A 142,979-nucleotide genomic window follows, 5' to 3' on the forward strand; every position below is an offset into this window, starting at 1 on the left:
CACAGACTGTTCTAGAGTCTAGCTTTGTCTCATGTGGATTGTAAATCTGAACTTCAGTTAGGCAACCCCAACATTGTACATGCCTTAAACTTGGTTTCCAACCTTTCCATAGCTCCAACGGCATTTTATGAACCACCTTGGTTGGAACCCTATTGAGTACATAGGTTGTCGTTTTGAGAGCTTCACTCCACAAAGACAATGGGAGATTGGAGTTACTAATCATACTCCTCACCATGTCCATTAATGTTCAATTTCTTTTTTCAGTCATACCATTTTAAGATGGTGAGCTCGGCATTGTGTATTGTGCCATAACACCTTGTTCCTCAAGAAACCTTGCAAAAGGACCTGAGTTATGCACGCAATAACATTATTATTTTAGTTGTTTTCTTTAATTTACTTTATTTTATTTCAGTTTTAGGTCACAGGGGTATTTTTTGAATTATTTATTCATAGGGATATTTTTGTAATATTTTATTAAACCCTAACAGGGTGAACCCTATTTAAGGGGTAAGAGTAATAAGAAGGACAAGCATTGAGAATTAGGTTAAATTTAGCGTAAACAGGCTTGAGCACTCCCACTGAAATGAAACGTATCCACTAACAGTGCCCGAGTAGCAAATAAATCATCCACAAAACAACCAAGCCACCCGAAAAAAATTTCAGAGGTACCCAAAAACATTTTCCAATGGGTCCCAGCATCCTCCAAAAAAATTCAGCTCGAACTGCATATCCCCAATCAGAAATTCCAGCACTTGGGCACTGTTTCGCTACTTCACAAAACAGAGATCCTTCATCCGCAATTTTCGAGCAGCGTTGTTGTTCCTCAGCCCCTCTAAGCCACATCAACTCCCTGAAATACTTCTTTTGATCTAAAATTTGAGGGAGTTTCCAACTAGTGAAACCTTATTTGACCCTAAGATCAATCTCATTCAAATCTCTCCAACGCATTCTAGCAGGCAAATTAACATACACACCGGTATTGTGCGCATAAACATAAAAACAAAGTTGCTTAAAAAAAATTGCCAAGACGCTTACCCCCCCCCCCCCAATTGGAATTTGGTTTTGCGCTGGTCTGCCAAGAAGTAGATTGTGAGTGGGATGTGTTGGCCGGAAATCCAATCCCACCGAAGTTGTTTCCGACGGCGCCGACGAAGCCTCCTCTTCCTCCGGTGGCCCATAGGAGGACGTCGAGGTGTCCCTGCTGGAGGATTTTCTGTTGCCTGGTTCGTGAGGCATTCTGGTACCCTTTTTTCCCGTCGCCCTTTCTCCCATGTGCTCCGTGCCATGCCAGTTGCCAGATCGACGGACCCCTGCGAAAAGGTGTTGTCGTTGGGTGCCCACTGAACTTTCTCCGATGGCGAACAACACCTCTTAGGGGCTTCTCCGCTGGGCAATTTGATTTGTGTTCCCTGTAGAAGACTTCTAGTTGCTCGTGATAAGGGGTTTGGGGAATACCCCTCCGATTTCCCCAAATAGTCATCGTCGTTCGGCTTTGGATTTCCTTGCGCAGAAATCTTGATTTTTTGTGACACCAATCCTCCCTATCTGTCCGAATTTGAGGTTGCCCCCAAATCATCCAATGCTGATATTTTGGAATTTCTCCCATTATTGGAATTTCTGAATTCCCAACTGCGGAAGTCGCCGCCGCCGGAGATGCAAAGAGGTCTCTAATTCCTTGCTTCTCATGCCTGTCCGAGCCATTGTCTTGAGTGACTGTGGCAGTGAGTTGTTTTCTATTATAACATGCAATGGAAGCATCTAACTGTGCTCATATTTCTTCTAATTCCTTACCCATAGCAATCCATCTTTCTTGAGATATAGAATAACCCATTGTGTTCCTGGCTCTGATACCAGTTGTTACGGTCCCGGATCTGACACAAGGATTCGTTGGGAAGATCTTGGATCTGCCATGGGTTACAGGTCTACCATACATTACTGTAGGGATAGTAGGAAGACATGGGGAAGATGAAGATCAATGGAGGATGAGAGAATATGTGGGTTTTTTAGGAAAACCCTAACCTCGAGATCAAGAAGGTGATCTCAAGTCTATTTACGCTAGATTTAACCTAATTATCAATGTTTGTCCTTCTCATTACTCTTACTCCTTAAATAGGGTTCACCCTGCTAGGGTTTAATAAAATATTACAAAAATATCCCTATAAATAAATAATTTCAAAAATACCCCTGAAACCTAAAACTGAAATAAAATAAATTAAATTAAAGAAAATAACTAAAATAATAATGTTATTGCATGCATAACAACCTATTAATTATCCCCTTTCAATGTACCTACCATAATATTCACCAACGCTTCCTAACGTTTGCCTAATTATTTTTCTACTTCTGCTTTATAGACCTTAAAAACATCTATTGCTTCACTTCTATCATAAAGCAAATAGAGATACATATATCATACATAGTCAACAATAAAAGTAATGAAATATTTATGACCATTAAAACATGCATCATAAAGACTTGAAATATCAGTGTGTATTATTTCTAAAACATCAAAAGTCGTCATAGCACCTTTCTTATACTTGTTGGTTTGCTTTCCTTTAATGCAATCCATACGTGTACTAAAATCAATAAAATCAAGATCCTCAAGGATTCCATCATTTACTAATCTTTTAATTCTATCAATGACCTAATCTCCTGTGCCACAACATGGAGGATTTCTCATTTATAACACTATGCTTAATGCCAACATTAGTATCATGCACAGTAGTAAGATTGCAATCAAAAGTAGGATTTAAAAGAAAGTTAAACAATCCTTCATCCAAAATTTCATTTCCATGAAGAACATGGTTTTTATAGAAAGAAGGGAATTGCCAACAAAATTGAAATAAGATTTTTGGAAAAAAAATGAAACATAAAATGTCCTTTCTAGATCTAAAACAAAGCCAGAATCTATAGGTCACAACCGCTTCCACATGTGAATCCATCTTGTTGCCTGAATAGATGGAACATTCACTTTGAGTCTGTTTTCATTGGTTCAAGAAGCTCTGTATGATGTTGGCAACATGGATTGTAGTACCAAAATCAACCCACCAAGTGTTATAAGAAGCATGAGTCATATTAGATTTAAAACACACTACGGATATGAGATTACCTTTCTTTTCAAGCCAATGCTTGAAATTGATATAGTCTTCTTTATATGTCCTTTCTTCTTGCAAAAGAAGCATTTGATATTGCCCTTATCTACTTTATTAAGAGGCGATTTTCCCTTCCTTTTCTTAAAAGGTTTCTTGTCCCGAGTTGTCAAATGTGCACTTTCGATCCTCGTCAAATTCAGCATCCCTTCCTCTTGTACACACATGGTCAAAAATTCATTAGTTGACTATTTCTCCTTATGTGTGTTATAAGAGATCTTGAAGGGTGCATATTGAGAAGCAAGCGAGTCAAGGATGAAGTAGACCAAAAATGACTCAGACATCTCAATCGCCTTCGATTTCAGTCTTCCAGCCATATCTCGCATCTGCATGATGTGCTCACACACACCCTTGGTGTCAGTAAATTTCATGGAACACATTTTGGTCATTAGGGTGCTTGCTAATGCCTTATCGAAAGTCTAAAATTGATCCTGAATAGTTTGAAGATATTTCTTTGCTTTGGCACAATCAAGAATGGGTCCATGGATACTCTTCCCAATATGAGACTTAATATATATCAAACTTAAGCAATTGGATTGATCCCAAGATCAAATGATGTTTTCTCAATTTGGGTACTAGATTTCGTGGACTTTGGAGGTTCATACACTCTAAGTGCCAAGTCAAGGTCCATTCACCCCAATAACAGGAGAATTTTCTCCTTCCACTCAATATAATTTTCTCCATTCAGAGGAATAACAGAGGAATCTAAATTTGGGACAGACAAAGTTTGAAGAACTGCAAAATAAACAACAAGCTTACTAAAATATGCAGTAATGCCAAATTTTAAATATTTATCATGTAAATAAATTCAAACAAATAAATCAACGTGTCATTATAATATTTCATGTGGGTTTAGATTATAACACATAAGTGATTTATGTCACATTATGATGGGATCAAAAATTTGTCTATACGGGAATATTCTAAGCATGTGGGCAACTAGAATTGTTTTTTTTTTGAATTTTTGTATCTCATTCTAATTAATCACTTAAATATAACATTTACCTTGTGGGGTTAAATTATTATATTTTCATGATTAATCAAAAAAATGTATGTTATTAACTTTATGTAACTAAGCTTAATGTCACTAGACATGTTCATAATTAAGAATGTTGTGGCAATTACTTAATTATTCAAATGTAAACAAAATATGACACCAAAGGAATTGACTAAACTTTATGCCAATTATTAATACCTTACATTTAGGTCAACAAAATTATGCATAAAAATTTAAGTGTGCATAAAAACCTAAATTAATTTCCCATAATATAGAATTAACAAAATATGCATATAATATAGTCATAGATGCATGTATGAAGTCATTTGCATTAAATGAAAAAATCATAAGAAAACCAAATATAATGGCAAAACCAAATGAATATTCATGCAGTTATTAAATTGTATGAAATATAATAATTTAGACGAGATGACCTAATGGTCACTGCCGCCAAAAGAAAATCACGACCACGTGTTTGAATCCCCATTCGACCCAAAAAAAAAAAATTATTTGAACCGAGTCAGCCCGCCTTTCACTCGAATAACTCGGTTGTGCTAGTTGGAATGGATGAGTCACAACTCAACCCATCTGAACCAACTCAACATTTGGTTGGCATGGGTGAATCACAACTCAACCCATCAGAACCAACTCAGCATTTAAATGCAAAGTTCAACCATATGAATTTTTTTTATTGATTCCATCCGAACCAACTCGGCATTTAAATGCCAAGTTCAACCATATGAATTTTTTTATTGATTCTATGTGCTGGAGGTCGTCTTCAACCTCCATCCATATGCAAAAGGCTACAGCCCAGCGCTTCATGTTTCATGACTGCTACACCGGCCAATGTGCGCAGACACCGATCAACTTCGCAGCATCAATGACCACGCCGGTCGACTTCGCAGCGCCGATGGCCACGCCGGTCGACTACACAGATGTTGATTCATCTTCCTCTGACGCATAGTACATCTTATGCTTGAATCATTGAGTAACGCACATAAAGAGCACAGTCGATGCTCTAGTACGCAAACAACATGGTTGGGATTGTCGGAGAATGCTGAAAACCAGCACTCCCAACCTGGTTTCACTCTATCAAGAGCCTTCCTAATGTTGGGGCACACAGTGCTGGTTGACTTCACTGAGCCAATGCATGCAAATTCCAGTGTGTCTTCCTCCGACACATGACGCATCTAACGCCGAATTCATCCTTCAGTGGTCACCGCCTCAACTCCAACGTCTTTCGGTGTTTCTCAAAAAAAATGATGCATGTGCTCAAATGGGTGCACCATCATTGCATCTGGTTTTTCTACTATCGGCACACTGGGCGCCTCCCTCAGCATCTCACAGCCGACGATTGGCTGGTGCTCGCGAGGTGGACTGGTGCAGCAAACCACCAGCCACACAAGTTGCCCAGAAAAGCGTAATGCATAAAGAATTTGTGCTCACTCAAATTTTTATTTTTTTAATGGAAATGAAGCCAAATAAGAAGTATCATGCTTCGATACCAAATATTAAACTAAATGAATTTCTAATACATCATTAAATTCATAATCTATAAATGGAAACATGAATAGTCGCTTACCTCCAGTCATGGCGATCAAATTCTGGAAGAACGGAGATTGGCTCATCTATTCAGAGGCTCCTCGATGGAAAGTCACAGGCACTCTACTAGACCAAATTCATAAAACTTAGACACCTCTTTTCTCATCAAAAAAGAAGAAATTGTAACTACAACGCATTTACAACTTTTACTTTTCCTACGTCTAAGGGAAACTACTTCCTAAAGAAGGGGTCTCACACTCAACTCAAGCCTTCACTGATGATCTATTTGCCTAAAGTTAGAGCTAGTACAAATATGTGATTTTCTGAATGAAAGGGGGTAATTAGGAGTGGCATCAAGTCGAGCCGAGCTCAAACCTGCCTATGTTCGAGTTGGGCTTGATTTAAATATTTCAAAATCGAGCTCGAGTCGAGCCCAACCTCAAGCCTAAATTTTTAATTGAGCTCGAGGCCAATAATTTTAACCAAATTCGAGCTAGAGAGTTCGAGCTCCAACCTAAATTTAAAACTTTGCATAAAATACATATCAAATAGACAGTATATAAAATTATGCATAAAGTTTACTTAAAATTGGGCATGACCTCTACATAAAATGGGACATGACCTCTAAAAATCTTAAGAAATACAACTTTGAAAAGAACACATACAATGGATAACCCTGGACAAGGGACATAACTACACAATGCTTATTTCAATCTAGAGCATCTAGAATTGGAAACCCATGCTCTTGCAAAGCCTGCATCACATGGATGTCACAGAGAGACGTCACAAGTTGATTCTTGTTAATAACTGTTACAATGTGGGACCCACCATGGATACACGAACAAGTGGGACCCACCATGAGGTCAAGAGATGTCAACAAGGTCCTCATACAAGTTGGCTCGAGCAAGGAGATAAGGAACATAAGCTAGAATTAAATAGAAGATTTTAAGATCAAGTAGGACCCACAAAGATACCACGAGTTGGTATCTCTATCAACATGAGCTGGAAGATCATGTGGGACCCACAAAGATAAGACCACGAGCTGACTTTCTATCTTGGTTCACGTGCTTAAAGAAGACTTAGAAGTTGAGTTAAATTAGTCTCTTAAATAGATAATGTGATCTTATCAGGATAGGCTTATCTTAGAGAGTTCTAGTTGGAATGTAATTAGAAGTCCTAAGATTACTTGTACATGGATTCTTTGACCTCCACAAATATAAATAGAGGTGATTTTAACTCAAAAATAAATCAACCAAGCCTATTAGTTTCTCTTCTTTCATGTGAAGCTCTCTCTCTCTCTCCAAACCTCTTTTATTTTTTCTTCTTCTCTCTCAACCCGAGTCTTTCTTGTTTATCTCGTTTTAGTTATCTCTCCCCTTTCTTGAGGTATTATTCATGGAGTCATAAATTCAATATGGTATCAAAGCTACCAATTTATGATCCCCATATGCTCTTTGAAGATATGATTAAAAGTTGCTCATAGAAGGCTCCTTATGAAGCAAGATTGAAGCTCATGAGATAAGTATTTATTTCTGATATTATTAATTTTATGCTACTAATTTTTGGTATTATGAGGTGGTTTAAAGAGGTCTTTATACATTTTTTTATCTTATGAGATTATGAAAATATATGCATCTCGGATTATCTTTGATTAGAAGAAATTATCAAGGCAGTTTTTTTTGTCGATTTGCTCAATACTTTGACCGAGACCAGTGCATATTGATTTTTTTTATAACTCTGTGTGAAAAAGATTCTTGGATAAAGAAGGATGATGTTGAGCCTTTTATGAGTCATTGTCCACTAAAAATAATTACTTAACTTTTATGATAAGCATCTCCATTAACTGAGTTGGTTAAAGTCTTCCACTTGGTCATATTTTGATTACTTGATTGGAGAACTATTTTAAAAATCGATTTGCCTACTATGGCTGAAGATAATATGAGTCACAAGAGTGACATAATCAGAATCACCACTGTACCCTTATGGGGGTATCAAATTTTATGAACTGGTCCACATCGGTTCCTCAGTTTCTTATCACAAAGGACTTAGTTGGTCATCTCACTAACCGTGGACCACATATTGAAAAAGATGATATATTCTATACCAAATGGTTAAAGTCGAATACATTGGTTATTAGTTGGCTTATCAACAGTATGGAAGAACATGTCTCCAATACTGTCACTCACCTAGAGACGGCTAAATAAACTTGGGAGACATGCGCCAAGTTGTATTCAAGCTCCGACAACTTACAAAGGCTATATGATATTTTACAACGGATGCTTACCACCAAACAAGGAGACAATATACATGAATATTTGGCCCGCTTTCGAGGCTTTCTTCAAGAATGGAAGCTTACCCAGCCAACCTCTACAAATATCTTTGTCCGAGATAAATAGAAAGAGGCCTTGATAGCTGCCATATGTCTTGCTAACATTAAACCGCATCTTGAAGTTGCTAAGACTCACCTTCTTAGCTCTTCCACGGTTCCCACTTTTGATGATGTATGTGCTACACTTCTCTGTATTCCAGACGCTTCTCCCTCTACTATTGAAATACCATCCACTATGTACTCTGGACGTAGAGGAACACCATCTGACCAAGGCCGAGGCCGAGACAGATTTTATATAGGAGGAAGAGGAAGAGGTGGAAGGACTGGTTTTGACCGAATAGATGGGAAGGAATGCACCCATTGTAAGGAATATGGCCACACTAGAGACACATGCTTTCACCTGAAGGAATGCTGTCTATGTGGTAGATTATGCCACTCTTGAGAAAGATGTTATAAGGCTAACCAAGTCTTAGTAAGTGATACAAAAGTGGAGCAGTCTACCACAACAACTGCAAAGAATACATTTACTGATGAAGACTATGAACTGTTCCAGAAAATGAAGACTATGATAGGGTCCTCCCCAAGTACTTCTACACTGACCGCTACCACCACCGCTTCAAGTATGCTTTCTGCCTCCTCTTCATTTTGGATAATTGACTCGGAAGCCTCCGAGCATCTTACAAGTAACAGACATCTACTATACTCGGTTTCTCCATGTCTTTCACATAAATTTGTTACCATTGATGATGGTTTACAAACTAAAGTTCAAGGAAAGGATCCACTTTTGTTACACCATCACTTCTGCTCACTGATATCCTTTTCGTTCCCATTTTCCCTTTGAATCTGTCATCGGTTAGTCAGTTCATCAAACATTTTAATTGCTCTATCACTTTCTCACCCACTTCATGTGTGTTTCGGGATCTTACAATGAAGCGGGTGATTGGTAGAAGCCGTGAACAAGGGGGGATCTACTACCTGGATGTGTTACAAATAAATACTACATCCATATGTGACACAGAAACCAGGTTATGGCACAATCGGTTGGGACATCCGTCCACCCAATCTCTTCATCATATTTTTCCTAAAGCGAGGTCAGACCTTCATTGTGAAGCATGTCAAATGAGTAAAACATCAAAGGTCTACATATTCACCTCATCCAAAAATTAAAAGTGTCTCTCCTTTTTCATTAATTCATACTGATGTATGGGGACCCTTGAGTATCTCCAACATTTCTCAAGTGAAATATTTTATTACATTTATTGATGACTTCATTCGTCCCACTTGGTTATTTTGTTTAAAGAACGTTCTAAAATACCATTGATATTTAAATATTTTCATGCAATGGTACTCACTCAGTTTGGGCAGAAAATTAAAGTCTTTCAGTCGGATAATGCCAAAGAAAACACATCCAAAGATCTTGACTCGTTTTGTCAAGAAAATAGCATTATTCATCAGACATCATGTGCCTACACCTCTCTACAAAATGGTGTAGCTGAATGGAAGAACCGTCATATTCTTGAGGTAGCTCACGAATTACTATATGCCATGAAAGTTTCATACTATTATTGGCCGCATGCAGTCCTTACCGCATGTTTTCTTATAAACCAGTTACCCTCTTCCGTTCTTGGAAAAAAAATCTCCCTACTCTCTATTGGTACCTGATGATGATCCTTTTTCACTGCCCTTAAGAGTCTTCAACTGTCAATGTTTTGTCCATATTTCCTCCCCAAGACACAGGACACTTGATCCAAAATCTATCAAGTGTATCTTCTTAGGATACTCTCTTACACAAAAGGGTTATGTTTGCTATATTCCCACTCTTCAGCGTTTACTTGCGTCTAGGGATGTCACATTCTTTGAAGACTCTCCATATTATTCTGATAATGCTCCTCTAGGTTTATCTTTCGTACAAAGTTCTCCTCGACCGGTTGTGCCCAGTGCTACAGAAACTACTCAGCCCCTAGAAACACTGGCTGACACCACACCTGCTTAATTTTCGGATTCTACCGAGGTAATTCCATCTTCTCCAGTTATTTTTGTTGATTTTCAAGACTCCCTAAATTTAGCTCATGGAGAAAAAGGGAGAGAGACCCATCGGGAGAAAACCATAGGAAGAAGGGTTATGGACTTAATTTCTTAACCCTCCCCCTTAAGCTCTATTTATAGATTAATGAAACTATTGTATTACAATAATACCCCTAAAGTTAGGGTTTAGGGTTTTAACCCTGGAACTTGAACCTAATTGCATCAATGCCATCTCTATGAGATGGCCCTTTATTTACCATCCTGCCATCATTGTATATGGGCCTATGGGCCTTCTCTTTGATCTGTGGGCCTTGAGTCCGTCTTCTATATCTCTTGGATGCATGGGTCTTCCTTGGTCTCATGGGTTTGAGCCCATCTTCTAATACATTTGGATATGTGGGCCTACCATGGTCGTGTGGGCTTGGGCCCTATCTTCCAACACTCCACCTATAACTGGGGGTGAGAGAACAGCATGAACTCCCGGCTTGCTGCAAATGATGTATAAATTTTTTTTTGTATACAATGGCACATGTTCCAATATGCCTTCATCTTCCAACACTCCCTCTCACGCTGGTGCTCTCGTTCATGAGGCCCAGCTGGCATAATATCTGTTAGAGTAAATCACTCCTAGTTGCTAAGGCATTGCTCCATACTCCAGTTTTAACTCATGGTGGGTGTAGGGCACACTCCGTCTTCTGTAGGTAGTGTGTCTATTGGCATTGCTCTGAAGAGTTCACCTCCACCACCGTGTCCCTCCATAGGACAACACCTCTCAAGTGGTAGAGTAATATACGACATTAATGGGGGGCGAGTAACATAGATGTAATAATAAGTTCCTCCGTCATGGTGTCCCAACTTTTGACATTTGATATTTTTGACAACGCATTAAGTTCCTCCATCATGGAATCCCAACCATTGGTATTTGATATTTTTGACGGGGGTATTAAGTTCCTCAGTCATGGAATTCCAACCATTGGCATTTGATATTTTTGACGGGGGTATTAAGTTCCTCCGTCATGGAATTCCAATCATTGACATTTGATATTTTTTATGGGGTATTAAATTCCTCCATCATGGAATCCCAACCGCAAATATTTTTTATATTTTTTATGGAGATAAATAAATAATGGTATGAAACCTCTTCTTCAATAATAATGTCTTCTCCAAAGAGACACAATAACAGCAACTGAAATGGGTTTGGGCCCATATAACACGAACCAAAATAATCCTGTTAAAATTGACCTATGAAATAATCTAATGCACATATCTATACCAAATAATATGCTGACCAAGGAATAATTTATCAATTCTTCAAAACTGATAATCTAGAAGGAAAAAAAAAACTTACCGAGTCGCACCGAGTCAATATATCCGAGTCACTGCAAAAATATGTATAAGCTTTGGTCCAGACATATATAACGAGGCAGAAAATAAGTGACCCGAGTCAGTTGACCCGAAACTAAGTTGACCCAAACCGAGTTGACTCGGCCCGAGTTGGTCTAGGTTGACTCAGTCATGCTGGAGCTGCTTGACAGCAGTGAGATGGGTAAAAAACCAAGCTCGGTTTGTTGGGTGAACTCGGCCCAGTATGGGTGGGCTGGCACTCGATTAATGCATGTTTCCTAACTTAGGAAACTTTAATGTTACTACAGTATCTTCTTCCCTAACCAGGAAAACTTTTTGAATAACAATCAATCCAACAAATTATTCGGCAACAACAGTGGAGAGGAGTTTCCAAACAAAATTTCCGAAGATAGCCAGCAGTAGAAAGAAAATTTTCGACCACAACAATGCGCCCTTCTTCCTCTCGGCAGAAACAAGCCAGAAATGGCAACAAGATGGCGGAGAGATTGCGAGATTACCGAAGTTGATGGGGCAGAGAATTTTTCGGAAAAGGAAGTAGAAAAAAATATATTCTTAGACAGAAATCGGTAGGAATGCTCAGTGACTTCCTCGCCATGAGAAGTCGTTGTCTTCGGTAGCAATCTAGAGAATGGAAACAGAGAGATACTCTTGAAGGCTGGACGGATTTAATAAAAAAGGGAAACAGAGTCTTCTTCTTCCCCCGAAGAGCTCTAGTTTCCAAACAGCGTGGCGACGAACCAACAAGATCAAACTCCTATTGTCGACACCTCGAAAAGGTTCAAAACAACGAGACGGTGTCGTGTTCTCCAACAACGGCAATAAATCAGCAGCAATGGCATGATGACAGCAAGACCAACAGAGGAGATACCTTCATAAGTAATTTCCTGGAGAAGAAGGCTTGATTTTCTGGTTCACTCGAACAGCAAAACCTCAAACTTGCGCTCGATGCAGCTTTTCAAGAACTTGGTACCAGCAAGCGCAACATTATCCAAGAATCAACAACAACAATATAGTTGAATAAGTTCAATGATTCCCATGAACCGGTGGCAAGGGATGGCAACGGTAGAACAAAGAAAAACCTTTACTTGAAAAATCAAAAGCTATAGTTTGGGAAAGAACATAACGAGAAAGAAGAAGAAGAAAGAAGAAAAAATACGAATAAAGAAAGAAAAAAAATGGGATTTTTGGAATCAGAAAAACCATACTACGAGTCCTGAAAATCAAAGCTCTGATACCATGTTGATTTTCAAGACGGCATGAATTTAGCTCATGGAGAAAAAGTGAGAGACACCCATCGGGAGAAAACCATTGGAAGAAAGGTTATGGACTTAATTTCTAACCCTCCTGAAGCTCTATTTATAGATTAATAAAATTAATGTATTACAATAATACCCCAGAACTTAGGGTTTAGGATTTTAACCCAGGAACTTTAACCTAATTACATCAATGCCATCTCTATGAGATGACCCTTTATTTACCATCATGCCATCATTTTATGTAGGTCTATGGGCCTTCTCTTTAATTTGTGGGCCTTGAGCACGTCTTCTATATCTATTGGATGTATGGGTCTTCCTTGATCTTATGGGTGTGAGCCTATCTTCTAATACACTTGGATATGTGAGCCTTCCTTGGTCGTGTGGGTTTGAGCCCTATCTTCCAACAATTTTTGGCCCACAATATGATACTCATTCTATTGCAATTAGGAAAGAGCCCAGATCATGCACCATGCCCTCTACTTGTCATGCCATTACAAACTTTGTATCTCATCATTGTCTATCTCCTGTTTTTTATCATTTTTTGTCTACTATATCCTCCATACCTATTCCACAGTGCTATCAGGAGGCTCTCAAACATCCAAGGTAGAAGGCGGCTATGGATGAAAAAATACAGGCCCTTTATGAAAATGAAACATGAACTCTAGTCCCACTTCCATCAGATAGCACGTCGGTTGCAAATGGGTGTTTACTGTGAAACACAATCCGGATGGGTCCGTAACTCGGTTGAAAGCTCGTCTTATTCTAAAGGTTATACACAATGTTACGGCATTGATTATGAAGAAACTTTCTCTTCAGTGGCCAAATTGAACTCGATATGTATGTTATTATCTCTGGCAGCTAACTCGTCCTGGAAAGTATATCAACTTGATGTCAAAAATATTTTTCTGAATGGGGATATCAAGAAGGATTTTTATATGCAGCAACCACCTGGGTTTGTGGTTGAGAGGGAGTCCGTATCTCGATTACAAAAATCTCTTTATGGTCTCAAATAGTTTCCTCGTGCATGGTTTAAAAATTTTTGCCAAGCACTCATATGGGATGGATTTCATAGATGCTTTGGAGGTCACTCCATATTTATTAAATACACACCGAAGGGCAAGGTGATTCTAGCCGTATATGTTGATGACATTATTATAATCGACAATAATCCTAGGGCATTCAGAAGACAAAAGAACGGATATGTGCTGAATTCAAGACAAAGGATCTCGGACTACTCAAATATTTTTTGGGCATTGAAGTACTACAATCTAGACCTGGAATCATATTATCTCAAAGGAAGTATGTCCTTGTCCTACTGGAGGAGACCGGAATGCTGGGATGCAGATTAACATAATCTCCCATGGACTCGAACACAAAATTATGTGCAGGTATCAGAGAAGAGGTAGATGTTGGCAAATATCAAAGATTGGTGGGAAGACTCATTTACCTCTGTTTAATGAGGCCAAATATTTCATATGCAGTCAGTGTGGTAAGTCAATATATGCACAATCCACAACTCAGTCATTGGCAAGCACTAGATCAAATAGGTGGGTTTTCTCAATAAAAATCATGGACACTTCAACATCGAAGGTTTTTCAAATGCAGACTGGACAGGATCCCCGAATGACAAGAAATCTACTTTAGGATATTGTATGATGGTTGGAGGAAACTTGGTTACATGGAGGAGCAAGAAACATAATATAGTTGCATGATCTAGTGTAGAAGCAGAGTACAGAGCCATGGCATACAAAGTCAGTGAACTCCTATGCATTAGATCTCTTCTTACTGAACTGGGATTTTACAAAGAAGCTCCTATGAACTTATATTGCGATAATCAGGCCGTAATACACATCACATCAAATTCAGTTTTCCATGAGAGAACAAAGCATATAAAAATAGACTTTCACTTCATATGAGAAAAATTTCACTGTAGGCATCTTATCTCTTAAGCATTTATGTTCACAGAGCCAGGTTGTAGACATTCTCGCCAAACCAATCACTCAAAAAACTTTGTCCACCGTTTACAGCAAGTTAGGCATCTTCGATGTTTTCTCACCCCCAGCTTGAGGGGGAGTGTTACAATGTGGGACTCACCATGGCTACACGAGCTGGTGGGACCCACCATGAGGTCGAGAGATGTCAACAGGGGCCCTCATACAAGTTGGCTTGAGCTAGGAGATAAGGAACATGAGTTGTAATTAAATAGAAGATCAAGTGGGACCCACAAAGATACCACAATATGGTATCTCTATCAACATGAGTTGGAAGATCATGTGGGACCTACAAAGATAAGACCACGAGCTGGCTTTCTATCTTAGTTCACGTGCTTAAAGAAGAGTTAGAAGTTGAGTTGAATTAGTCTCTTAAATACATAATATAATCTTATCATGGTAGGCTTATCTTAGAGAGTTCTAATTGGAATGTAATTAGGAGTCCTAAGATTACTTGTACATAGACTCTATCACCTCCTCAACTATAAATAGAGGTGATTGTAACTCGAAAATCAATCAAGCAAGCCTCTTAGTTTCTCTTATCTCGTGTGAAACTCTCTCTCTCCAATCCTCTTTTACTTTTTCTTCTTCTCTCTCAACCCGAAAGTCTTTCTTGTTTTTCTCTTTTTCTTTCTCTCTCCCCTTGCTCGAGGTATTATTCATGGGGTCCTAAATTGAACAATAATATTCAAATAAGACCAAAAAAAGAGTAACAAACTTTCATAAAAGCATATTCTTTGAGTGCAGCGAATCGTGACAAGTACAACCAGTTATAGCTTTGTCGGTGCAATAGATAATCACACTTGGATTTGACAGCTCTAAAAGAGATTCTACCCCTATGAAACTTCATTGCCAAAATTGTACCATCTTCTTTTGCAACCTCAAAAATGTCTTCAAAGAGAAAAAATAGGTCAAGGTTATGCAAGAGATAAAAACATAGGAATTATTTTGAGCAAGATAGAAAAATAGAAATTGAATGAATGGAAAGAAACTTGACAACATCAATAAGACCTTCTGTCAAGCATGGTCACTTGACTCTTTTCCAACACCTATTTCATGATCAACAATTACAAATACGCCCCTATTAACCAAAAATTTTATTGCAAGAAAATCATATCCTAGACAAGTCAACAGAAATCCATCATCTGTAGATATACCAAAAGTATAGTCATGAGATAAAAAATCACACTTCTAAAAATAAAATTAAGTACCCAAACAAATGTAGAGAACCACATTTTGATGAGTCATGATGCACCATCTTGTGTTTGAGAAAATTCTTCAACACCTTGTATGTGCCTCCATGCCTGAATTCAGAAAGAGTTAGTATCAACTTAGATTAAATAAATGTGTGTGAGTGTGTGTGTGTGTGTGTGTATGCATGCACTTGTATTTTAAGAGGGAATCCATATAAACTAAACACATAACTAAAGAGGCAAAAGAGTGTTTTAAGTGGGAATCCATGTTATCTAACACAAAACTAAGTGGCAAAAGAATGAAACATCTTGGCATATAGTAGGCTAGTTAGAATGAGCAAATCACCCTACCGCAATGGTGTAATTTGAGCCACCAATCAGTATGTATTCTGACTAATTTAATAATGATGACAATGATCATGGATAGTTTTTCTTTCATGAAATTAGATATGTGAATTTAAAGATTCACAGCATAAGTCCAAATGTTAGTTATTTACATAACAACTTCCATATCCTCTATCCATCCCTCAATGCAAGTCCTATATGCTTGCAAGGAGAGTAGAACTCCATATCTTTGGTGAAATAAAGGGAAGGTAAAATTTTATAAAATCAACGGAGTTGGTTAGACAGCAAAATTAGTCTTTTTAAAGTCCCAAGCCTGTTTACTACTCTCTTTGTTCTATTATCTTTTCATCTCAATTTTTTTTTGAGAAAACTGGTTGAATTAGAAAGGCTTTCACTGCCCTTTCCCAAAAGAAAAAGAGAGTATAAATTACTCTTTAAACTAGGCATAAGATACCCAACTTTTTGTAGGATAATTGCCACTAGCTCTCTTAACAGATAACAGATCAATCAAGTTCCTGTATGGTCTCAGGGGGGAAATATTTTGAAGGCAATGTCAATGACTAATGAGCACCCGAATAAAAATAAAAAAAAATAAAATAAGAAGAAAGGAACAAGGACTGGTTGAGTTAATGAATTTACTTTAGTCCAGTGATGAGATCAACAAGCTCGGCAAGAATAATTTATGCTGCAATTCAAAGAATGAATGGTGAAGAAACTAATAAAATGCATAAATTCGAAAACATCAATGTAGATAAAGTACGATGGCACCTTACTGGTAAGGAACTCGAAAGGGATTACCCAACATACAAACTATGGAAATGGTAAAATTTCTCAGCACTTACATTTCTCATTCCCATCTCAACAGAGGTTAGAACCCTAAAATCATCCTTCGATAGATATCTGAGAGCATTGCACAACTGCTCACCTCTGTGATTTGTTCCTCGGTTACAAAAAATTGATTGACAACGAAAAACGAATAGATTGAGGAAGAAATCGAATAAAAACAAAAGCTAGGCAGATTGTAGACATCTTCTTTCTATGTTTAGACATGGGGAAGATCCAGTTGAGTGAACTTTGCATCGCCATCAGTGATTTCCTTCCCATTTCCTTCTAATTTTGTCGTTGATTCCTTGAAATCGAAACCCGGAGACAGAGTCAAGAGTGAAATCAAGACCGAAGACAGAAAGCCTCCAAAAATCCTGTTGATTCCCCGAATTGCTCGTTAAGTAACAAGTTGGCTCGTTGTTATGGTCCTGCGTTAAGTACCTATGCCTTTCGCTCCTAACAGGCCGGTCGTTTGGGTAGTATTGGCTAGGTGCATACCATTTGGTATCAGAGCAGGCGCTACGTCCTGACTTCGAGTCCCCGGGTGTGCAGGTGGACCGCGTGCCCCTGGTGAGGCGTTGTAAGGGAGTATGGGCTCCTGACCTGGTCCCCATTGCTATGTTAAGGCCGCCGTGGTCGTCAGCTCAGGAGAGTGGGGTGTACTATTATGGTCTTTGGGGTTAAGTACTTATGCCTTCCGCTCCTAATAGGTCGGTCTTTCGGGTAGTATTGGCTAGTTACATAACACTCGTGAGCCATTGAACTGAACTGCAGTTCACTTGAGCTCGGCTTGTTTACTTAAACGAGCCTGAGGCTGAACTCGAATTCGGTTCAAGTTCTGCATTTATCAAGCCGAACTGAGCAAGGACTGAGCTGAGCTTGAGTTTTTTGTGAACAGGCTCTGTTCGATGCCACCCCTAGGGGTAATATCAGGTCCAAAGGTCATCAATCGCTCTAGATTTTTATTTAAATGGGAAAAGTTCATCTTTTGCACTGGATTCTACCAAAATGGGAAATTTTGATGGCTTGCTCAGAGCTCCTAGCTTTAAATTGTGGTTAGGGATTAGAATTTAGAAGTTTGAGATGTAGTCATCATCGATTTATTGTTCCAACGACTTGTATTCCTTCTTCTAGGCAGCTCACAGTGTTCAAATGGCTATGATTGCCTTCTTCTGTAATCGTCTTACCCAAAACTATTTTTGTTCTGGAAAGTGCATCAATGATTAAGATCTTGGATCGCAAGCCATTTCACCATTTCATTCTCGAGACAATTTCTGAAAACTAGATCCTAAGCGATAAGTAGTTAGAAAACATAGTTTTGTTCCTTTACCTGCAAATCGGAAGAGTGGGGAGATCAGATCCTTTTCCTAATTTCAGTTCAAGAATCACATATTGGTGTCCGCCAATCTAAAATGATACACTGAACTCAAATCCTGACTCTGGAATCCAAATAGCAACCCATTTCTTGAGCTCCGAATGTAGGAGTAGACCTGCAAGGTGGGGTTGTTTTGTAGTATTACTTATATCATGAATTTCTAAAAAAAAAACGTAAATGAAACTCATGAAGAACGTACCTCCTGACATGGCGTCATTTTTTTACGAATAGAGTGCGGCGAACAGAGTGTCTCATCTATCGCATAGGCTCGTCGATGGCAACGTCCAGGCAAGCCTCTGATAGACCAAACCCTTTCTTATTCTCCTCCTTTCCATCAAAGGAGACCACCAAGCAACGGGAAGGTAAGAGGTTGTAACTATTGCCAGTTACAACCGGCGACCACCCTTTAAGGGAACCAAGCGACAGGTCACCTAGGTGACGATTAGAGAACTGTCTAACATTCTCCCACTTGACCCATGCGCATACTTAATATGTATCATTTATTATTGATACATCTTCAAGAATGTTTCCCATAGATATAATATCCTTATACTCAAACAAAGAAGATTAAATTACATGAATCGTGGTGATAAATCCTTTAGAGAAAACATTACCTTCCACTTGTTACAATGTAACTGTCACATTTGAATGAGAACCTTATGTGGCACATTTCTTTATGAATGAACTTTCATAATGCTCATTCAGGATCATCTTATATTGTCATTCTCTAAACTTTATGCATACAACCAAATAAGAAAATACCAAAATGAACTTAATGGAGTTTTTCATTGACAAATTGAGATACAAACATAAAGGGAATCTCAATTACATAAATTACATAATAGAACTGAGTTCCATATGTTCAACATGTCCCTTATAAGCAACGGATGGTAGAACTTTTGCCAACGAATCAGCGATCCTTAATCTGGTGTTGATGAGTTCCATAACCACTTTGTTTGCTTTGACATGTTCTCAAATAGCTAAAAAATTTATGTCAATATGCTTACTATGACTTCTGCTCTAATTGTTCTTGGCCAAAAATACTGCTGCGGAATTGTCGCAATAAATCCTTAATGGCTTAGAAATTGTGTCAACAATTTCTAGTCCTGAAATAAAAATCCTCAACCATATAGCCTGTGACGAAGCTTCAAAATATGCTACAAACTTTGCTTCTGTGGTAGAAGTAGCAATCAAAGATTGTTTTGCACTTCTCCAAGAAATGGCCCCTCCAGCTAATAAGAAGACGTATCCTGACATCGACTTTCTAGAATCAAGGAAGCCAGCAAAATCAGAGTCTTAATATCCAATCACTTCCAAATGATCAGATCAACTGTACGTAAGCTTGTAGTCTTTAGTCCCCTAAAGGTATTGCATGACTTTCTTTGCAACTTTCCAATGGTCCGAACTGGGATTACTTTGATATATGCCCAACATTTCCACTGCTAACCTGAGCATACATTAAACTGGCAACTGCGGAAGTAAATGGAATGTTTTTTATTTGTTCGCTCTCTAAATTATTTCGTGGACCTTGTTCTAAACTCAATTTATCACTTTTCACAATAGGTGGAACATCAAATGAGCAATTATTCATATGATATCTCTCTAGAATTTTGTTAATATAGGTTTCTTGAGACAATCCTAATCTCCCTTGGGATCTGTCTCTATCAATCTTTATACCGATAACATAAGAAGCTTCGCCCATATCTTTCATATCAAATTTCATCGAAAGAAATCGTTTGACCTCATGAAGTAATCCTAAATCACTTGAAGTAAGTAGAATGTCATCTACACATAGGACTAAGAAAATTATTTTGCTCACACTGACCTTATGGTATATACATTGATCCATGATATTCTCTGTAAAACCAAATGAAGAAATAACATCATGAAATTTTAAATACCATTGATGGGAGGCTTGTGTTAGTCCATATATAGATTTCTTAAGTCTACAAACCAAGTGATCATTCCCCTCTGAAATGAAACCTTCAGGTTGTTTCATGTAAACCTCTTCTTCTAGGTCTCCATTGAGGAAACCCGTTTTCACATCTATTTGATGTAACTCCATATCATAATGAGCTACTAATGCCATGATTATCCAAAATGATTCCTTCTTTGAAATAGGAGAGAAGGTATCGTGATAATCAATTCCTTCGTGTTGAATAAATCCTTTGGCTACAAGTCTTGCCTTATATCTTTCAATATTGTCTAAAGAGTTTCTTTTGGTTTTAAAAACCCATTTACAGCCAATGGCCTTCCCCCCTTTAGGCAATTCAATAAGATCTCAGACTTAGTTTTTAGCCATTGAATCCAGCTCTTCCTTCATTTCCATAATGTGGATTTATGTCCACTCATGGCCTGTGAAAACGTAATAGAATCATCTTCAGCACCAATGTCCATGTCAGATTTTTGAAGGTATATTTCATATTCTGAAGAGATTGCAGGTTTCCTAACTCTTGAAGATCTTCTTAATGGTACTTCAACATTTTCAAGTTGAGAATGTTGAGTAACTGGATCTATAGGAGTATCCTCATGATGAGATGGTTCTTCAACTATTGGTTATACTTGAATAATCGAATCTTGATGATTATCATGAACAACAACCAATCTATGCGAAGTTGTAGGAGCAGGTTGAGGACTTGTCTGCTTCTCAAAAACTAAGTTTTGAGGTTGGTTACTCCCATTAATTTCATGATTCTCAAGGAACCTTGCATTCTTAGATTCGACAATTCTTTTCAAATGAGATGAACAATAAAATTTGTATCCCTTAAGACTTTTTCGCATAGCCAATGAAATGTTCACTGGCTGTTCTAAAGTTTAACTTTGTCTCATGTGGATTGTAAATTCGAACTTCAACTAGACAGCCCCAAAGATGTACATGCCTTAAATTATGTTTCCAACCATTCCATAACTCAAATGACGTTTTATGAACCACCTTGGTTGGAACCCTATTGAGTACAAAGACTGCAGTTTTGGGAGCTTCACTCCACAAAGACAATGGGAGATCAGAGTTATCATACTCCTCACCATGTCCATTAATGTTTGATTTCTTTTTTCAGCCATACCATTTTGAGACGGTGAGCCAGGCATTCTGTATTGTGGCACAACACCTTGTTCCTCAAGAAACCTTGCAAAAGAACCATGCTTGTCCTATTTTAGTGTATCTTCCATAATATTCACCACCTCAATCTGACCTCACGATTTTGATTTGTTTGTTCAGGAGAAAAATAGAGGAATCAAAGTTTGGGACAGACGAAGTTTGAAGAACTACAAAATAGTCAACAAGCTTTCTAAACATGTAATGAAGCCAAAAATTTTGAATATTAACCCATGTAAAGAATTCAAACAAATAAATCAACGTGTCATTACAATCTTTCCTATGGGCTTAGATTATAACACATAAGTGATTTACGTCTCTTTATGATGGGACCCATAAATTTGTCTGTAAAGGAATATTCTAGGCATGTGCGCAACTAGAATTTTTTTTTAAATATTTCTTTTCCATCCTGATTAATCGCTTAAATATAACATTTACCATGTGGGGTTAAATTATTATATCTCAATGATTAATCACAATTTTTTATGTCATAACTTTATGTGACTAAACTTAATGTCACTAGACATTTTCATAATTAAGAATGTTGTGGCAATTACTCAATTATTCAAATGTATAGCAAAAATCTGTCGTAAAAATAATTGACTAAAATTAATGTCAATTATTAATTCCTTATAATATGCATAAAATAGAAGTATGCATCAAAACCTAAATAAAATTTTTCACAATTGAAAAATCAACAAAATATGCATAGTATACAACTATATGTGCATGCATAATTATATAATTCATATGAATTGAAATTGCATAAAAAAATAGATAGCAATTTAAATATTTATAAAATGTGTATCCAATGCATATAATGTCAGTGGGCCTATTGGTCACTGGCGCCAGAACTTAATCAAGCGTACGGGTTCAAATCCCCACTGGCACAAAAAAAAATTGATTTTGAGAACCGAGTCGGCTCGGTCTTCTCTCAGACGACTCGCTTCAATGGTTTGGAACAGGCAAGCTGACTCAACCTGTCTGATCCTTCTCAACCAGTCCGAGTCGACTCAACCCATCTGAGTCAACTTGTTATTTAAATGAAACTTAACCATAAGTTTCAAAAAAAAAAAAATTTGCGTGCTGGAGTTCGTCTTCAACCTCTAGCCACACGCAGAGGGGGCGCCCGATGGCTTCCACCGTCGACCCTCCGCCAAACGTCGGCCACTATCGTTGAACGTCAGCCTGCGTCCTTGACATCACTGGCAAACCCCGCACCGGCCAGCGGCCATCTTTCACCATAGAGGCCCGAGAGAGCAGCGAACAAAGGGAGTCGTCCATCGTCGCTCGTAGCCGGCCTCCGTGATAGCTTCAATGCCGAATTACGACGGCGATGCCGGCCAACGCTCAATGCCAACATGAGACGCCGATTGGCTTCAAAGCGCCATCGCTCACAGACAACGAAGAGCGTACGCACAGAGAGTCGCTCTCCACGAAAATGATGTCATATCAGAGAGGGTTGCTTTGATACCAACTATATTATTACTTATATCATGAATTTCTCAAAAAATGTAAATGAAACTCATGAGGAACTTACCTCCTGACATAGCGTCAATTTTCAGCGAACAAAGTGTCTTGTCTATCGTAGAGGCTCGTCGATGGCAATGTCCAGGCATGCCTCTGCTAGACCAGAACTTTTCTTATACTCCTCCTTTCCATCAAAGGAGACCACCAAGCGACGGGAAGGTGAGAGGTTGTAACTGGCAACCACCCTTTAAGGGAAACACCAAGCCATAGGTCACCTAGGTGACAGTTAGAGAACCATCTAACATGTTTCACATCGTCTTTGGGATAACTGGATAATTGTTTCAAACGGTGAACCGTCTTCAAGTTTCACAAACAGCCGTTCCGCTCCTCCCTCCTTTTTTGGTCTATCTCTACGACGAACATCAAGAAGTCGACACTCCAGCCGAATGAAAAAGGGTCACTTCCTCCTTAACAAAGTAGAAGGATGGAAGCGAAAAGCTCCTTTCCCTCTTTTGAAGTACAATAGCTTTTTAATTAGCATTTTTTATTTTTTTTAAATTAAAAAAATTACAAAATCCATTGGTTGTATGTGGAGTCATGGCCACATATGGAAATATTCTATAGAAAGCTTCTTTTTTCTTATATGTTTCTTTCAAGTTTTTAAATTATCTCGTCTCCAAAACTTTTCTTGTAAAAAATCTATCTTACACAATATTATAAAATCCGAATTGATTAACTGAACTGGGTTCACGGGTTGTTATTCCTCAAGGGCAAATTTTCCTCACAAAACCCATGAATGCGGACCTCCAAGTGTAGAGTCTGCAGACTACAAAGAGAGGAGTTTTGGCAACCCTGAGCATTGTTCCAAGGAGTTGAGAACCGAGGACGCCATCAAACCCACTGTCAACCCTTAAGCAGCCATGAACATAACTCGAAACGCTGATGATTCCCTAATGTGGCTACCCCTCTTCGTAACTTGCCCTCCCATCCCACCACTAGATGCTTCTCCAAGAACATTCTCTCCAAACTGAACCACAACATCCAGCTTTTGAAAATGGCTTGATTGGTGGAGAAATGGGAGAATTTGATTGGAGGATTGATGGAGTTGTAGGACTGGTAGGGAGATTTTTTGGCCGATTGCGGTGGCGATGGCGTCTGTAAGTGGAAAGAAGCAAGTAGACACTTACGAAGGAGGAGAAGATACAGGCCTGGAGAGTGTTTGCGAAGTAGGTAGAGACAAGCTCCCACAAAGCTCTGAACGGTGAGGAGAGGTCGGAGATTGCTAGCTTCCTCAAAGTTGTTCACGGAGAGGGGGAGATTTCGCCCCTTCTTCCTTTTGAAGTATCAAACTCTTTTTTCATTATTTTTAAATTTGCAACATTTATAATAACTTTATTCATAATTTTACCAACAACAAGGTTAAATTAAATGGGTTTTTATAATATTGCTCAAAAGTCTGTTAACACTTTTTAATGCCCCGCATCTCTTTACTTACGGCGACAAGAAGTAGATAGTAGTGCTTGAGTTGATTTGCATTATTAGCTTGAAAAAGATCTTCACTATTTTGTTCTTGCCAATTCAGATGCAGGCACCAAGACAATTAAGGATTTATCTTGGTTCTTCCTTGGGTGGTCTAATGAGGATTCATGCCAATCAAGTAGCAACTTTGACATTGTTGATAACTGACATCGTGACGTATGATGTCTTTCACATTTTTGGTTATTTTATTTATTATTTTATATAATACTTGCTATTATGGTTTTATTGTTTGTTTATTTATTTATTTCTCGGTAAGTATATGCAATAAAAATATAAAAATATTAAAAAAATTATCAAATACACAAAAACCTAAAAAGCTGCTATATTACAAAATCCTTACCCAGATACCTATTGGATAGAACTTTTAGTTCTATTTTTTATTTCATTTAATAAATGATAAAAAAAAAATCAGATAAATAGGTAGCTGCTATATAGTTTTCTTTCAATCGAAAGAGAACAAGTCTAATTTAGCTTTCATCCCAGTTGGACCAAAAATAGTGCCTCAGGCCGAACCGCATCAGTGAACATGGGTCGGGATCGCTGTCGTCAAATGTGGACCAACACCATCTCTCTCTTAAAAGACAAAATGCCAAGCAGTGGATTGTCACCTCATAACAGCTGCAAGAGCCGATAGACAAGTCGATTTGAGCTCACGATAAAACAGACTGGAGCCCACCCGTCACGAGCATGCTTCTGGCGCTTCACTTCCATTTTGCTTGTGAAAAAACAAAACGAAAACCAATTATCCATCGATGGCTGAAAGATTAAATCTGGGATCATCTTGCAAACTTCCAAACCATCGGGTATCTATCGGTTTCGGCTTTCTGAATAAAAGTTCATTCTTCACGCTCAATAGCTGTCGGTTTGCGACTCACCTGTCAGATCAATCTAAATGATGGGACAACGGGACCAACTCCCGTTATTTGCCTTACAAAGGGTACTGGATAAATTGCGAATTGTCCCAATTCTCTGCCTGATCGTGGCTTGCGCGATTTGACTGTTGTGGAATCAAGTCAGGGGACAAGACTTCGGCAAGAACTATTGCCTAGTTAGAAAAACTTTCCCCATCATTAGCATCCTTTATTCTCTGTCTGTAGTCACAATCAAAGCCTAATCTCCATGCTATTACTGTTTTCTTCCTACAAATCTTTAAAGCAATCAACCTAGAGAAATGCTCTATCATGATGGTGGAGGACTATCCATGTCTGAGAAAACGAAAAATCAGTTCAAAGTAAGAAAAATGCAATGCTCTTGGGCATTTCTCACAGAATCTGAAGCTTTAATATCATCAAAAAATCAGCATTAGAACAGAAGATAAGGATAGTAGAGCCATCGGTAGTATTTGCTACCCTGGCATTGCTCGTGGAGGTCCCTGTTGTGCAGGCTGAAGCACCTGTTTATAAAACATTAGGGGCCCTCATAGAAATAAGAGTGTGCAAGAAGGGTATAGCTCATTGACTTCTGATCTGTTCACAATGATTGCCACAAAGAAGTCAACCTGTAAATGAAGAGATGTCCATATTCTTTTCCTAATTGAACTTTAATTTTCATACATAGGATTCTCCACCTTTCTCAAACATTCATACTCTTCAGCACTCGATCCTTTTTAAACAAGGTTATGTCCACCCACCAATATGTGGGAAAAAGCCGACCTGCCTTCGCTGATCATTTCCACCATGCATAACCCCTCGATTAAGATGAGCAGAAAACAGGCCATTGCTCATCTTCTACTGACATGCCTCCTCTTTGCTGCTTCATCTAGATGCTCTAGCCATGTCACTACCATGGACCAAGCTATTCAGACAGGCAAGCATTCTCGCGGACTTTCTTCTGCTAACTCTTCTTTTCTTTGTAGCAATAAGAACTTGGAATTGTAATTTGATACTCAAGGGAAGTGCCACTAAACTTACAAAGTTCTATAATGACAGCCACAGTCAATTTTCAGCTTGGGACAACGCAACCAAGGCCTCAACTGGCAAATGAGTACGATAAACCAAGATGGGTAAGTTCATAGACCTCTATCTACTTCTTAGGGATCTACTTGTATCATCTCTCCTCACTTGTTTCAAAGTAGTTCTGGCTTGAATCTCACTTCTTTCATCTCTAACTTATGCAAAAGGAAACTACAAGACAAGTCTCTGAATTTAAGAAGGTCCAGAAGGTTCCATCAGGACCCAGCCCAATCGGGAATCAACACCCACCAGGTCGACCATGACAGATGATCAGATTGTCTCTCTCTTCATTTTCTTCTATCTCTTAATGTGTAATCACTAGAACGTTGCTTCTGTTAGAAGTTAATGTGAAACTACATAATTTTTAGGGGGAAGGGTACTTGGATAACTTTATTTCCTCCTTCCAAGGCTATTGGACAAATAAATTCAGCTCAGGTTGTATACAGTTTTTTTGTCCTTGAAAGAACCCACACATAACCCATGACAAGAGAAATTTAGAGTTTTCTTCTGTTTTTTACATGTTGTTTAGACACACAAACACGACATTCCTGGCACCGTAATAAAATTCCCGTGTGAACATTGAGCCAAAGGCCCAATCCACCAATTTAGAGTATCTTTGTCCTAGTCTCCCAATTCAAAAAATTGGCACATTCCTAAATTGAGAAGAAAGTGTATATAAGCCCACATAACATGCAAACCATGCATCAATTAGCACCAGAGATAATTCAACAAAAATTAAAAGAAGAAGAAACTTTTCATAAAAGCTAAAACAGGCACAGGCCAGATCTACGTACACCCTAAAAAACATTAGTGTCACTATGTCTGCTTTGATGAACAATTGAATTTTTTAAAATATTTGAGATAAGCAGTGAATTAGCACAGGAAAACAGTGAAATAGCAGAAAATTGTTGCAAGGTGGACCCATTCTGTATTTAAGCGGAAACACCAAGAGGCAGTAATCAGATAGCCTAAAGATGAAAAGTATCTCATGAAGTATGTCTAAATATTTGTCCCATATCAGCCAAGCAAATTTCACCTAGAGCTGAATTCATTGTTTTAGTGACCATCATGCAGGAAAACTCTCAGGTCTCGAATTTTTTGACGAAGATCACTTACAAAGCCCCCACGTCATCTATAAGTAGTTTTTCTTTCAAACATAAGGAAATCATGATGACTTACTATTTTCTCATGCAAGTCATTAGTATCTCGTATGACAACCCATTCTCATTGTAGAATTGACTGACCGCAATCATGATGCACTTCAATAAAATTCATGTAAACATAAAATGGTAATGGTTGGGGACAAAACCTGTTCAGTACATGGAGAAAGAAATCCAGTTAGCAGTATGTATGATTCAATGATGCTTTAATGAGATTCTTTTTGGAATTGGACCCTTCATCAGGTGCAAATGTCCTGAGTGATGGACCATGAGTAGATAGGATGTGGATAAGAACCTAGTAGCAATTTCCTCTATTCACCTCACAAAACTCAATCAAATATTACCTGTTACTATTGCAGAGGTGCAGAACAACCTCCCAGGACACCAGTTACCACTATGGATCCCTCAGTGTATTAAACTGACACATAGGAGAACTCACAAAGAACTATATTACGAGTGCAAAATGTCGATAGAATCATCATTTAAACAAGTGAAGAACAATGGGAACCAAAACCAGAAGCATTGTAACAAAAAGAGGTAGTATAAAAATGGCCACTACATGATCTATTGTACATTGCTCTGTTTGGAGATTTACATGACTCACCGATAGCTACAAGTTGATATATGAATCAAATTACGGTGTGTTCATACTGCACGCTTTCGCTTTGATCTCTTGCTCCTCCTCGGTCCAGTATCATCTGGAATTTGTTTGCCTCTACTGGAAGAAGCGATTGCCTCTTGCAAATCTTCTCCCTCCTGTGGTACATAGTAGTTCAGTTGAAATTATCTGGAATAATATTCTGAAAAAGAAAATCTAAAATAAAAGAAACTTTTGAAACAAAAGTTCTTTTCTCCGAAGGGGGCAAATAAGAATTTCTGCAGACACAAGTGATGAGATTATTGTGACGTGACTGCCTCTGAAAAACTAAGCATAAACAATGAGAAGACTTAGAATAGAACAGATATTTTGTCTTTCTTTTGCTTTTGACCTGCCACTTATTTCATTAAGCATAAAAGGACACACCTAGGAAATCATAAAAGACACGACAGACCTTATCACTGGTGTCCCCATCAGAGACATCCTCAGAATCTGTTGCAGAAGCCGTCATAGCTTCTTCTGGCAGGGATTTGTTCATTTTCTTTCTTTTTTCTTCTTCTCTCAATTGCCTAAACCTGTTGTTTAATCCAAACATCAGCAAGAAAATTGAGGACCCATCAAGGTGATGAAGACAAGAACCTTCAACAAATGTGTAACAACCTTTCTCCTTTCTGTTTGGGCTTAGAATCTGCTCGTTTTGCTCTACCTGCACTAATGATTTCAACTGCATCAGCATCAACTGCTGGCTTTGCACCACCCAACTTCCTTAACCAAACTTGTTGGGCTGTACTGAGGATGTTATTGGTGAACCTAGGATAGGAAATAATCACATCAATTATTAAATAAGTGGAAGATGAGTAGCTGACAAAAATGAAAAATTTGATGAGCATATATAACATGTGGAGGCAGTAACAGGTGAAGAAAAATACTAACCAGTAAATGGAGAGTCCAGATGGGACTGACAATGAAAAATAACCAATCATAAGGGGAAGGAATTTGAAGATAAGAAGTGTGTTCTTTTGAGTGGGATCATTAGTCTGTCAACAGAGAACAAAAATCACATATATTCGTTAGAGATTGCAGAGAGTAAAAGAAGAAGCAAAATGGTAAAAAAAAGATCTAGGTGTAAGAGACTCTCCACCTGAGGAGGCTTCATAATCTCCATTGAAACATACTGAGAAATAACAAGAAGCACTGGTAAAACAAGGTAGGCCAGAGTATCAGACCACCCGAGAGGAGGATGACCATCCTGGAAGAGGATGAAAAGTGTAGAAGAACAATTAGCAAGAAACAAAACAGAGAAATATGAGGCATGGTCTGATGTGCTCTAAATAATTTATTTTACCACAAATGGAAATAACCAGGAAATGCCAGATCCACTTTGTCGAGCAGCTATTGTGGTTGGGCCTCCCAAAGAAGGAATCCAAAAGAAGCCTTCTGTCAGCAGCCCCTTCAAGTAAACAAATACAAAGACCAGTTGAAGTAAATTCTTCCAAAATAAATCATATTTCCATGCAAGAAATCATCCAAGAATCAACTTGAAAAGGTTCTGCAGACCTCATTTGCTACATTTGAAAGAGCCTGATATAAGCCAATCCAAACCGGTATCGTAGCCAAGGTAGGGAAACATCCTATTGTGCAAAACAAAATGTTTGAACCACAATGAGTAACAACACAACTTGTAATAGTCATCAATAAAGAAAGAAACAGAAATCAAACATTTAGACTAACAACAGTTGCAGTCATTGAATAAGAAAACTGTTAAGCACCTAACCAATACTACCCAAAAGACCGGCTTGTTAGGAGCGGCAGGCATAGGTACTTAACCCCAGGACCATAACAGTACACCCCACCTTCGCAAGCCGACGTCCACGGCGGCTTAACACTCAACGACGGGGGACGGGTCAAGATCCCATAATCCCTTACGCCCACCACGTCCAGGGCTCGTGACACCCACGCCGGGGAACTCCCCTCGGGGATTTGAACTTGCGACGTGGGAGTCTGCTCTGATACCAAATGTTAAGCACCTAACCAATACTACCCAAAAGACCAGCTTGTTAGGAGCGGAAGACATAGGTACTTAACCCAGGACCATAACATCACACCCCACCTTCGCGAGCCGACGACCACGGCAGCCCACTCTAGCGACAACCCACTCTAGCGACACTAGCCGGACCCGGGTTAAGTTCCTACGGCCTACCAGTAATTTTAATCTGGCCTCTAGGTCGCCCCCTCCGCTTAGGTCGCCCCTCTACTAAGTCGCCCCCTCCGGGATTCAAACTCGCGACATGGGAGCCCGCTCTGATACCAAATGTTAAGCACCTAGCCAATACTATCCAAAAAACCAGCCTGTTAGGAGTGGAAGGCATAGGTACTTAACCCCAGGACTATAACAAAAACCAACATGCCAGAATCGGTCACAGATGAACAATAAATGCTCCTCTCTTTAGAATATCATATATCCACAACAGGTGAATACACATTTTTCTTTATGAGAAGAGTTTTTGGAGGTGAAGCAGCAAAATTTGGAGAATGTGAGTGTGATAAAACTAAGAATATTATAGATCTGTGGCAAAAACCAAGAAAAAAAGAAAGAGCCTATTAGAGAATACTTGCAAGAAATACCTATTGAGTGGGAAAAAGTCTCACATTGAAAAATGGGAAAAAAAGTTAAGTTAAACAATAGGCCTCCTAAGTGGCTAGTCATTTTAGGATAAAACAAACCAGGCTCAACCCAAAAGCCTAACAGTGGTATCAGAGCAAGTCGTGTGTGAGGGCCAAGGCCTAGTTTGTACTCTCTAGGTTTTCTATGTATTGTAGGCTCCATGAAGTAGGAGTTTATGTGTCGTGGGCTCCATGAGATAGGAGTATATGTGCCCTAGACTCCATGAAGTAGGAACCTGTGTGCCCTGTTGAAAGTTTGTTCTCATGTCTCATACCCGTCATGTGCAACGCCTGGACATGAGGGGGAGGGTTGAGTGGGAAAAGTCCCACATTGAAAAAAATGAAGAAAAGTTAATAGCTTACCCTCTAAAGTGGCTAGTCATTTTGGGATGGAACTGGGCTCAACCTAAAAGCCCAACAATACCAATAAGCAAGAAAATAAGAGAGAGACTAGAAATGGCTTAGACACATTCAACATAAACTTAAGTGAGAAGGGTTTTGTTAAAAATTTTAGAAGAAAAGAGATGGGAAAGATTGGGGCTTGTAGACCCTCTACTCTATTTATAATTTGAACAATATAAACAATTACATCCATGCCTCTGCCCTCCTTTAAACCCTAAGAAATGACTTTGTATAGGAAATACTTTCCTAGAAAATAAAGTAAACCAAATTAACTTAATTATACCTTCCAACACTCCCTCTCAAGATGGAGCATATAACTTCAACTTGTTACAAAATTTGTCTCTCAGTATCCCTTTTAAGCATAAAAAGAAAATAAAAATAATTGGTCTTCTTCAGAAACTATGTTCTATGTGGCTTCAAACTTAAAACAATTTGTGGCTTCTGTGATCTTTGGCTTTGAGGTTGTAGTGAGAAAACTATTCTTCTATTTCTCCCTCTTGTTGAAGACATTCAAGTGGTATATCATGTAATTAAGAGAATGAGTGGCATAGTTGTAATTAGTTATAAGTTGCGAGTTTTTTTTTTTTTTTACTTGTTTATGAACTAGGGCATTCAAGCTTACCTATATAAGTAATATAATGAGGGGGAGGAGGATCATTGAACTCTTCTCTGAACCCTGATCTTCACTTCAACTCGTGCCTCACGCAAGCTCTCTTCTCTTCATCCTCTCTTCTCTTCTTTCTTCCTTCTTCTTGGCCCTTCTTCTTCTTCTTCTCAATCTAGTTCCTATGGAACCTTAAGTTGGAATTCTAAGGTTTAAATCAAAGCTAACCAAGTCATGCAAGTATAGAGAAAAAGAGTCTCAAAATTTCAAGCAAGACAAGGTTCGGCCAACTTGAAGAAAGGAAGAGGCTGAAGTCAATTCAGCATGGTCTCTCTTTAATCAGCAAAGTTTCTCTATGTTTTACATTATGAGGGATCAAATTCATGTCTCTAAAAGTTAGAAATTCGTTCATGGTCAAGCCAAGTCAATTCTCAAAAAAAAAAAAAAAAAATCGTTTTTTCTTCAAGTTCAATGGCTGAAACTTGCATGCTCACATGTTGATTATGTAGTTCATTGCTTGCTTCATTTTTATGGTAAAAAATCTTCATTAAAATTTCAAAAATTCCTCAAAGTTCTCCTTGAGTTCAGTCTTATTGAAAAAGTAATTGCTCAATTAATCCATTGAAACCAAAAGTTAGGGCTTGAGGAGTTGTTTTGGAAAGTAGTTCATAGTTCAATTGTGTTTAGGAGCACTTTCATACCAGTTTTTATTTCTTTTTTCCTTGGCTAATTAACAGTGGTTGTTGGCCAATTAGAATTTTGGTTTAAATTCTAAAAGGAGAAGAAAAAAATCAAAAAAATGGAAGCCATACTCGTATGCCTATAGGCTGAGTTTATTCTCTTACTTGATTGCTGAATTCAATGTGTTGTTAGTGTTGTTTTTGAATCTCATTGCATAAGTATTTGTTCATTTGATTCAATCTTGTCCTCTTTCTTCTAAAGCTCATTCAAGAGTGTTGTTTTTCCAAAAAATAAAATTGAGTCATCATGTCTGAAGTTTCAACTCTTCTTCTTCCTCCTCTACATATGCTGATTTCAGTAAAGGAGATCCCTTGCAAATTACTACAATTTCACTAATTTATTACAAGTGGTTGAAGGAAGACACTCTAGTTATCAATTGGCTGATTAATAGCATGGAGGAACATGTAGCGAACAATGTGGTACACGTAGACATAGCCAAAGCAATATGCAACACATGTTTTGAGTTTTATTCTACTCCTGATAATCTTTAGAGGATTTATGATATTTTTCAGAAGATGTGCAACACAAAGAGTAAAGACAACCTTCACAAGTACTTCGCTAGATTCAGAAGGTTACTATACGAATGGAAAATTACACAACCATATGCTCTTGATATTGGCTACACAAGAAAAGCAGGGAGATGACATTGTTTCTGCTATATATCTTGCAAATCTACAATCTTACTTGGATGTTGCCAAGTCATAGGTACTTAGCTCTGCAACAAAACCATCCTTCAATGATGTATGTGCTACCATGCTATGGATTCCGGTTAAGGAATCCAACAATCAGCCAAACCAAGTGGAAAATTCGGCGATGTTCTCCCAAGGGAGAGGGAACAATGGTTATGGTAGAGGAGAAAGAAGAGGTGGAAAGACATCTGGAAAGGAAGAGGCAGAGGTAGAAACGTTCCTACCTCCAGTTCAAATAACACTAATAGTCAACAAAGGAAGAGTACTTTTTGTGGGCTCAACAATCATCTGGTTGAGAATTGTTCAAACCTACATGGGAAACCACCCTACTTACAAAGTTAGTCAAGCATCAAATTCCACTACTAGTGAACCATCTTTAGATCCCTCGAAAAGAAGATTGACCTTATCAGAAGAGGATCATAAATTGTTCCAGAAATTTAAGAGTATGATAGTCACTCCCCAAAGCAACACTGTAGCCACAGTTGCTACTACTTTGTACGTATTCCTTCCTCTCATGTTCTAGCAATTCACCTTGGTTCATTGACTCTGGAGCCTCTGAGCATCTCACAAGTAAAATTGAAAATTTGTCTTTTGTGACACCATGCACTTTAGACCGATTTGTATCTATTGTAGATGGGTCCCAAACAAGGATTCGATGTACTGGTACATCCACCATTTCACATCACTTTCTAATATTTTGTTTGTCCCTCAGTTCCCTTTGAGTCTTATGCCAATGAGTCAATTAACCAAGAAACTAATTTGCTTTGTTACCTTTTTTCTTTCTCACTATGAATTTCACGACATCAAGACATGACAGGTGATTGGTGACGGCCATGAGAGAGGGGGTCTTTACTATATGGATCCTTCCATCCTGAAAGCAGTAACAACAACCACATCAGAAGAGGCTTCTCAATGGCATAAGAGGTTGGGTCATCCCTCCTTAGCAATTAAAAAGTTTAGTTCCTTCCCTTCGTTTTGTTTCACATTTGTCATGTGAGCTTTATGAGCTTGGGAAACACCATAGATTTTTTTTTTCAACCCAGGCAAAACAATATTGTTTCTAGCCTTTTTGCTTTAGTTCATTCAGATGTTTGGGGACTTGTTAAAGTTCCAAATATTTCACAATCCAAGTATTTTTTTATATTGGTGGATGATTACAAAAGAGTTACATGGTTATATTTGATGAAGGATAGGGTAAGTATTTTCTATTTTCACCTCATTTTGTGTCATGGTGAAAAATCAATTCAACACTAGGGTAAAAATCTTTCGATCTGATAACACAAAAAAATATTTTTCCTCTACCTTTCAAAATTTTTACAATAAAAAATGGATCATTTATCAATCCTCATGTGTTTATACACCTCAACAAAATGGTGTCTCAGAAAGAAAACATCGACATCTTATAGAGGTTGGGCGCACTATTATGTTGTCTATGAATGTTCCTCAATTTTATTGGCCCAATGCAGTCCTCGCAACGTGTTTTTTTATTAATTGTATGTCATCGAGTGTGCTACAAGGTGCCACTCCCTTCTCAAAATTGTTTCCTGGTTTGGTTGTTTTCCCTTTGCCACCTAAGGTATTCGGGTGCACCTCTTTTGTTCATCAATTAGGGCCTCACCAAAGTAAATTTCTTCCCTTGGCTATAAAGTGCATTTTCCTATGGTATTCAAAAACCCAAAAGGGCTTTGCGTTACTCTCCATCCTTGAAGAAACATCTAAATCTCAGCCGATGTTTCTTTTTTGGAGAATCAGCCCTATTTCTCAGCTAGCTCTCCTCCTAGTTTTACACCATCTATAGGGATGCCTAAGCCGGTTACTCTTGTGGATTATGATATTCGGACTAAAGACCAACCGTCCGAGGACCCTCTCTCTTTACCATTTGCTCAGTCACCTGGGTGTTAAGTTATGGAGCTTGATCAACGCCCCACACTGAGTCAGTACAATATATTGATTGTTGTTTCATTAAGGGCAATTTGAGGATTTCCCTCTTGTATTGTGGTTGCCCTAATTTTCTCTTTATATTTGGGGCTCCACTATTAGGGTTTTATTCATTCATCCGAGGAGCATGTTGAGTTGTGGCCAGAGAGAGAGGTCAGAGAAAAAACACATGTAAGTGTGTGCGATTTCTCTTGTAAACTATTTCATCTTCATAATGGATTACTGCAGTGGCGGAAGACAGGACGTAGTCACACCTTGAGGCGAACCTGTATAAATCTTGTAGTTTTTTTCGTGTTTGTTTTTCCTCTCCTGCGATTATTATTATTGCTCTTGTTAGTTTGGAATTAGGGCGTCTAATTCCTAACACTGGGGAGTCTTCTGATGATCTTGAGGTATTTTCTCCTCCTTCCTCTCTATAGGATTACGGCTCACCTTATGACACTCAGCCTATTGCTCTTCGCAAAGAACCACGCTCCACTGCTATTAGACATTCGTCCACTTCACACCCTATCTCTCATTATGTTTCCATTCATCGTTTGTCTCTAAGTTGTGTTTCTTTTTTATCTATAATATCTTCTTCCACTATTCCTACCTGTTATGAGGAAGCCCTACATGATCCAAGTTGGAAATATGCCATGGATGAAGAAATACAAACTATGTACAATAATTCCACTTGGAAAGAAAGCAGTTGGGTGCAAATGGGTATTCTCACTCAAGTATAATACAGATGGTTTTGTTGCTCGATAGAAGGCTCGGTTGGTCACTAAAGGTCACTAAAGGTTATACACAGTCTTACGGTATTGATTATGATGAAACATTTTCCCCCGTTGCAAAATTGAACTCTATTCGGGTTCTCATTTCCCTTGCAGCTAAATGAGAGCTCCATTATTTAGATGTCAGGAATGCTTTCTTGAATGGGACTCTATCTAAAGATGTCTACATGAGTGAACCACCAGGTTATGTGATTGAGGGGAAGCAAATATGTCGACCAAATAAGGCAATTTATGGGTTGAAACTGTCTCTTCGAGCTTGGTTTAATAAATTTACCATTGTGGTTACAATACCCGGGTTCAAGAGTGAAAGTGACCACTCAGTGTTCACCAAAAACACCACTAAGGGAAACATTCTTATGGCTGTGTATGTGGATGACATTGTTACTACATGCAGTGATCTTAGTGGCTTTCTGCAGGTTGAGGACCTAAACAAGGAGTTCCAAACCAAAAACCTCGGACTTCTCAAATACTTCTGAGGGATTGAACTTCTTCAATCCAGGCATGGTATAATTCTATCACAGAGGAAGTATGTACTTGATCTGTTGAAGGAAACCGGGATGCTTGGATGTAAGCCAGCTGATACACCCATTGAACCTAATGTTAAGCTGTGTGGTGGAACTGAGAGTGATGTTGATGTTTGTTGGTTTCAGAAGCTAGTTGAAAAACTGATATATCTCATAGTCACAAGACCAGATATATCCTATTCAGTCAGTGTTATCAGTCAATATGTGCATCAACCTCAACAATCGCATTGGGAAGCGTTGGAAAGAATCCTTCGATACTAAAGAAGAGTCCAAGACAAGGATTGCTATACAAATGTCATGGGCACACCGAAATTGACGGTTTTGCTAATGCAAATTGGGTCGGGTCTTCTAATGATAGGAAATCTACGTCTTGCTATTGCACAACAGTTGGAGGCAATCTAGTCACTCGAAGGAGCAAGAAACAAAATTTGGTGGCAAGATCGAGTGTTGAGGCTAAATACCGGGCTATGGCACTAGTAGTGAGTGAGTTGTTATGGCTGAGATCATTCATGACTGAGCTGGGATTTCGGACAACCAAGCCCATGCAACTTCATTCCGATAATCAAACCGCTATCCGTATTGCAACCAATCCAATCTTTAATGAAAGGATCAAGCATATTAAGATAGACTATCACTAGGTTCAGGAAAAACTTCAAGCCGAATTAATAATATCTATGCAGTGTATACCTTCGAGGAATCAATTGATAGACATCTTTACAGAAGCTATTGTTGTGAAGTCACTTACAGATGCATGCACCAAGCTGGGAATATTGATGTTTTTTCACTTGCTTGAAGGGGAGTGTTGAAGACATTCAAGTGGTATATCATGTAATTAAGAGAGTGAGTGGCATATGTTGTAATTAGTTATACGTTGAGAGTTATTTTTTTACTTACTTATGTACTAAGGCATTCAAGCCCACCTATATAACTACTACAGTGAGGAGGAGGAGGGTCACTAAGCTCTTCTCTAGATCCTAATCTTCACTCAAAATGCCTCTCATAGGCTCTCTTCTCTTCATCTTCTCTTTTTTTTTCCTTCTTTTCCCTTCTTCTTCTTCTTCTCAAAACTAGTTCTTATGAATTTAATCCTAGAATTTAACACCTCTCAAACTAGAGGGTATATGCAATGATCCCGTTTGAACATTAACTGAAAAAAAAAATACAACAATCATCTTCCTCCATCTCTCCCTTAATGCAACAATCATCTTCCCTCCATCTCTCCTTTAATGCAACAGTCATCTTCCTTCATCTCCCTTAATAATAAACCATCTCGAGATGCCTCAAGAATAAATGCTAAAGCGAACACAAACTCTCACAACCCCGAACTAGAGGGAAAACCTCAAAAAATGGATAAAAGAAATAAGGGTGACACAAATAAGAAACTTCAAAACTGACACAAAAGATTTTGTTAGAAGATAGGCTCAAGCCCACACGTCTAAGGAAGAAAGCCCACACATCCAAGAGGTGGCATCTTGGTAAATAAAAAAACTTCTCATAAAGATGGCATGAAGATGTAATTACTTATTTATTTATTTCTCTTTCTCTTGTAAGGTTGCAGCCTAAAGGCATTGTAGTCTTTATAACATACACTCAAAAAACAATAATAGAGGCCCTAGGCTAAGAGGTAGAGCATTAAGTTTTCTCCTCTATTCTCAAATTCGTCCAAACTCTCCTCTCCCTTCTCTTGGAAATTGATCTCTAAACTCTCTCCTTTCTCTCTTCTTCTCTTCTTCTTCTCCTTCTACTTCTCCTCTCCCTCTTTGGCTCGAGATCATTATGAAGGAGTCTTAAATTCTATATGGTATCAGAGCTAAGGATTTAGGATTCCCACATTGAAGTGATACTTACCTTTGAAGGTTTCATGTAAGGTGTTCTTGATGGGAAGAGATTCAACCATGGAAAGACAAATGATTATTGGTTATATTTTTCCTTACATCATACTATGTACTGAGCCCTTAATCTCTATATTACATAAAGAAACAAATAGCATTCATATGAGAAGTTGTGAAAGTTAATACTTGGTGTTTAAAGGATATTACGACCTTGATCTTTTTGCACTCAAATATTGCAAGTTTGATCAAGATTGGTTGCCTACAAGGTTATGAAGACCAATTGATTATGAAGTTGATGATTATATGATGGAAAAATGATATGAGACTTGCACAAGACTTAGCATGATCTCTCATTATTCAAGATCAATAGTTTACTTCATTTTTTTAGATTAAATCAAGTTGGTTTATGATTTATGGTACTCGAATTCTTCAAACATATAGAAATTGTTTGAGGGACTTTGCCGAGCAGTTGGTTTTTGGTGATTTATGATTTTTTGGAATTGCTAATTCCTTCTCCAACCCTTTAAGACTTATGACCAATTTCATTGCCTAAAGGATTTTTGAAAATGAGTAAGGGAAATGTGTCTTTTTAAGTGATAAATATGACACATATCATAAGGAAAAGTTGAGTCATGCTTGGGTCAACCACGAGTTCTTGAGTTTTTTAAGACCAAAAAGAGGATTTGAATTAGTATTGAGGGAGTAATTGATCTACTCCACTTAAGATACAATTTTTGGTTTATTTGGAGCCTGATTTAGTGGCTAATGTAGTGGACAAGAACTTATCTTTATTTGAAAGTGGCTGGTATTTGAAAGAAGGTTGTTCAAATTTGATTAAGTGGATTATTTTTATAATTTGAACATTGGATATTTTTGGAAAACATGAGCCTCCCAAGATTGGGGTTTCATTTTGAATACAAGTTCAAATTCTTTGGACTCTTAAAGGTCCTTGAGTTTAAAATTCGGATTGGGAGGAAGGCAACTACCTCACTTGGGTTACATCTTTTTTTGGACAACATATAATTGCTTTAATTGCTTCTTACACTTGAATATTGGATTATATCAGTTCTTCAATATTGGATTATAGCAATTGCGCCATCTTAATTGGAGTTTTAGTTTGATTGGATCTTCATCATATCCTACTCTTGTTTGTGCTTACTAAGCATTGGTTGACTTAAGATGGCTGAAGGAAATACAAGTAGTAAGAGTGACATACTTGAAATTACTACCATTCCCTTAAGGGGATAATCCAATTATCTTAGTTTGTCTCAATCAATTAGAAGGTTTCTTATTACTCGAGACCTTCTTGGTCACTTAAACAAACCTTCTCCACCGATTGATGAAGAAAGTCAATCCTATCTAAAGTGGGTTAATGATGACAATTTGGTAATTAGTTAGCTTATTAATAGAATGGAAGAGCATGTAGCCAACAATATTGTCCACTTAGAATCAGCCAAACAGATTTGGGACACTTGTAGTAAGTTATATTCTAGTACGGCTACTTTACAAAAGTTATTTGATGTATTGCAAAAAATGCTCAATACAAAGCAAGGAGACAATATTCATGAATTTTTTGCTCGGTTTCGGGGTCTACTTCAAGAGTGGAAGACTACTCAACCATATTTCGGTTTAGGAGAGCCAAAGGGGAGCTTTAGCAATAGCAATTTGTTTGACAAATATCAAGTCATACCTTGAAGTTGCTAAGATTCAACTTTTTAGCTCCTCCACACTACCGTCCTTTGATGATATAAGTGTCACATTGCTGCAAATCTCCGATCCATCTCCTAACTCAAATAATGATGCTTTATCTACTATGTATTTCAATAACAGAAGTACATCATCCTCCAACCGAGGCCGTGGCAGAAATTCTAAAGGAGGCCAAACAAGAGGTGGTAGAACCGGTTCTAGTTCCTCTCGCACAGAGCCTCGAGTATGCACTCATTGTGGTTGTCAAAACCACCTTGTGGAAACTTGTCGGAAGCTTCATGGCAAACTACGACTACTCCAACCTCCGTTACCAATGATAGAACGGGAAAAAAAGGCTGACTCACAAACCGGGAAGATGACTCTTACTAATGAAGACTATGAAAAATTTCAGAAAATGAAGTCATTAATGGGGTCTTCCCTTATATCTTCTTCTACGGCTGCTACCACTATCGCTTCAGGTATGCTTTCTTCCATTTCCTCCTCTTCATCTTGGATAATAGACTTTGGGGCCTCCGAACATCTCTCAGGTAACAACATATGCTAATTTTTTTTATCTCCATGTATTCCCGATAAGTTTGTTACTATAGCCAATGATTCCCAAACCAAAGTACTTGGCAAGGGATCATCTTCTATTACACCCTCTATCCCACTTCGAGATTCCTATTTGTTCATCAATTCCCTTTAAACTTACTCTCGGTAGGTCAGCTACAAAACATCTCAATGCTCCATCACCTTCTCACCCTCTTCTTGTGTATTTTAAGATCTAACAATGAAGCGGGTGATTGGTGGAGGCCAAGAAAAGGGGGTTTGTATTACTTGGACATGCCTCCATTAGCTGCACTTTCATCCTCTCCATACGAGGCACAACTTTGGCACAACCGGCTTGGCCATCCTTCTACATCTTCCCTTCGGCATTTATTTTCTTCTTTAAAGTTTTTGTCTACTTTAAATTGCGATGTTTGTTAGTTATGCAAACACCAGAGGAGTACATATTCTCCTCGCCCTACAAATAAAATTATCGCTCTCTCTTCTCAAGTACACTCTGATGTATCTTTGAGTCTCTCAAATATTTCTCAAGTTAAATATTTTGTTAATTTTGCTGAGGTTACTTGGTTATATCTACTTAAAGGACAATCCGAAATATTTACTATCTTTAAGGTCTTTCATGCTATGGTATTAACCCAATTTGGCAAGAAAAATCAAGTACTTTGGTCTGATAATGCTAAAGAGTACTTGTCTAGTGACTTTCAGTCCTTCTATCAAGATAATGTCTTTATCCATCAAACATCATGTGCCTACACACGTCAACAGAATGGTGTTGCTGAAAGAAAGAACCACCATCTCCTTGAGGTTATCCGGGGCCTCCTCTACACCATGAAGGTACCCTACTTTTCTTGGCTTGAGGCCATACTTACTGTTTTCTTATCAATAGGTTACCATCATCTGTACTTGGTCATAAGACTCCATATTTTGTATTATTCCTAGTGAAGACCCATTTTCTCTTTCCGTGAAGGTCTTTGGGTGTACTTGTTTTGTCCATCTCACATCTCCTCATAAAAGTAAATTTGCTCCTCGTTCTATAAAGTGCATTTTCTTGGTTTACTCTCGCACCCAAAAAAGGTTATGTCTGTTACAATCCTACCCTTCGACGGTTACTTGTGTCTAGGGACGTGACATTTTTTAGGACACCTGATTATATTCCTCGAATGATGCTCCTACAGGTCTTTTATTCCCTTCGGCCACTTCTCATCCATTTGTGCCCTTTAATGCCTATGTCACTCCGCCCCCCGAAGCATCGGCCGACACCACACTTGTGGAGTTTTCGGATCCTACCGAGGTAAGTCCTTCCCATATTCCATTTGGTCCATAGTTTGATACTCGACCCATTACTCTAAGAAAAGCACCTCATTTTTGCACAATTTCTCATCCTATCTCCAACTTTATGTCTCACAATCGGTTGTCTTCTACATGTTATCAGTTCCTTGCATCTCTTTCTTCCATCTCTATTCCCAATCCTATCAGAAGGCCCTGAGACATCTAGGATAGAAGGCGGTTATGGATGAGGAAATGCAATCCTTATATGAAAAACAGACATGGAACTTAGCACCGCTTCCGACAAGTAAGAAATCGAAAGGTTGTAAATGGGTTTTTACTCTCAAACATAATCTGGATGGGTTTGTTGCTCACCTTAAGGTACGACTCGTTACTAAAGGGTATACTCAATCTTATGGAGTGGATTATAAGGAGACCTCTCTTGTTGCCAACTTAAATTCAGTACGTATACTGTTATCACTTACCGCTAACTCTTCATGGCCAGTCTATCAACTCGATGTCAAAAATGCTTTCTTAAATGGTGATATGCGGGAGGAAATTTATATGATTCAACCACCTGGTTATGTGGTTGAAGGGGAGTCCATATGCCCCTTAAAGAAGTCCTTATATGGGCTTAAACAATCCCCTCGGACCTGGTTTGATAAATTTAGCCAAACACTACAACGGTTTGGATTTTGTCAATGCTCCATTCGGTATTTATTAAAGATACCTCGAAAGAAAAGACATTAGTGGTTGTGTATGTTGATGATAATGTCTTAACCGGCAATGATGCGAATAGCATACATGAAGTCAAAAACATGATATGTAATGAGTTTAAAACTAAAGATCTTGAACATCTAAATTATTTTCTTGGCATAGAAGTTATTCAATCCAAGTATGGGATAGTATTATCTCAAAGGAAGTATGTCTTGGACCTTCTCGAAGAAACAGGAATGATGGGGTACCGCCCAGTTGACAAACCTATTGATGCGAATTTTAAATTATGTGCAAGTTCTAGAGAAGATATTGATATTGGCAAATATCAAAAACTTGTGGGCAAACTTATCTACCTCGTGGTAACTAGACCAGACATATCATATGTCGTAAGTGTGGTAAGTCGGTACATGCATAAACCACAACTTACCCATTGAAAAGCCTTGGAGGGAATATTACGATACTTAAAAAGAGCCCAAAGAAGAGGATTACTTTATAAGAAAAATGGCCACTTCAACATAGAAGGTTTCTCAGATGTAGATTGGGTTGGATCACCTGATGACAAGAAGTCCAGTTATGGATATTGCACTCTTGTTGGAGGGAACCTGGTTACATGGACAAGCAAGAAGCAAAATGTGGTTACGAGATCTAGTGCAGAAGCAGAATACAGGGTTATAACTCACACAGTCAGTGAACTCCTATGGATTGGGTCCCTTCTTACCGAATTGGAATTTTATAAAGGAGGTTTTATGGGTCTATATTGTGATAACCAAGTAACTATCCATATCACTTCGAACCCAGTCTTCCATGAAAGGAGCAAACACATTGAGGTGGATTGCCACTTTATAAGGGAGAAATTTCAAGTGGGTGTAATCTCCCTCAAACATGTTTCATCACACGAGCAAGTAGCAGATATTCTTACCAAACCGCTTATGTCTAAGATCATATCCTTTATATGTAGCAAACTAGGTATTTATGACGTTTTCTCTCCTCTAGTTTGAGGGGGAGTGTTAAAAGATGGGCTCAAGCCCACACGTTTAAGGAAGAAAACCCACACATCCAAGAGGTGGCATCTTGGTAAATAAGAAAACTTCTCATAAAGATGACATGAAGATGTAATTACTTGTCTATTTATGTCTCTTTCTCTAGTAAGGTTGTAGCCCTAAGGGCATTGTAGTCTTTGTAACATACACTCAAAAAACTATAAATAGAAGCCCTTGGCTAATAGCTACATAGAGCATTAAGTTCTCTCCTCTCTTCTCAAATTTGTCCAAACTCTCCTCTCCTTTCTCTTGGAAATCGATCTCTAAACTCTCTTTCCTTTCTCTCTTCTTCTCTTCTTCTTCTTCTCCTTCTTCTTCTTCTCCTCCCCGTCTTTGGCTCGAGATCATTATGAAGGAGACCTAAATTCTACAAATATCTAATACAAATTAGTAATAACAATTACTAAGCAAGAAAAACGAATAAAAAAAGTATGGCAAAAGAAAACCCACTAAAAGGCAATATAAAACTCACTTAAAAGCAATAAAACACTCATATATAACAAAATAAGAAGATCAACTTAAGGAACTCAAACCAAGGGATTGACACAAGCAATTCTCAAAACATGAGAAAAAATTTCCCAAGGCAAAGTTTGAACCACACAAAGAATTTAAAAGTCCGAACATAAAAAAGAGTTCTCAAACAAAATATAAGGAATTGGTCTAAAAAAATAAGAGGGGGTCTATACAATACGAGATGGAATGGGAGACAGGTAGAATAACATTTTCAACAATACAAAAAACTTATAGGGAATATACTGAAATAAGTGCAATTGAAACACAACTAACTCGAAAGGAATAACAATAAGATATCGCAATGGTAGATGAACCAAAATTAATCATCAAAACCAACTAGAAAAATGCCAGAATTGACCATAATGTTAGCTAGGAAGTAAGACCAAGACTTGATCAGAAAATTAAATAGCTGAGTCAATGAATAAAACGAGACTTCGCTGAGACAATACCTGGGTTAGAAGAAGGTGTGCTCAGATATCAAACTCAAGATCATGAATTGCCCTTTCCAAGCTGCTGCTGGGTATAACTTGCAGCAGCTTTGCACACAATTTCCAAAGCCTTACAAAGCCATTCTGAAATTCTAGATTGATTGTGCTAGATTCCCTCAAATACAGCCTTATGTTAGAAAAAGAATACCTCAACACCAGCTTTGACTTTTCCTTGTACATCTGAAGAAGCTGCTGCCCTAGACTTGGTTGGTATAACTAGCAGCAGGTTTGCACACAATTCCCAAAGCCTTACAATGCCATTCTGAAATTCTAGATTGATTGTGCTAGATTCCCTCAAATACAGCCTTAAGTTAGAAAAAGAATACCGCAACACCAACTTTGACTTTTCCTTGTATATCTGAAGAAGCTGCTGCTCTAGGCTTGGTTTCTTTGTATTATTGATTGAGATGCCGAATTCGGCACGACTTACCCGGCAGGAAATTGTCTTTCGTGAATGTGCAGAACCACCATTAAATCTGAATTTATTTTTTTAATCCAAAATCTTTCCATCGGCCCAGTGTTCCAAATCTGAATTCGAATTTGGTGTCATGGAGATGGAATAACTGCTATAACTGCCCTTGTAGGGCAATTACATTGTTCGTGCCCTTGGGTCTCTGATGGGAAGTTAAGAAGGAATATCACAAGGAGGTGAAGCAACCTGTATATGAAGAAGATAACCACAAGAATTATGATGATGGGCAAGATACTGGGGTTGATCTTGTTGTCGACACTGGAGCTAGAAGAAGCCCGTGGAGGAGATTGACCGAGAACCCTAGCAGAACACCTCAAAGTAGGAGTACTACTCAAATTCCTCTTCCTCTAGTGTGCATTTGAAGAACCTCAAACATTCCAGCTCTATTCACAAGGTCGCGGAGGTTGACGAAACAAAGCTCAAACTTTTCTATTACAACAGAATTTTTGTTGCAGAGAAATTGCAAGACTTCTATCGTGGTGGATGCAAGACACTGGAAGTAGATAGGAGGTCGTAAGGATAGAATTGCAATTCTGTGAGGAGATGGGATTGAGACGCCAAAAAGGACAAAGATTCAATATAATAATAAAAACAGATCATCTATGCATTAGGACCCTAAGAATAATGAGCCAAAACCTCGAAAAAGGTCAAATTCAAGAATGGAATTGTCCAAGAAAGCCAATCCAAGCAATCTGGCTAGCAGGTGTTAAGAAAAAGGAAGATTCACTTAGCTTTCCTTCTGACCAAGTCATAAATAGTTATGAGATCACAAAGTTGTTTGACGCAAAGCACAATGAGGAAGTTCAAGAAAAAGAAATCTAACTTTCAAACCAAAACAGAGAAAAATTGAGAAGTAACACAACTACAGACATTGAAAGATCGAATAATGAAACAACATCTTTGTGGCTTGACAAGGTCAACTCACAAACCCTACTCTAATACCATGTCAGAATTTTCAGGAAAAAAAAAAAGAGATGGGAGAAATTAGGGTTTACAGACCCCTTTCCCCTATCCATAATGTAAATAATATAAAAATTACATCGATATCCCTACTCTTCTTTAAACCCTAGGAAACTACTTTCTACAAGAAAATGTTTTCTTAGAAAAATAAAGTAAACTAAATAAACCTAATTATACCTTCCAATAAGTTCCATCAGTGTTGATTGATGGTCCATTAAGAAGTGGAGGAAGCTGAAAATGACATGGATGGAAGTTGTGTGGGAACACTTGAAAAAAGCCCACCAAACAATGAATGTAGCCATGTTCAAGAAAAGGGATTCATGTAGTTAACCTAATAGAGTAGGGACGCAGCTCTGGTGATGGTTAAGAGCATAATGTAATAAAGAATGTTGTTCTGCAGTCAGAAATTGAACTCCAATCTATCAATAACTTGAGAAAAACAAGTACTTTTGACAGCTTGCAAACTAATGAAGAGAATATAGTGGCTCGGTTTTATACGAAAACTTACTCAAGAAAAGGGTAAAAATTTAGATTTAACCTTCCATTTTTTGAAAGTCAGTATTTGGAAGTTAACACAATGGGAACATCCCCATTCACACCAGCACTTGTTTAAGCAAAGTCATATTAGAGAAAGTCTCTTTAGCAAGTTTTATTTTACAAGATTGAATCTCTGAAGGAGTCTAAACTTCATGAGTCAATTGTTACAAGGTTCTTGCTAAACCAGTTGCCGTAATTTCTCTATGCCTGGATTAGAAAGTCCAAGTTGAGCATTAATTAGTTAGCTTAGTCCTGAGGAAGTCTTATGTTAGTAAGTTTCTTAAATTAGCAGGTCTAGAGCAGAGTTTTAATAGGAAAGTCAGTGTTAGGATGTGCTTATAAATATGAGATTCAAGAGAGTTGTTTTAATTTGGTTTCCAGGCTAAAAGTAATACAATTCAGGCTCAATTTTGGCTCAATTTTGCTTCCTTCATCTCTGTTTTCTTAGTTTTGTTTGCAGAATTTATTCATACTCCAACTATAGTGTCTCAGATGCGTCAATAACTTAGATGATGAGCCAGAAATTTTGACACAAGCAAGGCTAGTGCTCTCATAGTTTCACACATAAAAAAGCACATGCAAGATTTGAGATCCTGGGTTGAGTTTAGTGGTCAACTTTGGTGTCAATGTGACAACATCAGTCATAAACATCAATGTGGAGGATACTCAAAATAAGACCATATATAATCATAAATGTGCCCAAGTACAAAGCTATGTAATGCTTTGGTGATTTCACTCAAGATTTCAACAAATTTACAATAAATAAATAAATAAATAAAAAGGTTACTTCAAATGATAATTTATTGGTAAACCTGCTAGTGGGTTAACCCCAGCTTGCTTGTAGAGTCGAGATGTCTCAAGCTGAATTCTCTCCTAAACTCAAAAGGAAAGGAGCAGAGGATAGGTTATCTTCAAAATAAATCACCCACATCAACTCATAATTTCAGTAGATACAGTTATATGCAAACAAGAATTTTGTAAACTAACAGTAAATAAACACAACAAGATACCAAAAAAAAAAAAAAAAAAAGGTCGTCTTTTTATTTAAAAAAGGGCCATCCCATCATGCTTTCCATTTTGCCTTTCTTTTTTTTTTTTTTAGAATATTTTACATCCATCTGAACAAATTTGACCTTTGCAAATTAAAATGCTATTTTCACACATTAATACTACTAATACTTGCACAGATAAAAAACTTGACTGAGATCATCTCAGAAACCAACAGAGCAAAAGTACAACTGCTAAGCCAGACGATTGAGAACCGGACCTCCTTCCTAAAATTTATGTCCTCCATAAATTCAACAGGTTTGCAACACAATTGCAGGTGTTGGAAAAGGAGAGCTCATGATCACAGCTTGATTTAGTGCATGTAAAGAGGTGCATCAATGTCTTGTAGAGTGAATTACAAGCAGAAGCAATGGCTACCGTAATTCTTGTTACCAATCAATTGTTTTTTATGCGAGATAACACTGAGTATGATTTAATGGCACTCAAAAAGGCAGTGTGAATTCTTTTCAAGTGATCTGGGTTGAAAATTAAGCTTCTGCTTCCAAAGGACATCATAAAGAAATTACTACCTGATTGCCTGCATATCTTTCTTGAATAGCTTTGATCTTAGGTTGGAGGTTTTGCATGGCCAATGTTGACTCAACCTGCCAAAAAATTAAAAGAAGTATTTCCTGAAGAGCACACTTTAAGATGAGAGAGAAATGACATGCAAAACAAAACTAAGATTGTAACACTGAAGTTCCCCCTCAACTTCAAGATGAGAACAGTAGTTCCCATAAACTGAGGAACGTATTGTCTCCATTATGATGAGAAAAGATACAAAAAAAAGAGTCAAAAATCTTTGCCACACCCCAATCATGTCAGTGAGACATGCTACCAGATTAAAATCAGCCACCAATTTCTTCTTTTCGTATCCCAACCAATGAATGAATGAGTGTGTACGGACCTCTGTGTGTGTGTGTGTGTGTGTGTGTGTGTGAGTGGGGTGTGTATGTGTGTGTGTGTGTGGGGGGGGGGGGGGGGGGGGGGGGGGGTGGCGCTGATATGTTGCCCACTCGCTTATAGTCAGAATTTCCAAATCAGGCTGGTCAGATTACACAAATTCAACCAATAACCTACAAGAAGCTCCACGTAGATCCACAGTACAAAAGATCTTGTAATTACTACTTAGGAAGAGTCTTTTTAACCTTGTTAATCTTTTTGGGATGGGTCTCGACCCAATTATAACATGATAATAGAGAGAGTACATGGAAGTGGGCCTTTATTCAATATTATCCACATGTAAGAGTCATAAGAGAGAGCCCACATGTGAGGAGTGTTAAGAACAATCCCATATATGAACTTATACTTGGGAAGAGTCCTTCTAACTTGATTAGTCATTTGAGATGGATCTAGACCTAACTTTAACAAAATGAACCTTGAGATGCTCAGCATTGCACTCTCCTGACCAACATGAGATTGTTATACCGCCAAAAATTTAGATTGTAACAAGGCATACCATTCAACTGCCCCAAGCACCATACAACATAACAAAGATTAAAGATTATACATATCTGAAATCTTTAGATTAAAAAAATAGCTGCTAATCAATATCGATTATAGTCAAACCTATATTTAGTTCTACCAAGAAACTATTCTTAACATAGGCCAGGAAACATATTCAACCCATTCAGGACTAGCAGATCTTGGGTCCAGGATTACTATATCAGAGTCAAGTACCGTACAGGGTACCCAAACTTCTGATAGAATCAGCTTCTGAATATCTGATACATATTACCCAACATGTATAGAAAAAACAATATAGGTCTTCCAGGTACCTTAAAGAACTTACTTTCATTGACAACCCAAACTTAGAATTCTTTGATACTGGATTACATTGGGGACTACAGTTGTTGATCCACCCACCTGTTGCTTTGTCAAAGGTAATGTAGCTATTTTAACAATAACTGTCAGCAAGATGATTGCAAATCCATAGGCATATGGAACATGAACAGCAGAAATCCCGTCCTTCAGCACCTGAGTCATTTACAATGTAAATATATCAGTAGATATCTGTTTTGAAAAGTTCCATAAGTAGATACCGAGTGAAGTACAACCCCCTCCACTTCACACTGAGTAGCATCTATGACTTGTCCAATTCAAAAGCTGAAGAGAGTTCCAACGGTTTTGAATTTATGGTACTTCAGAGAACATACCAATTGTTTGTTCAAAGATGTATTCAAATTTTCATTCTGACTGGAAAAATTAAAGTTAATTTCTTATTTTCCAGCATGCTAAAAGAATTCCATTCAAATTTTCAAAAAATAAAATCAAAAATAAAATTCTCCGAAGAAACTGGTCATGATATTTATCATTCCTCTTGGAGGTATTTCAAGAACTACAGATATAACCACCATAAATACTATTGTTCATATGGTCAAATCGTCCATCTTACAGTACAATGTTAGCTATCACAAAATCGCTCTTCCAATAGTATCAGACAATTAATGGTTGAACCCTGCAGATATGTCTCTTAAAAACTCTCACTTTAATTATCCCATTCTTCGCAGAGGAATTCTATAGCTGAATTCTTCTATGTTTTTATAAGCTTCTCAAAAATTCTCAATGAAGTTACTCCATTATTGGCAGAAGAATTCTAGAGTAGAACTCTTCTCTGTTTTTTTTAATTCTATAGCTGGCGTTGATTAGTATGAAACTGAATTACCTTTAGGACAACTTCCATTGCGTCCGATATAAACCCAAACCATCCTCCATTCTTCTGCACAGCTGCATCAGTCGACGTGGCAGCAGAAGTAGAGTCTGCAGTGGCCACTGCAGCATCTGCGAGAGTGTAAAAGAGGCCTTCCACACGAGAAACAACTTTATCTATATCTACAGAGTCCAACGCGTGCAGAGGAGGGATTTCGTTAAAGCTGAATTTCACTCTCGTGCTGATTTTCCGAGGTCTAAGTAGAAACCTCTCATGGCCGGACCGAGACAGAGAAGGAAGTGGCGGGGAGAGAAATGAAAAAGAAGAAATTAGAGTCTTGGTTGCCATGAGAGAACGTCCAGAATTTCAGACTTCCATGTGAAGAGCGGAGAGGGAATTATCCTCTTTGGACGCAGAGAGGAACAAGAAAGGGTCTGGAACAGAAAAACCACTGTTTTTTATTTATTTATTTTTTCAGTGGGCGAACGAAAATCGCTGATTGACGGCCGTTAAGACGTTTCATAACGTCAACAAGATTTTTACAAAGAGAAAAGAAAAGACAAACTGATTTTACACGGAAATCACGAACGAGTGTCTCAACGCTACGTAAGCAAAATGAGTGGACGTAAACTACCTGCATAAGCAACAAAATCAACTATTTCTAAATTAAGTAGATAAACAATACCGGATTAAATTTTTTTAATTAATTAAATACTCCACTTTCAAAAATTATTTACCAAAATACCTAATCTCAAAGGTCTTCCTATATGGTCAATGCACCAGCATGTAGCCACATCACTCTTCATCCATTGAAACAAAAGAAAAACACCTTTCAATATTCACCTCTCTGCAATGGCCAAAGTTTCTTCAAGCACTAAAAAATTTCCTGATCTAATTGATTGCCTAAAATTGCCTTAATCTACCAAAGAAAGGAATTTCCAAGAAAAACAAAAAAGCTCCTTAAGGAACAAAAAACAATATTTAAAATAAGATTTGGGGACGAGAAAATATATTTTTGTGAGTGTTATAAATTTATCATATCACTATATTATTGCAAATGGGATTTCTATAAGAGTTTTGCCATAGGGTATGCATGAATGATCATTTTTTCACATATTTATCATGACAGTCTAATGCTATATAATCCCAATATGCATTTAATTTAAATAGTTTTTTTTCTGATTTAGGTTGTGAATTTTAGTAAGCATCATGATACACAATCCCACATAAATAGGAATTTTTCTCATTACTGTATTTGTAGAATGAATCCTCAATATATTTTACAGTTTACAAATGCAATGGCACGAACACAAATGAACAGAACAAGTTTACGGGTTGAAAGAGAGAGAAAGACTACACATTTAACAACTCCCACAATCTGAGCGCTTCGGTTGAAAGAGGAATATTTATTTTTCCATAAGTAATGCAAAGGGAGGTTGTCATAAAAAATTTGTGCTCATGGAATGTAGAAGGGTAGCCTTAAAATCATTTCTCTTAGTTAATAAATTTCCTTTCACAAAATGATGGAATTTAGATACTTAAGAGAAAATTTTAATCATCAAATTTTTAAAATTTCCTAATTTTCTTTTCTTTTTCTTTTTCCACATTTATCTAAACAAGATGAACTATACTTCTCTTTTGTTTTCTCTCTCATTTTCCATGGGCATCCACATTGTGTTCCAAACACAACCAAAAGGCATATGTTCATATATACAAAAGGGAAAAGGTTTCACTTTTTCGAGGGGAAAACACTGCTAGTCCATTGGACATTTCCATTCATTGCATTTTTTTTCTTCTTTAGGACTTCATCTATTTTTTATCTATTAATTTTACTAAAAATGTTCATCTATTTTTCAACCAATTTGTCTAGAGAAGAGGGGGAGAGGGTTTTCCCCTCCCTCTCTTTTTAGGGTTTGTTAAGTTTAGTAAAATCATTGTTTTTACTTATAAAGTTGTGATTTAATAATATGAAATTGAGCTACTAATTTTGAATTTTCTTAATTGATTTTTAATTTTTTTATCTTAGTGAATTAACTCAAGATTTTGTTAATAATGATGAAAACATGATAATATGAATGTAAGATGTATGAGAATCATATTTTTTATTTTTTATATCATGTTTAGATGGGAAGATTATCATATTCTCATGAAATCTAAAAATGAAAAAGCCTTCTACATTATTCTATTGATTTTTGTAAAACTCAAATTCCATTATGGTAGTTGGTTGAATAACCTAAAATTGTATGTAATCCTATTTATGACCAATCATTTTGTTAAATATACTGCATACTATATGATTGTAAAGATTGTTTAGATGGTGCAAGATGTTTAGTTGGCCAAAGTCCTATAGTTTGATAAGGCCACTCGGAGATTTGTTTTCCATTTTATTTAATAATGGTTAATTTATATGGTATGGAATTTATGTAGATTTTGTACATAATATAATTTATATGATTCATGTTCTCTATCGATATAATGCGTAATTGAAGGTGAATTTTGGAAATTTTGTTAGCTATGAAGGAGGTCAATTACATTTCGTAGAGATTGTAATTTTGAATAATTTTATTGAGTTGGTTATGATGATGTATGGAGTGACTAAGTGTGATAATACAACTCACACAATTGTTATCTAGGCCAAACTTCTTCTTTATTATGGGTCTTTCACTATTTTTAAAGTACCAAATTATAAAAATTTAATTACTTTATTTGGCTAATTTGAATTCCTCAATTTATAACTGTGGATATTTACTTTGAAAGAAAAGTCTAAGACAAAGAGCTTGTGAAGGGAGTGTAGAAGGCATCGAGACATTGATGGTGAAACATCTCATCTACAAAGATTTGCCAAATAGATTTAGTGATACACAACTGTAAATATTTATAGTTATATCCATGATGTAGATTGTAATAATTTTCTATACAAGAACATGAATTAGGGCTTTTCAACCCCTTATCTATAGCATCACTATATGAGAGTGAATCATCTTCACTGAGTAATTAATTATAGACATGATTGCATTATTTGATGTTTGAATGACATACAATGTTAATTGTATCTCTATAGGTATTTATATTCACTAATTTGTATTAATAGGTTTTAGTGATGATTGTAGTGATAGCTTAAGTGATGATGATATTTAATTAGAGAACAATGATAATTGTGTTAATAGAAGTATGACAACTGCTATTAACCATGAGGGAGATGATATATTGGAAGTTAGGGTTTCTAATGATGGAGCTAAACAAAAGATACATTTAGGTGCCCCAAATATATATGAAGAAGCTTGAAGGGTAATGCTATGGGAGTGAATATTTGTTACATTATAGGGTTGCATGTTTAGAGTACTTAGGGTTTGTAAGAATAAGAAGGAAGAAGAAGAAAAGAAAGAGAGAGATAAAGGAAGGAGAGAGCAGAAGTAAGTGAGAGAAGAGAAGAAATTAGAGTTGAGAGCAAGTTATGTTTGCTCTCCCCCTCGCAACTTAATTTATAAACTTGAGGGCATAAAACCCTAGAACATGAGTGAAGTAAAAAGACTTAAAAGTTTAACATAAGAAGATTCTCATGCCACTCACTTTCTAGATTACATAAAGTACCATTATCTTCTTTAACTCTCCCCCTCAAGTTGGTGAGAAAGCATCATAAATTCTCAGTTTGGAACATATCTTTGAAAGAGTTTTTACAGTGATGACCTTTGTGAAGATATCTATTGATTCTTGGATGAGATGTATTACAAAGACATTACACTGGATTGCAACTTTTCACAACCAAAATGAGACTCGTTCTAATATGTTTTGTTCTGTCATAAAACATTGGGTTGTTCTTTCAAGAAAATATACTTATAGATATTTCTTTTGATATATAATTCTTCATATAAAGTCTCATTCTTGATAACATAAAATACCTCGGAAGTTGAAGCTTTCTGCTGCTGCTCGAACCTTTTTTTTAATCTGACCTTCTCTCATTCAAATATCGATTTCTCTTTGTAGATAACTCAAATTGGAAAAAATCATTTTTCATTGGAAAGTAGACTCAAATATATTTTCGTCAATATATAATTTTAAATATGAAAATCTCAGTATAGAGGTGAAATACACAAAAAAAATTACGAGTGTAGGGACTGAAAAAAAATAACTTCGAACCTAGACTTAGGGTTTAGGGTTTAGGGTTTAGAGAAAAGGATCTCATTATCTCTGTGGGTTAACCAAGTCAACTCACAAAACCTGCTCTGATACCATGTTAAATTTATGGAAAAGAGAAATACTTCATTAACTTATTATAATCAAAGTACATGAACCTCTATTTATAATTGAGGAAGGTAGTAGAGTCCAATTATAATAAAACTACATTTGTCTCAATTACACCCAAACTCTAATACTTAAAGATAAGAACTAGCATAATTAAATAACTCAATATAGATAAAAGATAAACATAACTCAAACTAGAACTCTTCTAGGACGTGACCATAAGATATAAATGCTTTTGTGAGTGCTTATTGATCTTCCAACTTATGTGATAAGGATGTCAGCTCGTGGTAATCATGGTGGATCCTACTTCTTATGTGCTTGGGCCCATCTTGTGGCCCTTCCTTGGTTGTGTGGCCCATCTTATAATACTCTTAGATATGTGGGCCTTCCTTGGTCGTGTGGGCTTGGGCCTATCTTCCAACAAAGGGCTTTCAACAAAAGGGAGGCATTGACTAACTGAGGTTTTCTCTCTAGTACTAAAATTGACTACTATTAGAACAATGTTTGGACTAGTGGCAAATGAAGACTTGCACTTAGAGCAGTTGGATGTAAAGACAATCTTTCTTCATGGTGATTTAAAGGAAGCAATTTACATGATGCAACCACATGGTTTCAAAGCACAAGGAAAGGAGAAAAAGGTGTGCAAAGTTCAAAAGAGTTTGTATGGTCTTAAACAAGTTCCAAGACAGTGGTATAAGAAGTTTGACACTTTTATGAGTAGTAATGGTTTCTTGAGGTGCCAGGTAAATCATTGATCTTATGTGAAGAACCTTGATGACTCCTACATTATTCTACTACTATGTGTTGATGACATGTTGATAGCAGGTGTTTGCAAACAGGAAATAGATAATTTGAAAAGGGAGTTGTCAAAGAAGTTTGCAATAAAAGATTTGGGTGCTGCAAAACAAATCCTTGGGAGGAGGATTACTAGAGATATTGATGTCTTGAAACTGTTACAAGAAGAATATGTGAAGAAGGTGCTGAGCAGATTCAACATGAATTTTATATGTATGAACAGTAATTGTGAGTATTTATGAATAGTAATTATGTTTATATAGTATGTATTTCTAGAATAGTTGAATGGTATTTGAATAGTGTTTTATGAATAATTTTAATATTGTATTATCTTGTGTATGAACTATTCCCTTCGAATCATAGATATGTAGAATTTATGTCAAACAAAGAATTTGTCTGTAACTTTAAATGTTTGGTTACCCTAAACAAAACGGAGTTGTGTTCTACCTTGCAGAAGCAATTAAGGAACCACATTGGCTAGCATGTATGGTTTGTGGATCTCTTAAAACCGTGAGGTTGCTATAAGCAATTTATCCAACTTAGTGGTAAACCGACAAGATTAGGGTCAAAACCTGAATAATATTAAATAGTAGCAGAAAACATGTTGGGCATAATTAGGTAAAACTTGAAGTGTGTAAAAAATGGTATTAGACCCTAGTTTTAGATGTTAGATCTAGGTTAGGTAACATAGGTATAAGTAGTAACATACTCCCAAGGTTATGACCTATTGCTAGATCAATTCTCATATATTTGGTAGAAAATGTTCCAAAACACACAATTTTTAAGTCAAAAAAGACTTAACGATCCTTCGAGTAGCATTTTACTCAAATAAGAACAAACACAAATATGTCTTATTCTAGGTTATCCGCATGGATGACATAGTGAAAAAATCCCGTATTAAATAATAATATTGATCTAGTCGGAGATTTACATCAAAGTTTTTATCATAAAAGTTGTAATGAACAAAATTCGCCAGAATATATTGGTTTCTTATGCCAAGTGTTAGAAATCAAAATAAAAACTATACTAGAAATTCTTCTAGAGGAATTCATAACTCATCTAGAAGAATTAAAGAAATTATTTACCAAACCAATGGTATATGTCCTAAATGATCTACAAGATTACATAGAACAAAAAATAAATAATTCTCAAATCATAGAACCAATTAGGGAATTAAAAGAAAAGGTTTTAAAGAAAAAAAACCAACTAAAGAAGAAATTCAAACTATTATAATCAAAATAGCTTAAACCAAAATACTTTAAAATATCAATAAGTCTCAATTGATGTCCGAAGTTGAAAAAATAACTGACAAAGTTGAACTTAGGGATCTTGTAGCATACTACACTACCCATATGATCAGTATTCACCAATTGGAAAGGCTAATAACAGTCTTATTCAAAAAATTAGAAGATACTTCATCTTCTATACAATTCCTAAAACGACTGAACCAATAGGAATTGAATGTACATCCCTCCAAAATAGCATTCGTGTTCATTATAAAACTAGTGGGGAATATGAAGAAATCCTAATTTAATGCAAGATGGACAAAAATGGATAATCGGTATCCCTCGAATCACTAAAGTCTATAACAAAGATTAGATAGAATTTCAAAAGAAATCTTTTGTCTTTCAAAATGAATTATTAATAGAAGTCCAAGATACTGATTCAGGTTTGTTTTGTTACCAACTTCTATCAGAATTAGACTTAGCAAAGCTAAGAAAATTCAAATATATTCATTATGGATTAGTAAGGATAGGGTTAGCCATTTAATACGAATCCATCAAATTTTACCCTTTATCGCAACAATAGTTGATAATTCGATAAAAAATAATTTTTAAAAGTCTCTTCTCGGAGGAGTTAGAGAAAACTTAGGATTAGGCCCAGTAGTTTTCACAATCTGGCCCAATCTCCAAATAGATCTTGAAGACAAGTATATCAAAGATACTTTGTCATTAAAAATCTATATAGACAGCTGGTCGAAAAATAGAATTCAACCAGGAAGAAGAGTTATGTGCATACTTGTATGCGTAGCAGTATGAGGAATCAACACAAGAAAATTCTTTTAAAAATATTCCAAATATTTACAAAATTACCCAAAAAAATTGGATATTCAGAAAGTATCATGGTTGAAGAACTTGACCTATAGAATAGGTAGTTCAACCCAAGGCTCTAAGACACCTACCTCTATCTTGAAAAACAATAAAAGAGATAGAAGGAAAATTGGTAATCACCAACACCAGAAACAATTTTTCCCCTCGAACTAGCTAGACCATCTACCAATAGAGTCTCTACTAGTTCCAGTTACGAAGGAATAGTAAACCCCCGACCAATTGCCTATGTTCCCCTATATAGATGATGCAACATTGTAGAAGCCAATTCTCTAGAGCATTGGCTCCTATCCAAAATAGTGCCCTACAGAAAGTAGTCACTTATTTCGAAAAATGGAAGTTGCAGTACAACATATGCAAACAAAAATAAACTTCTTGTATGATTCTATCAGGCACGAAGAAATTTTAAAATGTAAAAAATTCTAGACACAATTCTAGAAAAAGATTGATGAAGGAAAGAATCATGTGTTCTTTAGAGAACTAACATAACTCAAATAGAGTTTATAAAATCTAAACAAAGACAAAATGCAAACTATCTTAGGTATAAAAGAATATTTAGTTCCTGAAACAACAATTTCAAGGTATAAAATCCTTTTACTCCTTGACTTAACAGAGTTAGAAACTCCATTACCCCTAGGGCTTCCTGACATAACAGGTTGACTTAAAAACTTGTGTGTATAGCACCATGAAAAACATCATCTGTAACATCAAATTATAGAATGGCGTTAAGTATAACCTCAACTTCAGAAGAAGAAGTTGATTATTCAGAATATAATACATTTGGTAAAAAACTAATTTATTATGTTCAAGAGGAAAAACCAGCCTCTAGCAAAGGAAAACTTAAGGAACAAGAAAGTGATCTAGAGTCATGGGACTCTAAAGACAACTGCTTACAAAATTGAGAAGAAATGACATTATTATGCAAAAGATAAACTTGCAGATGACGTTGGCAAAAGATTTAAAATGCTTCAAGCAAACTCAAAAGCATAATCTTCCAAAGAAAAAGAATCTATTGTTGGGGTTAACATTCATAACCGATATTCTCATAACAAAGTTTCACTAGGAAGACCAAGATACTCAACAAAATAATCTTTTGTTGACCCGAATCACACTAACAAAGGGCACTACTCATAGATAACATCAACCCTTTTGAATTTTATCTAAATTTAGATTGTCCAAAAGATGGAGAAAAAATCCTTAAAGATTGGGAAAAAAACATTAACAATGCTACTAATATGCATGAATCATGGGATAAGGATTCAACATATAATTTCTTTACCCATGTTTTACAAGGTAATGTTGCCAATTGGTGAGATAACCTTCTCTAAGACCAAAAGGCAAAACCAGATGGAAGCACTGCCATTGATGCAATCTTAAAAAACATAGTAGAAAAAATGTCGAAAGAATTCTTAGGCATTCATCCTTCCCTCGAAGCAATGAATGAAAGTCTCAAATCTAGAACAAGACTAGAGACAATACAGAAACTAAACAAATTACAAATTTGTAATATTTGTTTCTATGAAAAATATTATTGCGAGTTTGCTAGTTTTTTCTACAAACTCAAAACAGAAGATAAAAAATCTTATCTTTCTATCTTTTATTTAAAATTACCAGAACCATTTGTTACACACTATGAAAAAAAAGATATGTAGCAAAATATTAACAAAATAACCCAAATATCCAAAAAATTCTATGGAAATCTTTCTAAGAACAAACACTCTAGGAAGAAGACATAGATTTATGCAAGACAAGCTTGCCAATCTATGCAAAATGCAACGACTTCAAAAGAAAAGTAAGGGTTAACCCAAAAAAACCTTGATCCTTCAGATTGTGTAGATATCAACTATATTTTCTTTAATGTCATGACCTTGATAAATATTTTTTAAAGAAATCAATTGTGTTAGTGAATTACATTTATTCCTTTATCTATAAAAAATAATATTGATAAAAATAAAAATAATTAAATTTTAACCTTTGGAGGGCATAAAATGAAGAATTGAAAAAGGTTTAGATGGACTTTGTTGCTTAAGGATAATTAAAATCCAAAACTCAACCTCAATCTAGCTTGTTGCCACCCATAGATGAGCCTTACACCCTCCTGTAGTCTGAGGAAGGTTTCCTCGGAGACCCCCCTTTGCTTGGATGAGGTCCATTAGTGGGACCAATTCATTTTTATTATGATAATTTTTAAAATTTTTTATTTATTTATCCTTAAATTTAATAGCTTTTGTTGCCTGCATTCAATTTTTGGCTATATTTAAATATGACATCTTGATGATAGTATTTGGATTTGTCACATATAAGGAGGTCATATGTAAAAAATACTCTAAATCCTAAAAGTGAGCTCAAGTATCTAATAATTACATAAGAATCATTTAGAAATTTTTATTTGGGAAAGAGATAATGATAGTTTATAACAAATTAATTGAAATTAACCAAAAATTGAAGTATCGGAGAAACATAAAGGCATCAAAAGTGAAAACTTATCATGTATACACAAGAAAAAATAAGGAAACGAGGGTATAAATATGAAAATAATTTACAATATAAGAAAAAAATGGAAACAAGTCATAAATTTAAATTTATGAAATTGGACTGAATAATTTTATTTCAAATATGTAAATGCGAAAATCCTGTAATTTTTTGTAACTTGAGAGTGTAAGTAGTTTGTGCCAAAAACTATAGTGGGCTTTAGAAGTCGGATTGAGAGCAGGAGCCGAGCTAGTGCAGGGCAGCGCGCCTAGCCATTATCAGCTTGGAGAAAATGTACAATGTACACAGTTCCCACCAGTTTTAGGAAATTCGTTCCAACTATTTTCCATCGTGCTCCGAGTCCTGGCCTCCTGGGTACACTGACCAGCCTCTACCTTCCAAACTTAGCCAGTTCAACGCTTCAAAACAATCAAAATCTCGCGCAGCTTTCTCTTCACTAAGACGCAGTTGCTTTATCTTGTCGCCATTTTTTCCTCTCCAATTTCGCGATTTGAGGGTTAGGCACTTCAAAATATCCACTTTTTTGTTTTCTTCTCGCCTGCTGATCGCTTGCCATTGTACATTCTTTCTGTTGATGTCTTCTCTCTTCCCTCTTTTGATTGAATGTGACTTCGTTGTCTTGCAGAGAAGCTTTGGCTGAAAGGACTAGCTGAATTTGTAGGAACTTGGTTAAGTCACAGTTGGAAGAAAAGAAGACAAAGAGGGCTTCATTCCTTAGAGATTACTGATCAACTTTTTTCACTTTGTACGATATATCCCATAATCTCCTTCCTTCTTAATTCTTAAGTCAGTGAAGCTTTCTCCTTCCTTCTTAATTCTTAAGTCAGTGAAGCTTTCTTATTTTTTTTTTTTGTTCCTGTGTAACTTTTCTCTTAAAGAAGAATCCTTTCATTGGTCTTCTTCCGCAGGAGAAAGCAAGGCCATTTGATTGGTTTTGTATATTTCATCTGCAGCTACAATTTAATCAGGTGAGGGTTTTGGTTGGCTTAAGCTCTGATTTTGATTGAAAAACTTTTGTTCTTGTCTTTTGTCAACGCTTTGTTATATTACGCGGATACAGAGTTTGGCTCTGTGCTTAGTTGACTATTTTGCACCACCTTCTTGATGTTACGCGGGAGTTATGGCAAAGCAAATTTTTTTATTTGTGTGTTTCTTTGTATTTTTCTGATTCATTTGTCTGGATGGGTTCATTGGAGGATGTATGCACTTGGCGATGTTCATTCCCTAAGGCAATGCCATGAAGTGCTTTAATGGCTAGCCCTTGGATTTTTTTTTTTTTTTTGCTTTCATTTCTTACTTTCTTGTCTCTCTCTTACTGGGAGGTGAATACATGATTTGGTTATTAGATTGTAAGTATTTTTTTATTTTCTTGTACATTAATTGGTTATGTAGCTAAAAAATCTTTTATTACGATGTTCTTCTTTTCATTATAAAAAAAAAAAAAAAAAAAAAAAAAAACGATGTTCTTCTTTTGGAAGTGTGTAGCTTTTAGAACCTTACCTTGACATAGTTGACCTTTTCCATTTTGTCTTGAGTTCGTGTTTAATTGAGGAAGCTGATACGTTTCTTTGGAGCACACTCTCAATCCAGCTGTCCAACGTTTGCAACATACAAAGAGTTAAAAAACTCAGAACCTGCAAATTGAATGATTAAAGTTCACTTAGTATTAATAATCTCTGTTAGGGGTAAACAGTGTTTTCATTTCTCTCAACATATTGTTCGGATGACTGAGCCATCTTCATATTTTCCGTTTGTGACATGTTTAAAGAAAAATCTCTAATGTACCCTGAGTAGAGAATAGTGTTAAATCTCTTATGTCAAATCAAAGTTATTGCCAACCAATCTTCTCGTTATAAATGTGTCAGCTTATATTCTTGATATTCCAATTCTTTGGACCTCATACTCTGTTGAATGCTGCTTTAATACCATTATATTTTGCAGATAGGAAGTTATTCTCACTGTCACATTTAACCTTATTTCTATTAAGAAAAGCTCCCATTGATGGTGTATTTCACCGTCAATTTAGAGAAAATTTTGTTATGCATGTTGACATGACACTAGAGTCAACTATGTCTTCTTTTACTAACTTGGATACTTTATTCACTTCATTCGTACTAACACCTCATTTTTCTTTTAGTTTTCTTATTTTATCTTTAACAGTTAATTTGTTACTAATACTGTTACTTTAAAAATCTTGTACTAATAACCGACTTCATAAAAACTACACAGATATGTTAGTTTGCCTTCATTTTGTACCTGGAGAGAAGAAATACGAAGATAAAGATTGAGGAAAGGAGGATATATCATTATTATGATCCCGTATGTTCTGAGCTTTTGTTGTTATGAACAACAACAACACCAGCAACAGCAACAACAGAATGTCTTCTTCACTGGGAAATGTCCAATCTTCAGGTCCAGCACTAAAGACATATTTCAAGACTCCAGAAGGTCGTTACAAGCTCCATTATGAGAAGACACATCCAGCCGGCCTCCTTCACTATGCCCATGGAAGGGTTGTCTCTCAGGTAAGTTTTGACCTTAAGGTTGGATTTCTGTATCAATTTACGACGTGACAAGTTAAAGCATAACCAAAGCTCAAGCTCTTTTGGGTATTATAACAACAATGACTACTACATACGAGGCCTTATCCTGCAACCTACTTTCACTATGGGGGACCCATCTGTTTGGTGGGTGGCAAACTCCAGGGGATCTAGAAGTGAAATAAGTTTTGTAGAGTTGAAAATATTCTTTTTATAGTTAATTTATAATTAAGGTATATAAAATGGTAATGATATGTAGTTCAATGGTTTTGGTAGATTGAATATAAATTTTTGTCTTTTTTCCGCAAGTCCTGTGTTAGTTATTTGTAGATCTGTAATTTATGCTATTTAGGGAATTTTCCATGTGCACCAATGTGTTTTTTGCACTTTCTCTAGCTAATTTACTGTCTGCTAACATTCTTTGTGCATTGACAGGGCCATTGTAAGTTTGCCTTTCCCTTCTCCTTGTTTTCTGAAGGCAAAATTGACTCATTTCCTCTGATGAAAAGTGATTGAGTTGTTTTTGTTTTTTCAATTTCGTTAGGTTTATGTTTTAGTTTTCTGTTGACTGGGAACATTGAAATCTTGTCACTTAGAGTTGAAGTTGAACATGGAAGTCTTGGTACTTCAAAATCTTTTCATATTCAGGTCACCCTTGCACATCTTAAGGATAAAGCTACTCCAACAGCTCCTCCACCTTCAAACACGAGTGCTAGCAGTGGGGTAAGGTTGGCAGCTGCTAGACTACTAGGTGGTGGGAATGGGAGCCGTGCCCTTAGCTTTGTTGGAGGGAATGGCTCAAGTAAAGCTTTAGCAGGAAACAGTAGGATTGGATCCATGGGAAGTTCTAGCTTGAGTTGCTCTTCACTGCCTTCTAATTATGATGGCAAAGGCAGTTACTTGATTTTTAATGTTGGTGACACCCTTTTTATCAGCGATTTTAATTCACAAGATAAGGTAATCCTGTTCCTCTCTTCTCTTTTTGGGCATCTTCAAGACTGTAGCTTAAGTTATGTGGCATCTTTCTTCTATTGCAGGATCCGATCAAATCCATCCATTTTAGCAATTCTAACCCTGTGTGCCATGCATTTATTTCTGAAGCAAAGGATGGTCACGACCTTCTGATTGGATTAAACTCTGGGGATGGTGAGTATCTTTTGTGCATTACCTAATATCTGAATGTATTGCTGTTTCTCCCTGTAACTGTGTGTGTGCTTCCTCTTTCAACCAATTTTCAGTTTACTCAGTATCATTGAGGCAGCAACTGCAAGATCTTGGCAAGAAGCTTGTTGGAGCTCAACATTACAACAAGGACGGTTTAATTAATAATAGGTATTGATACACAGCTGGAACCTAATTTTTAATGTGACTTTTTCCCTACTATGTTTATGCTTTTTTTTTTTTACTTTGGAATTGTACTTATATATCAAGAAGTAATTCATCATGCATTATTGTACAAAAAGAGTAATTTTGTTAACTTAAAAGGGAGAGAAATAAGACACAAAATAGCATAATCTATGGTTTGGATGGATCATGTTAAAGTTTATCTTTCTCAAAAAAAAAAAAAAGATGCTAGAGTTTACTATGTCTAAAGTAGGATAAGCATGATGAACTGTTTCCTGCTATGCAATTTCATTTTACTAATAATACTGTTTTCCATCTTGAAAAACCGTGTTATCCAATGCTTATGTACTTTTTGAGATTTAGGTGTTTCACTTGTATAAATTTTTGAAGATTTGAATTAGTTGTGAGTGATATATTGGTTGGATACTTTGCATAGCAAGAGTTTCACTCTGTAGTTCTGCCATGTATGCAGTTATCCAATGTATGCAATAATCTTGGAGAACTGTGTTGTCCAATGTAATCCAATCTTTATGCTTGGTTGAGATTTAGGTGTTTCGAGTTATAAGTAGAGAATATTTGATATTGTGAGTGAAATATGATGTATTAGTTTTGTACTTTGCATACCAAGAGTTTTACACTGTATTTATGCCGCAATGCAGTTACCCAATTGTACCCTATAACTTGGGTTACCTGGTGCTACTAGCCATGCAGAAAGTTGGAGCAGTAGCATTTAATAGACATCTCTTTACAGATTTTCTGGTGTTTCTGTGCGAGGAATGTCTGAGAAATTGATAACCTGGTGGAAGTTTGTTATCGATGATTGTAACCCTTGATTTTCACTTCCCAAATAATTTTCTTTTGAGAATACTGAGAAAAGAGAACCTTGATTCAACTTGGTTTTCACACTTGCCTATGGTTAGAAAAACAATGTTGCTCTTTGTTGGAACAATAAGTTAGTCCATTACTTTTCTTTAAAAAAAAGAATTAGTCAATTAGAAAGTTTATTTTTTTGACAACAATAAGAAAAATGATTCCATTGAGATAGCTGCTGAGGGAGGTAAGAATACAAGTGAACGAGATACCATAAAAAGCTAAAAACGAACAAAAGAGTTAGTCAACTGAAGAGTTAATGATTTCCTTTTGTTTTAGTTACTTTTTTTTATTTGGTTCCTGTTATATGCCTGCTTTAAGTGAGTGAAGGGTATAGTTATAACATATATATGTTCACGTATTAATCGAACAGTAAGGGGTCGAGAGATGCTATGGCTCGATTCTCCATTCTGTTTTGCCATCTCTATCCTCTCTATCAGGTTTCCTCTCATACTCAAATCTTTCTATCTCAATCTTTCAGTCTTTCTCTAATCTAATTAGACTATTGCCTAATCAATTATCTGATGTTCTCTTAGTGTAATCACTCAATATGGAAAGCCTAAAATAGTAACATTGTATTATAGCAGGGCTTTAGGGTCCTTACTTTACTGCTCCAGAAAATGTATCCGTGAACTAGTCTATGGCAGCCATGACAAGAGGTTATTTTGTGTAAAAAATTGAATCTTTCTTGTATAGGTCACTGTTTTTTATCATTATATATATAATGTCGTACTGCACTGTCAGGAGACCCTTTATAAGTTAAATGTCTTCTGGTTGAATTTTGGTGTGTTTTCTGCTTGAGTCAAGTATTCATTTTCTATTTTGCACAGAATATGCAATAGTCTAATTGCTTCAATTTTGTCCAAATTTGGCAAACTCCAGAGTCCTAGTTGCTGTTTTGGGTTCTGTTTCTACCTTTTTGAAGTTTTCAAAAGATCCGTTCGGGTGTAGTTATCCTATTCTTCTCTATTTAAAGAGTTTTATATCCAATTCCTGATTTTATTTCTGTTATCACTTTTTTTAATATGCAATTTTCCTTGGCTGACCAATCTAACACTTTAGACAAATCTTTGACTTAAGTCAAGTCTAAGTTCTTGAAAATTCCATCACTTCTCTTTTGGAAATTAGTTGACCTGGTTACATTCTACCATTCTTCAACCTTCTTTGTTTTTTCTTTCCATAAACCTATTCCCCCTTTTGATACATGATAAGAGATGTGTCTTGGTAAACTATACACTTGTTTCATCCAAAATTAAGCATGTAGATGTCCAATTACCACTATTTCATCACCTCAACAAAAATGAACTTCCCAAAATGGTATTTGAATGAAGTCCAAGGACAATGGATGATCATGGCATGGGTTGAGAGAATCAATTAGCTATTTTGTTCTCCATTTGAGCAATGACGATTGCATATTGGCCAATTTTTGTCTTATAATCATATAATTATTTCTCTTTCACACTTTTATCTGTTTTACATTTTCATTTTTATACTCAACGTTTCTTCCATCATATTTTCATGTTATTTGTATTGCTAGTCTAAGTGTCAAGCTTCATTCTGCAGCCGATGCACGAGTATTGCCTGGGTACCTGAAGGTGATGGCACTTTTGTGGTTGCTCATGCTGATGGCAACTTATACGTGTATGAAAAAGTAAATCCAAAATCATGTTAATCAATGTCCAACAGGGTTGACAGTTTAAGCTAAAACTTGGCTCAAGGTTCTTCTCTGCTTTTTATTGCTTTAGAACAAGGATGGCACTGGCGAATCCTCTTTCCCTGTTATCAAAGACCAAGCACAATTTTCTGTTGCACATGCCCGGTCCAGCAAGGTAAATTTAGCAGTTGAACCTTTTATTCTGTTGTGTAATTACCTTTTCTTGAACTTTGGTAGCCAGAGTAGGCATGACAAATCATCAGAGATTTTCTTTTGCCCTTCAATGGATGTGGACCTCTTTTTTTAATTTTTTAAAATTTCATTCTCTCCTCTCCAAAGTATCTACAATGCTTTTCTGTACACTTTGCCAACTTGGTTATGTAATTGATATCTTTGGTAATATATAATTATTTTCACCAAATAAGGGAGGTGGTAGAAAATAAAGTCTTCTTTAATGTTTTTCCAGTAATTTAAATTGCTGTGGGCAGGCACTCCTTTCACAAGTAATCTACCCTTCCCAGTCAAGGATGTTACTGTCCAGCTTTATAGGGTTGTAATTCAATGATGTTCTAAGTGAACTCCTTGAAACCAAAGATATTTATTGGCTTAGTAAACACTCATTGTCCTCAACTGTAATCATATTGACTATTCTGTATTGATATCTTTCCTTTACTTTTGAGTGATAGAAATATCTCATTTTTACATCTAAAACAAAAAGCTAGAATGTAGAATCCAAACAAACTATTTTGGGTATTGATATCTTTCCTTTACTTTTGAGTGATAGAAATATCTCATTTTTACATCTAAAACAAAAAGCTAGAATGTAGAATCCAAACAAACTATTTTGGGAGAAATTGGAGCAAAAGAGACAATTGACAGCAATCGTAAGCAGAGAAGGTAAAAACAAAAAATAAAAGCTTACTATGAGTGGACCAAAAAAATTCTGAAATTCGAGCTGTTTATATATCTTAAGTGCATAGGTATGTAACCTCAGATCAAAAGAGCTGTGTAAAATCTACAACAGAAACAAATGAAACAAACAAGAAGGCTTTTGTTAGATCAATAGTCAATGGCTGTGGTAAAGATGGAAACAGCAATTGTTTTTGGATCTATAGAAGTCATTAAGTCAATTGGGATAGTGGTGCAAGTAATTACTAGATTATCCCACTCTGCATCTCCTCATACTTTGACTTGGTAATGGAAAAGGTAGACTTGTGTTGCTTACAAGGCCTGATCTCTGGGTTTTTTTGCACTTGAAATATACTTCTTACAGTGTGTGGGATATAATTGGATGTTGTTAGGTTTTTTAGATACTGACAAACGACAGTATCAGGGTACATTCTATTATTTAACATGTAATAGACCAGTCAAACAAGAAACAAAAACTAAAGTGTATTAGATCTATCCTGGGTGAGTTTGTTACTTCCAGAGGAAGGTTATCACCTTGGAGAGGCCATATTTGATATTGGTAGTACTGTTGTTTAGGAAAAACTGGTGGCTCTGAAAGTCAGTTTGAGTAGTGTTGTAGAAATGTCATATACCAGTGTATCTTGACATCTTATGTCCATCTTTTCTTGCAGAGTAATCCAATTGCCAGATGGCACATTTGCCAAGGTTCAATCAACAGTATTTCTTTCTCTATCAATGGAACGTATCTGGCTACAGTCGGACGAGATGGTATCAATTAGAAATTTGAAATGCGATGCCTTTGTATTGCTTACATGTCTTATTTGTTTTATTCATGGAATGGTAGCAGCATCTCATGCATCTGTCTGTTCTTTAAACCTGTCGGTTGATGCTGATGGATTATGTACTCACCTATCAGGTAGGCTGTTTTTTTGGATCAACGACGTGGCTGACTAATGGTCTTCCTACAGTCTGCTGATTTTTGAATCCTGTTATGGCATCAGTAATTTCAATAGGAAATCCTATATTAATGCTTCCCAGATTTTCTCGTAGACCAGTTTACTTTTACTAGTTGCCAGCAGACAGTTGTCATTTTTTTTTGTGGGGCCCAAGACTAAAAGGCTATATGGGTTTGATCTTCCAGATCACAGCACATCTGATAACTGGCTGCTTGAAGTCTGGAAGGAAGAGACTTAAGTAATTTAGTGGAGTGGTCACTGTCATAGTGAACCTTCTATCCCAAGCACACTGAGAATGAATTGTTCATGCAGGTTATTTAAGAGTGTTTGACTTCTCAAAAGAACAGTTAATGTGTGGTGGGAAAAGCTATTATGGAGCTTTATTGTGTTGTGCATGGAGGTAAGATCATTCCTTGGTTTTGGTTTTTGGTTCATGCTTACTATGGGACCTCATATATGACCCCAAGTTGCCTATATAATGAACATTTGTACAGAAATATTGTCATTAAGTGGCCTTGGAAAGGCTTCTATGGAAAGGAGTGCATGAAGCTCCTTTGGAAATCCTTTTTGATCCGTATCATTGATTTTGTAACATTTTCGTTCATTGACCATGTCATTGATCTTAAGAAGTCATTTTTCAGCCCTGATGGGAAGTATGTTTTGACTGGAGGAGAAGATGACCTAGTACAAGTCTGGAGTATGGAAGATCGAAAAGTAGTGGCTTGGGGTGAGGGACACAATTCTTGGGTAAGGTTTATGTCTGTAATCATGTTTGTAGCTTTACTTCTCAGTAGTCTGATGTTTTAAGAGGTGATGGACAGGTTAGTGGAGTTGCTTTTGACCCTTATTGGTCATCCCCAACTTCAGACGACTCTGGAGAAAATATTGTGTATCGGTTTGGTTCTGTGGGTCAGGTATAAAAACTTTTTTGACCAATTAAACATGATTCCCTTTCTTACTCCGAAGATAATTGAATTGTTGAGTTGCTTTAGAATCTGATGTTCTCTTTGACAAATCTAGATTTTTCTTAAGCTTTATCTCCCAGAACTTTTTATTATTGTTATCAAAACATATTTTGGTCTTTCTTTTCCACTCTAAATAAGCATGGAACAATATGATGGTTCAGTCTTCAGCAGAATTAGCTAATCACAAATTTCAATATGGTAGAACAAAGGAGAGAAGATTTGCCCCACATACTCCGCTTTTGCCCCACATACTTTTTCATGCTTCTTTAATTTTTTTTTCTTTGTTAGTAATTTTTTTTACTATTTTTCTTCAATTTTAAGATATTTTTTTGAATTATTATTATTATTATTTTTTATTACAGGAATTTAGATCTGGATACTTTCTGAACAGATCGGATTCAGATATCCGATTTTCGGTATCCAAAATCGTATCGGATCTGGAATTCCAGGATCTGATCCTTTTATCATCCCTAACCAAATCCTTTAATAGAATCATGCTTAAAACATGACTTCAGATATGCTGGAAGAGTAAGACACTGCTATAAAATGTAGACGAATGTTCTTTTTAGTTATTGGGATGTAGATGAGTTAGCAATTGGAAGCACATTTACATTCTGGCGAAGTGAATTTTATTGATAATGTTTATAGAGAACTGTTATTGTTTGTGTCATTTGTGCTGCTGATCCTATCTTGGGTCCTTTCTGCACATAATTGCATGTGATGCGCAACTTTGTTGTGATTGTTTTTCTTTAACAGGACACCCAATTGCTACTATGGGACCTAGAGATGGATGAGATAGTTGTACCGCTGCGACGATACCCTCCTGGTGGATCCCCCACATCTAGCGGAAACCAATGCACCAATTGGGACAATGTTTGCCCCGTCGGTACACTTCAGCCTGCTCCAAGTATGCGAGATGTACCCAAAATCTCTCCTGTGGTTGCTCACCGTGTACACACAGAACCCCTTTCAGGCTTAATATTTACAGCCGAGTCAGTTGTTACAGTTTGCCGGGAAGGACATGTTAAGATCTGGACAAGACCAGATCATGGTGAGAGCCATCCAAGCAGCTCGGAAGCTGTTTTAAATACGAATATCAAGGATAATAAAATCTCACTGACGGCAAGCAAAGTTGGAAGTTCCAATTACAAACAATAGTGACTGACCATATTTTTTTTACACCATGTGACTATTTCTACCTGAGCAATATGTAGCTGGAAACAGCCTCTTCTTTTTGGATGTGTTCAATAAGATGTTAATGGCTGTTACGAAACAGGTTCCATTCGTCAGAGGACTATACATCAAATTGTAGATTTTTGCACAGAAGTGTTTCAAGGATGTTTAATGCTTTATAATATACAGATCAAATGTGTCCCGAGTCTTCAAGTTGCAGTAGTTGTTCGTGGCTGATGTTTATTGGAATGCATTCGGACCAAATCTTACTTTTCATCAATCACATGGGAGTAGGAAGGAGATCAAGTCAAGTGGGTTTAATTTATGTGAATAGACCAATATCATGGGAGTAGCTGTTTAATTGTCTGCATTTCTCAACCCTGTTTTATGTGGGCAGTCTTTAAAAGAAAAAAAGCGCCTGTTCCTTGTGTGACTAAGAGCCTCGTTGACATCCGTTGTTCTTAACTTTTTTATCTTTTTATCTTTGTTTAGTTATACCTTTCTTATGAAATAAATGTTAATCGGTAAGGTTAGAACTGGTATTTACTGTTCTACGATTTAATAGGTGTTTGGCCAAGTGTAAGCAAAAAAGTATCATCGCGCGGTTTTATTTAATGATAATTTAAGTTATATTAAAGAAAATATTAAAGAATTTTACATGATTCTTAAAATAAGTAGTCCCACAATCAAATAATTAACATAACCAAGCTTTTTTATGAATCTCTGTTACTGTCCCGGGTCATGGATCGAGACTCTAGCACTCAGAATTTAAACTCACTTCACGTTAAGGGTCTGTATAGGAGTCTTTCTCTTTGACCAGTGCTCAGCTAGGAGAAAAGCTCCTCTTTTGAGGGTCTTACTGAGTTGCTGTGATAGGTAGGATACCCCATAGCAACGCTGGGCTTGCTAGAGCAGGCTGCCCTCTTTTCTTGCTCACGGCAAAGAGGGTTTGGCCTTCTTTGTTGCTGCTCTAGCTAAGAGTGCAATCCTACTTTTTGAATTAACTTAAAGCACGAGTTTGGGATAGATTATTACCTCTTTCTTGCTGCTATGATCAGTTCCCACGTTGCACCAGGATTGCTCAAGATATGAGGATGAAGATCCTCACTTTTTTGCTCGGTAAGGGAGGATTTGAGGCCTCTCTTCCTGCTGCTGTCGAGGAGGACAAACCTCCTCTTTGGACTTGGAAAAGGGGCAGGAAGCTCCTTTTCTTAGTGGGGATGATGGTGGATAAATTTGGGTGAAGATGAATGGCAATGGAGGATGAAGGATAGGTTGGATTTTTGGAGTAAACCCTAAACTCGAGATCAAAAGGTGATTTCAACCTATTTACACTAGGTTATTCTAAAATCTCAAAGCTTACCTATTTCATTCATTCCTTTCCCTTAAACAGATCACGTCATGGAGTTTTAGGGTTAGGGTTACAATAATTCCCCATAATGCCCCTACATATAAAAGTAATTAGAAATAACTCCTACTTAAAACAATATAAGAAATAAATCCTACTCAAAGTAATATAAGAAATAAATCCTATTGAGTGAGTTGTTGTTGCCTCCTTCGTTGTGTTACTCGGTGTGCTATTGAGTCCACAACATCTGCCTCCCCATGGAGAAAGCTTGTCCTCAAGCTCAAAAGTTGGGTAGACTTGTTTGAAGATGTCCACACGTTCCCATGTTGCTGCGTCGGGGTCAGTGTCCGTCCACTGAACGAGAATCTCCCAATGGTCATTGGTCAGTCGAACTCGTAACACCGCAGCTGGGTTAAGAATAACCTTGCCATTATCAACCGGTGGTAGGAATGCTGTCGGCTGCGCCCTAGAATGTGGCTTCAATAGAGAGACATGAAACACATCATGAATTTTGGCTGTATCCGGTAATTTGAGCTAATAGGTGACTGGTCCCACACGTCGAAGAATGGGAAATGGCCTGAAAAATTTGGGAGAGAGCTTATGTCGTGGAGGTCCCGCAAGAGACTGCTGACGGTAGGGCTGGAGCCGTAGCCACACATACTCCCCAACCGCAAAAGAGACCTCACGGAGGCCTTTGTTGTAGACATCCTTCACCCGAGCTTGGGCGCGTCATAGCTGTTCTGTGATATTTCGTAGCAGTAGATCCCAGTCCATGAGTGCCTGATCAATTGCGTCCATGCGGGTGGACCCTGGGTTGTACAAGAGAAGGCGAGGTGGATCCCGACCATATATAACCCGAAAAGGAGTGGATTGCAAGGTTAAGTGGAACGAAGTGTTGTAACAGTATTCGGCCCACGAAAGCCATTGAACCCATTGCCGCGGACGATCGCCCACCAAGCACTGTAAATATATCTCGATTTGCTCGTCTGTCTGTGGATGATAGGCGGAGGAGAACTTCAATTTAGTCCCGCTCAAGCGAAAAAGTTCCCGCCAAAAGATGCTCGTGAAAACTGCATCTCTGTCACTCACAATGGATTCTGGAATTCCAAGTAAGCGGACTATCTGCTCTAGGAAAGTCTGAACAACCCGTGTTACTGTATAAGGATGAGCCAGCGGTATAAAATGTCCCTACTTGGAGAATCTATCAACCACCACGAAAAGTACGGATTTGCTGCAGGACAGGGGTAGACTTCCACAAAATCCATTGAAATATCGGCCCAAACCTGCGTAGGAAGGGCCAGAGGCTGGAGATGACTGGCTGGACTCAAGTGCTTGGCTTCGTTGCGCTGGCAAGCCTGACAGTCGCCCACATAAGTCGCAATAGAGGGTTTCATGGTTTGCCAGTAAAAATCAGCTCGAATTCTGTGCAAGGTCTTCTGTATCCCCTCGTGTGTACTGTCATGGTAGGCCGAGAGAATAACTGGAATCAACTCGGATGCAGGTGGAAGGAAAATCCGCTGCTTGTAATAAATAAGTGAATCTTGGATGGACCACTTCAAATTCATTGTCCCTTCCGAAATCTTCTGATGCAGTTCCTACAGTGCAGGGTCAGTGGCATGTGCATATCTCATCAAGTCCAGAATGAGAAATCTTGGCTGGCTGATCGAATAGATCGATTGCTGATCCTCAAAACACCGTGACAAGGCATCTGCCACCTTATTTAATTTCCCCGCGTGATATTCCACCGAGAAGTCAAACCCAACAACTTACTGATCCAGTGCTGCTGTGGCGACGTCATCAAACGCTGTTCTAGTAGGATTTTAAGGCTGTAGTGATCCGTGCATATGAGAAAAATCCGGCCCCAGAGATAAGGCCTCCAATGTTGGACCGCCTTGCTAACCCAATCAATTCGCGCTCATAGGCTGCCAGCTTGTGATGACGGACTGCCAATTGTCTACTAAAATACGCAATAGGATGACCCAGTTGCCGTAAAACGGCCCCAATGCCCACGCTCGAAGCGTCGCACTCTACCACGAACAATTCGTTAAAGTTGGGAAGTTGTAATACTGGCACGGATGCGAGGGCAACTTTGAGTGCCACAAACGACTTGGTGGCCTCCTCATGCCAAATAAAGGAATTTTTCTTGAGTAGACTGGTCAATGGTACTGCCATTGGCCCATAGTTCTGAATAAATTTGCGGCAGTAGCCTGCAAGACCCAAAAAACCTCATAATGTAGAATACGACTATGGTTGCGGCCACTCGTGAATAGCTCGGATATTCTCGGGATCCACCGTAACCCCCTCATGTGAGATAATATGTCCTAGATACCCCACATGTGAAGCCACAAAAGAACACTTGGAATGTTTCAAATAGAACTTTTCAAGCTTTGATGAACGAGGTATTTAGCCCCTATCTTCGAAAATTTGTTCTTGTATTGTTTTATTATATTTTGATATATAGCAAGTCGGTTGAGGAGCACTTGGCACACTTTGGATAACCCGAACAACATGACGACAAACTCAAAGTGGCCATGGTGCGTGCAGAACGCCGTCTTCTCGATATTAGAGGGGTGCATCCGGACCTGATGGTATCCCGAATGGAGGTCGAGTTTAGTGAATAACCACGACCCATGTAACTCATCCAGGAGCTCATCCACTACTGGAATCGGAAACCTATCTTTTACTTTCTGCACGTTCAACTCCCGATAATCCAAGCAGAACCTCCATGTCCCATCATGTTTCTTCACAAGTAAGACGGGTGAAGAGAACGGGGAGCGACTGGGATGAATAAGACCCTGTTTCAACATCTCCTAGCACTGACGTTCTATCTCGTCCTTCTGAAGGTGTGGGTAACGGTACGGTCGCACGACCACTACCTCAGATCCTTGTTTCAGATAGATCCTGTGGTCACAGTGTCTCAGGGGAGGCAAACCCAAAGGCTGTTGGAAGAGGTCAGAGAACTCCTCAACCAGACCTTCACTAGTACTGTCAGGCTGTTCCTGTGTCTGCAAAGTGTGCATGCGGTGGGCCCTGTCCACCTGGCAGCCTTGTAAGAGCACCCGACTCCCAGCCAAATCAAAGCTCATGGTTAAAGCCGAAAAGTCCCACATAATGGGCCCCAACGTTTGTAACCATTTAATGCCTAATACCATATCAAATCCTGCCAATGGAATAACAAAAAATTCAGCATTAAACGAAGTAGAGCTAATGGAAAAATTTACCGCCTTACTAATCCCATAGCTAGGGACCTTCTCGCCATTGGCCACTGAGACGGTGGTTGTCGGATGAGTGTGTATCTGGAGTTGGAGATGCTGTGCGGCTGTCAAACTCAGAAAATTGTGTGTACTCCCTGAGTCAACTAGTCCCACCAGTTCTCGGTCGATGACATGAGCTCGGACTTGCATTGTATTAGGCGATTTCTGCCCAGTAATAGCATGCAAGGATATCTCCGGTGGTTCCTCCTCGATAATATCCTCTGGCTCCTTTGGATCCTCTGAATCCTCCACCTCGAGCCAAAACAATCGTTTACATTGGTGTCCTACCCGATACTGCTCATCGCAGTTATAACATAAATTTTTGGACCGCCTTTCTGCCATCTCTGCACTCATTAATTTTTTTATAAAGCTCGGTAGGGAATTACCAGGGTTGGGATCGGCTACTCGAGTCATAGTTGGAGTGTGTCTGGATGGTGCTGCTGGAGATGCTCCCTGAGATGAATTATAGCGGCGCCCTTGCCACGTGGAGGAAGTGTTCCTCTCACCCGACCAACCCGACTTACGTTGCTGCAACTGTTGTCGTTGTTCCATTGCTCGGACCATATTCATTACATGAGCTAAATCCGTAGGCATAAGGAGTTCTACCTCTAGCCGTAAATACTCATTGAGACCTGCTGTGAATAGGGAGACCTGTTGGTCAACCAATACCCTCTCACCAGCACGAGCCAACTTTTCCTGGAACAGTTTTTGATATTGTTCCACCGAACCAGTTTGTCTCAATAGGACTAACTCTCCCAAGGGGTTGCTGTTGGCGGGAGGGCCAAATCTAACTGTGCATAGCTTTTAAAATTCTCCCTAAGTCATTCTTGGTCTCTCTTTCTCTACTTGAGTAACCCATAACATGGCTTCATCTGTCATATGGAAAGAGGCTAGTTGCACCTTATCCCATTTAGTAGTCCCTTGGTTCAATTTTTTTTTCCACATCTATGCAACCAAATTAAGGGATCAACTGAACCATTGAAAGAGGGAAACTCTAACTTGGTGTACCTTGGAACTGTGGCTCCATGCTGGGGTCTTTGGACAGTAGTGCGCCTAGGCCACTGCTCCCCTCTTCTGTGATATGGTTGAGCAACCTCTCTCACTTCTGGATTTTGATGTCTCTCTGCCTTCAACTCCGTTAGCTTGCTGATGACTCGACTCATCTCTTCTTCCAAACCACAAACTTTCCCCAACACCGGTTGTGCTGTTACAAGGCTATCTTCTATCTTTTGTATCCTGATTTGGATTTCTTCATTGCTGATATTATCCCCCATGTTACCCTGCTCTGATACCAAGTTGTTACGGTCTCGGGTCATGGATCGAGTAACACGGCGTGGAACTTGAGACTCCGGCACTCAGAATTTAAACTCACTTCACGTCAAGGGTCTGTATAGAAGTCTTTCTCTTTGACCAGTGCTCGTCCAAGAGGAAAGCTCCTCTTTTGAGGGTCTTACCGAGTTGCTGTGATAGGTAGGATACCCCACAGCAACGCTGGGCTTGCTAGAGCAAACTGCCCTCTTTTCTTGCTCACGACAAAGAGGGTTTGGCCCTCTTTGTTGCTGCTCTAGCTAAGAGTGCAATCCTACTTTCTGAATTAACTTGAAGCACGAGTTTGGGATAGATTATTACCTCTTTCTTGCTGCTATGATCAGCTCCCATGTTGCACCAGGATTGCTCAAGATATGAGGATGAAGATCCTCACTTTTCTGCTCGGTAAGGGAGGATTTGAGGCCTCTCTTGCTGCTGCTGTCGAGAAGGAGGACAGACCTCCTCTTTGGACTCGGAAAAGGGGTAGGAAGCTCCTTTTCTTAGTAGGGATGATGGTGGATGAATTTGGGTGAAGATGAATGGCAATGGAGGATGAAGGATAGGTTGGATTTTTGGAGTAAACCCTATACTCGAGATCAAAAGGTGATCTCAACCTGTTTACACTAGGTTATTCTAAAATCTCAAAGCTTATCTATTTCATTCATTCCTTTCCCTTAAATAAATCACGTCATGGAGTTTTAGGGTTAGGGTTACAATAATTCCCCATAATGCCCCTACATATAAAAGTAATTAGAAATAACTCCTACTTAAAACAATATAAGAAATAAATCCTACTCAAAGTAATATAAGAAATAAATCCTATTGAGTGAGTTGTTGTTGCCACCTTCGTTGTGTGACTCGGTGTGCTATTGAGTCCACAACAATCTCATAATAAAAAGTCTTGAGCAAAAAGTCTTTGTGATACTACTTATTGTTTTTGTCTTTAAGAGTTATTTTTGGTTTAACTGAGATTGGGATAGTTTATTTTTAGTTGTTTTTTTTTTTATAAATAGAATAGTAATATACTCATTATATGTGATAAATACAAAATTTCCTTTTTTTCTCATATGCTCTCTCTTTTATATCTTTCAGCCCTAATTCTTGTGTTACGAAAATTTTAGAATGGTATTAGAGCGTTCATCTTAAGATGAAAAAAAAGAAAAGAAAAAGAATGGAAAAGATAAGTTTTCTTTTGGATGTTGAGTTTTTTCTTTTCATCGGACGAATTTTTCTTCAGATTTTGCACGATCATTCAAAAATTTTCTATTAAATTCTAGGGTTTAATCCATGAATAACTTGGTTTGAGAAGAAGAAAAAGAAAGAATAAAAAAAGAGGAAGAAGAGAAGATAAGATGAAAATGAGAAGGTAAGAAGAGTACGAGTCGAGGAGAGAAACTTTAGGGGTCAAGAGAGAACACATGAATCAGCTCCTCCCCCTCTCTTTCTTATTTATATAGGTGGGGCATGAATGTCCTAATACATAATTACAACTTGTGTTACTCACTCTCATAATTACATAGAATACTACTCAAATTGCTTCAAGACTACCCCTCAAGTTGGGGAGAAAACATCAAACATTCCTAGCTTGGAGTAAGTATTTGTGATTGACTTTGTAGCAATAGCCTTCGTGAAGATGTTCACCAATTGATTTTTTTGAAGGGATATACTGGATTAATTTTTTCTTGTATGAAATTACAGTCTATCTCAATGTACTTAGTTAGCTCATAAAAGACTGGATAGGTCACAATATAGACAATTACCTGATTGTCACAATGAAGCTATATAGTCTTGGTTATCTGGAACCCAAGATCAGTCATGGATGATTTTAACCATAACAATTTACTTACTGCTAGTGTCATAGCTTGATATTTTGCTTCCGCACTCAATTTAGCCATTACATTTTGTTTTTTTGCTTCTCCTGGACTCTTGATTGCCCCCAATAGTTGTGCAAGAACCAAAGGTGAATATTCTATCATCAAAAGACCCAACCCAATCAGCATTAACAAAGCCTTTAATTTTTGCATGACCATGACATTTATATAGCAACCTTTGACCTGGACTTTTCTTGAGATACCGAATGATTCTTTCCAACACTTCCCAATGTGATTGTTGTAGTTTATGCATATATTGGATGATAACACAAACCGAATAGGAAATATCTAGTCTTATGACTGTGAGATAGATCAACTTCCCAACTAACCATTGAAACTGACGAACATCAACATCATTACCAGTTCCTACACACAACTTAACATTAGGTTCCATAAGTGTATCAGTAGGCTTGCATCCAAGCATCCTTGTCTCCTTCAACAAATCAAGTAGTACTTCCTTTGTGATAGGATTATACCATGTATGGACTGAAGAATTTCAATCCCATAGAAGTACCTGAGAACCCTGAGGTCTTTGGTTTAGAACTCCTTATTAAGGGAAAATACTATACACCATTTGCAGCAAACTATCATTTATGATGACCCCAACTTGAGTCTCGTGTTGGAAGATGGACCTAAGCCCACACGTCCAAGTGTGTGGAAGATGGGCTCAAGCCCACAGACTAAGGAGAAGGCCCACACAGTGGTGGCATAATGGTAAATAATCATCTCATAAATATGGCACTGATGTAATTAGTTATGATTTATGTCTCGTATTCACTCTTATTAGGGTAAAGGGTATTCTTATAATATTAATATTTTTTATATCCATCACCCTAATCTTCCTCATTTCTCTCCAAATTTGCCACTCTTCTTTTTCTCCTCCTAAAACCTTCTCTCCACAACTCTTCTTATTCTCACAGTTTTGAAGGAAACAAACAATCAATAATGTGGGTGGGTTACTTTTTAATCAAAATGAAAAGATTTTCTCAAGAAAAAATAGACTTTTTAGAACGCAAGTAAGAAGCATAATTCTACACTGACATGCATTCAACAAGTATGCATGCATGGGTTCCAAACATGCCCTAAATCTACTAAATTGAGAATTATGATTCTGCCCTTCTTTACAAGAGCAAAAAACTAAAATCTAAAACTTAAAGTAAATTAAAAATATACCCTACCCTCAAATCCCATCTGTGAAATCCAAACACTTGATTAAAGTCAATCAAGAAATGAATTAGGGTTCCTGTGTCTCACCCTTCCTCTTGTTTGGAATACAGAAAGTGGAGAGAAAAGAAAATAGGGATACATACGGAAAATGGAAAAGAAAAGAAAATTAGTAATATTTTAAATTTTTTATGATTAAAGTTTTCTTTTAAGTTTCTATTTCTTTTATTTTCTCCCCAAATTCCATCTTTTTGTGAGAGAAAATTTGTTAAGTAAGAAAGAAAGTATTTTATTTTCTCTCAATGATTCTCTGTTGGCAAACAAAAAAAAATAACTTCACCTATTTTTTTTCTTTTCTTTTCTTTTCTATGGGTTTCAAACATGCCCTAAATCTACTAAATCGAGAATTATGATGATGTCCTTCTTTACAAGAGCAAAAAACTAAAATCTGAAAACTTAAAGTAAATTACAAATATACCCTACTATCTTTTGTCTTCCACCATCCTCATATTCAAACACTTGATTAGAGTCAATCAAGTTGAACAAAAGGAAGAGTAGACACCAACAAGAGGAAGATAAACTAAACAATGATGAAATACTCAGAGAAACGAAGAAAGAAAAAGTAGAGGATGGATTAACTATCATGCTGATGAAATGATTTCTCATCTTTTTCTTTTTTTCTAATTTCTCCTTCTCCAAGCTAAGATCATTTGCTCTGTTACCATGTGAAATTTCTAATAGCGAGAGTACAAGAGAAGAGAAAACGTGAATTTAGAAAAGGGAAAAGAGAGAAGCTTCTAACTCCTTTCTAATTCCTTCCTAATAACTAGGAAACTAAAGTATATACATCCTCTTCCTTTATGCTTATTTAATTTGTCTTTGAATAACTTCTATTTGTGAAAAATTCTCCTCCGTGAAAAGAATTCAACATGCATGCATGGGATGATAAATAAATATAGAATAATAAAAATATTTTGAATTTGGTGGTTAAATTAGAACCAAGTGCACCTAAAAAGCTATGATTTAGATTGTGCACATCCTGGAATTACAATTAAGAGACAATATTATTGAAAATATCCTGTCCTTTCTCCTTATTCTCATTAGCATAAGATTCAATGACAATATTGATGGCTCCACTGAGAAGCATCTGTATAATCAAACAAATCGAATACAGATTTTATAACAGGGATTTTTCCCCTTCAAATGTAACATTCGAGAAACAGTTGATTATCACAAAGAATGGCGAGGGAAGGTGCTCCTGATCTCGGAATGGGCAATTTATCGGGTTATAGATGCCAGTCGCCCATGGAAGCAGAATTAAGGACTTACATATGGTTCGATCTTGTATTTAAGGACAGAATGATCACATCCTTTCTTCCTTTTTTCCTCTGGGAACTATCACTGCCAACCGCACGCCACAAGCAACGAGGAACCTTTTCAATAACTTAACATAGATGGGGAGGTGGAAGAGATGGGTCAGTGATCTTCCACCTCCCATCTCCATATCTTACAAAATCTCTTGATCGCTCTTCCGAACCACCCAAAGAAACAAGCCACCAGAGATATCATCTATCAACATTTGCTGATGATTGCAATAACTGTGACTGCTGCATCTGTATCCGTGCCTGTGCGGGAGACTGAGATTGAGCCTCAGCTTGCGTCAAAGACATCAGCTTCTGCTGTTCCATATATCTGCTAATCCTCTCCAGCAATTGTGTTGCTTTCCTCTTACCTCTATCTGTTCCATTTTGTGCCAGCTCCATGAGTGGAGCCATCACTCCAAGCTCTTGAGCTACAGCCAGATGCTGGTGGTCTCCACTGCATAAATTGACCAGCACAGCAGCTGCATTCTCTTTATTCCTATGTGACCCACTCCCAATTACCTCCACCAACACAGGGACTGCCTCAGCAGCCCCAATTGCTGCCTTTCCCTCCGGATGGCTTGCCAAGATTGCTAGAATAGCAAGAGCCTCGTCCACCATCCCTCCACCAGGCTCAGTCAGAAGCTTCATTAGGGTGACTACCACCCCCGCTCTCACTGCTCTACCCTTGTTTCCCTGATATATACACAGGTTAAACAGTGCAGTTGCTGCATCCTTCTTACCCCTTTGGCTGCCCTCATTCAGCAATGCAACAAGGGCAGAAATTGCACCTGATGCTCCAATGGTCACTTTATTTTCATCCACCACCGAAAGGCTGAAGAGGGTTGCCGCTGCATTCTCCCTTGCTTCCATACTGCCTTTCTTCAGGACATGTACTATTCCTGGAACTGCGCCAGATGATATGATAGACCCTTTGTTCTCTTCACAGATAGATAAATTAAGGAGTGCAGTAACTGCATGCTCTTGGGTGCGTGGATCTGTCGTGGAAAGGAGTCCTACCAAGAGAGGTATAGCCCCAGCCTCAGCTATGCATACTCGGTTGTCAGCATTGCGTTTGGCCAAAAGGCGAAGCTCACCAGCAGTAGAACGCTGGTCTTCTAGATTGGAAGAGGAAAGCTTGCAAAGGAGGGCATCAATCTTTGCACGCTCACTGGGTGAACAGGATGAGGGAGGCTTACTGGGTCGAGAGGATGCTCCAGGCCGTTTTGGTGGTTCAATGCCATTGGCTTCACACCACTGTGCAATGAGGCTCCGTAAGACATAGTTGGGAGTCAGGGCAGTGCTAATGAGTGTCTGTTGTGTCTTAGGGCATGTTCCATGTCCTGCTTCAAGCCATTTCTCAATGCAGGATCTCTCGTAAGTCTGAAACAGAAAGATAACTGTTAAAACATAAAATGTACAGCAGGTATTTTAAATGTTACATGCTATAAAGAATACAAGTACCTGCCCTGTGGACACAATGACAGGGTCTTTCATCAGCTCAAGAGATATTGGGCAGCGAAAATCATCAGGGATGACAGGAGATTTACAATTTCCATCTGCAGATGATTGTGCAGGTCCACTTGGAGAAACAGATGCATCTGTTGCACTACTACTCATGTCAGGGTTTTCAGGCTGCAAAAAGTCCTTTATCCTCTTTAGTAGCATTGACATCTTCTCAATATTGGCCCCAGGATCTCCCCCACTTGTAGCAACCATTTCATGCAAAGCAAGCGACTCTTGCTTGAGGTCAGCCAAGCCCATAAGCTGAAGCTTCTCTGCCAATCGCCTTATCACAGATGGATCTATGTCAGCATCAGTGCTCTTATTATATGCACAATAGAGATCACTGTACAGCTCAACATCTGGAGAATCAACCCGACCTTTGGCTCTTTTAAACTGTGCATGCACCAGCTCAACCTGGATGCAGCAAAATCAATTAATTAGAAGCTTCAAACAAATTTAGTGAAAAAAAAAAACTGGACCTGTATAAAAGCTTGACACAAATAAAATATACGATAATTTTTGTGTACATAGAGAAGATAAAGTAGTTCTGCAGTGTGCCTCCCCAAAACTGTTGGTTACACAGATGTGTACATTGAAAAAAAATTTGCCCATATAAATGACCATCCAGGCAAATGTCAACTGCTCGTGCACTACGAGCAGAGGTTTTTTCACTCCTCAGAAGAGTGCAACAAATCCTAGCATAGGGGACTCTTTCATGTCAACATGAGTGATGCGAAAGAGAACAAACTTCCCCCCTAGGCCCTCTTGGGTAAGTGAATATGAAACAATGAACTCTGCCAGAATGACTTTCGACCTGTTCCTTAACTTCATCTGATATGTCAAGCTTCTCATAGCAAATCCCGCTCAAAGCTCGTTCAAGTTGTGTTGTTACTTCCTGAACTTTGTTCATTATTTGCTCCCTATCAAGGACCTGCAAAACAAGCAAAACAACATTTTATTATAAAGGGGTTGTCATTATCACAATTTAGATTAAAGGTTTAACAACCTTCTTCTTCATAAGTTTATTTTCAAATGTTTGCTCAAAAACATTCAGAAAACAAAGAAAATGTTTGCACAACAGACTAGAATCATTACTTTCACAAACCATTAAGCAAGAATATCTGTCATACAAACGCAGCATAAATCCTTGAATACCACCTCATGAAACCCCAATGTTTAACCAAAAAGCAATTCCTACCTTCCAGATTACTAACAAAACAAAAGTGTCATTTGACATAGGCTACATGTTCTGTTCTTGACATTGAATATCACATGACAGTATAAATGAATGTCACAACATTCAGCATCCCCCTTCCCACAGAACTGCTAAAAATAATAATTGAAAACATACAATTGTGGAAACATGAAGTCCCTTGTTTGACAGTAAGAGTCACGTAGGCATGGCAAGATTAGTCTACAAGATGTTGGCTTTTGAGGCAAAAGAGAGTAGGTTCAACCAATTCAAATCACTGAATGGGCAACTTCTACATATTATCTGCCAACTTTTTTTTTTTTTCCAAAAAGCAGACTATTTATCCAAGGATTGAGAAAAAAACGATAGAAATTCTACACAGCAGCAAAAACTGTATAGTTTCAAAATATCAAAGAAGAAATGAAAAAATAAAGCTCTAGTGAAGAAATTAAAAGAATAAGAGGAATAAACCACAGGCTACACCTACCTCATAAAAGAAGGTGCTCTATCCTGATCTGTATACCCCTCCCACCATTCCCATAGCACGGTCCTTAGTATCCCACCCACTTATCCCCATTTCTAGCAATGTTCTTTTTTACTAAAATTTCAGATATATGAGTTAATACACAATATGCAAGACCATATTTAGTTGCATATATGCACATGTTTATCCTATGAACCCAACAGAGATGCTATTAAGCTGCTCGCTAATAATTCTTTTCCAGAAAATTGTTGAAAAAAACAAAAGCTAAATGATTGTATTATTTAGAGAATTAAAAAAAACAGCAAGTATACAAAAGATAAGTTACCCAGGAAGATATTTGTTTCAGATCAGAAATATCTATTTTGGATCAGTACAGTATAGAACTCAAATTGGTAGCATATAACAAATGTAGAATAGCTCCTTCATTGGAAAAAAGAAACCTTCAGCTCAACTAGAAAACAAAAAATGAGATTTTCAAATTTTTTTGACGAATCAATATGCCGAAGAGATTCTCGTGAGCAAAAACGTCCCATAATTCAATCAAACACAACTGAAATCAAATGTATCGTAACCAGGGACAACAAATCAAGCTTCAAAACCTTCAAGCATTCATCTTTAAATAAAATTCAAGAAGTCTTCTTCAGTCAGCAATAAAACCGATTCCATGAAACCAAGATTAAAAGTTAAGTATGCATGTCAGAAGCTGACACACCAATGAAAATAAACGATCCTGCTCATTTTTTTTACGAAATTCCAAAATACTTTATACAGAATCCACAGACTCAATAAAGGCATCATCGATACACTAATCAATCACTAATTTCGGCGAGGAAGTTGGAATGTAGAATAATCAATATAAGTTGTCGCCACAGAAATAGCGGAAACTTCCTCCTGGAATCGCAGAAATTGGGATACTTAAATCCCATCACAGACTTTTAATTTTCAGTATGAATCCTACACTTGAGAAGCGCGGTGGACACCAGCATAACACCTCAATCAAATAATTAAAAGAAACAACCACTCATAATCCAGTTCAACGAATAAAGGCACAGAATACGTCAGAAAGCACGAACCAGGCAAATTTTGCTGCCTTCGCATCCGAACTTGAGCAAGTCCCTCGCGTTCACCAATGCCTCCCTTAACGTGACCAAGGTTTCAACCGCATCTTCCAGGATCGGATCCTTACTCTCTTTAAGCTCTTCAAACATGGGTGCCAAGAGCTTCAACCGCCGAGCGAGATTGCAATACTGCTTCTTGAACGCATTTCTGAATTCGGAGAAGGAAGAGATCTCGTTGACGATGCTGATTAAGTCCTGCACAAGTGCCTTCTCTTTCTCTTCCGCCATCAGAGGGGCAGCACTCAGGAGAGAACCGGAAGAAGAGAGAAGATGAAGTTAGCAATCGTAGAACCCTAGAGAGAGAAAGAGCAACGGCAGAAGCAAATCTTCTTCGCCTGTCCGGACTCCATGAGAGAGAAAGACGCTGCCATACCGTACTTCAGGCGCCCCGACTTTTCGTCGCGCAGCATCCTTACTATGGTTAGAGTTGTTAACCTCAGTTAGGTTGCTGCGTGAGGAGTGGATTAGATCGGCTTGAGTCGGCTTCTGGAAGCCTGTTAGCTGAGTAGGTTATTATGTCTTTTAATGGCGCTTCCACATTGCAGCAAGTCCACTAGTATAATCAAATTAGAAAAGGAAAAGAAAAGTCGAATGTAAAATAGAACATCCTAGCAGTAATGGGCGAGCTTGGCTTGGTTCAATTCGGTTTATGTGAACTCGATCAGGTTTGTTTAAGTTAATGAACCAAGCTCAACCGAACCATGATTCTGTTTGAAAACTCACGAGCCGGATTATTAACTTAACAAGGATCCGAGCGTGGAGGGAGGAGTCTTCGATTTGACTCTTCATCTTTCATTCTTCGAGGGGAATAGGGAAAGTCGAGATTCGGAACCTTTTCAATTTCTTCTTTCGAACTTCTTTCTCGCCGAAGGAAGTGACATAACATAGGTAAGTTCTTTTATTCTTTATCTTCTAATTTTTTTTCGTTGCCGACGTAACAATGATTTTTTTTCATTTTTATTTGCTCTGGATATGATGTATTCAAATATTCATCTTCGATCTCACATTCAAATTGCTATGGACGAACCCCTCACTGTTTTAGGAGCTTCTTCCTACTCATTTGTCGGAGGTAATGGCTCTCAGTTTCACCCTACTATTGATTTTTCTATTTTTCAGTTCTTACTGTTCTATTGATTTTTATTTTTTTGCCATTGTAATTTTGTTGGGAACTTGGGTGTTTTAATTGTTTGGTATGAATGTTAGACAAACCTAAATATATGTCTTGCACTTCCTACTTCTGCTTCTCCTGACCGGTAGTATGATCTGGTAGCATTTCAGAATTGTTGTTGTATGAATCCATGCTCTGAAAAAAAAAATGAAAAATAGGTATGCGATTAAGTCATCCAAAACCATTTTTCTTAAACTTTTTCTCTATCTCGATGATCTGTTCTCCAAGGAAGGAAACTTTCTTATCCAGATTTGCTTTATGAGCTCTTATATGTTCTTCATTTCAATAAAAAAAAGTGACAAATTATCCTTTCATGAACCTAAGTGGGCTCCCCGTATCTGATCTTAATTGTCTTTGACCACTGTAATCGTGGATAAACAATGCCACTGACTTGCATTCCCTTTCTCTTTAACATAGTCTATTATGTAAACAGTGTGCATGAATAATTTTATGTTGAGTGTATAGATAATTTTTATATACAATTTATTTGACATGTATTTTATGCAAAATTTTAAATATAGGTTGGAGCTTGAACTCAGCTCGATCTTGAGCTCGAACTCAGTTAAAATTATTGGGCTCGAGCTCGATTACAATTTTAGGCTCGAGGCTAAGTTTGGCTTGAACTCAAGTTCGAAATATTTAAATCAAGCCCGACTCGAACATAGGCAGGTTCGGGCTCGACTCGATTCGATGGCCACCCCTGGTAGCTTATATGCATTCAATGTGTTTGCTATGGTCATGTGATTCATTGAGTTGATTCAAATTTGGGGGGCACAAGTCACTTTGGGGGCATTCTAGAGGGTTGATCCTATGATAAATCAAGCATAATTAAAATAAAATTAAAAGAAAACAAAGAAGGAAATTTTTTTTCGTATTCGAGTTAACTTAGTCGACAAAAGCAAGTGAAAATCAAATAAGTTTTTCAGCATTTTATAGTTTCAATTTTATTATCGTTCAAAGAGTAACACATTCGTCAAGTATTTTTTTACATAGAACAACATCATGAGTAAATGGAGACTGCATAATTTCCATACTTTTAGTGGGATTTTCTAAATTTTTAGATGAAAATTGTGAGAATAATAACTCCCTAATGTCTTGGAATTAGCAGATTCTTTATTATCTTTAACACCCCTCTAAGTTTGTAACATAAAAATAGATGCTAGTGAGAGGGAGGTGGTTTTGTAAAAATATCAGCAAACTCATCTTCGTAGGAATATAACGATTTTGTAAAATACCATAATCAACTTTCTCTTTGATAAAATAACAATCAAGCTCAATGTGTTTACTATGGTCATGAAAAAAATATGATAAATTTTTGAAGCAAGATATCTATGATTGTCATAAAATAAAGTAGGTCACCCTAATGCTCAGGTGTAGAGTAACAATCATCAAATGATTGAGAAATGTTGCAAGATGAATAGAGACGGGCTTGCAAGTGAGAAGGATTTATCTGTCTAATTTATACAAAGTGTACTTGGATTGACCCAAGTAAATCTCAAAATTTTTACAACAAATTTCAATCCCCATAAAATATTGATGCAAACCCAATTTTTTTCATATGGAAGTGCATGTTCCAAGAAAATTTCAACTCACAAAAAATTTTTGAATCACTGCTAGTTACAATAATATTGCCAACATAAACCATGACAAAAGTGAGTAGAGACCCACGCCTATGAAGAAAGAGAGAATGATCAAAAGGAACTTGAACAAAACCTTACTATTGGAGAACTTCATAAAATTTATGAAACCAAAATCTAGAAGCTTGTTTGAGACCATAAATTGATTTCTTAAGGCGACAGACCTATTGATGATGATCACATTTCTTAAAATCCCATCGATTGTTCCATAGAAATTGTCTCAGGAAGGTCATTGTGTAGAAATACATTTTTGATATCTAACTAATCTAAAGACCATTGGAAAGTCAATGCCAGGACAAGAATAAGGCAAATAATAACATTTTCATAGTTGGACTAAATGTCTTTGCATAATCTATTCCACATCGTTGGGTAAAACGTTTAGAAACCAAACAGGCTTTATATCGATCAAGATTGTCTTTTGCTCAATATTTAACTTTGTGCACCATTTGCTGCCAACATAATTAATATCAGGAAAACGAGCATCAATATCTCATATGTGATTCAAATGCATAGTGGCACTTTTTTTCTTGCATAGTTTGAACCTACTAAGAATTCTAGGTGACAACTTTGTAGGTGGGCTTGAAAACTTTCAAAACTTGAGAGTGAAGTATGGGAGTGGAAAGAAGTTACATCTTTAGTGGGTTGATATTTAGTGGAAGGTTGACGAATACAAGTAGGTTGTCATAATTCAAAAAAAGGTGATAGGGGCAACAATAAAAATTGGAAGAAGAAGATGGTGAACTAATAGATATAGAAAAAGAGGTATCAGGAGAACGAGAAGAAGGCTCATGGATACTGAAAGAAGAATCTAGAGAATTGGGAGAAGAATAAGGGGGTTCAAATTTAACAAAGTTAAAGAAGAATTTTCATGGAATAAAAGCTCCAAAGGGGCATCAAGTTGACTCAAGGATGTAACAAAGTTAACTCATTGAGGATAGACAATGACAATGGTTGGTGGAACCGAAGGTCACTAAGGAATGGATCGAGGAGTAGGATAGTTTTCGAGCAGGTAGAGATAAATGATACGGTAGAGAAGTATTTAGGTAATATGCAATAGTCGTAAGATGGTCAAGATCATTACTAGCAACATGGGATTCATTAAACGTAACATGTTGAGAAACATAATTTCATAGAGTAACAAAATCATAGTAGCAATATCCCTTGGGTACATTGTCATAACTGACAAAAATACATCAAATAGCCGTTTGGGGAAATTTTATTTTTCCATGTGGGACCAATGTGTATAGATAAATAGCCACAAAGAATTAGAAAATATCTATAAGATAGAGGCTCCCCATAAAGTCATTCATTAATAGTTTTTTAATTGACAAAAGACGAAGTCTAATTAATATTGTAGACTATTATATTGGATACTTCTACCCATAGCCCTTTAGGAACTTTACTATTATTATAATGCTTACATTTTGCTGCATCATTGTGCTCTAGGGTTTATGTGCAAGAAGGTTGATGAAGAAGCCCATTGGTCTATAGATAAGATTAAAAGGCTAATGATATGTATTCTCCACCCTTGTTACTATGCAAGATACTACAATACAAAGTACTATTCAACAAGATGAAAAAATTGTTGAAAAAATGAGAAAACTTTAGATTTGTGAGTAATGAAGTAAATCTATGGAAGTCCAGAAAAATATCCATGAAATGACAAAATGTCATGAATTAGAAAAAGAAGCATTTGGAGAAGGGCCCCATACATCTACCATAAATCAATTTTAAAACTCACGTGGGTTTGATTATGGAATGAGGAAAAAATTTAGGATATTTTAAAAATTGATAAATATGACAAGCATCATGTAGACTAGTCCAAGATTTATTTTCATAATGTCCAAACCAATTGTTAGTAATAGAGGTCGAATAATGGCAAAGTCTACAATGCCATAAACTTAAATCAGTAATATAGATAGTTGCAAATAATGATTAAAGTCTATTACTAGTATGAAATACTAGAGAAAATAAGACTAGTGCCAAAGTAGAAGGAACTTCCACTAAACTGCGCTAATCCTTAATGAGATCGAAAGCATCCTTGCTCAGACCTCTAGAGAGGATCTCCTTGGACATTTAATCATTCAAGAAAACATAAGACAATATGAGTAAAATTTTTGAATTATGAGTGGCAAGAAACTTAGAGCCTAAAAACAAATTATAATGAAAGGAGGGAACCAAAACTTAGGACCTCTTGAGGAGTAATGATGCAATCATGTCCAATGTGAGTGATGCAATGGGACCTATCATCACTTGTAATAATAGATCTAGTACTAACATAAGGGGAAAGGTAGAAAAACTTACCAACATCATTGAAAACTTGTGTTGTTCTACTATCAACTATCCAACCTTTATGTGGACATCACCAAATTGTCGTTTGTTAATGTCTACAGTTAAGCCGATCATGGATATAGCAGCAAAATGACTTTAACAAGTTTTGTAAGGTCTACCATTTTTTTGGTTAGATGCATTTTCCCACAATTCTAGCACTCAATTCCTCTATATGAATTGGAACAGTTACGACCTCTTTTGTTTCCATTATAGCAATGCCAAGATCCACTACGATGTGTGTTTCATCCTCTAGAGGAATGGTAATTCTATTTTTGAATCAAATTTCAATTCTAAGTAGTAGCCATCATAGCCATGACAATAGCTTCCTTATGAGAAAGAAATCACATAGAGAGCCAACCAACACCCCCCTTCTTTCATTTATCTTGGAGTTGTTGAATTCATTAGACACAATTCCTTATTCCTATATCGAAGAGGTGTGCCCCTATTCTATTTCTTGACCAACTTCTTTCATCCCTATTAAGAGACCCCCACATGTGTAAGGGGTAATTATAATTATGCAAGCTGGTGTATGTCCTCTTATGTCCTTTTCTTTTTAAAGCATGTAACCTTAAGGTCATTGTAGTTATTGCAAACACCTTCACACAACTATAAATACAACCTCAATGCATGTGGTAGAGCATTAAAGCCTCTTCCTTTGGTCTCGAATTCGTCCATATACCCCTCTCTCTTTTCCTCTTCCTTATCTCCTTTGGTTTCTTCTCTCCTCTCTCCCAAGGGCTAGAATTCCTCTCTTCTCTCCTTCCCTTGAGATCTCTTGTGTTTATATTTAGTCCTTAGAAATCAACATGGTATCAAAGTGGGCAAAGATCTGAGATGGAAAATGAGAAGAAGATGGAGAAGAAACTAAACGAAGAAGAAGAATAAGAAAAAACAAAGAGAAATTTCTCATTTTTCCTTAAATCTTTCTTTCCAAATTCCTATTTTTCATTAGATGTTTTAATCGTTTACCATATGTTTCCTATAACAAATTATATAGTGTTGAAAAGATATTTGAGTTTAGTTTCCAACTTCAAAAGAATAATAAAAATAAGATTTCTTTATGAAGAGTAATCGACATCTAAATCAGCAAAGGTTAAGAGTAAAAAAGTTTTGTATAGCAGCAGAAGGCCTTAACTTTCTAAACGGTTTGTACCAACATTACTGAGGATTTATATTGAGAATTATATATCAAAAGAAATATAAGTGAGTCTACTTTATATCCCAATAAATTTTTTCTCAATCTGATCTTATAGAGAGACAAATCCACATTTGAAGAATCACAGATCATGTAGGTATCCTATTGCATGCGAAGATCCGAATTTAAGTTGATTTTTTTTTTTGCTTCACTTTTTGAGTTGATAATGTTGGTTAAGTTTTATATTTGTTTTCAAAATCTACTCAAGATTTTACCAAATCGAGTATCTTTCCATCCTTAAAATTCACTTTTGTTTTATCTTATATTACATTAGTTTCCTTAAGAGAAGTCTTTCCCATTATGAGTCTAGTTTTTATTTTTTACTAAGTCTGAAAATTTTGAATTGAAAAGTCTTGTTTGCTCATTCTAAAGTCAAAATATTAGTATCCTCAATCTCACTCATTCCAGAAATTATCTCTTTAATATTTTCTTTGCAAATTGGTCAAGTTGTGTTAAAAAATAATTGTCTTATATGATAAATCTATTTTTAGAAAGTTTTCATTACTATGTTCCATCTCAAAACTTTCTTATTGGGGTGTTTTTAAGTTTCCTTAATCATCATATTCATGGAGGAAATATTTTTTTTACTTCCCTCTTGAGTAAAACGTAGTAATTTTTTATCCATTTATTGGTCTAAAAGTGTCTCCTTCTTATTTGGAAGTATGAAGAGTTGCATTTTGTGTCTCCTTCCTTTTGAAGCATGAAAATTGCTATCTTTTTATTCATGACCTTCATTCCTCAAGTACTTTATTTAATTTTTTTTGTTAAAATCACTTCAGAGTAATGCCTATAGACCCACTACCTAAAAAGTATAGGAGTGTGTCCAACATCCAGTTTGAGTCAAGTCTTTTTATTCTTCACCCAAGAGGTGATTTGTATTTGAACTACCCTTATAAAGTGAGTAGTTTCTTTGTTGTACCCTAAAATTGGACTATTTTTCTGCCATTGAAATTGAGCAGAGTGTGTTTCAGACTATGACCGTTTTGACCGGAATATGAAACTTTGTCGTACGACTAGGAGTGGTTTTCTTCTCTCACCATTATGTTGTGCAAGTTGGGTCTATTGGTAAAGAACAAAGAAATCCCTACCTTGAGGGGGAGAAGTAGAAGAAAAAATACAAGACATAGGTAACTAACAATGAAGAAGTCCAAGTATTGTGGTAATCAACTTTTATGTATCTAGAATATCCAAGTAAGGGGGAGACAAGATGAGAACAAAATGGAGATTACAAGTAAGATGTGAACAAGAACAAGATGTGTCAAAGCAAGGCAATCAAAATTTCTTTTTCAAGCACACAAGTTTCTTGACAAGTGAAGTTACAAATACCAACTTGAGGGGGAGTATTAAAAGACACCCACGTGTGTAGGGGTAGCATGATTAGTAAATAAGAAGAACTTTCATAGAGATGACATAGAATTATAATCATACAAGCTGATATATGTCATCTTATTTTTTTTCCATTTGAAGCATGTAGCACTAAGACCATTGTAGTCATTCTAATACCTTCACACAACTATAAATTTACCCTCAAGGCACGAGGTAGAGCATTCAAGCCTCTTCCTTTAGGCTCAAATTCGTCCTCGCTTCTCATTCTTTTTTCCTCTTCTATCTCTCTCTTGGTTTATTCTCTCTTCTCCCAAAAGAGCTAGAGTTCATCTCTTCTCTCATACCCTTGAGTTCTTTTGTGTTATGTATTGTCCCTAAAAATCAACGTAATCAAAGTAAGCAATAGTTAAAGAGAACTAAAATAACTAAAACACCTTTTAATAAAGACAATCATGTGAGACTTCCTCTCATGAGATTCTTGTTAGACTCTACTATATTACTTATCCTTCTTTCAAACTCCTTATGAGAGCCATATAAGATTTATCCATAATTACTCTTAAACAACCTTTAGTAAGACAACTAAAAGACATGAAGCACAAAAGTCTAGAGGAATCGACCACACTAAAAAGAGTCGACCCCTTTGCAATAGAGACAATGATAAAAATAGTCTGACACCTAAAAAAAGTGAGTTTTAAAAATGAAAGAGTCATCTCCTCTCAAGGTTTAATAGCAGCCATAGGAATTGATAAACTTATTCACCCTCCTCCACTCAACATTTATGCTTGTAGGAATTAACATTAATATCATAAAATAACAAATTTAAAAGATACGATGCAACCAATTCCCATTAAATTAAATTAAAAAGGATAGATGGTTAGATTGAGATGCTACAAGTGATGAAATTAAATAAAAGTAGAATTAGAAAAAAATTAGGGCAATGCTAGATGGATACATGGAAATTTAGGGGTGCGAGAACCATTTAGTCATGCTCTAAAATATGCAAATATATTATCAATATGTTATATATAAATTAAAAAAATAAATTATTTACGAATCAGGTTAGGTATCCGCATATTGAATTAGGTTTAAATTTTTTAGATCCAATCCAATCTGCTTTGATTTGAGGATTAGATCGGATTGGGTTGAGTTTTGTTTATTACATATCCACAAGCTGATCCATATTAAGCGTGAATCCATATTTGTTACCCAAATACTAATCCAGTTCATTTATTTGTGTATTAGATCAAATTTTACGAATTAGAAGCAGTTTGGATTGCAAATTAATCCAACTAATTTGTACCCCCACTAGGGACCCTTCCCTAGTGCTAGACATGAGTGGGAAGGGGGGAATGGAAACCCTTGTCTCTTGCGGCCTTTGCCTAAGCGACTTATTGGCCGATTGATTCGATTGTGTCAATCGTTTTTGTGGTTCAATTGCTGAAATAGGTAGACAATTGAGTTTCAGTCAACACCAGTGTCAACATGAACTTGAACTTGAAGTTCAAGTTCAATGAACTTCAACTTCAAATTTGGTGTTAGTGTGGACAAGTTCATGTGCACTAGAAAACAATTTTCAGTGTTAGTGCCCCAAAATGAGAAATATAATAAAAACAAGAGAATGAGTAACTTGTAATAATATACTTAAATAAAACATAATACCTAAACACCAAATTAGGTCAAACAAACATTATTACTACACTAATAAGTAATTAAATGTATAATTAAAATATATTAATATACTAATTAATTAAATTAGATATTATATTATTTAATAATTCTAGTTTATTTTACATTAATACCGTAATTGCGTGAGCCAATTAACTGTGCACATGATTAATTATAAAAAAAATAAATTTAAAAATAACAAAAATGAATAAAATAAATTAATTTATTAATTTATTAATAACAGAAGATATACTTTAACATAAAAAGGAATGATTAAACAAAAAGAATTGATCAAATGCTTACTTTAACACACTATATATTTTTACATATTATTAATAATTGATCAAATGTTTGATTTAATAATATTTTAATTACCACTATTAAATCACTAATATAATACAATAATTAAAAATTAAATATAATGAATAAATAAAAATATTATTTTATTAATAACACAAGATGGATTTTTTACATAGTATTAATTAATAACATATTTCCACAAAATTTAAAATGATTAGTTTAATTATTTATAAAATGGGATAATTATTAAAAAATAATTGAGCAAATGCATACTTTAACTATATCTTAATTACCAGACTTAAATATCTAGTTTAATATAGTAATAAAATTAACGAATATAATAAATAAATAAATAAATATACTATTTTATTAATAACCTAGATAGATTATTCAACAACAAGTTCGTGTTTTTAATATTAAAATCATCAAGTTACTAGTTTAGTACATATAAACAACAAAATACATGTTCAAAACCAATAAAATACAACCGTCATTTATCATTCCACATGCAAGTCGCTATGGCATCTCGATATTGTGTAGCTCTTGTGGATTCTAATGCACTCTGCCTCCTAATGCTTCTTGATTGGTCCAAATGTCATATGATTGAGCATTTTGCTGTCTTCTTCCAGCCATTTATAATATAAATTTGAGATTTATAATCTAAATTTGAGATGGTCCTCATGGAAAAAAACTTTATCAGATAACTTTTACCCGTCATAGTAACTAGGGACGTATGGAAACACAAACCACTAAAAAAAAACCACGTGGTGGATATTTATAACACCCAAATCTCCTCACCACATAGCAAGATCATTTTATAGCACTTTGAAATTATTCAACAACATTCTATAACATTTCAAAATTAATAAAACTAATTCTATTGCAGATGCCCCAAACAATGCAAAAACACACTCATCAAATCCAAATTCACCGAACACCCCTCATAGAGCTCCATATGACTTCACAATCACTACGAACTGTACCTCATCAATGATGGGGGTCGAGTTTCGTTGGCTAATAGATGCCCGTGTAGGCGACTCAACCTTGTTTGAACCGGACTAAACCTCCTAAACCCTAAATCCTATCATTCCAAACTCTAAGCCCCTAAAGCCACAAAAACCCTATACCTAACTGCTATTAACTCTAAATCCTAAACCTTAAAAACCCTAAACCCTAAATCCTATCACCCCAAACTCTAAACCCTAATCGAGAACCCTAAAAAAATTATTAAAAAAACCATAAACCCTAAATACCCTACACCCTTAAATACCTTGAACCATACCCTAAATACCCTAAACCCGAAATTATACCCTATAAAGACGAAATTGAACCCTAAATACCATAAATCCTAACTCTAAATCCCAAAATTATGCAGTAACTAAACAATCAATACAAATTACGCACATAGAAATTAAAATTAAATCAAATACAACACTATATTAATAAAAAAAAATAGGATTTAGGCTTACCTTCTAAAATTTGGGGAAAATCAAAGCCCAATGGAGAAATCAAGGGAAATCAAAGTAGAATCGAAGAAATCGACGTCGAAATGTGAAAAATCGAAGAAAATCAAAATCGAAATAAGGGAAATCGAAGGAAATTGGGAAGTTTTTTAGGGGAAAAAGAGAGCAACGATAGTGAGAAAGGAGTGGGAGGCCGTGAGGATGTTCGCAACGAGAGGGAGAATGGAGAGGAAGGCCGAGAGGGAGAAGAGAGAAGGGAGAAGGGGGAAGGGAGAAGGGAGAAAAAAGTGCGAGAGGAAGAAGAGAGAAGGGAGAAGGAGGAAGGGAGAAGAAAGTGTGAGAGGAAGAAGGAGACCGAGAGACAAGTGAGTAGGAGAGAGGAAAAAAAATTCGGGAGAGAGCGATGACGAGTTCCGATAGTTCATCGCGATGAATCGAAAAAAATGATGGATTCCTGATTTCGGAAATTATACTTTGGGTGTCATATTTGAATTCATCTAGTTCATCAATATGAATCGGGCGCGTACACCACTAACAACTTTAGGAAATGAACTAAGTAATCAGGATGATGTTTATCTCCTAATTCATGTTGACTAACCCCTCGTATCAGCCTAGTTCACAGAATTGGGTCTAGTTCAACTTGGTTCAATTGGTCCATTTGGTTAATATATGATAATATTGGTGGAAACATTGAAAAGTAAAATAATTAAATTTAAAATTTAAAATACAATTCAAAAAATACGAAAAATTATTTATAGTATATGATTACGTCAGATTTCAAGAAAAACCAGAAATTCCGTAAACCAGAGTCTTATTCAGATTTCGGAATCCTCACAAACACTCCTCAATTACTTCCACAGACGAGGCTTTTATTATGTAAAAGTTTTAAATTCCTGGACAGGAGAGCCCAGCTCCACTTCTTAACCTCGTAGTAGCCGGCTCATTTGGAATGGAAACTGAGAGGAGCCGACTTGCTGGGAGCAAGAGGAAGAATACTGGGGCCCACAAATGGCGAAGAGGCATGTGGTCGACGTGGAATGCGGTCCTTGAACGAGAAACCATGTTATGAATTCTGATCCCTTGTAGAGGTTGCCGATGAGGAGACGACGAATATCCGTCGTCCATCATCCGGATCCGATCTTCAAGATACAGATCCCACTCGCGTCCAACTTGTCTGACAGGTGGGGTCCATGACAGCGCCCTTTTTATAGAAAGATAAGAGAGAACGCATGTGACTCGCCGCCGGGACAGCTAAGTGAATCCGAGTCGGTGACGTCATCCTCAACAAGCTTCGAGTATCGCTCTCTGTGCGTGGGCCGTGGGCAAGTAATAGGGAATTTTTTTGCGAGTATCTCGAGCCACGCGCTGGTACGGGGCCGAAGCTCGGGGAGAATGATGGATTTGCTTTTGGGCTGTTGAAAGGGATTCCTTCATCCGGTTCATGATTTTGAATGGAAAGGTTATTCGTATGGGTGTGGGTCACCGCAAAGACGCGTTTTGGTTTCTTTGGCTTTTGCTTTGAGCTAGTTCCGTTGCTTATACGGCGGGCTTTGGTGAGGGAGACGCATACGCATACGCATGGTTGCTTGTCGACGGCCATAGCTTTACAGGCATTCGATTCGTATTTCGACCGCGTTAATCAAATAGGAAATCTCGCGTCAATCTGATAAACCCAGCAAAGTTGCGTAGATTATGGTTTTCTTACGACTGCTAAATGCAGACAGCTTCGCCGTCCGCCTGTTTGAGGGGAATGCTTCGCCGGCTCGGGTCACCCGTTGGTTTTGGACATGGGAATAAAGATAATTTATAGGAATATGATTGGTGTTCGAGTTTTGGGATCTTTTCCTGTCACTCTGACTTCTTCGTCAAGATGCAACTCGATCAACCTTTGTGCGTCAGGAGTGTTCCTGCTTCGGTCGGTCGGTCGGTCCCAGCAGCTAAAACAAATCGGTAATGGTTCTCAAATGGATGAAAACTGAAAATGAGAAGCGGTTCTTGTCTTGCCACTGTCAAACAATACAGCTGTTTGTGGTTGGTTCGAAAGCCAACTTGCCTACTATTTTTTTACATTATCGGAGAGCAGCTCGGTGAGTGGAGAAGTTGCAGTGGATTCTTCCACTAACTTCATTCACTCCTTTCAAATCTGCTTGCACTTTGTTAGTCCAACAAACCACAGCAGAATCTGATAGAATGAAACCAAAAATAGATTTCAAGATACGATATGTAATAAATTATGTGCAAGACTAAGTGATTGGAGAGGTTTCAATAGGAGCTAGTGCTCAAGGTCGGCTGGTATTGTCACTTCAGCTGGTGAATTAGTCTTTCTGCAACACAAAAGCAGGATGCCTCTCATTATAGCAATCACCCACCCTTTTGAATACAGCAAGGGCAGTCGCATTCATTGTGACGATGAATGAGGAATCCCCCAATCTTCTTGTTGCAAAGCAGCATAGCAGGAAGGGAGGAGGTTCTCTCCCCAATCGCAAAAACAGGGAAGTTTTGCGAACGGGGCCAGAGCTCCCACGGTGAACGGGACAACGATGATCATCCTCAGTAGCAAAAGGACAGGAGAGGATAGAGCTCCACCCACTCCCTCATGTATACATGGGATTATTTATTATTTATTTTTAATAATAAAAGATACTAAATAACAGAATCTTGGTAGACTAAAGTAGGATTATTTAATTTCTTAGATTCAAAATTTCTTAATTTAAGAAATCAAAATCAATCAAGATTTTTTCTTTATTTTAGGAAATTCATCATTAATTTCCAAAATTATTACATAATTTAACTTTGTTTTTTTAATTTTAAAATTAATTTAATTTCTCTCTTAACATTCCTCCTCAAGTTATATTGGCGGTAGGAGAAAACACAACTTGCTGACCTGTAAGATAGAACCTTCATCTTGTAAAGGGGACTTTCTTAATGCTTGTCGGTGACAGATAAATAAAGGGTCATATCCAATGGTGAAAATCTTGATGAGATATCCATGCTATAAAAAAATTTATACAAACAAATAAAGTGATAAAAAATGAGATGAAATAATCGTAGATGGTGTATGAAAAATATATTAATTTAATATTTAAAATTGGTTTAGGATATGAGATTGTATCAGTCACACAACCCCTATTCCTAATACAATATATATATATATATATATATATCCCTGCTAATTCAATTGATCAACTGCTTCTCAAAATTTCCCCTTGTTTTAAAAACAATAATTTAAAGAAAAACTAAAGGTGAAAATTTCATAAAATTAAATGAAAAATGAGGAATATATGAGAGGTTGTTAGTTGAACCAAAAATTGGTTTCGTTTAGGTTTAAAAATGAAAAAAAAAAAACAGACAAAAAACAGTAAACAAATAGCAGAACGAGTCAGATCTTCTATTCGGATCGCATGTCAGATTTGTGTATCAGATCTAGATTCAAGAAGTGGAATGTGAGGCAAATATTGAAGTGGATGTGGTATGTTTATGTGGATTCTCTGTTGACTTTCCACCTTGGATTTAGAACTATGCATCGGATTGCGAGCCAGATCCTCAAGCTAAAGCCGAATCAGCTTGTGAATAGACATGTGGTTAAGTGCTATAGATCTGGTACCATCAAATTGGGTATGTGCACGATTCCTACGTCGAATCTGATTTCTGAAACTTGAGCCACGCTTGTCTTCCTCTCAATGCGAAACGAAGTAGAGATTTGAAATCTTAGTTGCACCATCATTTTTTGATAGATTTTGACGAAGAAAGAGGCAAATTGCGCATAATAAGTCGATTTATCTAATGCGGAATAAATAATGCATAAAAAATATGCAAAAATTAACTCCAAAATAAAAAATATCCAAAACCAAACTTCGACTTTGATACCATGAAAGATTTCTATGCGAAAATGAAAGTAAAGATGAAAGGAACAAAAAGCACAAACCAATTTTATATGGTTCAACCCTAGGAGCCTATGGAAAAAGAGAGGGATAAATTTTATTAATTTAAGAAGTTGATGGTGCGAGAAAATCTCGATGAGATGGTAATGACTATGGAGGGGGCCATCTGACTAGCATGTATTATATCCATCTTATAAAAAACAAAATTATACAAACAAATAATGTGATAAAAAATGAGCTTTATTGTGGTGGACGGTGTAGGAAAAATATATTAATTTAATATTTAAAATTAATTTAGGATATGAGATTGTATTTGCCACCCCCCACCTTTTCCTAATACCAAAGAAAAATCTCCCTAGTGATTTAATAAATAAATCCCTTCTTAATTCTTCCGCCCTATTTTAAAAGCAATAAATTGAGATTTTTAAGAAAAAATAAAAATGAAAATTTCTTTAAAATTAAATGAAAAATGAGAGTTTTTTATTTGAACCAAAAATTGGTCCAGTTCGGGCTAAAAAAGCGAGAAACCCATACCAAAAACAATAAACTGATAGCGGAATAAGTTCGATCTTCTATTCAGATCTACGTGTCGGATAGGATCTGAGAAGTAGAATGCGATGCAGATACTGAAGTGGATGTTGTATGTTTAAGTGAATGCTCTTTCGGTTTTCCACCTTGGATCCGAAACTGTGCAATGGATTGCCCAATGGATCCTCTAGTCAGAAGCGAACCCGTGTGTGGATAGACTCACGATTAAGTGTTGTGGATTTGGTACCATTGTATTGGGTTGCGTGCGGTTCCAGCATTAGATCCGATTTATGAAATCGATTGCACGAGCCACCAGAGATTTGAAATCTCAATTGCACTGTAATTTCTTGATGGATTTTGATGAAAATGAGGCAAAATACACTTAGTAAGCCGATCTATCTAATTCATAAATCAATTTAAATGAAAAACAACTGAATAAATAACTTATACAAATTATGCAAAAATTAACTACGAAACTAAAAATAGCCAAAATCAAACCTTCAACTCTAATGCCATGAGAATTTTTTATGCAAATATGAAATTGAAGTTGAAAGGAAAAAAGAAAGCACAAACCAAATTTACATGGTTCAACCCTAGGAGCCTAATCCACAGCCGGAAAGAGAGAGAGAGAGAGAGAGAGAGGGAGAGATTTTATTGAATCAGAATAATTTTTACAATTAATACAAACCTATTTATAGGCTAAAAATGATTATTTAATTTCTTTATTAAGGATTCGAATTTTCTTAATTTAAGAAATCAAAATCAATCAAGAATTTCTCTTGATTTTAGGAAATCATGACAAATCAATTAATTTTCTAAATTATTTCATAATTTAATTCTGAATTTTTAATTTCATATTTAATTTAATTTAATTTCTCTATTAACACCCAAAACCTTTTCTTCTTCCTTTTTTGACAAAAAACGAAGTATCTAAATCTAATTCATGGATGATTAAGCTCCTGGATTCTTCTCCTTGTTCTCCCTATGATGAGAGAATCTGGTTAGTTCTTCTCTCGCTTTTTCTCCTCTCTTGTGCATCATGTTAGTGATCGAGATATGTATTAATTTTCTCTCTCTAAATCCTGTTTCATGATGAAGGTTACGAAGTCTCCACTTCAACTATAACTATAGAGAAATCTAATTCAAGACAATGTGAATTGATAGATAAGCTATCATGTGATTGACTTGCATTTGAAAAGAAGATTTTAAACTTAGAATAGCAAGTCAAAACTCTATCTCTCAAATCCACACCCAAGATGAAAGTTGGGAAGAACAAGAAAAAATAAATCAAGAAGTTTTTTTCCCATTCCTCATATTCGATGCCACTATTGCTATGAAGTGGGTCACTATGCCCACATTTGCAAAGTTAATAATGCAAATGGCATCAAATAAACTCGAGTACTCAAAAAAATATAAAAAGTTGAGGTAACCAAAAAGAACATGAGAAAAAAAATTTGGAAGCCCAAATCATCTAGTTCTTCAAATGTTATCCCAAAGGTACCCAACTTAAAATGGATCTCCAAGGATTAAATCCTTAGTGATGTAGGTTTGTCTTCGAGCCAAGACACTGAAAAATATTTGAATTTTGGATAGTGGTTGCTCAAGGTACATGACCTATGATAAGGTCATGTTCGTTAACCTCAGTCCCAAAGATGGCAGCCATATAACATTTGGAGAGAATAGCAAAGGAACCATAAAAGGAATTGATAAAATCAGTATGTCAACCTCCTTCATATCCGATGTGTATTTTGTAGAAGGTTGATACATGATTTACTTAGCATTAGTCAATTTTATGAGTAAGGAAACAAAAATTTATTTTAGAAGGATAAATGCTTAGTAAAGAACAAAAACAATGAACTAGCTTTTGACGGACAAAAAACATTTGGCCGGAAGTCGGGTGCTCTTACAGGGCTGTCAGGTGGACAGGGCCCACCGCATACACACTTTGCAGACACAGGATCAGCCTGACAGTACTAGTGATGGTCTGGTTGAGGAGTTCTATGACCTCTTCCAGGAGCCTTCGGGGTTGCCTCCCATGAGGCACTGTGACCACAGGATCTGTCTGAAACCAGGTTCTGAGGTAGTGGTCGTGCGACCATACCATTACCCACACCTTCAGAAGGACGAGATAGAGCGTCAGTGCCATGAGATGTTGAAACAAGGTCTTATTTGTCCCAGCCGCTCCCCGTTCTCTTCACCCGTCTTACTTGTGAAGAAACATGATGGGACATGGAGGTTCTGCGTGGATTATCGGGAGTTGAACGTGCAGACAGTAAAAGACAAGTTCTCGATTCCGGTAGCGGATGAGCTTCTGGATGAGTTACATGGGTCGTGGTTATTCACTAAACTCGACCTCCGTTCGGGATACCATTAGGTCCGGATGCACCCCTCTGATATAGAGAAGACGGCGTTCCGCACGCACCATGGCCACTTTGACTTCGTCGTCATGCCGTTTGGGTTATCCAATGCACCCTCCACTTTTCAAGCTTTGATGAACGAGGTATTTAGCCCCTATCTTCGAAAATTTGTTCTTGTATTTTTCGATGATATTTTGATAAATAGCAAGTCGATTGAGGAGCACTTGGCACATTTGAGGATTGTTTTCGACTTGTTAAGAGCACATCAGCTCTATTTGAAACACTCCAAGTGTTCTTTTGCGGCTTCACACGTGGGATATCTAGGACACATTATCTCACATGAGGGGGTTACGGTGGATCCCGAGAAGATCCGAGCTATTCACGAGTGGCCGCAACCATAGTCGTGTTCTGCATTACAGGGTTTTCTGGGTCTTGCGGGCTACTACAGTAAATTTATTCAGAACTATGGGCCAGTGGCAGCACCATTGACGAGTTTACGCGAGAAAAATTCCTTTATTTGGAATGAGGGGGCCACCACATCGTTTGTGGCACTCAAAGCTGCTCTCGCATCCGCGCCAGTATTACAACTTCCCAACTTCGACGAATTGTTCGTGGTAGAGTGCGACGCTTCGGGTGTGGGCATAGGGGCCGTTTTACAGCAGCTGGGCCATCCTATTGCTTATTTTAGCAGACAGTTGGCAGTCCGCCATCACAAACTGGCAGCCTATGAGCGCGAATTGATTGGGTTGGCCAAAGCGGTCCAACATTGGAGGCCTTATCTCTGGGGCCGGGCTTTTCTCATACGCATGGATCATTACAGCCTTAAATTCTTACTAGAATAGCGTTTGACGACATCGCCACAACAGCACTGGATCAGTAAGTTGTTGGGGTTTGACTTCTCGGTGGAGTACCGTGCGGGGAGATTAAATAAGGCGACAGATGCCTTGTCACGGTGTTTTGAAGATCAGCAGTCGGTCTATTCTATTAGCCAGCCGAGATTTCTCATTATGGACTTGGTGCGAGAAGCACATGCTACTAACCCTGCACTGCAGGAACTGCATCAGCAGATCTCAGAAGGGACAATGAATGTGAAGTGGTCCATCCAGGATTCACTTATTTATTATAAGCATCGGATTTTCCTTCCACCTGAGTCCGAGTTGATTCTAGCTATTCTCTCGGCCTACCACGACAATACACACGAGGGGATCCAGAAGACCTTGCACAGAGTTCGAGCTGATTTTTACTGGCAAGCCATGAAAGCCTCTATTGCGACTTATGTTGGCGACTGTCAGGTATGCCAACGCAACAAAGCCGAGCACTTGAGTCCAGCCGGTCTTCTCCAGCCTCTGGCCCTTCCAACGCAGGTTTGGGCTGACATTTCAATGGATTTTGTGGAAGGCCTACCCCTGTCAGCCGGAAAATCCGTACTTTTCGTAGTGGTTGATCGATTCTCCAAGTACGGGCATTTTATACCGATGGCTCATCCGTATACAGCAACACGGGTTGCTCAGACTTTCCTGGAGCAGATAGTCCGCTTACATGGCATTCCAGAATCCATTGTGAGTGACAGAGAAGCAGTTTTCACGAGCACCTTTTGGCGGGAACTATTTCGCTTGAGTGGGACGAAATTGAAGTTCTCCTCCGCCTACAATCCACAGACAGACGGGCAGACTGAGGTGGTGAACCGCACCATCGAGATGTATCTATGGTGCTTGGTGGGGGATCGTCCGTGGCAATGGGTTCAATGGCTTCCGTGGGCCGAATATTGTTACAACACTTCATTCCACTCTGCATTGCAATCTACTCCTTTTCGGGTTATATATGGCCGGGATCCACCTCGCCTCCTCTCGTATAACCCAGGGTCCACCCGCGTGGACACGATTGATCAGGCACTCATAGATAGAGATCTACTGCTACAGAATATCACAGAACAGCTACGACGTGCCCAAGCTCGGATGAAGGATGTATATGACGGAGGCCACCGTGAGGTCTCTTTTGAGGTTGGAAAGTATGTGTGGCTACGGCTCCAACCCTACCGTCAGCAGTCTCTAGCGGGACCTCCACGTCATAAGCTCTCACCCAGATTTTTTGGGCCGTTTCCCATTCTTCGACGCGTGGGACCAGTCGCCTATCAACTCAAATTACTAGACACAGCCAAAATTCACGATGTGTTTCATGTCTCTCTTTTGAAGCCGCATTCCGGAGCACAGCCTACATCCACTCCATTCCTACCACCAGTTGATCATGGAGAGGTTATTCTTAACCCAGCTGCGGTGTTACATGGACGACTGACCAATGATCATTGGGAGATTCTCGTTCAGTAGACGGACACTGACCCCGACGCTGCAACATGGGAACGTGTGGACATCTTCAAACAAGTCTACCCAGCTTTTGAGCTTGAGAACAAACTCTTTCTCCATGGGGAGGCAGATGTTGTGGACTCAATAGCACACCGAGTCACACAACGAAGAAAACAACAACAACTCACTCAATAAGATTTAATTCTTATATTTCTTTGAGTAGGATTTATTTCTAATATTGTTTTAAGTAGGATTTATTTCTTATATTGTTTTAAGTAGGAGTTATTTCTAATTACTTTTTATGTAAGGGCATTATGGGGAATTATTGTAACCCTAACCCTAAAACTCTCTATTTAAGGGATAGGTATGAATGAAATAGGAAAGCTTTGAGATTTTAGAATAACCTAGTCTAAATAGGTTGGGGTCACCTCTTGATCCCGAGTTTAGGGTTTACTCCAAAAATCCAACCTATCATTCACCCTCCATTGCCATCCATCTTCACCCAAATTCATCCACCATCATCCCTACTAAGAAAAGGAGCTTCCTGCCCCTTTTTTGAGCCCAAAGAGGAGGTCTATCCTCCTTCTCGACAGTAGCAGCAAGAGAGGCCCAATTCCTCCCTTACCAAGCAGCAAAGTGAGGAATTTTATCCTCAAATCTTGAGCAATTCCTGGTGCAACGTGGGAGCTGATCATAGCATCAAAGAAGAGGTATTAATCTATCCCAAACTCGTGTTTCAAGTTATTTAAGAAAGAAGGATTGCATTCTTAGCTAGAGCAACAACAAAGAGGGCCAAATCCTCTTTGCCGTGACCAAGAAAAGAGAGCACCTTGCTCTAGCAAGGTCAGCATTGCTGTGGGGTCTTCTACCTAGCACAACAACTCGGTAGGACCCTCAAAAGAGGATCTTTCCTCCTGGCCAAGCATTGGTTAAGGAGAAATACTCATACACAGACCCTTGACGTGAAGTGAGTAAATTCTGAGTGCTGGATTCACAAATCCCATGCCGTGTTACTCGATCCATGACCCGGGACCGTAACAGTCTTCTCCCCCCCAGCTTGAGGGGGAGTGTTACAATGTGGGACCCACCATGGTGCTCGAGCTGGTGGGACCCACCATGAGGACATAGGTCATCAAGAAGAGTCCTAGAGGACGTGGGACACCAAGAAGAGTCCTCACCCAAAGCAAGCACGAGTTAAGGAGGCAAGAAGCACAAGCTGAATTGATTTAGAAGACTTGAAGATCAAGTGGGACCCACAAATATCTCACGATCTGGCACTCTTATCAAGGTGCACTGGGAGATCATGAGGGGCCCACAAGGATATGGCTACGAGCTGGCTTATCCATTACATTCACGTTAATAATGAAGGACTCCTAGTTCTACTCAAGTTAGGCTTCTTGTAGTTTAGTTTGAATATACTTACTTATATTGAAGAGTTAGAGTTGAAATATAATTAGGATTAAAGGACAAGTTTTATAAGCACTCTACCTCCTCCTCTACTACAAATAGAGGCATTGTAAGTCAAAATTAATCAAGGAAATACATTGAATCCCGAGTTGGTTTTTCTCTATCTCTCCTTTCTTGGCGCCACCTCTTCTCTTTTTATTTTTTCTTCTCTCTACCTGAGAGCTTTCCTTCCCTTTTCTCCATTTCCTTTCTTATTTCTCTTGTTTGTGATCATGGAAAAGGGGTCCTAAATTCAACAAACATCAACAAGATGACAACGACTTAGAGAAAAAAAATATGTGAATGCTTTCATCTTATTATGTTATGGATATGCATGCTCCTCTATCTAGAAGAAGCTATCAAAACAGTTTTATCAATTTGGAAATTTTGTTTGTCGAGACCAGTCCATATTTGGATTATTGATTTTTTTTCGTGGGATAAGAGTTCCCTGTTATAGAAAATTTCTATTGAGCCTCTTATGAGTGGTTTTTTTTTGAAAAAATCATAATTTGGCATTGATGCTATATTGACATACATCAAGTTGTTTGAAGAAGTGCTACTTGGTGTTATTAGAAGTTTTTTTGAAGAAGAGCCTTTCATGGCTGATGATAATATGAATATCAAAGGTGATATACTGAGAATCACCACCATACCTTTACGTGGGGTATCAAACTTTATGAGTTGGTCCACCTCGGTTAGGAGGTTTCTCATAACCAAAGACGTACTAGGTCACATCACTACCCGAGGACCACCTGTTGATGAAGAAGATATTTTTTATATGAAATGGCTGAAGCATGATACTTTGGTAATTGGTTGGCTAATAAATAGCATGGAAGAACATGTCTCTAGTGATGTTTTTCATCTTGACACTGCTAAACAAATTTGGACACATGTACTAAACTATATTCATGCCTTGATACACTACATAGACCCTATGATATTCTCCATCGAATGTTGAATACTAAACAAGGAGAAAATATTCATGAGTACTTGGGCACGGTTTAGAGGCTTTCTTTAAGAGTGGAAGTTAGCTCAACCCTCCACCATTGATATTTCTATCCAAGATAAACAAAATGGGGCACTCATTACAACTATCTGTCTTGCCAATGTTAAACCTCATCTTGAGATTGCCAAGAGTCAACTGTTAAGTGCTTCTACTGTCCCAAAGTTTGATGATGTGTGTGCAACATTACTTTGTATACCAGACACTTCTTCTGCCACTATTGATGTGTCATCCGCTATGTATTCTGATCATAGAGGATCATCCTCTGACCGCGGCCGAGGTTATAGGGGGGGCCGAGGAAGAGGTGGAAGGACTAGTACTAGCAGAACAGATGATATTAATTGTACTCATTGCAAATTTCCTGGCCACACTATAGACCAGTACCGTTACAGGGCTTGCACTTACTGTGGTAGATATGGCCACTATAAATAAATATGCTATAAAACTAATGACAAGTCAGAATCGACAAGGGCTAATCAAGCCCTTATTACTGATGCACAAGAAGATCATCCCACAACATCAGCTGCACAGAAGATTATTACTGATGAAGAGTATGAACTATTTTAGAAAATGAAGACCATGCTAGGGTCTTCTCCCAGTCCCTCTGTAACTACTGCTGCTACTACTACTTCAAGTATGCTATATGCCTCATCTTCATCCTGGATAATTGATTCAAGAGCCTTCGAGGATCTTATAGGTAACAAAACTTATTATATTCTTTATCTCCGAGTCTTTCACACAAGTTTGTTACCATAGCTGACGATTCTCAAACAAAAGTTCAAGGAAAAGGTTCTACTTCTGTCACCCCATCACTTCCGCTCACTGATATTCTTTTTGTTCCTTCTTTTCCTTTAAACTTACTCTCTGTGAGTCAACTTACAAAATATTTTAATTACTTGGTTACCTTCTCACCTACTTCATGTGTTTTTCAAGATCTTATAACGAAGCAGGTGATTGGTGGAGGCCATGAACAAGGGGGGCTCTACTACTTGGACGTGCCAAAGATCAATATGGTGTCTACTTCTGAGAATGAGAGACGATTATTGCACAATCGGTTGGGTCATCCTTCCATACATGCTCTTGATCATATGTTTCCATCTCTTAAGATAAGGTCAAAATTTAGTTGTGAGGTGTGTCAGTGAAGTAAACATAAAAGGAGTACATACCCTCCTCGTCCAGAAGCCAAAAGTGACATTCCTTTTTTGTTGATTCATACTGATGTTTGGGGGCCTTTGAGTGTCTCTAATATTTCTCAAGCCAAATATTTTATCACTTTTATTGATGATTTCACTCGCACAACTTGGTTGTTTATTTTTAAGGAACGTTCTGAGATACCATATATTTTAAATCTTTTTATGGGATGGTACTCACACAAATTGGTTAGAAGATAAAAATCCACCGGTCTGATTATGCCAAAGAGTATATTGCAAAAGAGCTTGACTCATTTTGTCAAGAGAATGACATTATCTATCAAACATCATGTGCCTACGCTCCTCAACAAAATGGTGTAGCTGAATGGAAAAATCGTCATATTCTTGAGGTAGCTTGAGGTCTATTATATGCCATGAAAGTTCCATACTTTTATTGGCCCCATGCTATCCTTACAATGTGTTTCCTTATAAATCGTCTACTATCTACCATTCTTTGGAATAAATCCCCCTACTCTAAAACATGATGATCCGTTTGCATTACCATTGAAAGTCTTCGATTGTCAATGTTTTGTCCATAATACATTGCCTAGGCACAACAAACTTGACCCTAAATCTATCAAATGTATTTTTTTGGGATACTCTCGCACACAAAAGGGTCATGTTTGTTATAGTCCTCCTTTGCAACATTTATTTGTTTCCAGGGATGTCACATTCTTTGAAGACTCCTCATATTATTCTGATAGCGCTCCACCCAGTATGTCATCAGTACCAAATTCTCCTCAACCGGTTGTGCCTTGTGATATAGAGATTGTTCAGCCCCCAGAGACAATGGCTGATACCACACTTGTCGAGTTGTCGGATCCACTAGAAGTAAATCCTTCATCTCCAGTCATTCTTGGTCCTCAATTTTATACTCGTCCTATTGCTATAAGAAAAGAACCTTGATCATGCACTCAACCTTCTACTTCTCATCCTATTTCCAATTTTGTGTCTCATCATCGCTTCTCACCATTATGTTGTCAGTTTCTTTCTTCTATTGCCTTCATATCTGTTCCACAGTCATATCCGGACACTCTACAACATCCAGGGTGGAAGGGACCAATGGATGAAGAAATGAAGGCACTCAATGATAATCACACATGGTCCCTGGTTCCTCTACCTACAGATAAAAAACCCGTTGGTTGCAAGTGGGTTTATACAGTTAAACATAATCCGGATGGGACTATTGCACGAATGAAGGCACGTCTAGTTGCAAAAGGTTACACTTAATACTATGGCATTGATTATGATGAGACATTCTCTCCAGTAGCAAAAATGACCTCGGTACGTATTTTATTATCTTTGATAGCTAATTCTTCATGGCCAATATATCAACTGAATGTTAAAAATGCATTTCTCAAAGGTGATATAAAAGAAAAAATTTATATGCAACAACCACCTGGATATGTGGTTGAGGAGGAGTCTGTATGTCGCCATAAAAAAACCTCTATATGGACTAAAACAATCCCCACGGGCATGGTTTGAGAAACTTAGTCAAGCCATCATACGGGCAGGTTTTTACAGAGTCTCTGCAGATCACTCAGTATTTGTTGAGAACACAACATTATTTTAACTGGGAGTGATTCTTAGGGCATTCTAAAAATAAAAGAAAGAATATGTGATGAATTAAAGATGAAGGATCTTGGATTACTGAAATATTTTTTGGGCATTAAGGTCTTACAATCCTGACATGGGATTGTTCTATCCCAAAGAAAATATGCCCTTGATGTACTAGAAGAAACAGGTATGATGGGATGCAAACCGGTAGACACTCCTATGGATGAAAATACAAAATTATGTGGAGGCACTGGAGAAGATTTAGATATTGGAAAATATCAAAGGTTAGTGGGACGACTTATTTACCTATGTGTAACAAGGTCAGACATTTCATATGTAGTAAGTGTGGTAAGTTAGTATATGCATAAGCCACAATTTAGTCATTGGCAAACACTTGAGAGGATACTATGTTATCTTAAAGGAGCTCCTAGAAGGGGCTCCTCTATAAAAAAACATGGACACTTCAACATTGAGGGATTCACGAATGCAGACTGGGCCGGATCCCCAGATGATAGAAAATCTACTTCTGGATTTTGCACGATGGTTGGAGGAAATTTGGTTACGTGGAAAAGCAAAAAACAAAATTTAGTAGCACGGTCAAGTGCAAAAGCAAAATACAGAGCCATGACACACTGTAAGTGAACTCTTATGGATAAGATCTCTTCTCACTGAATTGAGATTCCATAAAGAAGCTCCAATGGATCTATAATGTGATAATCAAGCAACGATACATATTGTATTGAATTCAGTCTTCCATGAAAGGACAAAGCACATTGAGGTAGATTGTCACTTTATACGAGAAAAATTCCAAGCTGGTCTCTTATCCCTTAAGCACATATCATCACAAAATCAAGTTGCAGACACTCTCACCAAACCAGTCACTCACAAGATTATGTCTACCATATGCAACAAGCTGGGCATTTATAATGTCTTCTCACCCCCAGCTTGAGGGGGAGTGTTACAATGTGGGACCCACCATGGTGCTCGAGCTGGTGGGACCCACCATGAGGACATAGGTCATCAAGAAGAGTCCTAGAGGACGTGGGACACCAAGAAGAGTCCTCACCCAAAGCAAGCACGAGTTAAGGAAGCAAGAAGCACAAGATGAATTGATTTAGAAGACTTGAAGATCAAGTGGGACCCATAAATATCTCATGAGTTGGCACTCTTATCAAGGTGCACTGGGAGATCATGTGGGGCCTACAAGGATATGGCTATGAGCTGGCTTATCCATTACATTCACATTAATAATGAATGACTCCTAGTTCTACTCAAGTTAGGCTTCTAGTAGTTTAGTTTGAATAAACTTACTTATATTGAAGAGTTAGAGTTGAAATGTAATTAGGATTGAAGGACAAATTGTATAAGGACTCTACCTCCTCCTCTACTAAAAATAGAGGCAATGTAATTCAAAATTAATCAAGACAATAAATTCAATCCCAAGTTGGTTTCTCTCTATTTCTCTCCTTTCTTGGCACAACCTCTTCTTCTCTTTTTATTTTTTCTTCTCTCTACCTGAGAGCTTTCCTTCCCTTTTCTCCTTTTCCTTTCTTCTTTCTCTTATTTGTGACAATGGAAAAGAGATCCTAAATTCAACAAACATCAACAAGATGACTACGACTTAGAGCAAAAAAAAATTCCAATGTATTATGACAACATGAGCACCATAAGTCTAAGTAAGAATTGATTCACCACTCTCAATCGAAACACATAGAGATTAAACATCACTTCATCAAAGAGTTGGTTCCAACCAATTTTATTAATTTGTTCCCACTAAAAATTAATTAGTAGACATCTTTACAAAGCCATTAGGTTTTGACCGTTTCTGTAAGCCTCAAGGAGAACTAGACATAAGCAACCCATCTTGATTCACTTTGGCTGAAAAATATGAGCTAAATAAACACATTCCAACTTAGTAGTGCCAAAAGAGTGAAGTAGAATTCAAAAGACTACATTTCTGTCACTCTACATAGGACATTGATCGATCAATGCCTATTGAGCAATTGATCAAATTGAACGATTGGTCAATCAATCAAATTAGAATGACCGATCATTTACGACACAAACTTAGAAGTTGAAGAGACACATGATTTTTAACCCAAACTCTTCACTTCAAAACCCTATTCCAACATTCTCCAAGTGCTTTAGAGGACTAATCCTCCATTTCCATTCCAATTTTGAGTGTCACTCAAATACAAGGCTAAAACCCTCATTTCAGCCTCTCCTTCTCTCAAAATTCGTTTTTTCCACTAAAGTGCAAACACATGTCATAGTGAAGAAGAAGACCCCATCAAGGGAGAGTAAAATCTTTGAGGATATACCCAACTGGATGAAACACTTCCGAATGAGGTAAAAATGGGGTAGGTACCTCTCAAATTTTGTAAATAAGAGCATAGTGGAACCATGCAAAGAGACATGGGATTTTGCACGAGGGAGATTGATAGATTTGAGAGGATGTCTTCCTCCTACAAAGGGCTACTTGAATTCAATGAGTTAGTCTATCCCCTACTTGTGAAGGTCATCTATCCAAATCATGAGATAGAAGAAGTTGGTCCTAACTGTTGAATTTAGGACCCCATGATTGAAACCTCGAGCAAGATGAGAGAGGGAGAAGAAAAATAGAAAAAAGAAAAAGACTTTAGGCCAGAGAGAAATTCTTCCACGAGTTGGGAAGTGGAGAGTTTGATTGAACCCTTCAACCAAGACCCTCTATGTATACTATCTCCATTACATATTTAGGGAAACTTTAGAGATAAGTTAGGGTCCCTAATATCCCTAATTACATGAATCATGATTATCCAAATCTACATAAATCAAGGGAAGATAAATCGATTACACTAATCAAGGAAGATTGCCAAATCTTTCAACTCATGTGATATGGATTCCAGCTCGTGTGATGACTCATCACGCCACCTCACATGGTGACTCATCATGCCACCTCACATGGTGACTCATCATGCCACCTCGTGTGGTCATGTTGGGTCCCACCTTGTAACACTAACAATTTGAAGATCTCTTCCTATTTGAAGAAGACCCCAATTTCAATCCATTCAAAGGATTTGAGTGACCTTCTCTGGAATACAAGGAAAATTGGCCTCTTGAACTTCACCCCGACTACCCATAAAACATACAAGATGCAATCATGTTAGTATTCAAGCAATAGGCAAGGAGCTCCTATGAGGTCAAGATCAAGGATCTCATGACGGCACATAGAGTAGTGATGGAAGTTGTCACTCACGTTCTTAACCCAAAGAAGGGGACATACTCAAGATTAATGACCACCGACATATTTTGGATGTGGGCAATCACTCAAGGAGTTAAACTCAACTTTGGCTATTTCAAGGCTAGTTAGATGGCGAATATAGCTATTAGCTCCAGAGTGGACAAAATTCCCTTCACTCAAGCCACTACGCCATCCTCCATCAGACCGGAATTAAGTTTTTGGATGAGGAGTTGGTAGACACCACCAAAAGGTTGTCTATAGGGGAAATGAAGGTTACCAAGTTTGGCTTTGGCAAATGGCAAGGTCAATGGGTTTGGGAAGATATGATCCAAAAAGAAGCTACCCCTTAGCTAGTCAGATCCAAAGATGAGTTAATTCTAGAGCCTCAAGCGGATCAGTTCAAATTCGCAAAGAGAAGATGCATTGAAGATGTTGGAAGATAGGACCAAACCCACTGTTATGGACTCCATAACATCTAGAGTGGCTAGTCGAAGAAGAGGATAAATTGTATAATTTGCACTTTTAATTCATTAGTAGGTTTTCTTGTAATTTGGCTGAACTTTATGGCCCATGCTTAGGCCCTTGTGCGTCTTTCCCTGATTCCCTATATAGGGACGTCAGATTAACGAGAAGAGTAAGCATTACTCCAATTTAGTCTAAACGAGATCAGGTACTCTCTCTCACGAGGCCTAAGGGTGGAGCTCCTTCAAAAGCTCACGTTCTTCAAGCATAGGTCATTCCAAGCATCTGAAATCTTTCCCTCCCTCATCATCACTCTCCTCCCCCTCCCCCCCCCCCCCCCCCCCCCCCCCCCCCCCCCCCCCCCCCCCCCCCCCCCTACCACCTCCTCATTTGCATCACACACCTCCTCTCCATGGGGGCGCCCAGGGCCCAACACATCTAACGGTACTCAGGTACACTAAGCTTGACTTTCCCACTTATGATGGGTCTTCAGACCCTTTGATTTGGTTACACAGGTGTGACCATTTCTTTTCCAACCAAAGAACCCAGCCTACACACCTCCTCTCCATGGGGGCGCCCAGGGCCCAACACATCTAACGGTACTCAGGTACACTAAGCTCGACTTTCCCACTTATGATGGGTCTTCAGACCCTTTGATTTGGTTACACAGGTGTGACCATTTCTTTTCCAACCAAAGAACCCAGCCCTAGGACAGGGTTCAATTAGTTGCCTTCCATATGCTCGATGACGCGCTTTTATGGTACCAATTTAAAAATGAGAACCATGTGTATGATTGGGAATTTTTCAAAGATTCTTGCATGCTATGATTTGGTCCTCCGGCATGCAGCAACCCCCTAGGCGATTTGATCAATCTCAAACAAACCGGGACTATTGCATAGTACCAGAAATCGTTCCAAGAAAAGCTTGCCCGCTCCAGTCATTTGGTGCGCCCAGATCAGTATGTCCACTTGTTTACTGCTGGACTCGTTAAGGCACTCCGTCTTGAGGTGGAATTGTAGGATCCCCCCTCTTTAGTCCACGCCATGAACTTGGCATGCAAATTAGATACCAAGCAGCATATCTTCAAAGACTCACTGGGCAGGAGGCCCCCATGGCCAGGCCGAGCACCCACTGGTGTTCCATCTCAATTCTCAGCTCCCCAACGCCCACCCACCACTTCATATACGCCATCACAACCTTCCCCACCCACTCCCCCACCACAATTTATCAAACGTCCTATTAAAACCGAAATGGACCAAAGGCGAGCTCAAGGGCTGTGTTTCAATTGTGATGAGAAATATACGAATGGCCTTCTGTGCAAAAGACTCTTTTGGTTAGAAGTGAATGATCTTGATGAGGGTGTCTTACCGAAGGAGGAGGACAAACCAGCCATTTCCCTCCACGCCATGACTGTATTGCACAACACAAACACCATGCAGGTCCACGCCACCATCAAGCATCTCATGTTACTGGCACTGGTTGACTCGGGTAGCACCCATAATTTCCTCAACCAACCAGCAACCTGGTAGTTGGGCTTACCACTTCAGAAAAATTTGGGCATTTCAGTCTCTATGGCTAATGGGGACAAGGTTACCAGTGTGGGGTTCTGTTCAGCAGTCCCATTTTTTATTGAGGGGCACACCTTTGTAGCGGATTTCTTGGTCATACCACTTGGTGGCTTCGATCTAGTCTTAGGAATTAAATGGCTGCAGGGGTTGGGTCCAATTTTATGGGATTTCCAGTCCCTTACCAAGAGTTTCACACAGGCCAGTCAACCTCTCACACTCCATGGCACCCACGCTAGCGAGTCAGATCGAGATCACTTGACCTCACTATTGGCTGAATTCGTAGACTTATTTCAGGACCCAGATGCTCTTCCACCCATAGGTGCTTGGGCACCGAGCCAGTAGTCATGCGCCCCTACCGTTATCCACATGTGCAGAAAGATGAGATAGAACGACGATGTTAGCTCATGGTATTATTCAGCCCAACCATTCACCCTTTTCTTCCCTGGTTTTGTTGGTGAAAAAACATGACCTTTCTTGGCGCTTTTGTGTGGATTACAGCGAGCTCAACGCTCACACTGTCAAGGATAAATTCCCTATTCCAGTGGTGGATGAATTATTGGATGTGTTACATGGGGCACAACTATTTACCAAGCTCGACCTGAAATTCGGGTACCATCAGATTCGAGTCCATTCTGATGACGTGAAGAAAACAACCTTCCACACACATCACGGTCACTTCGAGTTGCCATTGGGCTTTCCAACGCCCCTTCCACATTTCAAGCACTCATGAATGAGGTATTTAGCCACTTCTTATGTAAATTTGTACTAGTCTTCTTTGATGAAATCTTGGTTTATAGAAAAACTTTGGAAGACCACCTGCAGCAATTGAGATAGGTATTCACACTCCTCCGTGCCCACCACCTATTTCTCAACCGGTCCAAATGTGACCTCGGTACTTCAAAAGTTGTTTATTTGGGGCATGTTATCTTTGCCTCTGGTGTCAATCCCGACTTCAACAAGATACATGAAGTTATTGACTGGCCTGCTCTGCAATCAGTTATAGCCTTAAAGGGATTTTTAGGCCTTGTTGGCTATTACAGGAAATTTATACGTGAGTATGGTCAGATTGTAGCTCCGCTGAACAACTTACTCAAGCGTAATGCCTTCCAATGGTCTGTACTTGCCGAGTCCTCCTTCCAGCAGTTGAAATAGGCCTTAGCTTCAGCCCCAGTTCTTCAGCTACCAAACTTTGCTGAGGCTTTTGTTATTGAATGTGATGCTTCAGGGGGAGGCATTGGTGCCGTCTTACAGCAACAGGGACACCCCATTGCTTATTTCAACCGCCATCTTGCTCCACACCACCACAAGTTAGCCACATATGAATGAGAACTCATCAATTTAGCCAAAGCTATTTAGCATTGGTGGCCTTACCTGTGGGGTAGGCCATTTGTGATTCGGACAAACCACTGCAGTCTGAAACTTATTGGAACAACGACTCACTACATCACCGCAACAACATTGGTTAAGCAAGTTAACGGGGTTTGATTTTCAAGTGGAGTACAAACCCGGCCATCTCAATAGGGGGACAAATGCATCATCCTGCAGGGAAGTGGGGATTCCCACCTTCACGCAATTAGCCAACCATGGTCCCTTTTGCTCGACTCTATTTGCCAGGATATTCAGCACCACCCAGAGCTGCTTGAGCTGTATGATAAAATCGGCCACCATTCCATGGACAACCACTAGGCAATTTAGGACCGCCTCATCCTCTATAAGTGTCACATCTATCTTCATCCGACCTCTGCACTTATTCCTAGCATTATTTCATCAATTCATGACAGTACACATGAGGGCTAGCAGAAAATGTACTTCCGTCTTAGTCGTGATTTTTATTGGAGGGGTATGAAATGGATGATAGTTGAGTATGTCGCCGCCTACTGGGTCTATCAACGGAATAAAGCAGAATCATTACAGCCCGCCGGCCTGCTCCAACCACTTCAGCTTCTCTCACAAGTATGGGCTGATCTCTCCGTGGATTTTATCGATGGGCTTCCCCCTTCTTCGGGAAAATCCATTATTCTCGTAGTGGTGGATCAGTTCTTGAAATATGCGTACTTTATGGCTCTCACCCATCCCTATACAGTGACCCAAGTTCCTCAGCTTTTCATGGATCACATTGTCCGCCTTCACGGCCTTCCAGAGTCCATCACCAACGACCGCGATGTCGTCTTCACCAAAAAATTCTGGAGTGAACTCTTCAAGTTACACGACACGAAGTTAGCCTTCTCTTCTGCATACCACCCTCAGATAGATGGGCAAACCGAGGTGGTCAATCGTACTCTGGAAATGTATTTGAGGTGCTTTGTTGGTGACTCTCCCTAGCATTGGGTCAGATGGTTGGCTTGGGCCGAGTACTGCTATAATACATTGTACCACACCGCCCTGGGTACTACTCCCTTCCGGGTAATCTATGGCAAAGACCCTCCGCATCTATTATCCTATGAACCTGGGTCCTCTCAGGTCGCGACGCTGGACCTGGCTTTAGAGGAAAGGGATAAAATGCTTGCCAAGGTCCAAACTCATTTGCTGCGGTCTCAGGCTACTATGAAGCACACATATGACAAGGGCCATCGTCCCCTTTTCTTTGTTCTGGGAGATTATGTCTGGCTGAAACTCCAACCGTACTGACAACCACTTGCAGCCACCAAATGCCATAAACTTTCTCCGAAGTTTTATGGTCCCTTCTAGGTGCTACACCGTATTGGCAATGTGGCTTATCGCTTGCAGCTCCCACCGGATGCCAAGCTCCATGACGTGTTCCACGTTTCCCTCCTCAAGCCATTCAAGGGCGACTCTCCATTGCTACATACACCATTGCCACCTATCCAAGATGGTCGGTCTATTCCTACTCCAACGCAAGTACTTCAAACCCGCTGTGTGGAGGACTCATGGGAGGTACTAGTTCAATGGACTGATGAAGACCTGGTCGAAGCCTCTTGGGAGCCCCTTGAGTCCTTTCAGGCCCTATATCCCACTTTTGAGCTTGAGGACAAGCTCTTTCTTCAGGAGGGGGGGGGGGGGGGTGTGGTGATGTTATGGACTCCATAGCATCTAGAGTGGCTAGTTGAAGAAGTGGATAAATTGTGTAATTTACACTTTTAATTCATTAGTAGGTTTTCTTGTAATTTGGTTGAACTTTAAGGCCCTTGCTTTTGTCCTTGTGCGTCTTTCCCTAATTCCCTATATAGGGACAATAGATTAATGAGAAGAGTAAGCATTACTCCAATTTAGTCTAAACGAGATCAGGTACTCTCTCTCACGAGGCCTGAGGGTGGAGCTCCTTAAAAAACTCATGTTCTTCAAGAATAGGACGTTCCAAGCATCCAAAATACATCCCTCCCTCGTCATCCAATTTGGAAGCCAGAGGAGATCGCCGGGTGACACGATCCATGGCTAGAGAACCTAACACCCACACGACCAAGGAAGGCCCATAAGATAGGTCCAAGCACATAAGAAGTAGGACCCACCTTGATTACCACGAGCCGACATCATTATCACATAAGTAGGAAGATCAAGAAGGACTCACTAAGGCCTCTTTATCTTATGGTGACGTCCTAGAAGAGTTCTAGTTTGAGTTATATTTGTCTGTTATCTATATTGAGTTATTTAATTATTTAACTATACTAGGACTTTTTTTAAGTGTTAGAGTTTGGGTGTAATTGGGACAAAGGTAGTTTTATTATAATTGGACTCTACTACCTTCATCTATTATAAATAGATGTTTATGTACTCTTATTATAATAAGTTAATGAAGTCAATAAAATATTTCTCTTTTCAATAAATTCAACATGGTATCAGAGCGGGTTCTATGAGTTGACTTGGTCAACCCACAGAGATAATGAGATCATTTTCTCTAAACCCTAAACCCTAAGTCTAGGTTTGAAGTTATTTTTTTTTCAGTCCCTCTACCTGTAGTTTACTTAGTGTTTTTCACCTATATACTAAGATTTTAATATTGAAATTTATATATTGATGAAAATATATTTGAGTCTACTTTCCAAATAAAAATGATTTTTTTCCAATCGGAGTTATCTACAGAGAGATATCAATATTTGAATGAGCAAAGGTCAAATTACAAAAAGGTTTGAGCAGCAATAGCAAGTTTTCGCTTTCGAGGTATTTATGCTATGAAGAACTAGACTTTATATGAAGAAATATATGTAAGTATATTCTTTTAAATATTCAACCAATTTTTTATCTGAGTTATCTATAAATAGAAATTGATATTTGAAGCAGCAAAGGTCAGACTGCAAAAGAGGTTCGAGTAGTAGCATAAAGCTTCAACTTTCGAGGTATTTTATGCCATCAAGAAAGAGACTTTATATGGAGAATTATATATAAAAATAAATATATGGAAATCTATTTTCTTACCTTTTCATCCAATTCTCGGTATGATATTTTTATAAGGAGATAATAATCTTAGAAGAGTCAATGGTCATTTTGGAAAAGAAGGAGAAACAGTACTTAGTAAGGCTAGATGACAAAGACCGAAATATATCAAAATATTTAACTTCTGATAATTATATTTTATGAAGATAGGTTATACTTGTATGAAAGGTATTTAAGTCTAGTTTCAGACGATGTAAATTTCATGTCAATATAATCTATATTTAAAGATATATTCGCAATGGAAGAATCAAAGGTCAAGCTGGTATTCTGTTGCATTGAAAAATCCGTTAAGCCTATTGTTTTGCGTCACTTTTTGAGTTGATATATCAGAAAAATATCTCACTTCTCCCTGGTTTGAGGGCTTATCTATACATCTCTTTTATTTGGGATTATGGCTACATATATGATATTTGGTTCAAGTTGGGATCACTGCCATTACCTCACAGCTTAAAGGGGAGAAGTAGAAGAAGTACAAGGAACAGGTATTTTATTCCATATGTTGTGGATAAGTTTTATGTGACCAAAATATTCAAGGCAGGGGGACCACAAAATATGAAGCTTATGTATCTAAGAAAAAATATTTATATCGGATTATGATTATTTCATTGGTCCTTCTACAAGGTTTATTATTTTGGTTCGTGTTATATGTGTTGGAATATGGTCGTGTTCCATTATAGTTACTGCTATTATGTCTCTTGGATGAGACATTATTATTGAAGAAGAGGTGTCCTTAGTACCTTTTCTCATACCATAATTTATTTGACTCTAAAAAATATCACGGTTGGGACACAATGAGAGTCGGTGCCCGGATTGGGTCACCATGGTAAATTTAACTCTAAAAAATATCACGGTTGGGATACTTTGAAAGTCGATGTCCTTATTGGGACACCATTATAAATAAACCCACTATCCCCCCTTTAATGGCTTTTATTACTCCTACCACTTGAGAGTCGTTGTCCTGTGGAGGGACACGGTAGTGGACACTTTAGAGCAATACCGATAGACACACTACCTTCGGAAGACGGAGTGTGCCCTACATCCCGCATTAGGATTGGAGTATGGAGCAATCTTACCGGCTAGAAGTGATTTTTACACTCACTTATATTATGCCACCAGAGCCTCATGGAAGGACACAATAGCGTGAGGGGAAGTGTTGGAAGATGAAGGCATATAAGAAGATGTGCCATTTTATACAAAAGATTCAATTCATCATTTGCAGCAAGCTAGGAGTTGATGTTGTTCTCTCACCCCCAGCTTGAGGGGGAGTGTTGGTAGAAAGGCTCACATATCTATGAGTATTATAATATGGGCCACACGACTAAGGAAGACCAACAAGATGGGCCCAAACACAGAAGAAGTAGGACCCACCATGATTATCATGAACCGACATCTTTATCATATAAGTAGGAAGATAAAAAAGGACTCACTAAGGCATCTTTATCTTATGGTCACGTCCTAGAATAGTTCTAGTTTGACTTATGTTTGTCTTTTATCTATATTGAGTTATTTAATTATGCTAGGACTTATTTTTAAATGTTAGAGTTTGGGTGTAATTGGGACAAAGGTAGTTTTATTATAATTGGACTCTACTACCTTCCTCTATTATAAACAGAGGTTCATGTACTCTTATTATAATAAGTTAATGAAGTCTATGAATTATTTTTTATTTTCCATGAATTCAACATGGTATCAAAGCGGGTTCTATGAGTTGACTTGGTCAACCCACAGAGATAATGAGATCATTTTCTCTAAACCCTAAACCCTAAACCCTAAGTCTAGGTCCGTAGTTATTTTTTTCCAGTCCCTACACCCGTAATTTGCTTAGTGTTTTTCACCTATATACCGAGCTTTTAATATTGAAATTTATATATTGACGGAAATATATTTGAGTCTACTTTCCAAATAAAAATAATTTTTTTCCAATCAGAGTTATCTACAGAGAGATATCAATATTTGAATGAGCAAAGGTCAAATTACAAAATGGTTTGAGCAGTAGCAACAACAAGTTTCCACTTCCGAGGTATGTATGCTATCTAGAACTAGACTTTATATGGAGAAATATATATCCAAAGAAATATATTTAAGTCTATTCTTTTAAATATTCAACCATTTTTTTATCTGAGTTATCTATAAATATAAATTGATATTTGAAGCAACAAAGGTCAGATTGAAAAAGATGTTCGAGTAGCAGCTTAAAGCTTCAACTTCCGAGGTATTTTATGCTATCAAGAAAGAGACTTTATATAAGGAATTATATATATAAAAATAAATATATGTAAATCTATTTTATTATCTATTCGTCCAATTCTCGGTATGATTTTTTTATAAGGAGATAATAATCTTGGAAGAGTCAATGGTCATTTTGGAAAAGAAGGAGAAACAAAACTTAGTTAGGCCAGATGACAAAGATCGAAATATATCAGATTATTTATCTTCTGATAATTATATTTTATGAAGATAAGTTATACTTGGATGAAAGGTATTTAAGTCTAATTTCAGACGAAGAAAATTTCATGTCAATATGATCTATATTTAAAGATATATTCGCAATGGAAAGGTCATGCTGGTATTCTGTTGCATTGAAAAATCCGTTAAGCCCATTGTTTTGCGTCACTTTTTGTGTTGATATATCAGGAAAATATCTCACTTCTCCCTGGTTTGAGGGTTTATCTATACATCTCTATTATTTGGGATTATGGCTACATCTATGATATTTGGTTCAAGTTGGGATCACTGCCATTACCTCGCAGCTTAAGGGGGAGAAGTAGAAGAAGTACAAGGAACAGGTATTTTATTCCATATATTGTGGATAAGTTTTATGTGATCAAAATATTCAAGAAAGGGGGAGCAAAAAAGATGAAGCTTATGTATCTAAGACAAAATATTTATATCGGATTATGATTATTTCATGGGTCCTTCTACAATGTTTATTATTTTGGTTCGTGTTATATGTGTTGGAAGATGGTCGTGTTACATTATAGCTACTACATTATGTCTCTTTGGATGAGACATTATTATTGAAGAAGAGGTGTCCTTAGTACTTTTCTCATTCCATAATTTATTTGACTCTAAAAAATATCACGGTTGGGACACAATGAGAGTCGGTGCCCGGATTAGGACACCATGATAAATTTAACTCTAAACGGTTGGGATACCTTGAAAGTCGGTGTCCTTATAGGGATACCATTATAAATAAACCCACTATCCCCCCTTTAATGGCTTTTATTACTCCTACCACTTGAGAGTCGTTGTCCTATGGAGGGACACGGTGGTGGACACTTTAGAGCAATGCTGATAGACACACTACCTTCGGAAGACGAAGTGTGCCCTACATCCCGCATTAGGACTGGAGTATGGAGCAATGTCTTACTGGCTAGGAGTGATTTTTACTGTCACTTATATTATGCCAGCAGGGCCTCATGGAAGGACACAACATCGTGAGGGAAAGTGTAGGAAGATGAAGGCATATTAGAAGATGTGCCATTTTATACAAAAAGATTTAATACATCATTTGCAGCAAGCTGGGAGTTGATGTTGTTCTCTTACCCCCAACTTGAGGGGGAGTGTTGGAAGAAAGTCCCAAACCCACACGACCAAGGAAGGTCTACATATCTAAAAATATTATAATATGGGCCACACGACCAAGGAAGACCCACAAGATGGGCCCAAACACAGAAGAAGTAGGACTCACCATGATTATCATGAGCCGACATCTTTATCATATAAGTTGGAAGATAAAAAAGGACTCACTAAGACATCTTTATCCTATGGTCACGTCCTAGAAGAGTTCTAGTTTGAGTTATGTTTATCTTTTATCTATATTGGGTTATTTAATTATGCTAGGACTTATTTTTAAGTATTAGAGTTTGGGTGTAACTGGGACAAAGGTAGTTTTATTATAATTGGACTTTACTACCTTCCTCTATTATAAACAGAGGTTCATGTACTCTTATTATAATAAGTTAATGAAGTCAATGAAATATTTTTTATTTTCCTTTAATTCAACACCTAAACTCTTTTTTCTTTTCTTTCTTCCTGTCTCTTCTCTACCCGAGAGCTCTCTCTCTCTCCTTCTTTTTCTTTTTCCCTCTCTCACCTTGCTCGAGATTCAACACCTAGCTACCCATCTCTCGTGTCTTTAGGACCACCGTCTTTTACTCCCTTTTGTACTTAAGAATGCTTATATAAATATATTCTTTATTACTTAAAGCATTGCAATTAAATACATCTTTTTTAATGCCTTGCAGATATTTATAACATGGCCTTCAGCCAACTTTTTCTATTACTCACGTGTTTCTCTTTTAGTATCTTTTTGAGTATGACAAAAAGGGGGATAAAAAGATGGAAAAATAGAACTTGGACCTAGGCACTCTAGAAATTGAAAATTGAAATTTAAATTGACTTAAACATACTTTGAAAGATTAAGGGGAAATATTTGTCAAAATACTTAACTTAGCTCCAAACCTTAGGGAATGTGCATATCTGTATTTTGTTTTTCTAATTTAGGTTTTGTTATCATAAAAAATAGGGAGATTTTTTACTTTAGGTTGATTCCTTAATCTAGAACCTATTTAATCTAGATAAAAAGGACTAGCTAGAGCTAGAATTTACCCAATCTCTTTGGGAGATCAAGTTTGTAAAAAACGTGTTTTTGAGCTACATATGGCTTAAAGAGAGCCAAAATCTCTTTATGTAATTCCAACTATTAGAGCTGTTAGAAATAGTGGAATTTTCTTAGCAAGGATTCTTGGTCAGGTTCCAATAGGGGAACATCAATAAGAAAAATTCTCTTGTCTCCTATAGTGTTTGCATGATTATTTTACTTTGCAATTGCCTTATCGCATAATTTTTTATTACCCACTACTTAGTGTTAACTCTAAATTCTCAATTCACCCCCCTTTTGAGAATCCATTGGGCCAACAAAGTGAGCAACTCATCCAATCAAGAGTGACAATCAGGATAGTAGGATTCATGCAAGACTCACTAAAATCTTTTACTTAGTTAAGTTGTGAGTTTTGTGAGCTTGGGAAGCATCATAAATCTGTCTTTCTTCCCAGGCAAGATATATTAGCTTCTAGTTCATTTTTTTGTAGTTCATTGAGATGTTTGTGACCAGATCATGTATCAAACATTTCACAATCTAACTTGTTGAATTTAGGACCCCTTTACTGAATCTCGAGCAAGGTGAGAGAGGGAGAAGGAAAATGAAAGAGAGAGAGAGAGAGCTCTCGAGTAGAGAGGAGAGAAGAGAAAAAGAAAAAGAAAAAGGGTTTAGGCTAGAGAGGAAGTCTTATAGTAGTTCTCCACTTCACTTGCTTATATTAATTCGAGTACAAACACCTCTATTTATAATAGTAAAAAGCAGTAGAGTCTAAGTACAATTAAACTACTATTCTCCTAATTACATCCAAACTATAACTCTTAAAGATAATTCTATCATAATAAAATAACTCAACATAATTAGAAGACTAACACAACTCAAACTAAAACTCTTCTATGGGGACATGATCATATGATAAAGATGCCAACTCGTGGTTATCATTGTGGGTCCCACTTGATCTTCCAACTCATGTGATAAGGATCCCAGCTCGTGTTTCACATCTTCCAACTCATGCCAGCTCGTGTGATGACTCATCATGTCATCTCATGTTCTCATGGTGGGTCCCACTAGCTTGTGCAACCATGGTGGGTCGCACATTGTAACACTCCCCCTCAAACTAGGGGGGAAAAATATCATAAACGCCCAACTTGCTGCAAATGATGGAACAGATTATGAGTGAATGGTTTGGTGAGAATGTCTGCAACTTTGATTTGTGAAGACATATATGTTTGAGAGATATTATGTCGGTTTGGAATTTTTCTCGTATGAAATGGCAGTCTACTTCAATGTGCTTTATTCTCTCATGGAAGACCAGATTTGATGTGATATGTATTGTTGTTTGATTATCACAATTTAGATCCATAAGAGCTTCTTTATAGAATCCCAGTTCAGTAAGAAGGGATCTGGTCCATAGAAGCTCACTAATTGTGTGTGCCATGGCTATGTATTCTACTTCTACACTCGACCTTACAACTACATTCTACTTCGTGCTACTCCAAGTAACCAAGTTTCCTCCAACCATTGTAAAATATTCCGAAGTAGATTTTCTGTCATCCGAGGTTCCAACATAGTTTGTATTTGAGAATCCTTCTATGCTGAAGTGACCATGGTTCTTATAGAGAAGACCTCTTCTTGGAGCTCCTTTCAAATATTGCAATATCCTTTCTAGTGCTTGCCAGTGACTGAGGTGTGGTTTGTGCATGTATTGACTTACCACCCTTACTGTATATGGTCTATCCGGTCGTGTTACACTAAGATAGATGAGTTTTCCCACAAGTATTTGACAGTTTCCAATATCCACATCTTCTTCAATATCTGCAGATCATTTTGTATTTGAGTCCATAGGGGTTTCTGTTGGTCTGCACCCCATCATTTTTGTCTCTTCTAGTAGATCAAGAACATACTTCCTTTGATATAGTACAATCCCATGTCTGGACTGTAGTACTTCAATACCCAAAAAATATTTAAGTAGTCCAAGATCTTTTTTCTTGAATTCTATATATATCTTTTCCTCGATTTGTTGAATGCCCTCAGGATCACTACCAATTAAGACAATATCATCACCATATACTGCCAAAACCACCTTGCCTTTAGGTGTGTCTTTAATAAATACGGAGTGATCTATAGAACATTTGTGAAATCCTGCTTGTATAAGTGTTTGGCTAAATTTATCAAACCATGAACGAGGAGACTATTTCAGACCATAAAGAGATTGACTCCCCCTCAACCACATATCCAAGTGATTGTTGCATATAAATTTCTTCATTGATATCCCCATTAAGAAAAATATTTTTCACATCAAGTTGATATACCTGCCAAGAAGAATTAGCAGCCATAGATAATAAAATACGTATTGAGTTCATTTTGGCCACCAGAGAGAATGTTTCCTCATAATCAATTCCATAACACTGTGTATAGCCTTTAGAAACGAGGCGAGCAACAAACACATCTGGATTGTGTTTCACAGTAAAAACCCACTTACAACTGATAGGTTTCTTATCTGATGGAAGAGGAACAATAGCCCATATCTGATTTAATAGAGTGCCTGCATTTCTTCGTCCATTGCCGCCTTCCACCCTGGATGTTTGAGAGCCTACTGATAGGACTGTGGGACTGATATGGAGGAGATAGATGAAAGAATTTGACAACATAAAGGAGATAAACGATGGCGAGACACAAAAATGGATATGGGGTGAGAAGTAGAGGGCCTAGTGCAAGTTCTGGGTTCTTTTCGCAAGGCGATGGGACGAGTATCATATTGTGGGCATAAAAAAATAGGAGAAGATAGACTTACCTCGGTGGGATCTGTAAATTCAGTAGGTGTGGTGTCAGCCAGTGTGTTTGGGGATTGCAAAAATTCTGTAGAATGAGGCACAACCGATCGAGGAGAAGCTGGTACTAAAGATAGACCTAGAGGAGCATTTTCAGAGTAATATGAAGAGTCTTAAAAAAATGTTACATCCCTAGACACCAGTAACCTTTGGAGAGTGGAATTATAGCAAATATAATCCTTCTGTGTGTTAGAGTATCGTAAGAACATACACTTGATAGATTTGGGATCAAGTTTACTGTGTTGTGGGAGGTAATATGAACAAAATATTGACAACCAAAGATTTTCAAGGGAAGTGAAAAAGGATCATCATCTGGCAACAAGGAGTATGGGGATTTATGATCGAGAACAGAAGAGGGTAACCTATTTATAAGAAAATATGCAGTAAGGATGGCATGCGACCAAGAAAAGTATGAGACTTTCATGGTATATAGTAAACTGCAAGCTACCTCAAGAAGATGATGGTTTTTCTGTTTTGCTAAACCATTTTTTTAGGGGTGTAGGCACATGACGTGTGATGGATAATGCCATTCACTTGACAAAAGGAGTCAAGGTCTCTGGAAGTATTTCCTTTGGCATTATCAGACCGAAGTACTTTTGTTTTCTGACCAAACTAAGTGAGTACCATCGCATGAAAAGATTTAAATATGGATGGTATTTTCGAACGTTCTTTAAAGAGAAATAACCATGTGGTAAGAGTAAAATCATCAATAAATGTAATAAAGTACTTGACTCGGCAAATATTTGAGACGCTCAAGGGTCCCCATACATCTGTATGAATTAATGAAAAGGGAGCAATACTTTTTAGTTCCGGACGAGGTGAGTATGTAGTCCTCTGGTGTTTGCTTAGTTGATAGACTCATAATTTAACTCTAACTTTCTTTAAGAGTAGGAAAAAGACGATGAAGAGATTGTGCGGTTGGATGTCCCAACCGATTTTTCCATAGACTTGTTTCAGTTTCATTAGTTAAAATGGTATTTATTTTAGGCACATCCATGTAGTAGAACACCCCTTGTTCACGGCCTCCACCAATCACCTGCTTCGTTATAAGATCCTGAAACACACAAGAAGTGGGTGAGAAAGTGATGGAACAATTAAAATATTTTGTGAATCGACTAATAGATAAAAGATTCAAGGGAAAAGTAGGAACAAAAGAATATTTGTGAGCAGAAGTAATGGTGTAATAGAAGTGGATCATTTCCCTAGAACTTTTGTTTGAGAGTCGTCAGCTATGGTAACAAATTTATGTGAGAGACGAGGAGAAACTATGTGCAGTAGATTTTTGTCACCTATGAGATGCTCAGAGACCCTTGAGTTAATTATCCAGGATTAAGAGGAGGCACATAGCATACCTAAAGCGGTGGTGGTAGCAACAGTTGAGGAGGAACTTGGAGAAGAAACCATTAGTGTTTTCGTTTTTTGGAATAAGTCATACTCATCATCGGTAAGGGTTTTCTTTTCTATTGATGCGGTAGACTAGTCCTCCTTTGTATCACTTACTAAGGCTTGATTAGCCTTCATCCAATCCAGTTTGCCATGGACTCTATAACATATCTCTATAGTGTGGCCATATTTTCCACAATGGGTGCCTTCCTTGTAATAGCACGTATCTATGGTGTGGCCATATCTCCCACACTGAGTGCATTCCTTGCCATATGTTTTGACAGAACCATTCCTTCCACCTCTTCCTCATCTTCCTCTATAATTTCTTCCACAGCCTCAGCCATGGTCGGATCATGTTCCCCTATGCCCAAAGTACATAGTGGATGATCCTTTAGTAATAGAAGAAGAAGCGTCTGGAATATAGAGTAATGTGGCACATACATCATCAAAAGTGAGAATAACAAAGGCGCTAAGAAGTTGACTTTTATCAACTTCGATATATGGCTTAATGTTTGCAAGGTAAATGGCAGTGACTAAGGCTTCTTTTTGCTTGTCTTGGATAGAGACATCCGTAGAGGTAGGCTGAGCAATTTTCTATTCTTGAAGAAGGCCTCTAAAACTAGCTAAATATTCATGGATATTTTCTCCTTGTTTAGTGTTGAACATTCTTTGGAGAATATCATATAGCCTGTGTTAGCGGTATCAAGATGAATAACATTATTGGAGACATGTTCTTCCATGCTATTGATGAGCCAACTAATAACCAAAGTATCATTTTTTAACCACTTATTATAAGAAATATTTTCTTCATCAATAGGTGGTCCAAGTTTGGTGAGGTGACCAAGTAGGTCCTTTGTTATAAGAAATCGATGAACCGATGTGGACCAGCTCATGAAATTTGATACCCCTCACAAGGGTATAGTAGTAATTCTGATTATATCACTCTTGTAAAAAAAATTCTCCAACAAATAATAATAAAAAAAACCAAGTAGAGTTCTTCAACCAACTTGGTTAATGGAGAGACTTAGCATAGAAGCCAAGTAATCATATATTCTGAAATCCAATGAATAAATAACTCATAATAGGCTCAATACAAATCTTATTTATCAGCAAATCTTGTTCCGACAAAATTATAGCTTTTTATGCATAAAATATCAACATAAACTGGTTTTCAATAAAAATATTTCCAAACCGACAAAACTGCCTTGGCAACTTCTTTTAATCCGAGATGCATAAATCTCAATAATCTCATAAGGTGGAGACAGCCATAAAATCATCTCTAAACCATCTTCTAAATTCGAAAACCAGTAGCATGAATTAATAATAAGAATAATAAAAAAAAAACTTATCTCATGAGGTTCAATCTTGCTTCACAAAGAGCCTTCTATGAGTAGCTTTGATCATAACTTCTTAGAGTATTCCTTTTGATGTGGGGATCCTAAATTTGATGCTCTGATTCAATGTTGAATTTAGGACCCCTTTACTGAAATCTCGAGCAAGGTGAGAGAGGGAGAAAAAAAATGAAAGAGAGAGAGAGCTCTTAGGTAGAGAGGAGAGAAGAGAGAAAAAAAAGAAAAAGAGTTTAGGCTAGAGAGGAAGTCTTCACGAGAGAGAAGTGAAGAACTACTTCACTTTCTTAAATTAATTTGAGTACAAACACCTCTATTTATAGTAGAGGAAAGTAGTAGAGTCCAAGTACAATTAAACTACCATTCTCCTAATTACATCCAAACTATAACTCTTAATGATAAGTCTATCATAATAAAATAACTCAATATAATTAGAAGACTAACATAACTCAAAATAAAACTCTTCTATGAGGTCGTGATCATATGATAAAGATGTCAACTCATGGTTATCATTGTGGGTTCCACTAGATCTTCCAACTCATGTGATAAAGATAGCAACTTGTGTATTCAAATCTTCCAACTAATTCCAGCTCGTGCTTCACATCTTCGTACTCGTGCCAGCTCGTGTGATGATTCATCATGTTATCTCATGTTCTCATGGCAAGTCTCACCAGCTCATGCAACCGCAGTGGGTCCCACATTGGAACATAACTATTTTGTGATTTTTGTGGATGGTTATTCTTGAGTAACTTGGTTTTATTTAATGAAGGAAAGATCGAAAGTTTGAGCTATCTTTGAATCTTTTTGTGCTAGCTGAAAATCAATTCAACAAAAAGATTCAGATTTTTAGGTTAGGTAATGCCAAATAGTATTTCTTGTCAATTTAAGACCTTATGTCAAAAGAAGGGCATCATTCATCAATCCTCTTGTATTTACACACCTCAACATAATGGTGTGTCTAAAAGAAAAAATAGGCATCTTGTTGATGTTGGACAAACTATTATGTTATCCATGAATGTACCTCAATATTATTGGCCTCATGCTATTCTCATTGCCTATTTCCTTATTAATCGTATGTCTTCTAGTGTTTTATAGGTTCAAACACCATTCTCTAGATTGTTTACAATTTAATTTACTTTTATGTTTCCTCCTTGTGTGTTTGGATGTGTTTCTTTCATGCATAACACTTTGCACATCCAAAATAAATCCAATATTTAAGCAAGTAAATATGTCCTTCTTGGTTACTCTAAAACTAAAAAAATGGTATGTTTATTATTCTCCGTCTATGAAAAAAAATATTTATTTCAGCAAACATAATCTTTTTTGAAGAACAACCTTTCTACCCTAGTGTTTCTCCGTTTGGTTTTGTGTCTATCATGGGGATGCCAAAACCTTTTATTCACCACATCAACCTATTATACATGATAAGTAGCCCACTGAGATCTCCTCTCCCATTGTTGATCGCTCTGCTATAGAATCCCTTGTTACAATATGGGACCCACCATGGTTGCACAAGCTGGTGAGGCCCACCACGACATGAGAAGCCAAGAGGAGTCATCACGCAAGCTGGCATGAGTTGGAAGATAAAAAGCACGAGCTGGAATGAGTTGGAAGATTTGAAGATCAAGTAAGACCCACAAAGATACCAGGTGCTGGTATCCTTATCACATGAGCTAGAAGATCAAGTGGGACCCATGAAGGTACCAGGAGCTGATATCCTTATCAGATGAGCTAGAAGATCAAGTGGGACCCACAAAGATAAATCATGAGCTGAAATCTTCAGGCTATGGTCATGTCCTTATAGAAGAGTTAGAATTTGAGTTATGTTAGACTTCTAAATTATATTGAGTTATCTTATCATGATAGGCTTATCTTTAAGAGTTAAAGTTGGAATGTAATTAGGAGAATGAAGTTAATTATACATGGACTCTATCACTCCTCCGCTATAAATAGAGAAGTTTGTACTCGGAATTAAATGATCAAAGAAATTTGTTCTCTCTTCTCTCTCTCATGTAGAGTTTCCTTCTTGCCTAAACTCTTTTTTTTCCTTCTTCTCTCTTCTCTACCTGAGAGCTTTCTCTCTCCTTCTTTTTCTTTTTCCCTCTTTCACCTTGCTCAAGATATCAGTAATGGGGTTCTAAATTCAACATGGTATATGAGCATCAAATTTATGATCCCCACATCAAATTCCCTCTCTCATCTAAGAAGGTATGATTAAAGCTGCACATAGAAGGCTCTTTATGAAGCAATATTGAAGCTCATGAGATAAGTTTTTTTTTGTTTATGATATTATTGTTTTATGCTACTAATTTTTAGATATTAGAAGATGGTTTAGAGATGTTTTTATGAATGTATTCATCTTATTATATTATGGAAATATATGCATCTTGGATTAAAAGAAGTTACCAAGGCAATTTTTTCGGTTTGGAATTGTTTTTGACCGAGACAAATTTATGTTGAGATTTTTGCATAAAGTTATAATTCTATGGGAACAAGATTCCATAATAAATAAGATTGGTATTGAACCTATTATGAGTGATTATTCATTAAATTTCAGAAAAATGATTACTTAGCTTTTATGCTAAACCTCTCCATTAACCAAGTTGGTTAAAGACCTGTACTTGGTTTTTTTTATTAGTATTTGATTGGAGAATTTTTTAAATTGAATTGCCTATTATGGCTAAATAAAACATGAGTCATAAGAGTGATATACTCAGAATTACTACTGTATCCTTGCGAGGGGTATCAAATTTCATGAGCTAGTCAACATTGGTTCGCCGGTTTCTTATAACAAAAGACCCCCTTAGTCACCTCACCAATGGTAGACCACATATTGATGAAGAGGATATTTTTTATAACAAGTGGTTAAAAAATGATACTTTGGTTATTAGTCGGCTTATAAACAACATGGAAGAACATGTCTCCAACAATGTTATTCATCTTGATATGGCTAAAACAATTTGGGAGACATTTGTTAAGCTATATTCTAGCTCCGACAACTTACACATGCCATATGATATTCTCCAAAGAAAACTTACCACTAAACAAGGAAAAAATATCCATGCATATTTGGCTTGCTTTAGAGGTCTTCTTCAAGAATGGAAAATAGCTTAGCCTACCTCCACGGATGTCTCTGTCGAAGACAAACAGAAAGAAGCCTTTGTCACTGCCATATGCCTTGCAAACATTAAATTGTATCTTAAAGTTGCTAAAAGTCAACTTCTTAGTGCTTCTGCCATTCCCACTTTTGATGATGTATATGCCACTTTACACCGTATTCCAGACACTTCTTATTCAATTACTGAAGTATCATCCGCTATGTAATCCGAGAATAGGGGATCATCATCCGACCACGACCGAGGCTATGGTAGAAATTATAGAGGAGGACGAGGAAGAGGTGGAAGGAATGGGCATGTTAAAAAAAATGGGAAGGAATGCACTAGGTGTGGGAGATATAGCCACACTATAGATACACGCTATACCAAGGAATGCATCTAGTGTGGAAGATATGGCCACACTATAGTGACATGTTATAAAGTCTACGACAAACTAGAATGGACAAAGGCGAATCAAGCCTTAGTAAGTGATACAAAGGAGGATCAGGCTACTACATCAACAGAAAAGAAAACTCTTAATGATGATGAGTACAATTTATTCCAAAAAATAAAAACACTAATGGGTTATTCTCCAAGTTCCTCCTCAACTACTGCTGCTACCATCGCTTCAGGTATGCTATCTACTTCCTCTTCATCATGGACAATTGAATCAGGGGCCTCCGAGCATCTCACAGGTAACAAAAATCTACTACACAGTTTCTCCTTGTCTCTCACATAAATTTGTTACCATAACTGACGGTTCTCAAACTAAAGTTCTAGGGAAAGGGTCCACTTCTGTTACACCATCACTTCCGCTCACTGATATTTTTTTTGTTCCTACTTTTCCTTTGAGTCTTTTATCTATTAGTCAGCTCACAAAATATTTTAATTTCTCCATCACCTTCTCACCCACTTCTTGTGTGTTTCAGGATCTTATAATGAAACAGGTGATTGGTGGAGGCCGTGAACAAGGGGGGCTCTACTACCTAGATGTGCCTAAAATAAATATTGTTTCAACCAGTAAAACCAAGACAAGTTTATGGCACAGCCGGTTGGGACATCAATCTGCACAATCACTTCATCGTCTTTTTCCTACTCTTAAAGAAAGGTCAGAGTTAAATTATGAAGTCTGTCAATTGAGCAAACACCAAAGGGCTACATAATCCCCTCGTCCAAATCTTAAAAGTTTTACTCCTTTTTCATTCATTCATATAGATGTATGGGGACCTTTGAGTGTCTCAAATATTTCCGGAGTCAAGTACTTTATTATATTTATTGATGATTTTACTTGTACCACTTGGTTATTTCCTTTTCAAGGAACGTTTTGAAATACCATCCATTTTTAAATCGTTTCATACTATGGTACTCACTCAGTTTGGTCAGAAAATAAAAGTACTTCGGTCTGATAATGCCAAATAACATACTTCCAGAGACATTGACTGCTTTTGTCAAGAAATGGCATTATCCATCAAACATCATGTGCCTACACTCCTCAACAAAATGGTGTAGCAGAACAGAAGAACCATCATCTTCTTGAGGTTGCTCGTAGCTTACTATATTTCATGAAAGTTCCATACTTTTATTGGCCACATGCCATCCTTACTGCATGTTTTCTTATAAATAGGTCACCCTCTTCCGTTGTAGGAAATAAATCCCTATACTCGTTATTGTTGCCACATGATGATCCTTTTTCACTTCCATTGAAAGTCTTCGGATGTCAATGTTTTGTTCATATTAACTCCCCACAACACATTAAACTTGATCCAAAATCTATCAAGTGTATCTTTTTATGATAATCTCGCACACAAATGGGCTATGTTTGCTACAATTCCACTCTTCAATGATTACTTATGTCCAGGGTAGTCACTTTGTTTGAAGACACTCCACACTATTCTGACAATGCTCCTTCAGGTTTATCTTCGGTACCGAATTCTCCTCGACCGATTGTGCCCTGTGCTACGAAAACTACTCAACCCCTAGACACATTGGCTGATACCACACCTGCTGAGTTTATGGATCCCACCGAAGGTAAGTCCATCTTCTCCTGTTGTTTTTTGCCCACAATATGATACTCGTCCCATTGCCTTGCGGAAAGGACCCAGAAACTTGCACTAGGCCCTCTACTTCTCACCCTATATCTAATTTTGTGTCTCACCGTTGTTTATCCCCTTTATCTTGTCAATTTATTTCATATATCTCCTCCATATCAGTCCCACAGTCCTATTAGGAGGCTCTCAAAAATACAGGTTGGAAGGCGGCAATGGATGAAGAAATCCAGGCACTATATGAAAATCAGACATGGGCTCTAGTCCTCTTCCATCAGGTACGAAATCTGTCGATTGTAAGAAGGTTTTTACAGTAAAACACAATCCGGATGGGTCTGTTACTCGGCTTAAGGCTTGCCTCATTGCTAAAGACTATACACTGTTATGGAATTGATTATGAGGAAACATTCTCTCTGGTGGAAAAAATGAATTTGGTACGTATCTTATTATCTCTTGCGACTAATTCTTCCTAGTAGGTTTATCAGCTTGATGTAAAAAATGTTTTCTTAATGGGGATATCAAGGAAGAAATTTATATGCATCAGCCACCTGGTTATGTGGTTGAGGGGGAGTCGGTATATCAATTGAAAAAATCTCTTTGTGGTCTGAAACAGTCTTCTCGATCATGGTTTGAAAATTTTAGTCAAGCTCTCATACGGGGCTGGATTTCATAGATGTTTGGTAGATCACTCCATATTTATTAAAGACACACCTAAAGGCAAGGTAATTTTGGCAGTATATATTGATGATATTATTTTAATTGGAAGTGATCCCGAGGGCATCCAGGAAACCAAAGAAAAAATATGTACAGAATTCAAGACAAAAGATCTTGGACTACTTAAATATTTTATGGGTATTGAAGTACTACAATCAAGAAATGGGATTGCACTATCCCAAAGGAAGTATGTCCTTGATCTAGTAGAGGAGACATGAATGATGGGGTGTAGACCAGTAGAAACCCCTATGGACTCAAATACAAAATTATGTGTAACTACTAGAGAAGATGTAAATATAGGAAAATATCAAAGACTAGTGTGAAAACTCATTTCTCTCTGTGTAACAAGACTAGATATATCATATGCAATAAGTGTGGTGAGTCAATACATGCACAAACCACAACTCAGTCAGTAGCAAACACTAGAAAGGATATTGCGATATTTGAAAGGAGTTCCAAGAAGAGGGCTTCTCTATAAGAATCATGATCACTTCAACATTGAAAGATTCTCAGATGTAGACTGGGCCGGATCCCATAATGATAGAAAATCTACTTTGGAATATTATACGATGGTTAGAGGAAACTTAGTTACATGGAGAAGCAAGAAGCAGAATGTGGTTGCACGGTCGAGTGCAAAAGCAGAATACAGAGCCATGGCACACATAGTTAGTGAGCTTTTATGGATCATACGTCTTCTCACCAAATTGATATTCTATAAAGAAGCTCCTATGGATCTATATTGCGATAATTAGGAAACCATACTTACCACATCAAATCCAATCTTCCATGAGAGAACAAAGCACATTGTTGGAAGATATGCCCAAACCCACACGACCAAGGAAGACCCACATATCTAAGAGTATTATAAGATGGGCCATACAACCAAGGAAGGCACACAAGATGGGCCCAAGCACATAAGAAGTAGGACCCACAATGATTACCATGAGCTGACATCCTTATCACATCAGTTGGAAGACAAAGAAGATCTCACAAATACATCTTTATCTTATGGTCACGTCCTAGAAGAGTTCTAGTTTGATTTATGTTTGTCTTTTATCTATATTGAGTTATTTAATTATGCTAGGACTTATCTTTAAGTGTTAGAGTTTGGGTGTAATTGGGACAAAGGTAGTTTTATTGTAATTGGACTCTACTACCATCCTCTATTATAAATAGAGGTTCATGTATTTTGATTATAATAAGTCAATGAAGTATTTCTCTTTTTCATAAATTCAACACACATTGAAGTAGATGACCACTTCATACGTGAAAAATTCCAAACCGACATATTATCTCTCTGGCATATATCTAAACAGAGCCAAGTTGCAGACATTTCTCACCAAACCATTCACTCATAAAATTTTGTCCACCATCTACAGTAAGCTGGGCATTTACTATGTTATCTCACCCCCAGCTTGAGGGGGAGTGTTACAATGAGTGATCCACCATGGTTGCACGAGCTGGTGGGACCCACCATGAGGACGTGAGAAGCCAAGAGGAGTCATCACATAAGCTGACATGAGTTGGAAGATTTGAAGATCAAGTGGGACCCACAAAGATAAAGCATAAGTTGGCATCTTCAGCCTATGGTCACGTCCTTATAGAAGAGTAAAAATTTGAGTTATATTAGACTTCTAAATTATGTTGAGTTATCTTATCATGATAGACTCGTCTTTAAGAGTTAGGAGTTGGAATGTAATTAGGAGAATGAAGTTAATTGTATATGGACTCTATCACTCCTCTACTATAAATAGAGGAGCTTGTACTCGGAATTAAATGATCAAAGAAAGTCGTTCTTCTTTCTCTCTCTCTCTCGTGTAGAGTTCCCTTCTTGCCTAATGTTCGAGGACGGGCTCCAGCCCACACAACCAAGGAAGGACCACATATCTAAGAGTATTATAAGATGGGCCATGTTACAGTCCCAAGTCATGGATCGAGTAACACAACGTGGGATCTGAGGATCCAGCACTGTGAGTGTGTTGTTGGACTCGGTAAGGTCAAAGAAAACCCTTTCTTGGACTGATCTTGATCAAGAGATCAACACTCTCTTTGATGAACGTAATATGGTGCTCAGTAGAGGTCAAGAACCCAGATATAATGAACGTGAAGGGTAGAGGGAAAAGGTTACCTTTTCTTGACCACGACAAAGAGGGTTTCACTCCTCTTCTTGCTGCTGCTCGTGCTAGGATTGTAGTCCTAGCTTGGGTAGCCCTTGGCCTACGTTGGTAATCTCCTTCCTAGCTTCTTGTTGGACTTAATGCTAGAAAGAGACTTGCTTTATGCTGCTCATGATGTAGGAGATGAAATCTATCAATTCTGGCTCGGTAAGAGAGATGAAAGCCCTCTCTTCTTGCTCATGTTGAAGAGGAGGCTGAAGCCTCTCTTTGAACTCGAAAAAGGGACAAAAAGTCTCCCTCCCTTGCTCGGTATGAATCAATGGAGAATGGATCAAGAGTGATGGTGTGATATGCAGATTTTTTAGGAAAATCTTTACCTCGAGACCTTCAAGGGAGATCTCTAACCCTAGAACATGTCAAGGTGAGTTCCAAGCCTATTTAACCTAATTCTCAATGCTTGCCTTTTCTCTATTTCCTTTCCCTTTAAATAGGGTTTGACGTCATAAGTGTTTTAGGGCTAAAAATACCCATACTGCCCCTAAAAACATAAACCTTACATTCTTAATGAAAAATCATACTTAAAGCAATATAAAATATGAATTATAAAACTACTGAACTTGTTGAGTCATTGTCTCATCCTTTGAGTGACTCGGTGTGCAATTGAGTCCACAACATGCCACACAACCAAGAAAGGCCCACAAGATGGGCCCAAGTACATAAGAAGTAGGACCCACAATGATTACCATGAGCTGACATCCTTATCACATCAGTTGGAAGATCAAGAAGATCTCACAAAGGCATCTTTATCTTATGGTCACGTCCTAGAAGAGTTCTAGTTTGATTTATGTTTGTCTTTTATCTATATTGAGTTATTTAATTATGTTAGGACTTATTTTTAAGTGTTAGAGTTTGGGTGTAATTGGGACAAAAGGTAGTTTTATTGTAATTGGACTCTACTACTTTCCTCTGTTATAGATAGAGGTCTATGTACTCTGATTATAATAAGTTAATGAAGTCAAGGAAGTATTTTTTTTCTTTTTCATAAATTCAACATGGTATCAGAGTGGGTTCTGTGAGTTGCCTTGGTCAACCCACAGAGATAATGAGATCCTTTTCTCTAAACCCTAAACCCTAAGTCTAGGTTGGTAGTTATTTTTTTCTGTCTCTACACTCGTAGTTTACTTTGCATTTTTCACCTCTTTACTGAGATTTTCATATTGAAAATTATATATTGACGGAAATATATTTGAGTTTAATTTCTAAAGAAAAATGAATTTTTCCAATCGGAGTTATCTACAAAGAGATATCGATATTTGAATGAGCAAAGGTTAGATTGCAAAAGACGTTCGAGCAGCAGTAGAAAGATTCAGCTTCCGAGGTATTTTATGCTCTCAAGAACTAGACTTTATATGGAGAAACTTATATCAAAAGAAATATCTGTAAGTCTATTCTTATACCTATTCAACCAATATTTTATCTGATTTATCTACAAAGATAAATCTATATTTGAAGCAGCAAAAATCAGATTGTAAAAGAGGTTCGAGCAGCTGCAAAAAGCTTTAACTTTCATCAATAAAGAGACTTTATATGGAGAATTATATAGAAAAATAAAGCTATGTAAGTGTATTTTCTTACTTATTCAACCAATTCTAGATCTGAGTTCTTTATGAGGAGATATTGATTATGGAAGAGTCAATGGTCGTGCTAGAAAAAAAAACAATGCTTAGTTCAGCCAGATGAAAGAGATTGAAATCTATTAGATTATTTATCTTTTAATAATTATATTTTATGAAAAGAATTTATACTTGGATGAAAGGTATTTAGGCTTAGTTTTATAAGGAAAAAAATCATGTCAATCTGATCTATATTTTAAGATATATTCACATTGGAAGAATCAAAGGTCATGCTGGTATCCTGTTGCATTGAAAAATCTGAATTTAAGCCGATTATTTTGTGTCACTGTTTGAGTTGCTATATCAGGAAAATATCTCACTTCTCCCTGGTTTAAGGGCTTATTAATACATCTTTGATATTTGGGCTTATCACAACATCTATGATATTTGGTTTAAGCTGGGATCACTGTCATTACATCCCAGCTTGAGGGGGAGAAGTACAAGAAAAATGTATTTTATTCCATATGTTGTGGATAAGTTTATATGACCAAAATATTCAAGAAAGGGGGAGCACAAAATATGAAGCTTTTGCATCTAATAAAAAATATTTATATCGGATTATGATTATTTCATGGGTCCTTCTACAAATTTAATTATTTTGGTTTGTGTTATATGTGTGGGAAGATGGTCGTGTTACATTACAATTGCTGCTATTATGTCTCTGTGGATGAGACATTATTATTGAAGAAGAGGTGGCCTTAGTACATTTTCTTATACCATAATTTATATGACTCTAAAAAATATCACGGTTGGGACACCATGATAAATTTAACTCTAAAAAATATCACCGTTGGGATACCATGAGCGTCGTTGTTTAGATTGGGACACCATTATAAATAAACCCACTACCCCCCTTGTAATGGCTTTTATTACTCGTACCACTTGAGAGTCATTGTCCTGTGGAGGGACACGGAGGTGGACACTTCAGAGCAATGCCGGTAGACACACTACCTACAAAAGACAGAGTGTGCCCTATATCCAGCATTAGGATTGGAGTACGGAGCAATGTCTTACTGGCTAGGAATGATTTTACTCTCACTTATATTATGCCAGCAAGGTCTCATGGAAGGACACAACAGCGTGGGGGGAGTGTTGGAAAATGAAGGCATATTGGAAGATGTATCATTTTATACAAAAAGATTCTATATATCCTTTGCAGCAAGCTGGGAGTTCATAATGTTCTCTCACCCCCAGCTTGAGGGGAGTGTTAGAAGATGGGCTCCAACCCACACGACCAAAGAAGACCCACATATCTAAGAGTATTATAAGATGAGCCACACGACCAAGAAAGGCCCACAAGATAGGCCCAAGCCCAAAGAAGTAGGACCCACCATGATCACAACAAGCTGACATCCTTATCACATAAGTTGGAAGATCAAGGACTCACAAAGGCATCTTTATCTTATGGTCACGTCCTAGAAGAGTTCTAGTTTGAGTTATGTTTGTCTTTTATCTATATCGAGTTATTTAATTATGCTAAGACTTTATCTTTAAGTGTTAGAGTTTGGGTGTAATTGGGAAAAAGGTAGTTTTATTGTAATTGGACTCTACTACCTTCCTCTATTATAAATAGAGGTCCATGTACTATGATTATAATAAGTTAATGAAGTCAAAGAAGTATTTTTTCTTTTCCATAAATTCAACACCTAAACTCTTTTTTTCTTTTTTTTCTTCTTCTCTCTTCTCTACCCGAGAGCTCTCTCTCTCCTTCTTTTTCTTTTTCCCTCTCTCACCTTGCTCGAGATATCAGTAATCGGGTTCTAAATTCAACACATCTAATGGTTCTGATGTAAGTTTTCCTCCATCTTCTCTTATTATGTTTGGCCCACCATATGACACAAGACCTATTACCTTTCTTAAGGAGCGACCCTGCTCTACCTCTCACCCTCTTACACATTTTTTAATCCACACACATATTGTCTTCTAGTTGTGTTACCTTCATGACAATCTTATCTTTTTTCTCATATCCCTACCACTTATTAGGAAGCTAGTTTTGATTGAAGGTGGAAAGTTGGCATGGACGAAGAAAGGCATGCAATGTATCAAAACAACACTTGGGATTTAGTCGCACTTCCATCCACACAAAAAAAATAAAAAACAATGGTCTTCAAATGGGTACCTTAAAATATATTTTGAAAGGAACAATTACTTGGTTTAAAGCAAGGTTAGTGGCCAAGTGGTGTTAATCAGTCATATGGCATTCACCAGTGTCTAAGTTAAATTAGTAATTTTCATATCCCTTGCCGCTAATTTTAAATGGAAAATTGTTCAGCTAGATGTGTTAAAAATGCTTTCCTTCATGGTGACTTATCTAAGGAGGTCTTTATGATTCATCCACTTGTTTATGTAGTTGAAGGGGAGAAAGTATGTCATCTCAAGTCATAGGCTGAAATAATCCCCTTATGCTTGGTTAAAAAAAATTACCAAAGTTGTGGTAATACTTGGTTTTAAAGGATGTGAAACCGACCATTCCATTTTTACTAAAGACACAACACATGGCATTATACTTATGGCTATTTATGTAGATGATATTATCATCATAGGAAGTGATTCCATGGGAATTCAACAAGTTAAGGAGAATTTGATCAAAGTGTTGCAAACCAAGTATCTTCGTTTGTTAAAATATTTCCTCGGTATAGAAGTACTCTAATCTAGTCATGGCATAGTTTTGTATCAAAGGAAGTACATGCTTGATTTACTTAAAGAAACATGGATGCTTGGTTGTAAACTAGTTGATACTTCTATGGAACTAAATGTTAGATTATGAGTGGAATATGGAGAAAATGTAGATGTTGGAAAATTTTAATGGTTGGTTGGAAAAATAATTTATCTCATAGTTACAAGATCAGACATCTCCTACTTTGCTAGTGATATTAGTCTATTTATGCATCAACCATGACAACCCCATTGGTTGGCATTAGAAAGAATCCTTCGGTCTCTAAAGAAAAATCTAGGTTGAGGTTTATTATATAAATATCATGGGCACACCAATATTGAAGGATTTACAGATGCAAATTGTGTTGGTTCTCCTAATGATAGAAAATCCACTTCAGTTTATTGCACCACTATTGGAGGTAACATGGTAACTTAGAGAAGCAAAAAATAAAGTGTGGTAGCTCAATCCCATGCCGAAGTAGCACATACAGTAAGTGAATTGCTATAGCTTAGGTCTTTAATAACTGAACTTGATTTTTCAATAACTAAGCTCATGCA

General features: G+C 37.5%; 3 protein-coding genes and 1 long non-coding RNA gene across 4 annotated transcripts; 2 read left to right on the forward strand and 2 right to left on the reverse strand.

Annotated features, from left to right (window-relative positions):
• Window positions 1–26,078: 26,078 nt before the first annotated feature.
• LOC137966724 (uncharacterized) lies at window positions 26,079–26,919 on the forward strand. Its single transcript, XR_011116240.1, has 3 exons — window positions 26,079–26,301; window positions 26,424–26,497; window positions 26,615–26,919. It is a non-coding gene; the product is annotated as an uncharacterized lncRNA (long non-coding RNA).
• A 1,210-nt stretch (window positions 26,920–28,129) lies between these two features.
• Window positions 28,130–50,734, reverse strand: LOC137966167 (inner membrane protein PPF-1, chloroplastic). The gene is made up of 11 exons (XM_068812711.1): window positions 50,331–50,734; window positions 49,532–49,642; window positions 48,196–48,270; window positions 47,431–47,491; window positions 29,763–29,836; window positions 29,551–29,655; window positions 29,347–29,454; window positions 29,139–29,242; window positions 28,866–29,015; window positions 28,660–28,780; window positions 28,130–28,363 (listed from the first exon to the last, which is right to left on the reverse strand). The coding sequence occupies exons 1-11, from the start codon at window positions 50,661–50,663 to the stop codon at window positions 28,253–28,255; spliced, it is 1,353 nt and encodes a 450-aa protein (XP_068668812.1). The 5' UTR covers window positions 50,664–50,734; the 3' UTR covers window positions 28,130–28,252.
• Window positions 50,735–60,285: 9,551 nt separating this feature from the next.
• Window positions 60,286–70,561, forward strand: LOC137965646 (uncharacterized). Its single transcript, XM_068811929.1, has 14 exons — window positions 60,286–60,449; window positions 60,579–60,698; window positions 60,862–60,921; window positions 62,183–62,478; window positions 63,142–63,450; window positions 63,531–63,639; window positions 63,732–63,825; window positions 66,271–66,358; window positions 66,453–66,536; window positions 67,942–68,038; window positions 68,539–68,626; window positions 68,868–68,973; window positions 69,048–69,140; window positions 69,948–70,561. The coding sequence occupies exons 4-14, from the start codon at window positions 62,296–62,298 to the stop codon at window positions 70,347–70,349; spliced, it is 1,653 nt and encodes a 550-aa protein (XP_068668030.1). The 5' UTR covers window positions 60,286–60,449; window positions 60,579–60,698; window positions 60,862–60,921; window positions 62,183–62,295; the 3' UTR covers window positions 70,350–70,561.
• Window positions 70,562–80,373: 9,812 nt separating this feature from the next.
• On the reverse strand, window positions 80,374–85,314 carry LOC137965961 (U-box domain-containing protein 13-like). Its single transcript, XM_068812375.1, has 4 exons — window positions 84,926–85,314; window positions 82,991–83,107; window positions 82,135–82,590; window positions 80,374–82,053 (listed from the first exon to the last, which is right to left on the reverse strand). Exons 1-4 carry the CDS (start codon window positions 85,196–85,198, stop codon window positions 80,875–80,877), a joined length of 2,025 nt encoding a protein of 674 aa, XP_068668476.1. The 5' UTR covers window positions 85,199–85,314; the 3' UTR covers window positions 80,374–80,874.
• Window positions 85,315–142,979: the final 57,665 nt, after the last annotated feature.

The sequence above is a fragment of the Aristolochia californica genome, unplaced genomic scaffold, assembly GCF_029961685.1.
Source record: "Aristolochia californica isolate CCGP_79_NKW_82.1479 unplaced genomic scaffold, dmAriCali1.0.hap1 SCAF_5, whole genome shotgun sequence".
In the NCBI taxonomy this organism is placed as follows: Eukaryota; Viridiplantae; Streptophyta; class Magnoliopsida; order Piperales; family Aristolochiaceae; genus Aristolochia; species Aristolochia californica.

What these genes read in the sequence shown, in the direction of transcription:
- LOC137965646 (XM_068811929.1), top strand. Translation starts at nt 62,296, where the DNA reads ATGAACAACAACAACACCAGCAACAGCAACAACAGAATGTCTTCTTCA. An exon ending in ATTTTAATTCACAAGATAAG is followed by an intron (nt 63,451 to 63,530) that starts GTAATCCTGTTC and finishes CTTCTATTGCAG; the next exon opens with GATCCGATCAAATCCATCCA. An exon ending in GGCTACAGTCGGACGAGATG is followed by an intron (nt 68,039 to 68,538) that starts GTATCAATTAGA and finishes TTGTTCATGCAG; the next exon opens with GTTATTTAAGAGTGTTTGAC.
- LOC137966167 (XM_068812711.1), bottom strand. Translation starts at nt 50,663, where the DNA reads ATGGCAACCAAGACTCTAATTTCTTCTTTTTCATTTCTCTCCCCGCCA. An exon ending in CCTGGTTATTTCCATTTGTG is followed by an intron (nt 29,455 to 29,550) that starts GTAAAATAAATT and finishes ATCCTCTTCCAG; the next exon opens with GATGGTCATCCTCCTCTCGG. An exon ending in CCCAAACAGAAAGGAGAAAG is followed by an intron (nt 28,781 to 28,865) that starts GTTGTTACACAT and finishes ATTAAACAACAG; the next exon opens with GTTTAGGCAATTGAGAGAAG.
- LOC137965961 (XM_068812375.1), bottom strand. Translation starts at nt 85,198, where the DNA reads ATGGCGGAAGAGAAAGAGAAGGCACTTGTGCAGGACTTAATCAGCATC. An exon ending in AAGGCAGCAAAATTTGCCTG is followed by an intron (nt 83,108 to 84,925) that starts GTTCGTGCTTTC and finishes CTTGTTTTGCAG; the next exon opens with GTCCTTGATAGGGAGCAAAT. An exon ending in TCATTGTGTCCACAGGGCAG is followed by an intron (nt 82,054 to 82,134) that starts GTACTTGTATTC and finishes TTTCTGTTTCAG; the next exon opens with ACTTACGAGAGATCCTGCAT.